At 38.8% G+C, this 144179-nt stretch overlaps 1 pseudogene; it reads left to right on the top strand.

Moving 5' to 3' along the window:
* The first annotated feature begins 31043 nt into the window (after window positions 1–31043).
* On the top strand, window positions 31044–128498 carry LOC148106917 (sodium/hydrogen exchanger 2-like; annotated as a pseudogene).
* Window positions 128499–144179: the final 15681 nt, after the last annotated feature.

Below are 144179 nucleotides of genomic sequence, written 5' to 3'. Positions count from 1 at the left end.
GTTGAAAAAGAAAACCAAAGCTGATGACATCACACTGCCTGACTTCAAGCTATATTACAAATTTGTGATCATCAAGACAACATGGTATTGGCACAAAAACAGACACATAGATCAATGGAACAGAAGAGAGAGCCCAGAAATGGACTCAAATCTATGGTCAACTACTCTTCAACAAATCAGGAAAGAATACTCAATGGAAAAAAGACAATGTCTTCAAAAAGTCATGCAAGAAAATTGGACAGCCACATGCTGAAGAATGAAACTAGAACATTCTCTTACACCATACACAAAGATAAACTCAGAAGGATGAAAGACCTCAATGTGAGACAAGAATCCAATCCATTAAACTTCTAGAGAGGAACACAGGCAGTCACCTCTTCGACGTCGGCCACAGTGACTTCCTTCAAGATACATCTTCAAAAGCAAGGGAAACAAAGGAAAAATAAACATCTGGGACTTCATCAAGATAAAAAGATTCTGGAGAGCAAAGGAAACAATCAACAAAACTAGGAGTAAACGGACAGAATGGGAGAAGATATTTGCAAATGACACTACAGATAAAGGGCTGGTATCCAAGATCTATAAAGAACTTCTCAAACTCAACACTCAAAAAGCAAGTAATCCTGTCAAGATATGAGCAGAAGACATGAACAGACACTTCTCTAAAGAAGACATACAAATGACAAACAGATACATGAAAAAATGTTCAACATCACTAGGCATCAGGGAAATACAAATCAAAACCATAATGAGATACCATCTTACACCAGATAGAATGGCAATAATTAACAAGACAGGAAACAACAAATGTTGGCAAGGATGTGGAGAAAGGGGAGGCCCCTTACAGTGTTGGTGGGAATGCAAGCTGGTACAGCCACTCTGGAAAACAGAATGGAGGTTCCTCAAGATGTTAAAAATAGAGCTACCATATGACCCAGCAATTGCACTACTAGCTATTTACCCCAAAGATAGAGATGTAGTGAACAGAAGGGGCATATGCACCCCAATATTCATAACAACAATGTTCATAATAGCCAAACTGTGCAAGGAGCAAAGATGCCCTTCAATAGATGAATGGATAAAGACGATGTGGTTTATATATTCAAGGGAATACTACTCAGCCATCAGAAAGGATGAATGCCCACCATTTTCATTGACATGAATGAAACTGGAGGGGATTATGCTAAATGAAATAAGTCAAGCAGAGAAAGACAATTATCATATAGTTTCACTCATATGTTTCACTTGTATTTGTAATATAAGGAATAGCACAGAGGACCACTGGAGAAGGGAGGGAAATCTGGATGGGAAGAAATCAGAGAGGGAGATAAACCATGAGAAATTGTGGACTCTGGGAAACAAACTGAGGTTACAGAATGGAAGGGGGTGGGAGATGGGGTAAACGGGTGTTGGGTATTAAGGATGGCACATGTGGTGATGAGCACTAGGTGTTTATATGCAACTAATGAATCGTTGAACAGTATACAAAAAACTAATGATAGACTCTATGTTGGCTAATTGAAGGTAATAATAACAAAAAAGGAAATGCAACAGATTTCCGTATGTTGATTTTGTATCCTGTGACTTCGCTCAACTTTTGTATCAGTTCTAATAGTTTTTGGCAGTCTTTTGTGTTTTCTATATAGAGTATCATGTCATGGGCAAAAAGTGAACGTTTGGCTTTTTCCTTGTTTATTTCTTCTGTTGTCTGTTTGTTTTCCTTGGTTTTTCCATTGTTCCTGGAGATATTCTCTGTTCCTTTGTAGTCTTTGTCACTTTTGGTCTCTCCTTTGCCTTCAAAGAGTCCTCTTTAATATCTCTTGAAGCATTGGTTTAGCGGTCACCAATAACTTTACTACGTTTTTCTGTGAAACTCTTTAGCTTTCCTTCTTTTCTGAATTATAGCCTTGCTGGATAGGATATTCATGGCTGCAGATTTTTCCCATTCAACACATTGAATATATCATGTCACTCTCTTCTGGTTTGCCATGTTTCTTTGGAGAGATCTACAGGTAGCCTTATGGGTTGTCCCTTGTAATTTAAGGTCTTCTTTTGTCTTGCTGCTTTTAGGAAATTTTTTTATCTCTATATTTTGCAAATTTTACTATGATATTTCTTGGTGTGGGCCTGCTTTTGTTTATTTTGATGGGATTCTCTGTGTCTCCTGGATTTGGATGTCTGTTTCCTTCCCCAGATTAGGAAAGTTTTAGCTCTTATTTCCTCAAATTAAACTTCTGCCCTTTTATCCCTCTCTTCTTCTGTGACTCCTATGATATGAATGTTATTACATTTGATGGAGTCACTGAGTTCCCTAAATCTGTTCTTGTGATCCACAGTTCTTCCTTTTGTTCAGCTTCATTATTTTCCATTTTTTATCTTCTTTATCACTTATTCATTACTCTTCTTCCATTTGTGGTCCTTACATCTGGTCTGTTTTGAATCTCAGTTTGTTTGTGTTTTTTTCATTTCTGAGGTTTTTTTTAAACTCTTTTATCTCTCTGGTAAGGGTCTCCACGAAGTCTTCCATTCTTTTCTCAAGCACAATGAGTATACTTATGATTGTTTATTGAAATTCTCCATTAGTCATACTACGTATATCTCTTTTGATTAGATCTCTGGCTGTGACCAATTCTTGTTCTTTCTTTTGGGATTAATTCCTCCTTCTTGGCATTTTGTCTAAGTCTCTGTCTTCTACTTTGTTAGGAAAACCTGTTATATTTCCTGCACTTGAGAGTAATGACTTTATGAGAAAAACATCATATACTGTCCAACGCCTGGTGCTTCAGAGAATGCCTCTAATGTGTGTTGTGTGTACTCAGCTATGTTGCATAGTCACTGTATCCTTCAGGCCAGTCATCTGCAGAAGCTGCTCTTGCCTGCTATGGGCAGTGTTTGGACCTTGGCCAGGATGTGATTAGTTTTAAGTAGGTTTGCTCTCGTCTGCTTGTCAGATGAGAGCTGATGATACTTCCACTATAACTGAAGCCTTGCAGAACTCTCTGTTTGGGAGATGTGGTCTGTGTAAAAGTTTCTGCTGGTCTTCTGGGAAAGGGGTTCATGTTGCTGGACTTAGGCACACATGCAGGAGAAAAGCAATATGCGCAAGGTGTAGGAGGGCAGAACTTCGTATAAACAGTTAGACAGCCAGTGCGAGTGCTATGCTGTTTACTATAACTGGTTTATGCTGTGGGGTGGGGGAAGGAAATGGCTCACCAGCCAGCTCCTTTGTCCCCAGAGAATAGTTTCCGTGCATGCTACAATCAGACAAGCAATCACAGAAGAGCACACAATCCTCGCCCCCACCAACTGCATCACAGGCATTTTTCATATAACCATTTTTATGCTGTCTGTCTCCAGTTGCTTTCTTGCCAGGAATAGTACAGTACACTTTGGGCTCTGTCCCAGCCAAGCCTGCTGACTCTTAAAACTCCAAACATTAGGGATTTGCTGTGGCAGAGGCTGTACTGGTCTTCTGGGGGAGGGTCTTAGCACAATGGGACTAATGCAGGTTTGACTGAGAAGGGGCATGGGGAGGGAGGCAAGACAGCAGAAGAGTAGGAGACCTCATTTCTTCTGATCCCTTGAATTTAGCTAGATAACTATCAAATCATTCTGAACATGTATGAATTCAACCTGAGATGTAAGAAAAGAATTGCTGGAATTCTGCAAATAGAAAAGTGAACACTTTTTGCAGGGTATGAGGTGCAGAGATAAATCTGAGGGGATATAGCCGAAGATAATTGGCGGGGGGAGGGAGGCTCTGTAAGCCAGCTATAGGAAATTGATATAGCCCCAGAGCACAAAATCAGAACCTTTAGAAATCTGCTCCAGTGGAAGACTTCCCTGCCTGAAAAGTGCTCAGGTGGTGAGGCAGGGCAGAATCCTACATAAGGTAGTGTGGTCTCAGGATCCCCAGGGTCACAGAAAGAACTGGGGTGTCCTGAGCCATCAGAGTTCCCAAACATTGGAGCAAGGAAACCAGCTACAGTCAGTGAGCCTAGGAGAGGACTCTCAACTCAGTTTACCATAAACCACCAACCACAACATGGTTGGGAAATAGCTCTCCCTGTGGGAACACTGTAAAGGACAGAAAAAGGCACTACCTTTCACCTTCACTGGGAGGGGCAGTGCAGGAATGTCCACTACCAGGTGACCACGCTCCAGGTGGGGACACAGCAAAGGACAGAAATGTACTTCCCCCAGGAGAATTGGTGCAGGCATGCACCAAAGGAGGCTGCAGAGTTTGACACATACAAAAGTGAAGACTGCTTATCCCTGAGGGTTTACTGAAGAGAGGGGACCGTGATCTTTCAGCTCCAGTGCTGGGATAGAAGTGTGGCCATTTTTATTTTCATCCTTTATAGAGGCATGGAAAACCTTCAGGTTACAAAAGACACATAGAGCAGCCAGAAGAGGTTTACACTGATCCCAGCACCCTGGCATGGGGTAGTGCAACTCTGCCCAGGCAAACACACCTGAGAATCAGTGGAGTGGAACCCTCATCCAGAAAAGCACCTGAAAGAACAAGTGAACAGCAAGTTTACAAGCACACAGGACTGCAAAACTCCAGCTTTAGGGCAAAATAGTATATAAAATTCAAGGGTTTTTTTAATTCATTTATCTTTCACTTTAATTTTTTTTCTTTTTTTTTTCCTTTTCAACTAGTTTCTTGTTTTATCACCTCTTTGTTTTTAAGTCTTTTTGTAACTTTCATTTTCTATATTTACATTTAATAAATATATTCTATCTTTTTGGCTTCCTTTCACTGTATTCAAATTTATTTTTTGTGTATATATAACCTTTGTGATCTTCACAATTTTGGAATTTAGGGTATTTTAACAAACCAAAATACACCCAGGACCAAGTGGATCACCCTATTTTGACCACCAGGGAGAATGTATTCTCCCCCCCCACTTTTTTTTCCTTTTTCTTTGCTTTTTTGGTTTCTAACTTCATCAGATTTGTCTAGTGTGTAATTCACTAGGGTCGTGGTTGATATTTTTGCTTTTGTTCTCCCATTCATCCATTCTTCTCTGGGCAAAATAACTAGAATGGGGAATTCACAACAAAAGAAAGAATCAGAGATAATACTCTTTGCCACAGATCTAATCGATATGGATATAAGTAAAATATCAGAGCTGGAATTCAGGATAACAATTAAAAGTTACCAGCTAGACATGAATAAAAAAAGACATTAGAGAATCTCATAGTGCAGAAATGAGATAGAATCAGGCTGAAATAAAAAATGCTCTAATTGAGAAGTAGTTTAAATTGGATGCTCTAACAGCTAAGGTAAATGAGGCAGAAGAGAGAGTAAATGACATAGAAATCAACTAGATGGAAAGGACGGAAGCTGAAGAAAAGAGAGAAAAACAACTAATGAGGGGAGGCTTTGAGAAATCAACGATATCATAAAGCAAAACAATGTTAGCATTCTTGAGGTGCCAGAGGAAGAAGAAAGAGAGAGGAGAGGGACAGAAGGTATATTTGAGCAAATTGTAGCTGAGAACTTCCCTAATCTGGGGAAGGAAACAGGCATACAAGTCCAAGAGGTAGAGAAGACCCCGCTCAAAATCAATAAAAGCAGATCAACACTCCAACATAGAATAGTGAAGCTTGAAAATTTCAGAGATAAAGAGAAAATCCTCAAAGAGCATTGAAACAAGAGTTTCTTAAACTACAAGGGTAGGAACGTTAGGCTGGCACCAGACTTATCCACAGAGATCTGGCAAGCCAGAAAGGGCTAACATGACATATTCAGAGTACTAAATGAGAAAAACAGGCAGCCAAGAATTCTTGGCTGTCATTCAGAATGGAAGAAGAGATAAAAAACTTCCAGGAGAAACAGAAACTAAAAAAATATGTAACTACTAAACCAGCTCTAGAAGAAATAGTAAAAGGGATCCTCTAAGCAGAGAGAGAGTCCAAAAGTAACATAGACCAGAAATTAACAGAGACGATCTACAGAAACAGGGATTTAAAAGTAGTACAATGGAACCCAATTCATATCTTTCAATAGTTACTCTGAATGTAAATGGGCTAAATGCTCTAGTCAAAAGACATATGGTATCAGTTTGGATAACAAAGCAAAACCCATCCATATTCTGTCTACAAGAGACTCATTTTAGACCTAAAGACACCTCCAGATTGAAAGTGAGGGGGTTGAGAACAATTTATCATGCAAATGGGCCTCAAAGGAAAGCTGGGGTAGCAACCTTCACATCAGACAAATTAGATGTTGAACCAAAGACTGTAGTAAGACATGTAGAGGGACACTATGTCATACTTAAAGGGTCTATCCAACAAGAAGATATAACAATTATAAATATTATGCTCTTAACTTGGGAACGGCCAATTATATAAAACAATTAATAACCAATGTAAAGAACACATTGATAATAATACAATAAGAGTAGGGGACTTCAACACTCCACTCAAAGCAATGGACAGATCGTCTAAGCAGAAGATCAACAAGGAAACAAGGGCTTTGAATGACACACTGGACCAGATGGACTTCACAGATATAAATAGAGCATTCGAACCTAAAGCAACAGAATACACATTCTTCTCAAGTGCACATGGAACATTCTCTAGAATAGATCACATACTGGGTCACAAATCAGGTCTCAATGGATACCAAGAGACTGGGATTATTCCCTGCATATTTTCAGACCACAAGGCTTTGAAACTTGAACTCAAATACAAGAGGAAATTGGAAAGAACTCGAACACTTGGAGGCTAAAGAACATCCTACTAAAGAATGAATGGGTTAGGCAGGAAATCAAAAATTTTTTAAAAATCATGGAAACAAATGAAAATGAAAACACAGCCGTTCAAAGCTTTTGGGATACAACAAAGGCAGTCCTAAGAGGAAATACATAGCAATACAAAACCTCCTCAAAAAATTAGAAAAGTCTCAAATACACAAGCTAACCTTAAAACTAAAGGATCTGAAGAAAGAACAGCAAATAAAGCCTAAACCAAGCAGGAGAATAGAAATTATGAAGATTAGAGTAGAAATCAATGAAATAGAAATCAGAAGAAGAGTGGAACAGATCAATGAAAATACACACTGGTTCGTTGAAAGAATTATTGAGATTGATAAACCCCTAGCCAGACTTATTCAAAAGAAAAGAAAAAGGATCCAAATTAATAAAATCATGAATGAAAGAGTAGACATCATGACCAACAACAAAGAAATACAAAATATTTTGAGAACATATTATGAGCAACTATATGCCAACAAATTAGGCAATCTGGAAGAAATTTATGCACTCCTGGAAACATATAAACTACCAAAACTAAAACAGGAAAAAAATAGAGAACTTGAACAGACCCATAACCAGCAACGAAATTGAAGCAGTAATCAAAAATCATCAAAGAAGCCAGAGTCCAGGGCCAGGTGGCTTCCCAGGGGAATTCTACCAAACATTTTAATAAGAACTAGTACCTATTCTTCTGAAGCTGTTTCAAAAAAAATAGAAAGGGAAGGAAAACTTCTAAACTCATTCTGAAGCCAGTATTACCTTGTTCCCAAAACCAGACAAAGACCCCACCAAAAAGGAGAATTACAGACCAATATCCCTAATAAACATGGATGCCAAAATTATCACCAAAGTACCATCCAATAAGATCCAACAGTACATTAAAAAGATTATTTACCACAAACAAGTGGGATTTATTCCTAGGCTGTAAGGGTGGTTCAACCTTTTCAAATTAGTGTCATAGAACACATTAATAAGAGAAGAGACAAGAATCATATGACCCTCTCAACTGATGCAGAAAAAGCATTTGACAAAATACAGCGTTCTTTCTTGATTAAAGCTTTCCACAGTGTAGAGATAGAGGGAACATACCTCAATATCGTAAAAGCTTTCTTTGAAAACCATACTGAATATCATTCTCAGTGGGGAAGAACTGAAAGCTTTTCCCCTAAGATCAGGAACAAGACAGGGATGTCCACTCTCACCATTGTTGTTTAACATAATACTAGAAGTCCTCGCGTTAGCAATCAGAAAACAAAAAGAAATAAAAAGGTATTCAAATTGCCAAAGAAGTCTAACTCTCTCTGTTTGCAGATGACGTGATACTTTATGTGGAAAATCCAAAAGCCTCCACCCCAACATTGCTAGATGCATACAGGAATTCAGCAACATGGCAGGATATAAAATAAATGCTCAGAAGTCAGTTACATTTCTATACATTAACAATGTGTCAGAAGAAAGAGAAATTAAGGAAGTGATCCCATTTACAATTGCACCAAAACCCATAAGATACCTAGGAATAAATCTTACCTAAGAGGTAAAGGCTCTATACCCTAGAAACTACAGAACACTTATTAACATAATTGAGGAAGACACAAAGAGATGGAAAAACATTCCATGCTCATAGATTGTAAGAAGAAATACTGTGAAAATATCTATGTAACCCAGAAGAATCTACATATTCAATGCAATCCCTATCAAAATACCACCAGCAGTTTTCACAGAGTGGGAACAAACAATCCTAAAATTTGTGTGGAACCAGAAAAGACCCTGAATAGCCAGAGGAATGTTGAAAAAGAAATTCAAAACTGGCGGCATCACAATGCCAGACTTCAAGCTCTATTACAAAGCTATAATCATCAATACAATATGGGAGTCGCAGAAAAACAGACACGTGGATCAATGGAAGAGAATAGAGAACTCAGAAATGGACCTTCAACTCTATGGTCAACTAATCCTCTACAAATCATGAAAGAATATCCAATGGAAAAAGGATAGTCTTTTCAATAAATGGTGATGGGAAAATTGGATAGCCACGTGCAGAAGAATGAAACTGGAGCATTATTTTACACCATACACAAAGATAAACTCAAAATGGATGAAAAACCTAAATGTGAGACAAGAAGGAATCAAAATCCTAGAGGAGAACACAGGCAGCAACCTCTTTGACCTAAGCTGCAGCAACTTCTTGCTAGACATGTCTCTAAAGGCAAGGGAAACAAAAGCAAAAATGAACAATTGGGACTTCATCAAGATAAAAAGCTTCTGCACAGCAAAGGAAAGAGTCAACAAAACTAAAAGGCAACCTATGGAATGGGAGAAGTTATTTTCATAAGACATATCAGATAAAAGTCTGGAATCCAAGATCTATCTATTTCAAACTCAACACCCAAATAACAAATAAACCAGTCCAGAAATGGGCAAAAGACATGAACAGACATTTCTCCAAAGAAGACATACAAATAGCCAACAGACACATGTAAAAATTCTCCTCATCTCTTGGCATCAGGGAAATACAAATCAAAACCACAATGAGATACCACCTCACAGCAGTCAGAATGGCCAAAATTAACAAGGCAGGATACAGCAAATATTTTTGAGGATGTGGAGGTAGGTGAAACCTCTTACACTGTTGGTGGGAATGCAACCTGGTACAGCCACTCTGGAAAATGTATGGAAGATCCTCAAGACATAAAAAATAGAGCTACCCAGAACCCAGCAATTGCACTACTAGGTATTTACCCAAAAGATTCAAATGTAGAGATCCAAAGGGGCACCAGCACCCCAATGTTTATAGCAGCAAGGTCCACAAAAGCCAAACTATGGAAAAAGTCCAGATGTCCATCAACAGATGAATGGATAAAGAAGTAGAGAGTTAGACTTCTTTGGCAATTTGAATACCTTTTATTTCTTTTTGTTTTCTGATTGCTAACGTGAGGACTTCTAGTATTATCCATGTATGAATGGATATATATATATATATATATATATATATATATATATATATAATGGAATATTACTCATCCTTCAGAAAGTATGAATACTTACCATTTACATCTATGTGGATGGAACTGGAGGCTATTATGTGGTGTGAAATTAGTCAATCAGAGAAGTACAATTATCATATGTTTTCACTCATGCATGGAATATAAGAAACCACACAGTGGATCATAGGGGAGGGTGGGAAAACTGAATGGGAAGTCACCAAATAGAAAAGCCATGAGAGACTCTAAAGTATAGGAAACAAATTGAGGGATGCTGAAGGGAATGCGGGTAGAAGCGTGGGGTAATTGGGTGATGGGCATTAAGGAGGGCATGTGGTGTGATGAGCACTGGGTGTAATGCGAAACTGATAATTTATTGAACACTAATTCTGAAACTACTATAAGTTGGCTAATTGAATTAAAAAAAAGACAATGCAGGGGCATGGAATTTCAAGTAAGGAATCTAAATGGCCAGTGTCAGGAGATTTCTCTGTGCCTGTGCTGAGGTGGGGTGGAATGAAAATTCTGCCTCCTCCATCTTTTGTCCCTGGAGAGCTGTCTCTGTCAATGGAAACTCTCACAGATGTTCTCCAAGTAGAGGGAACAATGTCTCCCCCATATGCCTTAGGCAATCCTCAGATCACTCTGTGTGCCCTGGGGTTGTTTGTCTGCCTTCTCTCCAGGAGTAGGGCAGTGCCCTGGGGGCTCTGTCCCAGCCAAGCCCACAGACCTGTAAAACTCGAGTCTTTGGGCCCTGTTGGTTGCAAAAAGTCAGTTAAATTAGCCCCTCTTGTTTTATCACTCACTGGCTTGGGAGAAGTATTCTTCTTCTGCATTTCCCGGTGTATTCCTCTCTCTTTCTCTCCCTCCCTCCCTCCCTCTCTCTCTCTCTCTCTCTCTCTCGCCTTTCTCAGCAACCAGGGCTCCCTCCCCTCGACAGTACTTGCAATCCATTTCTCCTCCAAATCATATTTCCATATTTCCTAACTTCCTCAATGTGGCCTCTCCACTCCCTCTCATGGTGCGGTTTGTTCTGTCTATCCTCAGGTTGATTTCTTGTATATTCAGAATGATTTGATGGTTATCTAGGTGTGTTCAAGGGCCAAGACAATCCTAGTGTCCTCCAACTATACCTCCATCTTAGCTCTCCACCCCACCCCCTGTAAAGATTTTGAGAAAGGGAAACATAGAAAAGAAGAAATCAGGATTAAATTCAAGACTAATTTGAGGATAATAACAATTAAATCAAAAGGGAATGATAACACAAAAGGATATGCAACTATTTTGGAGGTCAGCTTCTCTTTTGAAATCTCACCAAGTTTATTAGCAATAAGTACATGTTGATCATAGTGAAACCTGAGCAATTTGATTAACAAATGAAATAGGCATAATTTGGATGGGGTGGAAGAGGGAGGAGAAAATCCTTGCCCTATTTTATAAGTCCTAACAAAAATTACTGTATGGAAGGCAGGAACTATGGTTTAAAAGGTACTGGCACCCTGCTCTTAACTATTAGGCCACTTTTTCAGAATAAAGAAATATATTTTCTCATGGAGTTTTCTAAAGCAGCTGATTTAAATCTGTCAACCCCTTCACCTCGTGTGAAGAAAAAAAAAATCTCTGCATCTAGGGTTTTCCCTGCAAAGCCAGCTTGAAATTGGCATCTAAGATTCTCATATGCAGTGAACTTGATAGTATCTGGAGATTTAAAAATCTTCGTGAAATTTTTCCATATCCACTGGGATTTGGAGTAGTCCCTAGTTAAAAAAAAAAAAGGTGGGCTGAGTTAAGATGGAGGAGTAGGGGTCCCCTTTTTCAGCTGGTCCCCTGAGTCAAGCTCGATAGGTACCAGATCATCCTGAAAACCCACGGAATCAGCCTGAGACAGAAGAAGATACATCTGGATCTCTACAAATGAACATCTCCAGCACTGATTATTGAGGTACAAAGCAGGGAGCCATGAAGCCCTGCACAGATATCAGAAGATAAACGGAAGGTAGTGAAGAGAAGGGCCATATGCACCCCAATGTTCATAGCAGCATTGTCCACAATAGCTAAATCATGGAAGGAGACAAGATGCCCTTCAACAGATGACTGGATTAAGAAGTTGTGGTTCATATATACAATGGAATATTACTCAGCTATCATAAGAACAAATTCTCAACATTTGCTGCAACATGGAAGGCATTGGAGGAGATAATGCTAAATGAAATAAGTCAAGCAGAGAAAGACAAATATCATATGATTTCTCTCATCTATGGAACATAAGAACTAGGAAGATCGGTAGGGGAAGAAAGGGATAAAGAAAGGGGGAGTAATCAGAAGGGGGAATGAAACATGAGAGACTATGGACTATGAGAAACAAACTGAGGGCCTCATAGGGGAGGGGGTGGGGGAATGGGATAGACCGGTGATGGGTAGTAAGGAGGGCACCTATTGCATGGTGCACCGGGTGTTATACACAACTAAGGAATCATCGAAATTTACATCGGAAACCGGGGATGTACTGTATGGTGACTAACATAATATAATAAAAAAATCATTAAAAAAATTAAAAAAAAAAAGACGTGATGGATAAAAAAAAAGAAGATAAACGGAAGGGGGAGGGAGCTGCCACGTTCGGGCGCTGGGAAGCGGTAGCCACCTGCACGGGGGAGTAGGCCGACTTGCGGATGGGCACCCGTGAGAGAGCAGACTGAGACCGTGGGCCTGGCAATGTGTGCACGTCCAAACTGAAAACCAGAGCTCCAGAGCACTCACTGGAACCGGACTGAGACCGGGAGCTCGGGAGCGCGCGCACGACCAGACTGAAAACTGATGCTCCGGAGTGCACACAAACCTCACTGAAACAGGGAGCTTGGGAGCACATGGGGGCAGCTGGTGGTGTTAGAATACAAAGGACAGACACATGCTGGCCCTGGAAGTGAGGGCTGGGACGCCGGCTGCAGGCTTTTTAGCAGCACCAACAGAAACAGAGTTAAAGAGGCCAGAAGAGCTCAGTGGGGACTGTGATCTCTCTGTTCTGAGACAGAGGCTAGGATACGGCCACTGCTGCTCTGACTCTCCAAAGAGTCACAGAAAACCTCCAGGGAAAGCTGCCAGAGAACAAAAGCCCGGAAATACCAGCTCACATTGTGCCAATCGCCAACCCCCCTCACAAGGGACAGGGAGACTCTACCCAAACAGGGTTGCCTGATTATCAGCGCAGCAGGCCCCTCCCCCAGAAGGCAGGCTGAAAAATCAAGAAGACCACATCCCTAAGATCCCTACAAAACAAGTGCGCACTGCCTGGGTCCTGGCCAATAATTTGGGCTCTGGGCAACCCTGCAACCTCTCCTCATCAGAATGACGAGAAGGAGAAATCGCCCCCAACAAAGAAAAGATAATGAGTCTGTGGCCTCTGCCACAGAACTGATGGATATGGATATAACCAAAGTATCAGAAATGGAGTTCAGAGTAACAATGGATAACATGATGTGTAGACTTGAAAAAAATATTAACGAAAATATTAATGAGAATATACAATCTCTAAGGGCAGAAATAAGAGCGAATCTGGCAGAAATTAAAAATGCTATGAATCAAATACAGTCAAAACTAGATGGTTTGATGGCCACGGTAAATGAGGCAGAAGAACGAATTAGTGAATTGGAGGATGGGATGGTAGAAGAGAAAGCTAAAACAGAAACATGGCTCAAAAATATTCAATCTCAAGAATGTAGGTTATGGGAGATTACTGACTCAATGAAATGTTCCAGTGTCAGACTCATCAGTATCCCTGAGCGGGTGGAGAAAGAGAGAGGTATAGAAGAGATATTTGAACAAATTGTAGCTGAAAACTTCCCTACTCTAGCAAAGGAAACAAGCATTTGTGTCCAAGAGGCAGAGAGGACCCCTCCCAAATTCAAGTACGACAAACCTACGCCACGTCACGTCATAGTGCATTTTGCAAATATTAGATCCAAGGAGACAGTATTGAAAGCATCCAGGGCAAGGAAATTTCTCATGTACAAAGGCAAAAATATTAGGATTACATCAGACCTGTCTACACAGACCTGGGATGAGAGAAAGGGTTGCGGGGGGGGGGAGCATTTTTAAAGCTCTTTCAGAGAAAAACATGCAGCCAAAGATACTTTATCCAGCAACGCTGTCATTCAGAATTGATGGAGAGATAAGGACCTTCCAGAATCGCCAGTCACTGACCAATTTCGTAACCAGGAAACTAGCCCTACAGGAGATATTAAGGGGGTTTTTATAAAAGTAAAAAGGCCCCAAGAGTGGTACAGAACTGAAAGTTACAATCCATAGAAACAAAGACTTTACAGGCAACATGACATCATTAAAATCATATCTCTCAATCATCACTCTCAATGTGAATGGCCTAAGTGATCCCATAAAAAGCCACAGGGTTGCACATTTGATAAAAAGACATGACCCATCCATTTGCTGTCTACAATAGACTCATTTTGAAACTAAAGATAATTCCAGACTGAAAGTGAAGGGATGGAAAACCATTTTTCATGCCAATGGACCTCTAAAGAAAGCTGGGGTAGCAATTCTCATATCAGACAGATTGGTTTTAAACTAAAGACTGTAGTTAGAGATACAGAAGGACACTATATTATTCTTAAAAGATGTATACAACAAGTGGATATGACTATTTTAAATATCTATGCCCCCAGCAGGGGACCAGCAAGATACACAAGCCAACGCTTAACCAGAATAAAGACACATACAGATAAAAATATGTTAATAGTAGGGGACCTTAACACTCCACTATCAGCAATAGACAGATCACCTAAGCAGAAAATCAACAAAGAAACAAGAACTTCGAATGCCATACTAGACCAGATGGACCTCATAGATTTATATAGAATACTACACCCCAAAACAAAAGAATACTCATTCTTTTTGAATGCATATGGAACGTTCTCCAGAATAGACCATATGCTGGGTCACAAAACAGGTCTCAACCGATACCAAAAGACTGAAATTATTCCCTGCATATTCTCAGACCACAGTGCTTTGAAATTGGAACTCAATCACAAGGAAAAAATGGGAAGAAACTCAAACACTTTGAAATTAAGAACCATCCTGCTCAAGAATGTTTGGATAAACCAAGAAATCAAAAATCAATTTAAACAATTTATGGAAACCAACAAGAATGAAAACACAATGTTCCAAAACCTATGGTACACTTCAAAGGCAGTCCTAAGGGGAAAATACATAGCCATCCAAGCCTCACTCAAAAGAATAGAAAAATATAAAATGCAGTTTTTATATTCTCACCACAAGAAGCTGGAACAGCAACAGAAGAACAGGCCTAACACGCACGAAAAAGTAGTTGATCAAGATTAGAGCAGAGATCAATGAATTAGAAACCAGGAGCACAGTAGAGCAGATCAACAGAACTAGAAGCTGGTTCTTCAAAAGAATAAATAAGATCGATAAGCCACTGCCAAGACTTATTCAAAAGAATAGAGAAAGGACCCAAATTAATAAAATTAGGAATGAAAAGGGAGAGGTCACAACCAAAACCAATGAAATAGGAAGGGTCATTAGAAAATTTTATCAACAGCTTTATCCCAATAAATTAAATAATCTGGAAGAAATGGAGGCCTTCCTGGAAACCTATAAACTACCAAGACTGAAACAGGAAGAAATTGATTTTTTAAACAGACCAAATAATTATGAAGAGATTGAAGAAGTGATCAAAAACCTTCTAAAAAACAAGACTCTGGGACCTGATGGATTCCCTGGAGAATACTACCAAACATTCAAAGAAGAAATTAGACCTATTCTCTGGAAGCTATTTCAAAAAATAGAAACAGAAGGAAAACTACCAAACTCATTCTATGAGGCCAGTATTACCTTGATCCCCAAACCAGACAAAGACCCCATCAAAAAGGAGAATTACAGACCAATATCCCTGATGAATATGGATGCCAAAATTCTCAACAAGATCCTAGTTAATAGGATCCAACAGTACATTAAAACGATTATCCATCACGACCAACTGGGATTCATCCCTGGGATGCAAGGGTATTTCAACATTCACAAATTGACCACTGTGATATGTCACATTAATAAGAGAGGAGAAAAGAACCATATGATCCTCTCAATAGATGCAGAAAGAGCATTTGACAAAATATAGCATCCTTTCCTGATTAAAGCACTTCAGAATGTAGTGATAGTGGGTACATTCCTCAATTTCATAAAAACCATCTATGAAAAGCCTACAGCCAATATCCTTCTCAATGGGGAAAAGCTGGAAGCCTTTCCCTTAATAACAGGAACATGACAAGGATGCCCACTCTCGCCATTATTATTCAACATAGTACTAGAAGTCCGTGCAACAGCAATCAGACGACAAAAAGGGATAAATGGTATCCAAATCAGCAAAGAAGAAGTAAAACTGTCTCTCTTCGCAGATGATATGATACTCTATATAGAGAACCCAAAAGAATCCACCCCCCAACTTGTAGAAGTTATAGAGCAATTCAGTAATGTGGTGGGATACAAAATCAATGTTCAGAAATCAGTTGCATTTCTACACATGAACAATGAGACTGAAGAAAGAGAAATTAGGGAATCCATTCCATTTACAATAGTACCAAAATCAAATGGTGCTGGGAAAATTGGACAGCTACATGCAAAAGAATGAAACTTGACCACTCTCTCACACCATACACAAAGATAAACTCCAAATGGATGAAAGACCTTGACGTGAGACAGGAATCCATCAAAATCCTAGAGGAGAACATAGGCAGCAACCTCTTTGACATCGGCCACAGCAATCTTTTTCATGACACATCTCCAAAGGCAAGAGAAACAAAATATTAAATGAACTTGTGGGACTTCATCAAGATAAAAAGCTTCTGCACAGCCAAAGAAACAGTCAAAAAAACTAAGAGGCAGCCCACGAAATTTGAGAAGATATTTTCAAATGACACTACAGATAAAAGACTGGTATCCAAGATCTACAAAGAAATTCTCAAACTCAATACACGAGAAACAAATAAACAAATCAAAAAGTGGGCAGAAGATATGAACAGACACTTTTCCAATGAAGACATACAAATGGCTAATAGACACATGCAAATATGTTCAAAATCATTAGCCATCAGGGAAATTCAAATCAAAACCACACTGAGATACCACCTTATGCCAGTTAGAATGGCAAAAATTGACAAGGCAAGAAACAACAATTGCTGGAGATGATGTGGAGAAAGGGGATCCTTCCTACATTGTTGGTGGGAATGCAAGTTGGTACAGCCACTCTGGAAAACAGTGTGGAGGTCCCTTCAAAAGTTAAAAATGGAGCTACCCTATGATCCAGCCATTTCACTACTCGGTATTTACCCCAAAGATACAGACGTAGTGAAGAGAAGGGCCATATGAACCCCAATGCTCATAGCAGCTTTGTCCACAATAGCTAAATCGTGGAAGGAGCCTAGATGCCCTTCAACGGATGACTGGATTAAGAAGCTGTGGTCCATATATATGATGGAATATTACTCAGCTATCAAAAAGAACAATTTCTCAACATTTGCTGCAACAGGGCGGGACTGGAGGTGATAATGCTAAGCGAAATAAGTCAAGCAGAGAAAGACAATTATCATATGGTTCACTCATTTATGGAACATAAGAAGTAGGAAGATCGGTACGAAAAGAAAGGGAAGAAGAAAAGGAGTAAACAGAAGGGGGAATGAAGCATGAGAGACTATGGACTGTGGGAAGCTGAGGGCTTCAGAGGGGAGTGGGGTGGGGTAATGGGATAGGCTGGTGATGGATATTAAGGAGGGCACATATTGCATGGTGCACTGGGTGTTATACGCAAGTAATAAATCATGAACTTTAATTTTTAAAAAAGCCAAAAAATAAACTAATTAATTAATTTAAAAAAGATTGGTAAGTGGCATGAATCCAGTTCCCACTGGTTTTTATGCCAGTAGTGTAGGTCCAAGGACCGAAGGGCTTCCACAGGACCATCCAAGAGGGTCCTTGGCTTCACACAGGAAGGAAATCACACATGAGCCAACAGAAGGTGAAAACAGAGTTTACTGAAGAAAGAATGAGTGCAGGTAACAGATGGAGTGAGTGTCCAGGAGACTCAGAAATGAGAGGAGGGAAGTCTAATATTTATTTGGTTTCTGAGGTTTTTTATTGGGGATGGATATTTGTTGTACATTTCCTCTCAGGCATCCAGGAACCAGTCAGAACAAAGATGAAGGCTCAGGTGTTACTACTTGGAGCCTGGTGTGGTGGGGGAGGGGGTCTTGGTGTCAAGATGTCTAGTTCTTGTGGTTTGGTATGTATATATGATACCTTTGTCCATTCACTGTCACCTCCCCCTTCCCTCGATGTTATTTATTCTAGGGAATTGTTAACTCCTTGTCCCTTACAAGGAGGATATATGCTATTTGCATTACAAGACATGTGTAAAGTGGGTTGGGGATGCAGGTCCTAGCATGAATAGAAGCTAGTATAGAAGCTAAGGGGAAAACAACAACAACAGCAACAAAAACAGCTATTTCTCTTACCAAGTCCCTTTGGCTTCCCTGTCTCACCCCTTGCATTGGATTTTTATCTTCCTTATTCTTATAAGAGGTTTTGAAGGACAAAGATCTCTTCTATAGCTTCTTTAGGCTGAAAGGGATTGTAGACCCTACCTATTGGGAGGCATAAAAATCCTAAGCTATCTCATTAAATGAAGGGCCCCAGTTGCAGATTGTTTGCCTTAGAAGTGTGCATGAGGTCTCATCATAAGAATGTTTCCTGCAATTTCCATTCAGATAATCTATCCACCGTATTTATGCAGAGCATGTAATCACAATAGCCCCTACAATAAGAAGACCTAGCATAATTGCTATTATTCCTAGTTAAAGATGGGTTTTCCTCTAAAACCATTCATCCCTGTTAAACCAGGAAAAAATTCAATCACTGAGAGAACTGGGAGTCAGACATTGCCTTAATCTGGGTGTGCATGCTTGCTAAACCTTTACATACATTACTGGAGTCATCTAGAATACATACATAAACTTTAGTCTCAATATTAGCATAAGTTTCTTCTTGAGCCGCAGTCAGAATATCAAAAGCCATTTGGTTTTCGAGGGCCACCTTTCCAATTTGTGGGTGACTGCATGTCAGGTTTGGTTAAATGTGGCCATTGTATGCTTGGCTAAAGCCTCTATTTGTAGTGCTATATCAATAGAGGTGGCTCCTAGGGCAAATATGGATAAGGGATAAAACCATCAAGAAGCCCTCTTTGCCCAATGTCTAGCTTTAATTATATCCTTATTATAAGGAATTACTGGCAAGTGAGGGATGATTTGTCCAGGGAGATAAGGGCATGCCCAATTGCATTCTCCAATCCCATTATAAGGAAGGTGAGGCAATCCATTATCTCCACAAGTCCATAGAGGGTTAACTTTTAGGGAGCAGTTTTGTCATCCCAGCCACATAGCATCCATCAAGATGATAGTTGAGTTACACAATTGTTAGGGAGTCCAACCGATTGTCCTACTGCTTAAATTATCATATGCCCATAGGGTCCCTGTTACTATACTCACAGAGGAATAGGTACAAAGGTGGTCTGCACATGAACTAGTGTGGCAATTTTTCTGAGATTTACCTCAAGTTGTCTAGCTTAGGCAAGCAACAAACATTCAAAGACAATCAGAAGTAGAATTTAATATCCATAAAGGTATGTTACTGAAACATAATTTTTCTCTCTAAAATCACCCTTATTTCCAGAGATAGCCAAATCAAGACTAAGTCATTTGTAAAACAAGTCCAGTTTTAACAAACTTGGCCTAATTATTCAAATAAGCTCAGAGAGAATAGTGATTGATCGTATAGATCCTTTAAAATCTCTTTGCTGGAACTTTTTTATTTTTTTAAGATTTTATTTATTTATCTGAGGGAGGGAGGGAGAGAGAGAGAGCCAGAGAAAGAGAGAGAGAGGGAAAGAAAGCACAAGCAGGGGGAGCAGCAGAGGGAGAGGGAGAAGCAGACTCCCTGCTTCCAGAAGCCCAATGCAGGGCTGGATACCAGGACCCCAGGATCATGACCTGAGCCCAGGACAGACACACAACTGATTAAGCCACCCAGGGTACCCAGAACTTTTTTTATAAGGAAACTCTAGTTTGAATTTTTAATAGCTTCTCTATGCCAGAAGTCAAGTCAAATATTTGCCATCAGACATGCCTGCAAAGGATAAATTCCTCTTCTCGAGGCCCCCAAAATATCCTGAGGTTTCCTGCACCTGCCAGGAAGTGATATTCTTTACTCACCTGGTAAGGCTGTTGGGAACTCTGTAAGCAAGGGCTCTATTGGCTTCATAAAGTCATCCTTGGTTCCTTAGAGCTGTCTGGTCATAACTGAGTGCATGTATGTCTCTCTCAATATGACATTTCAGTCAAAGCCTGGATGAAATAACCAATGTTTCCAATGGTGCCCTCTTACAAGGAGAGCAGATTCTTACTGAACTTATGCAAATAACTGTAACTGCCATGAAAGAAAGAATACTCATTAAGAGTTTTTGAATTTCAGAGGGTTCAGGTAGAGAGAAAAGTTAAACGTTTCAATTTGTTCACAAATACTTTACCATATTTCTGTAAGCCATGGACTTTTTTTTTAAAGATTTTATTTATTTATTTTACAGAGAGAGAGAATGAGAACAAGCAGCGGGAGCAGCAGAAGCTGGCTCCCAGTTGAGCAGGGAGCTTGATGCAGGGCTTGATCCTAGGAACCTGGGATGATGACCTGAGCCAGAGATAGACACTTAACAAGCTGAGCCACCCAGGCACCCCAGTAAGCCATGGATATCTTAAGAGAAAGTTTCCTTAATCCAGAACAGCAAACATTAGATAACTAGCAAAGTTTCCAACAAGAATCACAAAAACTATAATCATCTTCCTCAATTCATTTAGTGCAATGTTACTAATTCTTGTTCTGTTTGAATACAGCTTTTTCCGTTAGTTCTGAAAATTCTCACCCATTTTAGTTTCATGATTTTAGAGATATCAAAACCCTGTGTTTGTCAAAAGTCCTTTTCATGTATCTCCTTGAAGACAAAACGCATTCTGCTAGAGCATCAGAATGGTAATTATAAATGACAGAAGACTAAAAAAATGAATATGGTTAAAGATCTGATATGAGAGTTCATTGTAATGTAACTGACAAGGAAATTCAGTTATTTCTGTAACACATAACGCTTCAATAATCAGAATATCAAGTGATGACCTTATACTAAAACATATTAAAATTTCAGGAATTTCGTGTATATCTTTAGATATGCATTTACCCATGCAATACAATTTAAAGCTTATCATTACTTGTTTGACAGTGCTTCCCAAATAACTTAACATACCAAATAAACAAGCCTAACTAGTAAAAAAGACTTCATTTACAATTCAAATCTCAAGAAGTTAGTTAAAAACCTCAGGAAGTTTTAAAGCACTTGCCAAATACGACTACAGATCCTTATAAATTTAATATTTACATTTAACCGAGGTGGGAATAAGGGATTCTACAGGAAGTTATATACTTGTTAGCAAAACTTAGCTCCTTTAATATTGAGAAGTTTAAATTTCTTAAGTAATCAAAGACCTGGAAAAGACAAACATAGATGCTTTGGTTTTCTGGGCAGATAATGAAAAAAAGCTTTGTTTACATTTTCTTATCAAGAGCAGACCAACAATCCAAGAAAACTTTGTCTTTTTAACAGAGAGAAAAGCAGAATTTCAATCATATACCAGTGTACTTTTAAAATACATTCATCTCGACCTTAGTCCTGACCATACATAAAATTCTTTTCCAAGTATTTCTCATCACAAACCTTCTACAACTTTCTTTTTCATTTAGATTTTGTCCAAGCTTTTTCTCTCCAAACAACCAATTCTGTTTTAGGAAAGCAAACAAACAAACAAACAAAACCTTTATTTTTCCTTCAATGAAAAATATCCCCATTCCTTATGTTACAGGATTTCTTTTCCTTTAGTGCACACAGTCCTTGGTCATGCCACTTCAAAGAATGAAGAGGTAGACCAGAGGAAGAGTGGTGGGGAGAAAAGTTTATTGAGTCATAGTAAAGCAAAACTTATTGAGAGATAGTACAAAGCTCCCAAAGAGGTAGGGGACCCAAGAGGGTTGCCTATTTGGCTGTTAGATCTAAGGATTTTTATGGATTTGTTGATGGGCTGTTTTAATCTGATTAACCCTCCATGCTCAGGTCGCCCAATCAGGTTTTAGTCATTTACATCCAGGGTGGTTTAAAATCCTTTTAAGGGTGGTTTGGGGTGCCTGGGTGGCTCAGTCAGTTAAAGCATCTGCCTTTGGCTCAGGTCATGATCCCAGGGTCCTGGGATCAAGCCCCATGTCAGGCTCCCTGCTCAGTGGAGAGCCTTCTTCTCCCTCTCCTGCTCCCCCTGCTTGTAGGCTCTTTCTCTCTCTCTGTCAAATAAATAAATAAAATCTTAAAAAAAAAAAGGTGGTTTCCTCTTAGGGCTGGGGGGGGGGGACTCTGTCCCTGTCTGCCTTTCTTCTGACTATCCTTCATTACTTATATCTTTTTCACTATCTCCTACTTTCCTACATACAAAGTTGTTTCCCTTATTTCCATTATCCTAATTACCTTTAGCACAATTTTAACTCTTAGAAGCCTTAGTAGCCAATGAAAATTGAGTAATAACCAATTGTGAATTGTTACACCAGAATTCTTTAGATATGAAATCCATGAATGCATTTCACAATTCTTAAAAACATGTTTTTCCATAGTATAATCTTTCAGTAAGCATAAAGTGTGTTTACCAACAGACCCAAGTATCCTGTTTCTCTGCAACAGGAAGCCAACAACACAAACCTACATTCAGTAATCAGTGTTTTGGTATTTTATCTTATTTGGAAAAGACTTAGATATCTAGTGAATTCAATCCAACATTGAATTGAGCAAAACTTCAAAATTTTGGGTTACCAAAATTCTGAAAGCTATTTAAAAGTTTGACCTATAAACCTTTTTATTTTTATTTTTTTTATAATGATTTTTTTATTATATTATGTTAGTCACCATACAGTACATCCCCGGTTTCCGATGTAAGGCTCGATGATTCATTAGTTGTGTATAACACCCACTGCACCATGCAATACGTGCCCTCCTTACTACCCATCACCGGCCTATCCCATTCCCCCACCCCCCTCCCCTCTGAGGCCCTCAGTTTGTTTCTCATAGTCCATAGTCTCTCATGTTTCATTCCCCCTTCTGATTACCCCCCCTTTCTTTATCCCTTTCTTCCCCTACTGATCATCCTAGTGCTTATGTTCCATAGATGAGAGAAATCATATGATAGTTGTCCTTCTCTGCTTGACTTATTTCACCTAGCATTATCTCCTCCAGTGCCGTCCATGTTGTAGCAAATGTTGAGAACTCGTTCTATCTGATAGCTGAGTAATATTCCATTGTATATATGGACCACAACTTCGTAATCCAGTCATCTGTTGAAGGGCATCTCGGCTCCTTCCACGATTTAGCTACTGTGGACATTGCTGCTATGAACATTGGTGTGCATATGGCCCTTCTCTTCACTACATCTGTATCTTTGGGGTAAACACCCAGTAGTGCAATGACTGGATCATAGGGTAGCTCAATTTTTAACTTTTGAAGGGACCTCCACACTGTTTTCCAGAGTGGCTGTACCAACTTGCATTCCCACCAACAATGTAGGAAGGATCCCCTTTCTCCACATCCTCTCCAACAATTGTTGTTTCTTGCCTTGTCTATTTTTGCCATTCTGACTGGCGTAAGGTGGTATCTCAGTGTGGTTTTGATTTGAATTTCCTTGATGGCTAATGATTTTGAACATTTTTTCATGTGTCTGTTAGCCATTTGTATGTCTTCATTGGAAAAGTGTCTGTTCATATCTTCTGCCCATTTTTTGATTTGTTTATTTGTTTCTCGTGTATTGAGTTTGAGAATTTCTTTGTAGATCTTGGATACCAGTCCTTTATCTGTAGTGTCATTTGCAAATATATTCTCCCATTCCATGGGCTGCCTCTTAGTTTTTCTGACTGTTTCCTTGGATGTGCAGAAACTTTTAATCTTGATGAAGTCCCATAAATTCATTTTATCTTTTGTTTCTCTTGCCTTTGGGGATGTGTCATGAAAAAGTTTGCTTTGGCCGATGTCGTAGAGGTTGTTGCCTATGTTCTCCTCTAGAATTTTGATAGATTCCTGTCTCACATCGAGGTCTTTCATCCATTTGGAGTTTATTTTTGTGTATGGTGTGAGATAGTGGTCAAGTTTCATTCTTTTGCATGAGGCTGTCCAATTTTCCCAGCACCATTTATTGAAGAGACTGTCTTTTTCCCACTGGATGTTTTTTCCTGCTTTATCAAATATTAGTTGCCCAAAGAGCTGAGGGTCCATTTCTGGGCTCTCTATTCTGTTCCATTGGTCTATGTGTCTGTTTTTGTGCCAGTACCATGCTGTCTTTGTGATCACAGCTTTGTAGTACAGCTTGAAATCCGACATTGTGATGCCCCCAGCTTTGTTTTTCCTTTTCAACAGTTCCTTGGAGATTTGGGGCCTTTTCTGGTTCCATACAAATTTAAGGACTATTTGTTCCAGTTCTTTGAAAAATGTCCTTGGTATTTTGATCGGGATAGCATTGAAAGTGTAGATTGCTCTGGGTAGCATGGACATTTGAACTATGTTAATTCTTCCGATCCATGAGCATGGAATATCTTTCCATCTTTTTATGTCTTCCTCAATGTCTTTCAAGAGTGATTTATAGTTTCTAGAATATAGGTCCTTTACGTCCCTGGTTAAGTTAATTACAAGGTAACGTATGGTTTTTGGTGCTATTGTAAATGGGATGGATTCCCTAATTTCTCTTTCTTCGGTCTCGTTATTCGTGTACAGAAATGCAACTGATTTCTGAGCTTTGATTTTGTATCCCGCCACGTTACTGAATTGCTCTATAACTTCTAATAGTTTGGGAGTGGCTTCTTTTGGGTTTTCCATATAGAGTATCATGTCATCTGCGAAGAGAGACATTTTGACTTCTTCTTTGCCGATTTGAATACATTTGATCCCTTTTTGTCGTCTGATTGCTGTTGCAAGGACTTCTAGTACTATGTTGAGTAACAGTGGCGAGAGTGGGCATCCTTGTCGAGTTCCTGATCTTAAGGGAAAGGCTTCCAGCTTTCCCCATTGAGAATAATATTTGCAGTAGGCTTTTCATAGATGGCTTTTATGAGATTGAGAAATGTACCTTCTATTCCTACACTCTGAAGGGTTTTAATCAGGAAAGGATGCTGTATTTTGTCAAATGCTTTTTCGGCATCGATTGAGAGCATCATATGGTTCCTGTGTCTTTTCTTGTTGATATGATGTATCACGCTGATTGATTTGCGAATATTGAACCACGCTTGCATCCCAGGTATGAATCCCACTTGATCATGATGGATAATCCTTTTAATGAACTGTTGGATTCTATTAGCAAGTAACTTTGAGGATTTTGGCTTCCATATTCATTAGGGAAATCGGTCTGTAATTGTCCTTTTTGAGGGGGTCTTTGCCTGCTTTGGGGATCAGGGTAATACTGGCCTCATAGAATGAGTTTGGTAGCTTTCCTTCTGTTTCTATTTTTTGAAATAGCTTTAGGAGAATAGGTATTATTTCTTCTTTGAATGTTTGGTAGAATTCCACAGGAAAACCGTCCGGGTCTGGAGTTTTGTTATTTGGAAGGTTGTTTATCACTGACTCAATTACTTCATAATTAATTGGCCTGTTTAAGAAATCAATTTCTTCCTGTTTCAATCTTGGTAGTTTATAGGTTTCCAGGAAGGATTCCATCTCTTCCAGATTGCTTAGTTTATTGGCATATAACTGTTGATAAAAATTTCTAATAATCCTTCTAATTTCAATGGTGTTCATCGTGACCTCTCCTTTTTCATTCATAATTTTAATAATCTGGGTCCTTTCTCTTTTCTTTTGGATAAGTCTTGCCAGTGGTCTGTCAATTTTATTGATTCTCTCCAAGAACCAGCTTCTAATCCTGTTGATCTGCTCTACTGTACTTCTGGTTTCTGCTTGATTGATTTCAGCTCTAATTTTGGTCAAGTGCTTCCTCGTGTGTGGATTAGGCCTGTCCCTCTGTTGCTGTTCCAGCTTCTTGAGGTGAGAATATAAAAACTGCATTTTAGAGTTTTCTATTCTTTTGAGTGAGGCTTGGATGGCTATGTATTTCCCCCTTAGGACTGCCTTTGCAGTATCCCATAGGTTTTGGACTGTTGTATTTTCATTCTCATTGGTCTCCATAAATTGTTTAATTTGATTTTTGATTTCCTGGTTTATTGAGTCATTCCTGAGCAGGATGGTTCTTAGTCTCCAAGTGTTTGAGTTTCTTCCAAATTTTTCCTTGTGGTTGAGTTCCAATTTCAGAGCGTTGTGGTCTGAGAATATGCAGGGGATCATTTCAATCTTTTGGTATCGGCTGAGACCTGTTTTGTGACCCAGAACATGGTCTATTCTTGAGAATGTTCCATGGGCATTAGAATAGAATGAGTATTCTTTGGTTCTGGTGTGTAGTGTTCTATAGATATCTATGAGGTCCAAATTGTCGAGTATGGCATTCAAAGCCTTTGATTCTTTGCTTAGTTTTTGCCAGGGTGTTCTGTCTATTTCTGAGAGTGAAGTGTTGAGGTCCCCTACTATTAATGTATTTTTATTTATATGTCTCTTTATTCTGGTTAAGAGTTGGCTTGTGTATCTTGCTGCTCCCCTGTTGGGGGCATATATATTTATAATTGTCATATCCACTTGTTGAATACTTCCTTTAATATTAATATAGTGCCCTTCTGCATCTCTAACTATAGTCTCTAGTTTAAAATCCAATTTTTCTGATATGAGAATTGCTACCCCAGCTTTCTTTTGAGGTCCATTTGCGTGAAATATGGTACTCCATCCCCTTACTCTCAGTCTGAATGCATCTTTGGGTTCAAAATGAGTCTCTTGTAGACAGCAAATGGATGGGTCATTTCTTTTTATCCAATCTGCAACCCTGTGGCATTTTATAGGACGGTTCAAACCATTCACATTAAGACTGAGTACTGAGAGATAGAATTTTAATGATGCCATGTTGCCAGTAAAGTCTTTGTTTGTATTGGCTGTGACTTTCTGTTCTGTATCACTCTTGGGGCCTTTTTACCTTTATAGAACCTCCGTAATATCTCCTGTAGGGCTGGTTTCATGGTTATGAAATTGGTTAATGACTGGTGATTCTGAAATGTCTTTATTTCTCCATCAATTCTGAATGACAGCCTTGCTGGATAAAGGATCCTTGGCTGCAGGTTTTTCTCTGAAAGAGCTTTAAAAATGCTCCCCCAACCCTTTCTCTCATTCCAGGTCTGTGTAGACAGGTCTGACGTAATTCTGATGCCTTTGCCTTGGTACGTGAGAAATTTCTTTGCCCTGGCTGCTTTCAATACTGTATCCTTGGATCTAATATTTGCGAAATGCACTATGACGTGACGTGGCGTAGGTTTGGCGTGGTTGAGCTTGGGAGGGGTCCTCTCTGCTTCTTGGACACGAATGTTTGTCCCTTGCTAGATTAGGGAAGTTTTCAGCTACAATTTGTTCAAATATCTCTTCTAGACCTCTGTTTTTCTCCACCCCCTCGGGGATGCCGATGATTCTAACATTGGATCGTATCATTGAGTCAGTAATCTCCCGTAGCCAACATTTGTGGACATGGATTTTTTTAAAAGCATCTTCTATTTTTATTTTTTCCTCTATTAACCCATCCTCCAATTCACTAACCCTTTCCTCTGCTTCGGTGACCCTGGCCATCAGAGCCTCTAGTTTTGCCTGCATTTGGCTCATAGAATTTTTAATTTCTGTCAAATTCGCCCTCATTTCTGACCTTAGGGATTCTATATTCTCAGAAACCTTTTCGTTAATAGTTTTTTCAATTCTACTCATCATTTCGACCATCGTTACTCTGAATTCCATTTCTGATAATTTGGTTACATCCATATCCATTATTTCTGTGGCAGAGGCCACAGACTCACTGTCTTTTCTTTGCTGGTGTGGGGGCTTCTCCTTCTTGTCATTCTGATGAGGAGAGGTTGCGGGGTTGTCCAGAGCCCAAATTATTGACTGGGTCCCAGGCCGTGCCCCTTGTTTTATAGGGATCTTAGAGATGTGGGCTTCTTCTTTAAAGATTTTATTTATTTATTTATCTGAGAGAGGGAGACAGACAGCAAGAACGGGGAACAGAAGCAGGGGAGTGGGAGAAGAAGAAGCAGGCTCCCAGTGGAGGAGCCCGATGAGGGACTCCTTTCTGGAACACTGGGATCACGCCCTAAGCCGGAGACAGGCACTCAATGACTGCACCACCCAGGCGCCCCGGGTTGTGGGCTTCTTGATTTTTCAGCCTGCCTTCTGTGTTCTGGGGGAGGGGCCTGCCGCACCAATACTCAGGCAACCCTGTTTGGGTAGAGTCTCCGTGTCCCCCGCAAGGGGGGATGGGGATGGGCACGCTGTGAGCCGGTATTTCCAGGCTTTTGTTCTCTGGCGGCTTTCCCTGGTGGTCGGCTATGCCTCTTCTGAGAGTCAGAGCAGCAGAGGCTGCATTGTCACATAACAGAGGGATTGCGGCCCGTTCTCCACTGGTGTTCTGGCCACTTTAACTCTGTTACTGTTGGTGCTGCTCAACCCTGCAGCATCCAGGGATGTGCGCCCCACACCCGGCGTCCCTGCCCTCACTTCCAGGGCTGGCGCGTCTCTGTCCTTTGTGTTTCTAATGCCACCAGCCACCGGCCGCCCCACTCGCTCCCGGGTCTCCCGGTCTCAGTCTATGCCCGGTGAGCACACCGTGATTCCGGAGTTCCGTGAGAAGCCTGGTGGCGCGTGCACCCGGTTCAGGGTCTCAGTCTGCTGTTTCGCGGGTGCTGACTGCGAGTCCACCCGCTCCCCCGTGCAGGTGGCCCGCCAGCCGCCAGCCGCCCTGTGCACGCTCCGGGAGCTCCCGGTCTCAGTCTATAAACCTTTTTATTTATTCAACCTACTTGTTCTTAATAATTACCCATGAAAACTCTTATGAGACAGACAAAATTAACCAACATTTAAGTCATCTTTTTGCTGACAAATTGCAAGAGATCACATGAGCTTATTTGACCTTTAGTAAACCTTGGTAAAATAAAAGTATTATATTCAATGTTGATAAATTTAAAGACATGTCTTTCTTATTTAAACTAAAAACTGAAATTAGCTTTAATATGGAATATACTGCACCAGTGTCCATTAAAAGTCAATCCATTTGTTCCCAACTGTCAATTTTGTTTGGTGTACTTGTGGGGAAATCTGAAGTGGGTGGTTTAAGTCCAAGGGGGTTCTTGGTTCAATTCATGTTGATTTGGAAGGTGTTCCAGTTTGAACCTCATAAGGAGGTGGCCTAACAGCTTAGGGTGCTCTTTACTTTTAGATAGTAAGATCAGGAGGAGCAGGAGCCAATGGCACCAGAGGCACAGATTATGGTATAGAAGCCAGTTATGCAAGTTGTGCCCATGGTGGGCAGGAGGAAGGATAGGTGCACAATCCTTTTTCCTATGGCCATCCATCTTATAGAAGGCACATTTATTAGAGCCCAAATTTTTGCAAGCTGGGGGCTCTAGTCTGGTTTTGCCAGACTCCAGCTTCACAGGCTTCCATATTGGGTGATCCTGGGGTGGCAGGGTTCCCAATGCCATGACTGACAGCTAGGCATGCTGCATATTTTGGACAAACTTCTCCTCCTTGTTTGCTCTGTCTCTATTAATTAAATACAGCAAAAGCCATATCCAACAATTGGTTCATAGTAGTTTGGGGTCCAGCAGTTGCCTTTTGTAATTTTCTCCTAATATCTGCTGCAGATTGTAGGATAAAATGCACAGTCAACAATTCTGGAGAATTGGGATCTATATTAGTATATTTCTGGAAAGGCTCCATTAACCTACGTTAAAAGAAAACTGGGTTTTCATTCTTTCTTTAAGTTACTTCTCTTACTTTATCATAATTAACTGGCTGGAGTATGCATCATTTCATTCCTTCCTCTACGATGCAGCAATGAGACAATAAGATTTGTAGGTCTTCCCAAATCAGATCAAATGTCAAATTCAGTTTAAGGATTTCAGGTCCCTCTGCTGATTTAGGAACTTGGGCCCCAGAAACTTAACATTGCCTTTTAATCTAGGGTCCTGATACAGGACCATAAAGACCAAAACATGAGGTACTTAATTCCATTTCCTTTGCCTCTTACAATATAAATCAAGCTGTAAAATGGTGTTGTAATTCAAAGTCCCACTTGTGGACCAGGTTTCTTGGTCCCCCAAGTGATATTGAGGCCAAGCCTTATTACAATAGAATATTAGTTTCTTCCTCTTCAGATTTATCAATTTATCCAGCTTAAATTGTGCCCAATTATGTAGCAAACATTTTAATGGGGAATCTGTTGGAATGCTCACTGTAGCCGCCATTCTGGCCTGTAATACAAATGAGCAGACGAATGGAGATTTGTCAAGTCTGAGTATAGGATTTGGCAAAGCAAATGTTTTAAAAGGCATTTAAGCTGGGGTGACAAGATGAGGGGGTATGTATGATAACATACAGAACAACCATAACAAAATGGGGTCTAATTTGTCACAGCATAATCTGCCAATTGTACTACCTTTGGTAAAAGTACAATTGTAGTTTAAAAGAGAGAATCCTAGAAATCCTAGAAAACCTAGAAACCTAGGATCCTAGAATCCTAGAAAAGCCAAATCAAACAAACAAACAAACAAAAAAAATGACTAGAATGCCAGAGTTCTGGGGCAGAGTATGAGGTTAGAGGCTGTTGAGGTTCCAGTCATGCAAGCTAAATACAAATGATGGTGTTTCCAAGAAACCAAAAGGGAAGATAATCTCTTAAGGATATGGAAGCCCACTGTGGTTGAATCCTATGGTAACTATATAAGACTATTAATTCCTCCAGACAATATAATTTTCAGTGTTTTTGTAAGAAGTGGTGGAGTAGACAGCTTCAAGGGGCAAAAAAATGTAAAAATTCAGAGAGAGCAGACAAAGCAGGGTTATAGAGCCATGCATAGTAAGGGGGGTGCGGTATGCAAAATATAAAAAACGACTTTAGGTATAAATTCCTTCTTCAACATTTGACACAGTTCCAGCCTGATTCGTGTCTCCTCCCCCATAAGCCTGAAACTGGTACAAGCCAGGTCATCAGAACCATTCTCTGTTCTGGAGCTTTGATCCTTAATAATGGGATTGGCCAGCAATCCCCAACGGAATTCCAGCATCCCAGAATTGCCAACAGGAGACATCCATCCGGTAGTGGACAAAAAGCAAAGAAAGAAAGCGAGAGCTACGAGTCTGGACTGTTCTAGGGAAAGAAAGAGGTGGATGGAATGTGCTGCTCCCTGGGAGAACTTGCCCAGCATCACCAATGGGCCCATCTTTCTCTCTTACGTGTCTCAGTTTCTCCCAGCTGCAGTCTAAAACCACTGTGGGGACTCAGCACTGGATGATCAAACCTCATGTGTGCATCCCTAGGCAAGCCAGAAATTATCATGGGGGAATTTTTCTATAGGATGGCTACACTTCAGGACTAATGACCTCTACGGACGCTTCCCTCGGTTCTTAGTCGCCTAAGAACACCTTTCAGTGGGAAGAAGCAAGTGTCCCTTTTCTTCAGAGCTGAGTGACTCAGTATCTCACGTCAGCTAACAGCTTTGAAGTTGTCTGGAATCCAAACTAAAAACAGTTCCAGTTAAAGTGAAAGTAAAGCCTCAGAGTCAGTTAAAGTAGCGCAAAGGAGAGTGGGGAGCAACCTTCTTCCTGCCTGTCATCTGAGTCACCAGCCAGGGAAAGGAAAGAGCAAACACTGGTGCTAGCTGGCCTACTTTGGGATTCCCCAGGAGATGGGGGCAGGGAAGCAGACAGATGCCACAGGGGTGCTGAAGCAATTCGGAGCAGAGAGAAAAGAGTATCAACAGGTTATCAAACTGGTTTTTCCAGTTTTCCTTCCTCCCCGAAGAATAGACCCATTTCACAGAAAAGCACCAAGACAGGAATTACATCAGCATTAAACCAACTCTTTTTCCTAGAGGAACTTACACGTTCCTGAAAGCCAAATTGTGCTGCGCAGACTCAATTTTGGGATACCGCTGTTCCTCTCCGGGTCCTTTCATTATAGCCAAGATCATTCCGGCAGGCTGGACCCCAGGACCCAGAGGGGGGTCCCACAGTAACAGCTCAGAGGGTCCTTGGTTTTACACAGGATGGAAATCAAATATGAGTCAGCAGGAGGTGAAAGCATCGTTTATTGGAAAGAGAGAGAGAGTGCAGATAACAGATGGAGTGACTGTCTGGGAGACTCAGAAAGAAAGGAGGGAGTCTCCTCTTTGGGGCCTGGGGGGTTTTATTGAAGATAGAGGTCCGGTGTCCGTGTTCTTTCAGGCATCCAGGAACCAACTAGAACAAAGACAAGGGCCCAGGTGTTACTCCTTGAAGCCCGGAGGTCTTGGTGGTAGTCTGGAAGGCAGATAGGATAGCTTTGTCCAGTCATTGTCACCTGGTCCTTCCTTAGATGTTATTTATTCTAAAGAATCTTTAACTCTTTGTCTCTTAGGAGGAGGACCTATGCTATTTGCATTGCAGGGCAAGTGTAAAGTGGGGTGGGGTGCAGGTCCTAGCAAGGATAGAAGCCAGAAAAGAAGCTAAGGGGGAAAAAAACCAGTTGTTGTTTTTTCTCTCTCTCTGGGGTCCCTTCTGTTTCCCTGTCTCAATTTTCCTTCCCTTGAGTTAAGACTTGGGGTAAAATACTTTTCCATGTCAATCAATGAATTTGTCCCAGCTTTCTCCCTTTGCTGCCTTTGGGTTCTAATTTTAATTCCAGAGTATAATAACTCAGCATTTCTCATCAGAGACTCCAGGAGTTTTCACAGATCAATTAAATACTATGTAGCAGGTCTAAGTGATGAGGGAGCGGAAGGCTGGCTGAATACAAAGCATAAGCGGACACCCTGCACCGACCCCCCCCCCCCCCGCTGGGATGTATGCAACATTCCTCAGGCACCTAGCTGCCCTAAAGGACAAAGAAATAGTTAACCTATAGATACCACAATCCTGCAAGACTTAAGCCTCCCTCTGTTTGCAAATGTTTTAGCAATCTACAAGAATGAAGCATTTCTATCAATAACCTGGCTTCCGGAGGGGAAAGTAGATACAATTAAATGTCCTTATAATCTGCAGCCTCCAGGAAGTTCCCAGCCATCTTAATGTTAATGCTTTGCTAGAGGGAAAAACAACATTAACTTGACAATGGCAAGGCCTCTGGTATCCTGCAAGTCTTCTTTAACATATGAAAGTACTTCCTCAACCTTCATGTTTCCTTACCTTCCCCCAACCCCACAGTATATAATCAGCCACCCCTCACAACTGGGAGCAGCAGCTCTTTGTGCCCACAGGTACTGTCCCCGTGCTTTAACAAACCACCAATTTTGCACCAAAGACGTCTCAAGAATTCTTTCTTGGTCGTTGGCTCCGGACTCCACCCCACTGAACCTCATCGATATCTCACAACCTCATCATAAGGATCAGGGATAGCAAACCACTTTTGTGAGCAACTGCGCAGGGGAGGAAATTAACTACTTTAGCAAGCACAACCAGCAGAGCTGGAGCTCCTGTTTCCTCTGCCTGTGGAGTAGCTCTGCTCCTAGCTTCTGGAAACTTCAGGGGTTAACTTGTGGCACCACTGGACCTGAGGGCAGAAAATGGTAGCTGGGAAACTGAACAAACACAGGATAATGGTTCAATAGTGTTTGCTCACACAGTCCTCTTCTCTCTGGATTACCAGCTTGTACAGGTCCCTTTGGGGATCACACACTGAATATGTTAGTCTCTCTGGCAAAAATAGGTAAGTGAGCAGTTTCTCAAGGCTCTCCCAGGGAGCTGATTAACAATAGGTATTCTAGGGCTTTTCCAGATGTTAAGAAAGGCACCCTTTTCTTAATAGACCAGTTGAAGACAAGCTGGAATATTGTCCCCTAATGCCTGCCAAAAAGATTTTTTTTCACAGCTCAACCCCTCCTTGCAGTGATTATATTCAAACAGTAGTGGCTTCCCAGCAGGAGCCAGGAATAGGACCAGCACAGGAATTTAGGTTGCAAATGGTCCAATTTGTTCAACATTTGAGAAGACAAAGCAAAACTTTAAAAGGGAAAACAGAAATCTTACTAGATTGATTCTAGATACTAACTGATATGATTTTAGGCAAACTTTTTTCCTCACAGGAAGCTTGTTATTGTTGTCTGGTAGTGAAAAAGTGGGACAAGTTCATTTCCCATGTTTTAAAAGTTATGCCACCACTCAGAATTTAGGGGGGAAGCAACCTAAGAATACATCCAGCAAGAGGATTCTTCTCTCACATTGAGGTCTTTCATTCATTTTGAGTTTATCTTTGTGTACGGTGTAAGAAAATGGTCCAGTTTCATTCTTCTGCATGTGGCTATCCAATTTTCCCAGCACCATTTATTGAAGACTGTCCTTTGTCCATTAGATATTCTTTCCTGATTTGTTGAGGATTAGTTGACCATAGAGTTGAAGGCCCATATCTGTGTGTCTGTTTTTGTGCCAGTGCCATACTGTCTTTCCTTTTTAAGATTTTATTTATTTATTTGATACAGAGAGATGCAGCAAGAGAGGGAAGACAAGCAGGTGGAGTGGGACAGGGAGAAGCAGGCTTCCCACTGAGCAGGGAGCCCAACACGGGGCTCATCCCAGAACACTGAGTTCATGCCTGGAGCTGAAGGCAGACGCACAACGACTGAACCACCCAGGCGCCCCAGCCAATGCCATACTGTCTTGATGATTACAGCTTTGAAATATAATTTGAAGTCTGGAATTTTGATGCCACCAGGTTTGGTTTTCTTTTTCAACATTCCTTTGGCTATTTGGGGTCTTTTCTGGTTCCATACAAATTTTAGGATTGTTCTAGCTTTGTGAAAACTGCTGGTGGTATTTTGATAGGGATTGCATTAAATATGTAGATTGCTCTAGGCAGTGTAGGCATTTTAACAGTATTTGTTCTTCCAGTCCATGAGCATGGAATGTTTGTCCATTACTTTCTGTCATCTTCAATTTCTTTCATCAGTGTTTTATCATTTACAGAGTACAGATGCCTTACTTGTTTGGTTATGTTTATTCCTATGTATCATGGTTTTTCTACAATTGCAGATAGGATTGATTTCTTGATTTCCCTTTCTTCTGCTTTATTATTGGTTTATACAAATGCAGCAGATTTCTGTACATTGATTTTGTGTCCTGAGACATTACTGAATTTGTGTATCTGTTCTAGCAATTTTTTGGCAGAGTCTTTTCAGTTTTCTGCATAGAGTATCATATTCTGTGTGAATAATGAATATTTGACTTCTTCCTTGCCAATTTGGATGCCTTTATTTCTTTTTGTTGTCTGGTTGCTGAGCCTAGGACTTCCGGTACTATGTTAAATAGCAATGGTGAGAGTAGACATCCATGTCTTGTTCCTGACATTAAGGGAAAAATTATCAGTTTTTTCCCACTGAGGATGATATTAGCTGTGGGTTTTTTGTATATGGCATTTATGATGTTGAGGTATGTTCCCTCAATCCCTACTTTGTTGAGGCTTTTTATCAAGAATGGATGCTGTATTAGATAATGCTAAGTGAAATAAGTCAAGCAGAGAAAGACAATTATCATATGATTTCTCTCCTATGGAACATAAGAACTAGGAAGATCGGTAGGGGAAGAAAGGGATAAAGAAAGGGGGGGTAATCAGAAGGGGGAATGAAGCATGAGAGACTATGGACTATGGAAAACAAACTGAGGGCTTCAGAGGGGAGGGGGTTGGGGGAATGGGATAGGCTGGTGATGGGTAGTAAGGAGGGCACGTATTGCATGGTGCACTGGGTGTTATACGCAACTAATGAGTCATCGAACTTTACATCGGAAACTGGGGATGTACTGTATGGTGACTAACATAATATAATAAAAAAAAACATTAAAAAAAAAGAATGGATGCTGTATTTTTTTTTAAAGATTTTATTTATTTATTCGACAGAGATAGAGACAGCCAGCGAGAGAGGGAACACAAGCAGGGGGAGTGGGAGAGGAAGAAGCAGGCTCACAGCGGAGGAGCCTGATGTGGGGCTCGATCCCATAATGCCGGGATCACGCCCTGAGCCGAAGGCAGACGCCCAACCGCTGTGCCACCCAGGCGCCCCTATGCTGTATTTTGTCAAATGCTTTTTCTGCATCTGTTGAGAAGATCATATGGTTCTTATCTTCTTTTATTAATATGATGTATCACTTTGGCTGATTTGCAAATATTGAACTACCTTTGCAGCCCAGGAATAAATCCCACTTGAGCATTGCGAATGATTCTTTTAGTGTAGTGTTGAATTTGATTTGCTAGACTTGTTGAGAATTTTTGTATCTATGTTCATCAGGATTATTGGCTTGTAATTCTCTTTTTTTAGTGGAGTCTTTGATTTTGGAATCAAGGTACTGTTGGCTTCGTAGAATGAATTTGGATGTTCTCCTTCTGTTTCTATTTTTTGGAACAGTTTGAAAAGGATAGGTATTAATTCTTCTTTAAATGTTTGGTAGAATTCCCCTGGGAATCCATCAGGTCCTAGACTTTTGTTTGTTGGTACATATTTGATTACTGATTCAATTTCTTTGCTGTCCATTGGTCTGCTCGAGTTTTCTGGTTCTTCCTGTTTCAGTTTTGGTAGTTTATATGTGTTTAGGAATTTATCCACTTTTTCCAGAATGCCCATATTTTTTGGTATATAATTTTTCATGTTATTCCCTTATAATTGTTTGTATTTCTGTTGTGTTAGTTGTGATCTCTACTATATTCATAATTTTATTTATTTCTGTCATTTCTCTTTTCTTTTTCTGGCTAGGGGTTTATCCATTTTACTAATATTTTTAAAAGATTTTATTTATTTATTTGACAGAGATAGAGACAGCCAGCGAGAGAGGGAACACAAGCAGGGGAAGTGGGAGAGGAAGAAGCAGGCTCATAGCGGAGGAGCCTGATGTGGGGCTCGATCCCAGAATGCTGGGATCACACCCTGAGCCGAAGGCAGATGCTTAATGACTGAGCCACCCAGGCGCCCCTGTCCATTTTACTATTTTTTTTCAAAGAACCCACTCTTGGTTTCACTGATCTGCTCTGGTGGGGTTTTGTTTGTTTGTTTGTTTGTTCATTGGTTTGTTTATTTCTATATCATTTGTTTCTGCTGTAATCTTTATTAATTTCCCTTCTTTTGCTGGCTTCAAGTTTCGTTTGTTGTTCCCTTGCTAGCTCCTTTAGGTGTAAGGTTACATTGTTCATTAGAGATTTTTCTTGCTTCTTGAAGTAGGCCTATATTGCTATATACTTCTGTCTTACGACTGATTTCACTGCATCCCAAATTTTTTGGACTGCGGTGTTTTTATTATCATTTGTTTCCATGTATTTTTTCCATGCATTTTTTATTCTTTCTTTAATTTCTTGGTTGCCCTATTCATTGTTTAGTAGGATTTTTTTTTTAACCTCTAGTATTGTGGTCTTTCCAATTTTTTTTCTTGTGGTTAACTTCACATTTCATAGATTTGTGGTTGGAAAATATTCATGGTAAGACCTCAGTCTTTTGATACTTGTCGAGGCCTGATTTGTGACCCATTATGTGATCTATTCTGGAGAATTTCTCAAGTGCACTCAAAAAGAATGTATATTCTGCTGCTTTAGGATGAAATGTTCTGAATATATCTGTTAAGTCCATCTGGTCCAATGTGCCATTCAAAGACATTGTTTCTTGTTGATTTTCTGCTTAGGTGATGTGTCCATTTATGTGAGTAGGGTATTGAATTCCCCTACTATTATTCCATTATTGTCAATGAGTTTCTTTATGTTTGTTATTGTTTTAAGTATTTGGATGCTCCCAAGGTGGAGGCATCAGTATTTACAATTGTTAGATATTCTTGTTAGATAGTCCCTCTTATTATACTACAGCGCCCCTTTTCATCTCTTGTTATTGTCTTTGGCTTAAAAATCCAGTTTTTTTTAAGTATGGGTACTGCAGCTTCTTTTGGCATCCATTAGCATGATAAATGTTTCTTCATCCCCTCACTTCCAATCTGCTGGGTTTTTTAGATCTAAAATAATCTCTGTAGGTAGCATATAGATGGGTCTTGTTTTTCTTTTATCCATTCTGATACCCTATGTCTTTTGATTGGTGTTTGGTCCATTTACATTCAGAGCATTTATTGGTAGATATGAACTTAGTGCCATTTTATGAATTTTCCCCCATTGTTTTTGGAGATTTTCTCTGATCTTTTTTGTCCTTGTCACTTTTGGTCTTTCCTTTGCATTCAAATATTTCACTTTAATAGTTCTTGCAGGGCTGGTTTAGTACTAACCAACTCCATTAGTTTTTGTTTGTCTAGGAAACTATGTCTCCTCTTTTTTTTTTTTTTTTTAAGTAGGCTTCACAGCCAGGATATAGCCTAACACAGGACTTGCACACAGCCCTGAGATCAAGAGTCAGAAACTTAACTGACTGAGCTACCCAGGTGCCCCTCTTTATCTCTGCTTCTATTCTGACTGATTGCTTTGCTGGATAGAATATTCTTGGCTGCATTTTTTTCTCATTTAGCATGTTGAATATATCATGCCCCTCCCTTCTGGCCGGCCACGCTTCTGTGGAGAGATATTCTGCTAACCTGTTTGCCTTCCCTTTTAAGTTAGAGGCTTCTTTTGTCTTGCTGCTTTTTAGATTATTTCACTATCTCTATGGTTTACGAAGTTAACTATGATATTTCTTGGCACTGGCCTGCTTTTTTTGGTTTTGATGGGAGTTCTCTGTGCCTCCTGGATTTGGATGTCTGTTTCCTTTCCCAGATTAGGGAAATTTTCAACTCTAACTTCCTGAAATAAATCTTCTGCCTCCTTTTCCCTCTCTTCTTCTTCTGGGACTCTATGATACAAATGTTGTTATGCTTTGTGGAGTTGTTGAGTTCCTTAAGGATACATTCATGATCTACTATTTTTATTTCTCTCTTCTATTCATCTTCATAATTTCCCATAATTTTATATTCTATATCATTTATTCATTCCTCTGCTTCTTCTGTCCTTGTGGTCATTACACCAGTCAGTTTTGAATCTCAGATATAACATTTTTCATTTCAGTCTGAATAGTTTTTAAGTCTATTATGTCTGTGTTAAGGAACTCCCTGGTGTCTATCCTTTTCTCAAGTCCAGCTAGTATCCTTATGATGTATTACTTATATCTGTTTTGATTAGATCCCTGGCTGTGACCATTTTTTTTTCTTTCTTTTGGGATAAATTCCTCCATCTTGGCATTTTGTCTAGGTCTTTGTCTTCTTCTGTGTGGGAGGAAAGCCTGTTATGTTTTCTGCTCCTGAGAGTAATAGCTTAAACTTCAAAAAGTTAAAAATAGAGCTACCCTATGACCCAGCACTATTAGGTATTTACCCAAAGGATACAAACAACAGTCTGAAGGGGCATCTGCATCCCAATGTTTATAGCAGTAATGTCCACAATAGCCAAAATACTAAAAGAGCCCAAATGTTCATTAATAGATGAATGGATGAAGATGATGTGGTATATATATATATATATATATATATATATATATATATATATATATATATATACAATGGAATATCACTTAGCCATCAAAAAAAAAACCCCAAATCTTATCATTTGCAATGATGTCAATGAAACTAGAGGGTATTATGCTAACTGAAATAAGTCAGTCAGAGAAAGACAATTATCATATGATTTCACTCATATGTGGAATTTTAGAAACAAAACAGAGGACCATAGGGGAAGGGAAAGAAAAATAAAATAAGATGAAATCAGAGAGGGAGACAAACCATTAGACACTCCTTACTATAGGAAACAAATTGAGGTTTGGTGGAGGGGAGGTAGGTGAGGGGATGTGGTAATTGGGTGATGGGCATTAAGGAGGGCACTTGATGTAATGAGCACTGGATGTTACATGCAACTGATGAATTACTAAACTCTACCTCTGAAACTAATAACACACTATATGCTAATTAATTGAATTTAAATAAGAAAAAGTAGCTTTGTAAAGAAGAGGTCGTATACTGTCCAGGGCCTGGCACATCTGAAATCTCTGTAGTGTATGCAGTGTGCACTCTGCTGCTGTGTTTTGCCTGCTCCTTCCCTCAAATCAGTCCTCTGAAGAATTTCTCCTTGCCTGCACTGGGTAGTATTTGGACCTTGGCCAGAGTGTGGCAAGTTTTAATTAGGTGTGCTCTGATCTGCTTATTAGAAGAGATGTGATGATATTTCCACTAGAGCTGAAGCTATGCAGCACTCTAGCATCAGTAGATGTGGTATATATGAGGGGTTTGTGTTGGTCTTCCAAGGGAGGTTCCCAGGGCTCTGGTTCTCAGGCACACTTGCCAGAGAAAAGGAACACCTGCAGAGTACAGGGGGTGGGGCTTGGTATAAGTTGTTTAGGATGCCACTGTTGTCACTGTGTTGCTTACTGAAGGTAGTTTATGCTAAGGGGTGGGGGAAAGAAATGGCATCATTCCCTTTCCTCATCCTTAGAGAGGTGAGTTTCTGCCTGCTGGTGTCTGGGAAGCCCTCCCAGAAGAGCAACCAATCTTCTTTAATGTATCCCAGGCTTCCTTCCCATCCCTGCCTTCACCCTGTCTGTTCGGTTGTCTGCCCACCCAGCAGCACAGTATGCCTGTGTTCTATCCCAGGCAGTTTGGCTGACTTTTAAAATTCCAAACTTTTGGGACCTGGCATGGCAGGGACCCATTTTGTCCTCTGGGGAAGGGTCTTGCCACACTGGGATTGATGCACGTTCATCCCAGAAGGGCATTTGTACCAAAGCACAGGGGTATGGAGTTGGAATAAAGTGCACCAAAGAGCAAGTTTCCAGGTTAGCCCCCTCTGCAGGTGTCTCTGCATCTTTGTGAGATGGTAATGGTGCCTGTTGGCTCCTTTGTCCCCAGAGACGTAATGCCACCTCTCTCAGATGTACTCCAAGAAGGGGGAACCATTTCTCCCATTGCACCCCAGGGGATCTTTAGATCACGCCATTTGCTCCTGGACTATCTGCCCTCCTGCTCCACAGCAGCACTGCAGCACTGTCAGGGCTCCACACTGGCCCTGCTGCAGTCCTCTAAAACTTTATTTTGAGCCCCACTGGTTGTAACACCTAACAAAAATCAGCCCCTCTTGTTTACCCAGTCAATGGCTTTGGGGAAGTGTTTTCCTTTTGTGATCTCCTGTGCACTCCTTTATCTCTCTTTCCCTCTCACCTTTTTCTGCGACCATGGCTCCCTACCCTCCATAGCACCTGCAAACTGTTTCTCCCCCAAATCACGTCTCTGCATTTCCTACCTTCCATAATGTGGCCTCTTCTTTCCTTCTGGTTGTGCAGTTTGTTCTGGCAGTCCTCAGATCAATTTCTTGGGTATTCAGAATGATTTCATGTTTATCTAGCTGTGTTCCAAGCATGAGGCAAGCCTAGGGTCTTCCTCCTACTGCCCTATATTAGCGCCTCCTTCCTTTTATGTTCTTTAGTAATTTATCTGGCTTTCACCTTGGTGATGTTAAAAACTTATGAGTCCTTTAACAGTTCAATGTGTCTATGATTGAGTGACCATTTATTTGCTTGTTCATAACCAAAAAAGATGCCAAGAAAACATGTAAGAATCTGTAAAATTTTATTTGTTAATGAATTTATTCTAAAATCATGTTTTGCATTCTAAAGTTTAATTTAGGTAACTTTATAGATATTGAAGCTTTACCATTTATGAAATGTAATATTTATTTATTTATATTTTTAAAAAGATTTTATTTATTTATTTTTTTGACACAGAGAGAGAGAGAGCACAAGCAGGGGGAGCAGCAGGCAGAGGAAGAGGGATAAGCAGGCTCCCTACTCAGCAGGGAGCCCAACATAGGGCTCAATCCCAGGACCCTGAGATCATGACCTGAGCCAAAGGCAGATGCTTGACTGGATTGAGCCACCCAGGCACCCTGAAATGTAATATTTAATGGTGACACACACAAAATCCATAGACTCATAGCATGATAAATTGTCAGAGCAGGAAAAAAAAAAAAAAACTCTAGGGATCATTCTCATTCAACAATCTCATTCTATAGCTAGGAAATTTGAGGCCCAGAGAGAGAAGATGCTTTGTGAAGTTTATAAACCAGAACTGGGCTGCTGGTCTCAGTGCTTCCCTGATAAAAATACATGCTGTCTTGGGTGACAATGATTAGCATTTGTGGATAGTTAAGGTTCTTTTAAATCATTTTTGCAATACTCTATATATTTATTTCAGTAAATAGTCTAATGAAATGTTAATATCAGGATTATAGGACAAAAGGGACTTCCCAATAGGTCATCCATTCCCATTTGTTTAAATAGGACTTTACTGAGATGTTACTGCCAGATGATTTTTTGCCATAACCTTAGTAAGAGAATGTAAATTAAAATAAAACTTCCTTATTAGCATTTATTTATTAATCCAGCAAATATTTTTTTATGTGTGGAGCATTATATTTGGCCCATGGAGTTGCATAAGGCACCATCCTTCCCATGAAGAACTTTCAAATTATTTCAATGCGTAAAGGAAAGAAATGATTTTATAAAGGATGAGGAGGGAAGCAGCATGGTGTAAAGAGAGTAATTTGAGTTATTGAATATTTCTGCAATTTAGGAGCCAGTGCCTGGGACCTAAGCAATCAATAAGTATTTCTTGGATGAGTGAAGTACTTTAAAAAACAAAATTATTATGTTCAGTTAGCCACTGCATAGCACATCATTAGTTTTTGATGTGGTGTTCAATGATTCATTAGTTATGTAAAGCACCCCAGGGCTCATGACAACACATGCCCTCCTTAATACCCATCACCCTGTTACTCCATCCCCCCACCAAAACCCTCAGTTTGTTTCCCAGGGTCCATAGTCTCTCATTGTTCATCTCCCTCTCTGATTTCTCTCCCTTCAGGTTTCCCTCCCTTCCCCTATGGTCCTTTGTGCTATAGCTCATGTATTCCACATATGAGTGAAACCATATGATAATTGTCTTTCTCTGCTTGACTTACTTCACTTATCATAATCCCCTCCAGTTCCATCCATGTCCATGCAAATGGTGAGTATTGATCCTTTCTGATGGCTGAATAATATTCCATTGTATATATGTACCCCCTGACACTGTTGGTGGGAATGCAAACTGGTAGAGCCACTCTGAAAAACAGTATGGAGGTTCCTAAAGATGTTAAAAATAGATCTACCCTATCACCCAACAATTGCACTACTAGGTATTTACCCCAAAGATACAGATGGAGTGAAGTACTTCTTTGTGACTCATTTTTATAATTTCTAAAGTGGGAATAACAGTATTTACATTGCTATGTGGGTGTGATGAGAGAATCAATTAAGAAAGTATATGTGAAAACACTTTTGAAACTATTATAAAATAAAGTCTAGCTTGGGAGCCAATTGGTTTTCTTTTATTATTTATTTGGTAAGTGTCTGTTCAGCTATTTCTATGTGCCAACAATGTACTAGGGGATAAATGTAAAAAGTAGCCTCTATCCTTGAGAAATTTGTAGTCAGTTAATTCACAGGTATATTAGAAAAGGGTTTTAGCAGTGTATTGGCGGGGATTAGCATAGAGAGGAAGGGGTTGGATTAGCTCAGATGATTGTTAAGGTCTTTTCTACAGCAAAGAGAGTTGATGGTAGAGTTATAACTATAGGCTTCTTGTAAGTTAGAGCATGATGATGTGGTATATAATCTATGGCAAAGGGAAAAAAATACAGAGTAAGACACAGAACTGCTGCCATGTGGCCTGCTGGAGGTGACTGCATTTCCCTAACAGGATGAAATACTCCTTATCATTCTATCAGAAAAAAAATACAAACTTTATAGTAGGACTGTATTCTGATAATAGAGTGGTATGAATTAATGTAAGCACAAGTCTGTCAATCAGAGCAAGTGAGAGTTTGGGGTAATTATAGGAACATAGGAGTCAGGAGACCTGGCTGGGTTGTCATCCCAGCTCTGTCACATACTTACTGTATAACAATGAAAAATCTCCTTGCCTTTATAGCCTCAGTTTCCTTACGACAAATTAATTATCATTCTTTATCTATGAAGAATTAGTTATGATTACTGAAGCCCTTTTCAGCTCTTATTATTCAAAGCAGACTTTTAAATTATGGTTCTCAGTTTATACTTTTTAAGCTCTGATGACCATTAGTATGATCATGAAAAGAGAAAAAGAACTGATAAATGGATCTTTTCCATTTTCAAATGTGCCTACATTTCAATAGACACATGATATTCTTGTTGTTAACTATGGGTAATTTTATTCTATTAGTAAATATTTTTTTCATTATAAAGGAAAATGTCTCTATATCTTTATTCAATCATTATTAAAATGAAAAAAAAATGTGAAATGACCAAGAAGCTATTTTCCTGGGATGCCTGGGTGGCTCAGTCATTAAGTATCTGCCTTCGGCTCAGAGCATGATCCCAGAGTCCTGGGATTGAGCCCCACATCAGGCTTCTCCGCTGGGAGCCTGCTTCTTCCTCTCCCACTCCCCCTGCCTGTGTTTCCTCTCTCTCTGGCTGTCTCTCTCTCTGTTAAATAAATAAATAAAATCTTAAAAAAAAAGAAGCTATTTTCCTGATATCATGAGGCTTGACAAGGCTGACATAGAGATGATTGATAATGTAGAGGTTATAATATTCTTTCTCTTTTCCAAAATTTTGCCTCTGTAAGATGCCCACAGTTGTACCTGAACATTGCCTCTCAATATTTGTAGGTCTTATCATGGGAGAACTAATTTATAGTTTAAATGACAAGTCCCTACCAGTCATGGACACTGATGTATTTTTCCTATATTTACTTTTAGCAAAAGTCCTTGATTTGAGATATTTTATGCCCATCTGGACATTTTTTTTGAAAACATAGGGACCATTCTGTTGTATGCTGTAGTTGGAACCATGTGGAATGCATTTGGGATAGGCCTTTCCTTGTATGGCATGTTTCAGGTAAAGAACTTCAACCTTTAAGATGTGTCATTGCTCACAACCTTTGGTTTGGTAGTTTGATTGCAACAGTAGATCCTGTGGCTTGTTGTACTCTCTGTAGTTGAAGAACTTCATGTGAATGAAAAACTTCATAGTTTAGTATTTGAAGTATCCCTTCTTAATGATGCTGTTACTGTTCTAAGTATTCTAGGCATGAGCTTTCTAGGTAATAAATTAGGTTTCCTTATGCTCACCCCTGAGACTTAAATAAAAATTGAATTCTGATTTAGGCTATAATCAATTCAGTCCAGTGAATAATTGTATGAATTGAGACAATATGATTTACTAGTCATTAATATGTTTTAGAAAATGGCAATGCTTCTTTGATACTATATTAATTTTCTATCAGTTTATTAAGGGAAAAATTGGATACACCTTCTGAAGGCAATAGTCTTCCCAGTCATGTAAGATGAGAATACCTTAGTCATGAAGGGTATCTTTACTGCCCATCAGACAATTTTCAAACAGAATCATACATAGTTTGACATTGATCTGTGGAAATATCTTTTGATATATGGAAACTTTCTAGGAACTCATGTTGCAAAGGAAAAGGGAAGTTGGAGGACATCAAAGCTGAGAAAACTAAAATTAGAAAGATACATAGGACATATTTGAGGCTTTTCTGATTGATACATTCACTCTAATCTTTTTTTATGCAGGTGCTTTATAAGTAGTTCAAATGGTTCTATGAAACACCATCTACCAAACCAGTGGATAGTTTGGCTGGGAAAGGAAATTTTTTGTTTTGTTTGTTTGTTTTGGTTGGAATAGGAGGCATTTTCATTTGGCTCCTGTTTGGCATGGTTGCTGCCTTTACCATGTGCCTCACCAAGACCATCAAGGTCATTGAACCTCTCTTTGTCTTCTTACATAGTTTTCTCTCCTACCTGACGGTTGAAATGTTCCATCTCTCAGGGATTGTGGCATAAGTATCTGGACAAGTCTTTGATTTAGAGAATGTCTTCTAGGAATTGTGTCTGATTTTCCCCTAGAAATCTAGGAACTTATATCTCCTGCTTAAGGGAGGAGGACACTATTTATATTCTTTTAGGATTTCCTGTTAACTCTAATAGAGCCACTTAGTCATAGCACTGCAAGTGTTACTGTGGCCAAGATTATGGTATTCCCTGTAGAGATTAAATGGCTACATCCCAACTACCTTGCCAGTTTTGGCGTGGGGGGGCAGTATGACTCCATTGAATAACCGAAACACTGAGAATTTGGCATGGGACTACCTAGGGCAGTTCTGTCTTTCCAGAGGAGAATTGTTCTAGCAGATTAGTGTTTCTGAGCCCAATAACATTCCTGTGGTAAGTAACTAGATAGCACATCATATAAATAAGCTTGGCATTAGCTCTTCTTGTAGAGATGAACTTTCTACCACAGCAATTAAATAATTTTATGTCTCCTTTTGCAAACCATGCAGCATATGATGTTTTCCCCTTGTCTATCACTGGCATTTAACTATTGATGTTAATACCTCATATCTAATAACAAGCTTATAAGGCTAAATGCTAGCATGGTAATCTAAACAATATTAACATCTAAATGCTTCTGTACTAAGGTTTAGACAGACCATCCCATTTATGATTTAAAAGAAATAACAGAGGGGCGCCTGGGTGGCTCAGCCATTAAGCGTCTGCTTTCAGCTCAGGTCATGATCCCAGGGTCCTGGGATTGAGCCCCACATCGAGCCCCACATCAGCCTCCCTGCTTGGCAGAAAGTCTGCTTCTCCCTCTCACAATCCCCTTGCTTGTGTTCCCTCTCTTGTTGTCTCTCTCTATCAAATAAATAAATAAAGTCTTAAAAAAAGAAATAATGGAATATAGTTTTTCAAATGTTGCAGGTTTTTCTAGAAGCTTAAAAAGAAAAAAAATCTTTCTTATACTGATTTTTAAGTTCCACAGAATTAATGCCATTTGACTTTAGGTTACTCTAAATTCTAGAAGGACTTACTAATAATACCTGTCACAGTACAATGGTTGGAATTAATCTGATTTAAATAAAATGTTCTAGGTTAAAAGGAATGATTCTATCTAGGGTCTGGGTGATTGTATCTTAATTTGTTGAGAGATGTAGTTTGTACTTTAAATTATCTTTAATTTTAATTGTTTGCATTGCCTATTATGAAAGATATGTTTAAAGAAAAGCTGCCTATTAGATGAGACAATTTAAATTTAATTCTTTTAATCCAGGGCATTTTCCAAACCTTTTAATACAGTATCTTTTAAGAGGCTTCCTTCTTTTGAGCACCCTAGACTTTTAAAGAATTTGGCAATGTGAGATTGTTACCATATTTGTGTTGAGTTCTGAAAGAATGAAATTAAGGAAAATAATGTTGTGAAACTACTTGCTTCCTCTGAAAATCTCTTACATAACTTTCTTGTAAATCTAAGATCTTTGTTTTAAGACTATTAGTATCCTTTGGAGGCTATATCTGATCATCTTATTTCCTTTTACTGCCATTAAAAGATGCTTCAACATCACTTATCATTAGGGAAATGTTAATTAAAATTACAGTGATAGATCACCTCATTCCTGTCAGAATGTCTAAAGTCAAAAACACAAGAAACAACAAGTGTTGGTGAGAATGTGGAGAAAAAGGAACCCTAATACCCTGTTGGGAATGCAATCTGGAGCAGCCACTGTGGAAAAGAATATGGAATTTCCTCAAAAAGTTAACAATACAATAACACTGTGTTTGTCAATTTAGGAAGATGGTGTAGTAAGAAGAACCTGAGCTCTCCCTGTCCCACATTTATAACTAGACATCATTCACATCCAAGTCAATGAATGGGGAGAGATCTGAAGACTGACAGAACAAACTACATCATACAGAGATGAAACTGGATCTGAATGGGTAGGAAGGACAGAATATTGGAGGGAGACTGCAGCAGGAGGAAGGGAGATATGTGTGGAATGGTTAGGGAAAAGGGTGGCTCAGTCAGGTAAACATCTGGCTCTTGACCTCAGCTCAGGTCTTGATCTCAAGGTTGTGACTTCAAGCCCCGAGTTGGGTTCCATGATGGGCACAGAGCCTACTTTAAAAAAATAACAGAGGGGCTGAATTCCATGAGTTTGTATAACCAGTGGGACATTGAGCTTGGAGTTTTAAGTCACCTGACTCAACAGTGGGTGAGTCCAGAAAGCAAGTGATAGTTGGGTCACTGCCCTTGAAGAGATAGCAGCCCGTACTGAGAGGCAATATAAAAACAGCAATTGACACAATGTTGGCAGCAAATGAGAAAAAGATATGTGATATTGAATTTGGAGCATGTTGGGGGACTTCTCTAAAAATGAGGGAGCTGGCAGATACCACTTTCTTCCCCTGAACCCCAGCATAAACACAGAGCCACCTGTGGAAGGTGGCACTACACAGACACTTGTTACCTAAACTGCTACCAGTGCACCATCCCCATGAGTTCTCCTGAGACCTCGCCCACTCCATGCTTGCTAGCCTTGGCCCTGGACTCAAGGAAAATTATGTTAATGCATGAATTGTTGCCAGCCAGCCACCAGGTGCACTGCTGCCACATGTGCTGCACCCAGCCATGCAGCCCCAGCTGCCCTGGACCATTGCCTTTATCTGTTGCAGTGCTTCAGGGGATCCAGCATAGGAATAGTGGCTCAGCACAAATTTTGCTAATACCTCTGCCCCACTCCCAAGTTCCATGGTGGGCAGCCCCCTTAGAGCTGGCTTGCCTGGGTCCCACTACATGACAGAATGCAAGAACAGCCCACAACAGGCAGAAAGTCCATGCAGATGACTGCACTGAAAGGAAAAGTGACTCAGAGATATGAGCAGGGTATAAGCAACACACATTGGGTACTTTCCTGAAGTGCCAGGTTCTGGTGAACAGGGGACACGGAACTGCAGAGCACTGAAGGACCTCATCTTCATAATGTCAGTACTGTTAAGAGCAGAAGACAAAGCAATTTACTTAACATACAGGAACAGACACAGAGGTAGACAAAATGAGGAGACAGAGAGATTTATCACAAATGAAAGAATAGGACATGACCATGGCCAGAGATCAAAATGAAATAGATATAAGGAACATGCCTGATAGAGAATTTAAGACAATGACCATAAAGATACTCATTGGACTTGAGGAGAGTGGAAGACATGAGTGAGACCCTTAACATAGAGATAACGTAGCAGAGACAAAAGGCCCAATAAAATAAATGAGAAACACTCCTCATGGAATGAACTACAGATGGAAGAAGCAGAGGAACAAATTAGTAACCTAGAAGACATAGTAATGGAAAGTAACCACCCTGAAAAAAAATACAAAACAATTATGCAAAATGAGGGGCGCGTGGGTAGCACAATCGTTAAGCGCCTGCCTTCGGCTCAGGGTGTGATTCCGGCGTTATGGAATCGAGCTCCACATTGGGCTCCTCCGCTGGAAACCTGTTCCTTCCTCTCCCACTCCCCCTGCTTGTGTTCCCTATCTGGCTGGCTGTCTCTCTGTCAAATAAATAAATAAAATCTTTAAAAAAAAAGAATTATGCAAAATGAGAATAAATTCAGGGAACTCCGTGACTCTATCAAACATGACATTCATACTATAGGTTTTCTAAAGACTAGAGAAATAAGGGGGCAGATAATTTTTTTGAATAATGGCTGAAAGGATCCCTAATCTGGGGAGGGAAACATATCTAGATCCAGGAGGCACATGGAACTCCCATCAAAATCAACAAAAGCAGATCCACATCAAGACACATTGTAATTAAATTGGCAAATTTTGGGACAAAGAAAAAAATGTAAAAAAAAATTAAATACCTAATGGTAATCATATATCACCACTAATAAATATGTAAAGAATAAAGAGAAAGAAACACAAACGTATTACTAAAGAAAATAAACAAACTATGAAAGAGAGAAAGACAAGAAAGGATCAGAGAAAATCTTCGGAAACAACCACAAAAAAGTAATAAAGTGGCAATAAATACATATATATCAATAACTATGTTGAATGTCAATGGAGTAAATCCTCCAGTCAAAATACATAGGGTGAAACAATGGATAAAAAGCAAGACCCGAGAAAGGAGTTAAGATGGCAGAGTATTAGGGGGACCCTGGGCTTGCTTTGTTCCTTCGACACAATTGGATTGATGTCAGATAATTTGGAACACCTAGGAAATCAATTTGAGGATTGGGGGAACGATCTGAACATTGGAAGTAGAGAGCATGTCAGGCGTGAGGCTGGTGGACATAAATTGCAAGGGAGAAAAGCCCTGGTGCCATGGATGACAAGGGGCCCTTTCCACAGAGAGAGAAAAGGGCAAATAGAAAGAAGGGAAGAGAGAGTGGTGTGTCAGGTTCACACAAGAAAAACACCTCCATGGAACCACTGATTGGGGAGTTGAGGGGAACTGAGTGTTGTTGCAGGTCTTTGCAAGCAGCATGTGGAGCTCAAATTCCAAGACTATAGAGGTCCAGGACATTCGCTGGGGTTGGGCCATGGTGTGTGCTCCTGGGGAGAAGGAAGGTGCAGGCATGAGAGTGGACAGCCTGATGTAGGGATCCCCAAGTTGCACTGGGAGAAAACATTCCCCTTCCAGGAATACATTTGGAAGAGGATATATTACCTCTCCAAGGACAAAAGACCCTGAAGGTGGCATTGAGTAGCAGGGGACAGAGGAATGCACTGAGAGTGGATAACCTGCTTGCTGCTTTTTGCTCTGCTTCACCACAGATTCTGGGCACACACGCAGGCCTGTAACTGGTTTTCTGGGACAAAGTGGCTCCAGACACAGCATGGTGAGGCTTTCCTCCAGAGGAGGGGAGCAAGTCTGAACTGTGCCAGGTCCTTCAAGGTTTGGACTCTAGAATCCCAGCTGCATGCCGAAGATAAAACACAGGAGAGCTGTGGCTCTGGGTACACCGATGGCCCTGGGCACAGACGGGTGAGGTCAGTGATCTGACAGAAGACTGGACACAAGAGGGGAAATTTTTCACTTTTCTGTTAGGGCTTCCTGAACAGTGGCCACAGCCATTTCGCCTCCTGTGCAAGTGCACGATTATTAGGACAGGTCTGACTGTGAGCCAGCCTCTCCCCCAGAAGACCAGCACAGGCATCCCATATGCACCAAGGCTACTGATCAGAGTGCTCTAAAGCATCAGCATCAATGCTGGTGGAAAACGACCAGGGTTTTTTGTTTGTTTCTTTTGCTTTGTTTTGTTTTGATTGAAGCAGGCTTATCATTTTTTGTTTGTTTTTTCATTTCCTTTTCTCTTTTTCATTTTTATTTTATGAATTAGGCTTCTTCTTTTTTTTTTAATCCCCTTTCTTCTTCTGTGGAATCAGCTTATAGTTTTTCTTTATTGGTCCGTTTGATTGTTTGCATCCCTTCTCCATTTCTCTCTCTCTCTCTTTTGGATGACGCTTTATTTTCTTCTTTTGTTCCAAGCTTATTTCATTTATTTATTTATTTTTATTTTTTTATTATATTATATTAGTCACCATACAGTACATCCCTGGTTTCTGATACAAGGCTCGATGATTCATTAGTTGTGTATAACACCCAGTGCACCATGCAATACGTGCCCTCCTCACTACCCATCACCAGTCTATCCCATTCCCCCACCCCCCTCCCCTCTGAAGCCCTCAGTTTGTTTCTCAGAGTCCATAGTCTCCCATGCTTCACTCCCCCTTTTGATTACCCCCCTTTCTTTATCCCTTTCTTTTATTTTTTAAAATAAATTTCAGAGGTAGAATTTAGTGATTCCTCAGTTGCATAAAACACCCAGTGCTCATTACCTCAAGTGCCCTCCTTAATGCCTATCACCCAATTATCACTACATGCCACCCCCCCACCATGCAGCAACCCTAAGTTTGTTTCCTAGAGTTCAGCATTTCTTATGGTTTGCTTCCTTCTCAATTTTCATCTTATTTTATTTTTCCTTCCCTTACCCTATGTTCATCTGTTTTGCTTCTTAAATTCCACACATGAGTGAAATTGTGCGGCATTGGTCTTACTCTGACTGACTTATTTTGCTTAGCATAATACCCTCCAGTCCAACCAAGATGTTGCAAATGTCACGGTTTCATTTTTTTGATGGCTGAGTAATATTCCATTTTATAAATACCACATCTTCTTTATCCACTCATCAGTTGATGGACAACTGGGCTGTTTCCATATTTTGACTATCGAGGACATTGCTGCTATAAACATTGGGATGCATTGCCCCTTTGAATCACTATATTTGTATCCTTTTAAAAATTTATTTATTTATTTATTTATTTATTTATTTATTTATTTGAGAGAGAGAGTGAGATAGAGAGCACGAGTAGGGTGAGGGGCAGACAGAGAAGCGAACTCCCTACTGAGCAAGGAATCTGATGTGAGACTCGAACCTGGACCTCCTGGATCATGACCTGATCTGAAGGCAGATGCTTAAACGACTGAGCTACCCAGGCTCTCCTGTTTGTACATTTTGGATAAATTGCTAGTAGTGCAATTTCTGGGTCATAGGGTAGCTTTATTTTTAACTCTTCGAGGAATGTCCATACTGTTTTCCAGAGTAGCTGCACCCGTTTGCATTCCCACCAAGAGTTTAAAAGGGTTCCCCTTCCTCCACATCTTCACCAACATCTGTTGTTTCCTGACTTGTTCATTTTAGCCATTTTGACCAGTGTAAGGTGGTATCTCATTGTGATTTTGATTTGTATTTCCCTCATTGTAAGTAATGTGGAGCATTTTTTCATCTATCTATTGGCTATATGTATGTCTTCTTTGGAGAAATGTCTGTCCAGGTCTTCTGCCCATTTCTTGACTGGATTTTTTGTTTTTTTGAGTGTTGAGTTTGGTAAGTTCTTTATACATTTTGGATACTAGCCCTTTATCTGATAAGACATTGAAAATATCTTCTCCCATTCCATAGGTTGTCTTTTAGATTTATTGACCGTTTCCTTTGCTGTGCAGAAGCTCTTTATCATGTAGAAGTCCTAAAGTTTATTTTTGCTTTTGTTTCTCTTGCCTTTGAGATGTGCCTTGAAAGACGTCATGGCTGATGTCAAAGAGGATGCTGCCTGTGTTCTCCTCTAGGATTTTGATGGAATTCTGTCTCACATTTAGGTCTTTCATCCATTTGGAATTTATTTTCGTGTATAGTGTAAGAAAATAGCCCAGTTTCATTCTTCTGCGTGTGGCTGTCCAATTTTCCCTACATCATTTATTGACGAGCCTGTCTTTTTTCCACTGGATATTCTTTCCTGATTTGTTGAAGATTACTTGACCATAGAGTTGAGGGTCCATTTCTGAGGCTCTATTTGTTCCATTGATCTATGTGTATGTTTTTCTGCCAATGGCATGCTGTCTTGATAATCACAGCTTTGTAATAGAGCTTGAAGTCAGGCATTGTGATGCCCCAGCTTTGGTTTTCTATTTCAACATTACCCTGGGTCTTTTCTGGTTCCATACAAATTTTAGGATCTTTTGTTCTAGATCTGTGAAAAATGTTGATGCTATTTTGATAGGGATTGCATTGAAAGTGTAGTTTGCTCTGGGCAGCATAGATATTTTAACAATGTTTATTCTTCCAATCCATGAGCATGGAATGTTTTTCCATTTCTTTGTTTCATCTTCAATTTCTTTCATAAGTGTTCGTAGTTTCTAAAGGATAGATAATTTACCTGTTTGGTTAGGTTGATTCCTAGGTATCTTATGGTTTTTGATGCTATTGTAAATGGAATTGATTCCTTAATTTTTCTTTCTTCGGTCACATTGTTAGTGTATACAAATGCCATTGATTTCTGTGCGTTGACTTTGTTTCCTGCTATGTTGCTAATTTGCTGTATGAGTTCCAGTAATTTGGGGGTGGAGTCTTTTGGATTTTCCACATAAAGTATCATGTCATCTGCGAAGAGAGAGAGTTTGACTTCTTCTTTGCTGATTTTAATGCCTTTTATTTCTTTTCATTGTCTGATTGTTGGGGCTAGGACTTCTAGTACTATGTTGAACAATAGTGGTGAAAGTAGGCATCACTGTTGTGTTCCTGACCTGAAGGGAAAAGTTTTCAATTTTTTCCCCATTGAAAATGATGTTCATTGTAGGCTTTTCATAGATGGCTTTTATGATATTGAGATATCTTCCCTTTATCCTTATACTTTGAAGAGTTTTAATAAAGAAAGGATGTTGTATTTTGTCAAGTGCTTTTTCTGCATCAATTGAGAGATTCATTTGGTTCTTGTACCCCTCTTTTTTTTTATTAAGGTGCTCTATAACATTGATTTCCAAATATTGAAACAACCTTGCATCCCGGGGATAAATCCCACCTGATCGTGATGAATAATCCTTTTAATGCACTGTTGGAGCCTTTTGGCTAGGATCTTGGTGAGTATTTTGGCATCCGTGTTCATTAGGGATATTGTTCTATAATTCTTCTTTTAGAGGGGTCTTTTATTTTGGGATGAGTGTAATTCTGGCCTCATAGAATAATTTTGGAAGTTTTCCTTCTATTTTTATTTTTTTAAAATAACTTCATAGAATAGGTATTAGTCCTTTAGGTGTTTGGTAGAATTCACCTGGGAAGCCATCTGGCCCTAGACTCTTGTTTATTGGGAGGTTTTGGATTACTTCTTCAGTATCCTTCCTGGCTATTGGTCTGTTCAGATTGTCTATTTCTTCCTGTTTCAGTCTTGGTAGTTGATAAGGTTCCCAGAATGCATCCTTTTCTTCCAGATTGCTTAATTTGTTGGCATATGGTAACAATTTGCCATATGCTGGTAAAAATTTCTAATAATTGTGTCTATTTCCTTGGTATTAGTAGTGATCCCCCCTTTTCATTCATGATTTTATTAATTGGGACTATTCTCTTTTCTCTTGGATAAATCTGGTCAGAAGTTTATTGATCTTATTAACTGTTTCAAAGAACCAGCTTCTGGTTTCATTGATCTGTTCTTCTGATTTCTACTTCATTGATTTATTCTCTGGTCTTTATCATTTCTCTTCTCCTGCTTGGTTTAGGCTTTATTTGCTGTTCTCTCTACAGGCCCTTTATGTGTAAGGTTAGCTTGTACATTTGGGAGTTTTCTAACTTTCTGAGAGAGGCTTGCATGGCTAAGTACGTCCCTCATGGGACCACCTTTGCAGTATCCCATAGGTTTTGAACCAGTGTGTTTTAATTCTCATTAGAGTCAGTGGATTGTTTAAGTTCTTCCTTAATTGGCTGGTTGACTGTTCATTATTTACCCGAATGCTCTTTTACTTCCAAGTTATTTGAGTTTCTTCCAAATTTCTTGTTGTGGTTGAGTTCCAGGTTCAAATCACTGTGGTCTGAAAATATGCAGGGAATGATCTCAATCTTTTGGTATTGGTTGAGACCTGATTTGTGACCCAGTATGTGATCTATTCTGGAGAAAGTTCCATGTGCATTCAAGAAAAATGAGTATTGTGTTGTTTTAGGATGGACTGTTCTGTGTATATGCACAAAGTCCTTCTAGGTCAATGTGTCATTCAAATCTCTTGTTTCTTTGTTGATCTTCTGCTTAGATGATCTGTCTATTGCTGTGAGTGGAACACTGAGGTCTCCTACTATTAATGTATTATCACCAGTATGTTTATTTATTTTGGTCATTAAATGGCTTATATAATTGGCTGCTCCCACATTGGGGGCACAAATATTTGCATTGTTAGATCTTCTTGTTGGATAGACCCTTTAACTATGATATACTGTCCCTACATCTCTTATTATGGTCTTTGGTTTAAAATCTAATTTGTCTGATAAAAGAATTCCTACCAAGGTTTTTTGGATGCCCGGTGGCATAGTATTTGGTTCTCCATCCCCCACTTTCATTCTTGAAGTGTCTTTAGGTTCAAAATGATTCTCTTTTAGACAGCATATGGATAGTCCCTGCTTTTCTTTTTTTTTTTTTAATTTTATGATTATGTTACGTTAGTCACCATACAATACATCATTAGTTTTTGATGTAGTGTTCCATGATTCATTGTTTGCATATAACACCCAGTGCTCCATGCAATATGTGCCCTCCTTAATACACATCACATGGCTAGCCCAAACTCCCAAACCCCTCCCCTATAAAAACCTCAGTTTGTTTCCCAGAGTCCATAGTCTCTCATGGTTCATTTCCCCCTCTGCTTCCCCTGCTTCATTTTTCCTTTCCTTCTCCTACTGTCCTCCATGCCGTTCTTTATGTTCCACATTAAGTGAAACCATATGATAATTGTCTTTCTCTGCTTGACATACTTCATGTAGCATAATCTTCTCCAGTTCCATCCATGTTGATGATAATGTTGGGTAATCATTCTTTCTGATGGCTGAGTAATATTCCATTGTATGTATGGACCACTTCTTCTATACACATTCATTTGTTGAAGGGCATCTTGGCTCCTTCCACAATTTGGCTATTGTGGATATTGCTGCTATGAACATTGGGGTGCATATGGCCCTTCTCTTCACTCCATCTGTATTTTTGGGGTAAATACCCAGTAGTGCAATTACTGGGTCATAGGGTAGCTCAATTTTTAACTTTTTGAGGGACCTCCACACTGTTTTCCAAAGTGGCTGTACCAACTTGCATTCCCAACAACAGTGTAAGAGGGATCCCCTTTCTCCATATCCTCTCCAACATTTGTTGTTTCTTGCCTTGTCAATTTTTGCCATTCTAACTGGTGTAAGGTGGTATATCAACATGGTTTTGATTTGAATTTCCCTGATAGCTAATGAAGTTGAACATTTTTTCATGTGTCTGTTAGTCATTCGTATGTCTTCATTGTAAAAATATCTGTTCATATCTTCTGCCCATTTTTTAAATTGATTGTTTGGTTTTTGGGTGTTGATTTTGAAAAGTTCTTTATAGATTTTGGATACCATCCCTTTATCTGTAATGTCATTTGCAAGTATCTTTTCCCATTCCATGGGTTGCCTCCGTTTTGTTGACTGTTACCTTTGCTGTGCAGAAGTTTTTATCTTGACAAAGTCCCCAAAGTTCATTTTTGCTTTTGATTCCCTTCCCTTTGGAGAGGTGTCATGAAAGAAGTTGCTGTGGCCAATGCCAAAGAGATTACTGCCTATGGTCTGTTCTATGGTTTTGATGGATTCCTATCTCACATTGAGGTCTTTCATCCATTTAGCATGTACCTTTGTGTATGGTTTGAGAGAATGGTGGAATTTCATTCTTCTATATATAGCTGTCCAATTTTCCCAGTGCCATTTGTGGAAGAGACTGTCTTTTCCATTGGATATTGTTTCCCAATTTGTCGAAAATAGTTGACCATTGGTGGGGGTCCTTTTCTAGAGTCTCGGTTCTGTTCCATTGATCTATGTGTCTGTTTTTGTGCCAGTACCATGCTGTCTTGCTGAACACAGCTTTGTTGTATAACTTGAAATCAGCAACGTGATGCTCCCAGCTTTTTGTTCTTCAAGACTTCCTTGGCAATTCCCATCTTCTGGTTCCACACGAATTTTAGGATTCTTTGCACCAGCTCTTTGAAAAATGGCATTGGTATTTTGATCAGGATGGCGTTGAAAGCATAGATTGCTCTGGGTAGCATAAACATTTTAACAATGTTTATTTTTCTGATTCGTGAGTAGGGAATATTTGCAAAGAAACCAGAAATATATATATATATATATATATAAATTACAAAGAAACCAGAAATATATATATATACGTATATATATATATATACATATATATATGTATATATATATGTATATACATATATATACGTATATATATATGTATATACATATCTGAAATCAGATATATTTCTTTTTTTTTCTTTTTTGAATATTTCTTATTATATTATGTTAGTCACCATACAGTACATCCCTGGTTTCTGATGTAAAGTTTGATGATTCATTAGTTGTGTATAACACCCAGTGCACCATGCAATATGTGCCCTCCTTACTACCCATTACCAGCCTACCCCATTCCCCCAACCCCCTCCCCTCTGAAGCCCTCAGTTTGTTTCCCAGAGTCCTTAGTCTCTCATGCTTCATTCCCCCTTCTGATAAACCCCCCTTTCTTTATCCCTTTCTTCTCCTACCGATCTTCCTAGTTTTTATGTTCCATAGATGAGAGAAACCATATGATAATTGTCTTTCTCTGCTTGACTTATTTCACTTAGCATTATCTCCTCTAGTGCCATGCATGTTGCAGTAAACGTTGAGAAATCGTTCTTTTTGATAGCTGAGTAATATTCCATTGTATGTATGGACCACAACTTTTTAATCCAGTCATCTGTTGAAGGGCATCTCAGCTCCTTCCACGATTTAGCTATTGTGGACAATGCTGCTATGAACATTGCGGTGCATATGGCCCTTCTCTTCACTACGTCTGTATCTTTGGGGTAAAAAACCAGTAGTGCAATGGCTGGATCATAGGGTAGCTCAATTTTTAACTTTTGAAGGGACCTCCACACTGTTTTCCAGAGTGGCTGTACGAACTTGCATTCCCACCAACAATGTAGGAGGGATCCCCTTTCTCCACATCCTCTCCAACAATTGTTGTTTGTTGCCTTGTCAATTTTTGCCATTCTAACTGGCATAAGGTGGTATCATAATGTGGTTTTAATTTGAATTTCCCTGATAGCTAATGATTTTGAACATTTTTTCATATGTGTGTTAGCCATTTGTATGTCTTCGTTGGAAAAGTGTGTGTTCATATCTTCTGCCCATTTTATGATTTCTTTATTTGTTTCTAGTGTATTGAGTTGAGAAGTTCTTTGTAGATCCTGGATACCAGTCTTTCATCTATAATATCATTTGCAAATATATTCTCCCATTACGTGGGCTGCCTCTTAGTTTTTTGGACTGTTTCCTTGGCTGTGCAGAAGATTTTTATCTTGATGAACTCCCACAAGTTCATTTAATCTTTTGTTTCTCTTGCCTTTGGAGATGTGTCATGAAAAAGACTGCTGTGGCTGATGTCGTAGAGGTTGCTGCCTATGTTCCCCTCTAGGATTTTGATGGATTCCTGTGTCACATCGAGGTCTTTCATCCATTTGGAGTTTATCTTTGTGTATGGTGAGAGAGATTGGTCAAGTTTCATTCTTTTGCATGTAGCTGTCCAATTTTCCCTGCACCATTTATTGAAGAGACTGTCCTTTTTCCACCGGATGTTTGTTCCTGCTTTGTCAAAAATTACTTCCCCAGAGAGCCAAGGGTCTGGGTTCTCTATTCTGTTCCATTGGTCTATGTGTCTGTTTTTGTGCCAGTACCATGCTGTCTTTGTGATCACAGCTTTGTAGTACAGCTCGAAATCTGGCATTGTGATGCCCCCAGCTTTATTTTTCCTTTTCAACAATTCTTTGGTGATTCGGGGCCTCTTCTGGGTCCACACAAATTAAAGGGCTGTTTATTCCAGTTCTTTGAAAAATGTCATTGGTACTTTGATCGGGATAGCATTGAAAATGTAGATTGCTCTGGGTAGCATGGACATTTGAACTATGTTAATTCTTCCGATCCATGAGCATGGAATATTTTGCCATCCTTTTTTTACTTCTTCAATACTTTCAAGAGTGATTTGTAGTTTCTAGAATAAAGATCCTTTACATCTCTGGTTAAGTTAATTCCAAGGTAATGTATGATTTTTGGTGCTATTATAACTGGGATGATTTCCCTAATTTCTCTTTCCTCAGTCTCATTATTCGTGTATAGAAATGCAACTGATTTCTGAGCATTGATTTTGTATCCCGCCACATTACTGAATTGCTCTATAACTTCTAATAGTTTAGGAGTGGACTCTTTTGGGTTTTCCATATAGAGTATCATGTCATCTGCGAAGAGAGACAGTTTGACTTCTTCTTTGCCGATTTGGATACCTTTGATCCCTTTTTGTTGTCTGATTGTTGTTGTAAGAACTTCTAGTACTATGTTGAATAATAATGGTGAAAGTGGGCATCCTTGTCGTGTTTCTGATCTTAAGGGAAAGGCTTCCATCTTTTCCCCATTGAGAACGATATTTGCTGTATTCTTTTCATAGATGGTTTTTATGAGATTGAGGTATGTACCCTCTATCCCTACACTCTGAGGGGTTTTAACCAGGAAAGGATGCTGTATTTCGTCAAATGGTTTTTCTGCATCTATTGAGAGAATCATATGATTTTTGGCTTTTTTCTTGCTGATAAAATCTATGACACTGATATATTTGCAAATGTTGAACCACCCTTTCATCCCAGGGATTAAACCCAATTGGTCATGATGGATAATCCTTTTAATGTACTGTTGGATTCTATTAGCAAGGATCTTGTTGAGGATTTTAGCGTCCACATTCATTGGGGAAATCGGTCTGTAATTCTCCGTTTTGATGGGGTCTTTGCCTGGTGTGGGAATCAAGGTAATATTGGCCTCATAGAATGAGTTTGGTAGCTTTCCTTCTGTTTTTATTTTTTGAAATAGCGTTAGGAGAATAGGTATTATTTCTTCTTTGAATGTTTGGTAGAATTCCCCAGGAAAACCATCCGGTCCTGGTGTTTTGTGTTTTGGAAGGTTTTTAATCACTGTTTCAATCTCTTCTTATTAATTAATTGCCCTTTTAAAAAATCAATTTCTTCCTGTTTCAGTCTTGGTAGTTTATAGGTTTCCAGGAAGTCCTCCATCTCTTCCAGATTGCTTAATTTATTGGCATAAAGCTGTTGATAAAAGTTTCTAATAATCATTCCAATTTCATTGGTGTTGGTTGTGACCTCTCCCTTTTCATTCATAATTTTATTAATTTGGGTCCTTTATTCTTTTGGATAAATCTTGCCAGTGGTTTGTCAATTTTATTTACTCTTTCAAAGAACCAGCTTCTAGTTCTGTTGATCTGCTCTACTGTGTTCCTGGATTCTAATTCATTGATCTCTGTTCTAATATTGATCAACTGCTTTCTTGTGAGTGAGTTAGGCCTGTTCTTCTGTTGCTGTTCCAGCTTCTTGTGGTGAGAACATAAAAACTGCATTTTAGATTTTTCTATTCTTTTGAGTGAGGCTTGGATGGCTATGTATTTTCCCCCTGGACTGCCTTTGCAGTATCCCATAGGTTTTGGATCGTTGTGTTTCATTCTCATTGGTCTCCATAAATTGTTTAAATTGATTTTTGATTTCCTGGTTTATCAAATCATTCTTGAGCTGAGTGATTCTTAGTGTCCAAGCATTTGAGTTTCTTCCAAATTTTTCCTTTGGAGTTCCAATTTCAAAGCACTGTGGTCTGAGAATATGCAGGGAATAATTTCAGTCTTTTGGTGTCAGTTGAGACCTGTTTTGTGACCCAGAACATGGTCTATTCTTGAGAATGTTCCATGGGCATTAGAATAGAATTAGTATTCTTTGCTTCTTGGGTGTAGTGTTCTATCTATATCTATGAGGTCCAATTCGTCGAGTATGGCATTCAAAGCTCTTGTTTCTTGGTTGATTTTCTGCTCCGGTGATCTGTGTATTGCTGATAGTGGAGTGTTGATGTCCCCTACTATTAACGTATTTTTATCTATATGTCTCTTTATTATGGTTAAGAGTTGGCTTGTGTATCTTGCTTCTCCACTGTTGGGGGCATATATATTTATAATTGTCATATCCACTTGTTGGATCCATCCTTTAAGAATAATATAGTGCCCCTACCGATCATCCTAGTTCTTATGTTCCATAGATGAGAGAAATCATATGATAGTTGTCTTTCCCTGCTTGACTTATTTCACTTAGCATTATCTCCTCCAGTGCAATCCATGTTGAAGCAAATGCTGAGAACTTGTTCTTTCTGATAGCTGAGTAATATTCCATTGTATATATGGACCACAACTTCTCAATCCAGTCATCTGTTGAAGGGCATCTCGGTTACTCCCACGATTTAGCTATTGTGGACAATGATGCTATGAACATTGGGGTGCATATGGCCCTTCTCTTCACTACGTCTGTATCTTTGGGGTAAATACCCAGTAGTGCAATGGTTGAGTCATAGGGTAGATCAATTTTTAAGTTTGTAAGGGACCTCCACACTGTTTTCCAGAGTGGTTGTACCAATTTGCATTCCCACCAACAATGTAGGAGGGATCCCCTTTCTCCACATCCTCTCCAGCAATTGTTGTTTCTAACCTTGTCAATTTTTGCCATTCCAACTTCCGTAAGGTGGTCTCTTAGTGTGGTTTTGATTAGAATTTCCCTGCTGGCTAATGATTTTGAACATTTTTTCATGTGTCTCTTAGCTATTTGTATGTCTTCATCGCAAAAGTGTCTGTTCACATCTTCTGCCCATTTGTTGATTTGTTGATTTGTTTCTCGTGTATTGAGTTTGAGAACTTCTTTGTAGATCTTGGATACCAGTCTTTTATCTGTAGCATCATTTGCAAATATATTCTCCCATTACGTGGCCTGCCTCTTAGCTTTTTAAGTGTTTCCTTTGCTGTGCAGAAGCTTTTGATCTTGATGAAGTCCCACAAGTTCATTTTATCTTTTGTTTCTCTTGCCTTTGGGGATGTGTCATGAAAAAGGTTGCTTTGGCCGATGTTGTAGAGGTTGTTGCCTATGTTCTCCTCTAGGATTTTGATGGATTCCTGTCTCACATCGAGGTCTTTCATCCATTTGGAGTTTATCTTTGTGTATGGTGTGAGAGAGTGGTCAAGTTTCATTCTTTTGCATGTAGCTGTCCAATTTTCCCAGCACCATTTATTGAAGAAACTGTGTTTTTTCCGCTGGAAGTTTTTTTCCTGCTTTATCAAAGATTAGTTTCTAAAGAGCCGAGGGTCCATTTCTGGGTTCTCTATTCTGTTCCATTGGTCTATGTGTCTGTTTTTGTGCCAGTACCATGGTGTCTTTGTGATCACAGCTTTGTAGTACAGCTCAGAATCCGGCATTGTGATGCCCCCAGCTTGGTTTCTCCTTTTCAACAGTTCCTTGGAGATTCGGGGATTTTTCTGTTTCCATACAAATTTAAGGACTATTTGTTCCAGTTCTTTGAAAAATGTCATTGATATTTTGATTGGGATAGCATTGAAAGTGTAGATTGCTCTGGGTAGCATGGACATTTTAACTATGTTAATTCTTCTGATCCATGAGCATGGAATATTTTCCATCCTTTTGTGTCTTCCTCAATGTCTTTCAAGAGTGATTTATAGTTTGTAGAATATAGATCCTTTACATCTCCCGTTAAGTTAATTCCAAGGTAACGCATGGTTTTTGGTGCTATTGTAAATGGGATGGATTCCCTAATTTCTCTTTCTTCAGTCTCATTGTTCGTGTATAAAAATGCAACTGATTTCTGAGTATTGGTTTTGTATCCCGCCACATTACTGAATTGCTCTATAACTTCTAATAGTTTGGGAGTGGATTCTTTTGGGTTTTCCATATAGAGTATCATGTCATCTGTGAAGAGAGACATTTTGACTTCTTCTTTGCTGATTTGGATACATTTTTTCCCTTTTTGTTGTCTGATTGCTGTTGCCAGGACTTCTAGTACTCTGTTGAATAATAGTACTGAGAATGGGCATCCTTGTCATGTTCTTGATCTTAAGGGAAAGGTTACCAGCTTTTCCCCATTGAGTATAATATTTGCAGTAGGCTTTTCTTAGATGGCTTTTATGAGATTGAGAAATGTGCCCTCTATTCCTACACTCTGAAGAGTTTTAATCAGGAAAGGATGCTGTATTTTGTCAAATGCTTTTTCTGCATCAATTGAGAGGATCATATGGTTCCTGAGTCTTTTCTTGTTGATATGATGTATCACGCTGATCGTTTGGCGAATGTTGAACCACACTTGCATTCCAGGGATGAATCCCACTTGGTCACGATGGATAATCCTTTTAATGTACTGTTGGATTCTATTAGCCAGGATCTTGTTGAGGATTTTGGCTTCCATATTCATTAGGGAAATCGGTCTGTAATTCTCCTTTTTGAGGGGGTCTTTGCCTGGTTTGGGGATCAAGGTAATATTGGCCTCATAGAATGAGTTTGGTAGCTTTCCTTCTGTTTCTATTTTTTGAAATAGCTTTAGGAGAATAGGTATTATTTCTTCTTTGAATGTTTGGTAGAATTCCCCAGGAAAACCATCCAGGCCTGGAGTTTTGTTATTTGGAAAGTTGTTTATCATTGACTCAATCTCTCCATAATTAATTGGCCTGCTTAAAAAATCAATTTCTTCCTGTTTCAGTCTTGGTAGTTTCTAGGTTTGTAGGAAGGCCTCCATATCTTCCAGATTGCTTAATTTATTGGCATATAGCTGTTGATAAAAGTTTGTAATTATCCTTCCAATTTCATTGTTGTTGTTCATGACCTCTCCTTTTTCATTCATAATTTTATTAATTTGGGTCCATTCTCTATTCTTTTGGATAAGTCTTGCCATCAGTTTGTCAATTTTATTGATTCTCTCAAAGAACCAGCTTCTAGTTCTGTTGATCTGCTCTACTGTACTTCTGGTTTCTAATTCATTGATTTCTGCTCTAATCTTGGTCAACTGCTTCCTTGTGAGTGGATTAGGCCTGTGCCTCCGTTGCTGTTTCAGCTTCTTGAGGTGAGAATATAAAAACTGCATTTTAGATTTTTCAATTTTTTTTAGTGAGGCTTGGATGTTTATGTATTTCCTCCTTAGGACTGCATTTGCAGTATCCCATAGGTTTTGGACCATTGTGGTTTCATTCTCGTTGGTCTCCATAAATTGTTTAAATTGATTTTTGATTTCCTGATTTATTGAGTCATTCCTGAGTAGGATGGTTCTTAGTCTCCACGTGTTTGAGTTTCTTCCAAATTTTTCCTTGTGGATGAGTTCCAATTTTAGAGCGTTGTGGTCTAAGAATATGCAGGGGATCATTTCAATCTTTTTGTATCCGTTGAGACCTGTTTTGTGACCCAGGACATGGTCTATTCTTGAGAATGTTCCATGGGCATTAGAATAGAATGAGTATTCTTTGCTTCTGGATATAGTGTTCTATCTATATCTATGAGGTCCAACTCGTCGAGTATGGCATTCAAAGCTCTTATTTCTATGTTGGTTTTCTGCTCCGGTGATCTGTGTTTTTCTGATAGTGGAGTGTTGAGGTCCCCTACTATTAACGTATTTTTATCTATATGTCTCTTTATTCTGGTTAAGGGTTGGCTTGTGTATCTTGCTGCTTCACTGTTGGGGGCATACATATTTATAATTGTCATATCCACTTGTTGGATACATCCATTAAGAATAATATAGTGCCCTTCTGTATCTCTCACTATAGTCTTTAGTTTAAAATCCAATCTGTCTGATATGAGAATTGCTACCCCAGCTTTCTTTTGAGGTCCATTGGCATGGAAGATGGTATTCCATCCCTTTACTTTCAGTCTGGATGTATCTTTAGGTTCGAAATGAGTCCCTTGTAATCAGCAAATGGATGGGTCATGTCTTTTTATCCAATCTGCAACCCTGTGGCATCTTATGGTAGTATTTAGGCCATTTACATTGAAACTAATTATTGAGAGATATGATTTTAATGATGCCATGCTGCCCGTAAAGTCTTTGTTTCTATAGATTGTGTCTTTCTGTTGTGTATCACTCTTGGGGCCTTGTTACTTTTATAGAACCCCCCTTAATATCTCCTGTAGGGCTGGTTTTGTGGTTACAAAATTGGTCAATGACTGGCGTTTCTGGAAGGTCTTTATTTCTCCATCCATTCTGAATGACAGCCTTGCTGGATAGAGGATCTTTGGCTGCATATTTTTCTCTGCAACAGCTTTAAAAATGCCCCCCCCATCCTTTCGCTCATTCCAGGTCTGTGTAGACAGGTCTGACGTAATTCTGGTATCTTGCCTTGGTACGTGAGAAATTTCTTTGCCCTGGCTGCTTTCACAACTGTATCCTTGCATCTAATATTTGCAAATTGCACTATGACATGACGTGGTGTAGGTTTGTCATTGTTGAGCTTGGGAGAGGTCCTCTTTGCCTCTTGGACACGAATGCTTTTTTCCCTTGCTAGATTAAGGAAGTTTTCAGCTACAATTTGTTCAAATATCTCTTCTAGACTTCTGGTTTTCTACACCCCTTCGGGGATGCCGATGATTCTGATATTGGATCGTTTCATTGAGTCAGTAATCTCCTGTAACCTACATTCCTGTGTGTGGATTTTTTTTGAGTTCTGATAGTATTTTAGCTTTTCTTCTACTAACCCATCCTCCAGTTCACCGATTGGTTCTTCTTCCTCATTTACCCTGGCCATCAGAGCCTCTAGTTATGACTGCTTTTGGCTCATAGAATTTTTAATTTCTGCCAAATTCGCTCTCATTTCCACCCTTAGAGATTCTATATTCATTAATATTTTCATTAATACTTTTTTCAAGTCTACAAATCATCTTGAATTTTGTTTCTCTGAATTCCATTTCTGATAATTCCATTATATCCATATCCATTAGTTCTGGGGCAGAGGCCACAGACTCATTGTCATTTCTTTGCTGGGGGTACTTCTCCTTCTCGTCATTCTGATGAGGAAAGTTTGTGGGGTTGTCCAGAGCCCAAATTATTGACCGGGACCCAGGCCGTGCACCCTTGTTTTATAGGGATCTTAGGGATGTGGGCTTCTTCTTTTTTTTTTTTTTTTTAAGATTTTATTTATTTATGTGACAGAGAGACAGCCAGCAAGAGAGGGGAGTGGGAGAGGAAGAACAAGGCTCCCAACAGAGGAGCCCAATGAGGGACTTGTTTCCGGAAGGCCGGGATCATGCCCTGAGCCGAAGACAGACACTGAAGGACTGCACCACCCAGGCGCCCCGGGTTGTGGGCTTCTTGATTTTTCAGCCTGCCTTCAGGGGGAGGGGCCTGCCGAGCAGATACTCAGGCAACCCTGTTTGGGTAGTGCTCCATGTCCCCTGCAAGGGGGCATGGGGATGGGCACACTGTGAGCCAGTATTTCCAGGCTTTTGTTCTCTGGCGGCTTTCCCTGGCAGTTTGCTGTGCCTCTTCTGAGAGTCAGAGCAGCAGTAGCCGAATCTCAGCCTCTGTCTCAGAACAGAGGGATCACAGACTGTTCTCCATTGATGTTCTGGCTACTTAAACTCTCTTTCTGTTGGTGCTGCTCAACCCTGCTGCATCCCTGGATGTATGCCCCACAGCCAGCATCCCAGCCCTCACTTTCAGGACTGGCACATTTCTGTCCTTTGTGTTTCTAACACTGCCAGCAGCCGGCTGCCCCTGTGCGCTCCGGAGCTCTGGTTTTCATACTGGTCGCATGCATTCCCTGGCTCAAGGTCTCAGTCTGCTCTCTCATGGGTGCTGGTCCTCGAGTCCGCCTGCTCCCCCATGCAGGTGTCTACCGAACTCAGCAGCTCCCTCCCCCTTCCGTTTATGTTCTGATATCTGTGCAGGGCTTCACGGCTCCCTGTTTCGTACCTCAATACCTCTCGCTGGAGATGTTCATTTGTAGAGATCCAGATGTATCTTCCTGCATCTCAGGCTGATTCCATGGATGTTCAGGATGGTCTGGTACCTATCCAGCTCGACTGAGGGGACCAGCTGAAAAAGGGGACCCCTACTCCTCCGCCATCTTAACTCCTCCTCTGAAATCAGATATATAAAATTGAATAGAGTGAAAAACGGACTAGTATGGGGCATAAATCTATAAAATGTAGATGTGAAACATAAAAGTTATATAAAAATAAAAGTTAAGAAGCGGCATAAAAACTTAAATTTGGAAATAGTCTATTTGAAACTGGAGCAGGGTAAAAAAATAGAAAAAGGAAAAAGGAAAAAGAAAAAAAAAAGAAACAAAAAGGAAATGTTAAATGTTATATTTAAATTTTATTCTCAAGTGTAAACGAGTCGTGAGGAAACACCTGGATCTCACTGTATTATTTTTCCCTGTTGCTGGAGTTTTACAGTCTTGTAGGAAATAAGCTCATCATTCACCTGTTCTTCCAATCTGTCTTCTGGGAGAGGGGAATGCTGCTTTGCTTCTCAGGAGTCTGCCTGGATGGAGTTGCCCCATCCCTTGGCAGTGGGATGGGCTTAATATTAGCTGTTGGGCTCTGTGTCTTTTGTTCCCTGGTGGCTTTCCACTTCTCTTTAGAGGGTGAGACCAAATATGGCCATAAGGGAATCTCTGACCCAGAGCTGCAATTTCGTGGTCCCCCTCTTCAATAAACCCTCCATATCAAACTGTCTCCATTCTGTGTGTACCAAACTGCATATTCTGGTATTTGTGCCTGCTGCAAATCTCCCAGGGTGGGGAGGGGGACCCATAAGCATCATTGTGAATTGTGCCTTAGCAATTGTGAGCAGCCATGTCCTCTGGCATACAACCTCTTCCGAAGGACCCAGATCATGAGTAGGTGTTTTCCCAGTATTCTTTTGGGGGCCACACTGTCCCAAGAGCTTTTGCTCATAGGCATGGCCTCTTTGTGAGTAAAATCCCAGGATTCTGCCTGCTGCAATTCTCCTGGGGGATTTCTAGGGATCTGTGAATGTCTCTGTGCCTTGTGCCTTTGGAATTGCTAGTGGTTGTGGGCTCACATTTTCACCCTCTTCCACAGCTTCCAAGTCATGGCTAGGTGCCTCCCTAGTGTTCTTTCAGGGACCACACCACCCTGAGAGCAGTTGCCCTGTCGTGGTTGCAAGCCATTTTGTATCTCCCCTGAGATATTAAACCTCTAGCACCTTCTAATACTTTTCAGGGTTGTTAGGCAGAAAGCAGTCTCCCTATAGGCCCGGCTCCTTGTTTATGATGACTGGAGCGGAGAGTCCCTGGGCTGGCTGACCACTGCTTGGGCACTTCCCTGTTTTTTCTGAGTCTCCTGGAATCCTAAGACAGTGATCCACCTAGAATTCTGCCCTATTCATCCCTTGTGCCCTTTTCAGAAAGGGATGTCTCTCACTGGAGCAGATTTTTAAGGGTCCTGATTTATTGCTCCAGTGTTTTATCACTTTCTGGTGGCTGGCTTATTGAGGGTCCCTCCCCCTGCCATTTAACTTCCACCATTTCCCTGAAAGAGTCAAGGTTCTGTACCTCCTACCTTGCAAAAAGTAGTCATTCATCTGCTTGTGGAGATCCAGATAAATCTTCTTACATCTCAGGTTAAATTCATGTGTGTTCAGAGTGGTTTGGTAGATATTCAGCTAAATTCAAGGGACCAGATGAAACACGGTGGCATAATTCAATTTTAATTCTTTTATTTCTACAATGAGGTATTTTCTACTGTCTTTGTTTTCTTCAAGCCCAGGTGATATCATTATAATTTTTGTTTTGAATTTTAGTTCATACATCTTATGTCTATTTTGGTTAAATCCCTGACAGTGAGTACTACCTCCTGTACTATTTGTGTGTGTGTGCGTGTGTGTGTGTGCGTGTGTTTAATTTCTCCATCTCATCAATATATCCAGAAAAGAGGGGCACCTTGGTGACTCAGTCATTTAAATGTCTGCCTTCAGCTCAGGTCATGATCCCACGGTCCTGGGATCAAGACCCACGTCAGGCTCTCTTCTCAGTGGGGAGACTGCTTCTCCCTCTCCCTCTGTGTGCCAGTGCTCCTGCTTGTGCATATACTCTTTCTCTGTCAAATAAATAAATAATATCTTCAAACAAATATGTCCAGAAAAGAATAGAAGAAAGAGAAAGAAAACAATACCAACAACAGTGGGAAAAAATAACAAGCAAAGCAAAAGAAAACAAAAACAAAATAAAAAAAATCAAACCAGAAACAAAAGAGACTAAAACAAAATACTAGATCCTGAGTATATTTCGGTCCACTTCTTAAAAGAATTATATCCCAAAATAGGACAAAAAGAATTTTTGTGTATATATATATATATATATATATATATATATATAAAATTAGAAAAAATACAATACAATGAATGGAAACCAAAAAATATCTGACATAATATATTCATTATTATTGCAATATATGTGTAATTAATGTATATATAGCAATAAAAATTTTAAAATAGAAAAAAATAAGAAGATAGCTGGAAAAATAAAACTGAAAATTAAAGAATAAAAAAAATGCTATATATTGTTTTCTCCAAGAGCTGAAGCTTTGCAGCCCTTTATGATCAGTAAAATTGGTGTGAGCAAGCTGTTTTTGTTGGTCTCCTTGTGGTGGAGTCCATTTTGATGATTTTCAGGTATCTTTGTATTTGTGGAAATGTCCTTCCCCTGTCAGGGGGCCAGGCTCAGTGTCAGCAGCTCCAGATTCCACTACGTGTCACTCTTCTGCTCTCTGAAGACTTTCAGTGCTGATGGGCAGGATGAGAATGGTGGCTCCCAGATCTCTACCCTGGAGCTGAGAGCTCCCACCTTCCACTCTTCAGTGAGCCCTCACAGAACAGCAATTACTTTTGTCTGCCTGGTTTCAATTCAAGCTCTGTGTTCACCCAGCCTGTGACCAACTGTTTTTATCTCAAGCATGAGACTGAGTTTTAAGTCTCCAAATTTTACATACTCCTGTAGTGCAGACCTGCACTCTACCTCCTAGGGAAACCATATGGGGTCTCACCACACTCCTGCCTTTTGCTGGGCCCCTGCCAGGAGAATGGTTGCATGACCAAGCAGTGGGTTCGAAGCTAATGGAACACTGAAGAGAAAGCTGGCACCTATACTCACTTTTTTCAGCCAGCATCCCTACTCTGATGCCTAGGAACTCTGCTGAACTCAGGTACCCCATTCTTCTTGTGACCTTAGTGATCCTGAAAGCACATGGTCCCAGCTGGGATTCTGCCTTGCTTTGTCACCTGACCACCTTTAAACCAGGTATATATCCCACTGTAGCAGACTTCTAAAAGTCCTGATTTTTCTTTCTGTTGCTTACAGTACTTTGCAGCAGCCTCCTTAACCAAGCTCCCTCTGCTCTGCAGTATCCTCCAATATATGACCCCACATTCAGGTTTCTCCACCTCCAAAAAGTAATTGCTTTTCTATTTGTAGTATCACAGCATTTCTTTTCTCAGATCTCTGTTTGATTTTGCAGGTGTTCAGAATTATCTGGTAGCTATTTAGCTGAATTCCAGGGACCAGATGAACTGAAAGTCCCCTACTCCTTCACCAACTTAACTCCTCTCCTCTTCCAAGCTTATTTTAACAAACAAATTAAAGCACACTGAGCTAAAGATCCAAACAGTCCCCACTGGAAGAAAAGAGGAACTCTGCAGAGGATTGAGCTATGTAAAAGAGCAGCCAAATTGCAACAGCACAGTGCACACAGCATACACAAGAAACACTGACTGAAGCTCCAGGCCCTGGACATTTTATGCCCCTTCTTAGTATAGCATTATGCTCAGTAACAGGAAACATACAAAATTATAAGACAAAGTAATTTTCCCAAAAATGAAGACCAAGAAGAAATCACAGCCAGGGATTGTCTTAAAACAGATATGAGCAACATATCTGAAAAAGAATTTAGAACCACGGTCATAAGAATATTAGCTGCACTTGAAAGAAGCATAGAAGCATAGAAAACTTCAAAGAATCCCTTGCTGTAGAGATAAAAGACCTAAAAACTAGTCAAGCTGAAATAAAAAATGCCATCACTGAGATGGAAAACTGACTGGATATAATCACAAGGAGGATGGGAGAAACAGATGAATGAATGGGTTATACAGAAGATAACATTATGGAAAATAAACTGAAAACAGGATGGAAAGAAAACTATTAGGTCATGAATATAGATGTAGGGAAATCAGTGATTCCATAAAGCGAAATAATATTTGTCTCGTAGGAATCCCAGAAGAAGAAAAGTGGGTAAAAGGGGCAGAAAGTTTATTTGAACATATTATAGCTGAGAACTTCCCTAATATGAGGAAGGAAACAGGCATTAAGTCCAAGACACACAGAGAACTCCCCTCAAAATCAACAGAAACAGGTCAACACCACAAGATATAATAGGGAAACTTAAAAAATACAAAGATAAAGAGAGAATTCTGAAAGCAGCTAGGGACAAAATGTCCTTAACCTACAAGTGTAGACACAGGGTTAGCAGCAGACCCATCCACTGAAATTTGGCGGGCGAAAAAGGATTGACATGATACATTCAATCTGCTAAATGGGAAGCATATGCAGCCTAGAATAATTTATCTAGAAAGACTGTCATTCATAAAAGAAGGAGAAATAAAGAGTTTCCAAGACAAGCAAAAATGAAAGGAGTTCATGAACACTAAAGGAGTTCTGCAAGATATATTAAAGGGGATCCTTTCAGTGGGAAGGATAGACTGAACGTAACAAAGACTAGAAAGGAGCAGAGACAATCTACAGGAACAGCATCTTTACAGTTAATACAATGACACTAAATCCATATCTTTCAATAATTACTCTGAATGTAAATGAGTTAAATACTCCAATAAGAAGACACTGGGTATCAAAATGGTTTAAAAAAAAACCATCTGTCAATATGCTGCTTAAAAGCAACTCATTTTAGACTAAAGACACTGTCGGATTGAAAGTGAGGGGATGGAGATGCATTTTTCATACTAATGGGCATCAAAAAATGGAGTAGTCATACTTATCAGACAAACTAGATTTCAAACTAAACACTGCAATAAGAGATGAAAAAGGGCAATACATCATAATAAAGTGGTCTATTCAACAAGAAGATCTATGAATTGTAAATATTTATGCCTGTAAGTTGGGAGCAGCCAGATATATAAATCAATTAATAAGAAACATAAAGAAACTCAATACAATAATAGTAGGGAACTTTAACACCTCACTCACAGCAATGGACAAATAATTTAAGCAGAATATCAACAAGGAAACAATGGCTTTGAATGACACACTGGACCAGGTGAACTTTACAGATATATTCAGAACATTTCATCCGAATACAACAGAAGACACATTCTTTTTGAGTGCACATGGGACATACTCCACAATAGATCACATACTGGATTACAAACTAGGCCCCAAACATTATAAAAAGATTGAGACCCTGCCATGCATATTCTCAGACCACAACACTATGAAACTTGAAGACAAACACAGGGGGGAGAAATGGAAGGATCAGAAATTCAAGAAGGTTAATGAACATCCTACTTAAAAATGAATGAGTTAACCAGAAAATAATAAAGAAGAAAATACATAGAAGCAATTGAAAATGAATACACAATTGCCCAAAACTTTGGGATGCAGAAAAGTGGTCCTAGGAGGGAATTATATAACAATATATACTTTCATCAAGAAGCAATTAAAGTCTCAAATACGCAACCTATACTTACACCTAAATGAGCAGAAGAAAACAGCAAATGAAGTGTAAAGCCAGCAGAAGAATGGAAATAGTAAAAGCTAGAGAACAAATAAATTATATCGAAAATTAAAAACAAAACAAAACAGAACAGATGAACAAAACAAACAGCTGGTTCTTTGAAAGAAATAACAAAATTGATAAGACCCTAGCCAGACTTATAAAAAAGAAAAGAGAAAGACCCCCAAAATAAAATTGTGAATGAAAGAGGAGACATCACAACAAACAGTTTAGAAATAGAATTATAAGAGAATATTGTGAGGAACTATATGCCAAAAAAAATTGGGCAATCTGGAAGAAATGGATAAATTCTTAGAAACATATAAACTACCAAAGCTGAAACAGGAAGGAAGAGAAAATTTGAATAGAGTCATAACTAGCAAAGGAATTGAATTGGTAATAAAAAAATCTCCAACAAGCAAGAGTCCAGGACCAGATGGCTTTCCAGTGGATTTCTACCAAACATTTAAAGAAGACTTAGTATATATCCTTCTGAAACTGTTTAAAATAATCATAATAAAAATAAATAAATAAATAATAAACAAATAAATAAAAAGAATCATAAGGAAAGCTTACAAACTCATTCTATGAAGCCAGCATTACCTTGATTCCAAAATAAGACAAAGACTCCACTAAAAATAATTGTAGACCAATATCCCTGATGAACCTGGATGCTAAAATTCTTAATAAAATACTAACATATTGAGTCCAACAGTACATTAAAATAATTATTCACCATGATCAAGTGACATTCTGTGGCTACAGGGTTGTTTCAGTATCTGCAAATCAATGAAAATGATACAACACATTAATAAAAGAAAGGACAAGAACCATATGATCCTCTAAATAGGTGCAGAAAAACCATTTGACAAAATGCTGCATCCTGTCCTGATAAAAACCTTCAAGAAAGTAGGGATAGAAGGAACATACCATCATAAAGACCATATACAAAAGACTCACAGCTAATATTGTCCTCAATGTGGAAAAACAGAGCTTTTCCTCAATGGTCAGGAAGATGACAGGGATGTTCACTCTTAACAACTGTTGTTCATCATAATACTGGAATACCTAGCCACAGCAATCAGACAACAAAAAGAAATAAAAGACCTCCAAATCAGCAAGGAAGAAGTCAAACTTTATTTGCAGATGACATGACACACTATGTAAAAAACCCAAAACACTCCACCAAAAAATTGCTAGAACTGATACATGAATTCAGCCAAGTTGCAGGATATAAAATTAATGTACAGAAATCTGTTGCATTTCTATACACTGATCATGAAGCAGCAGAAAGGGAAATCAAGAAATCAATACCATTTACAATTGCACCAAAAATAATAAGATACCTAGGAATAAACCTAACCAAAGAGGTAAAAGATCTGTACACTGAAAACAATAGAACACTTTTGAAAGAAATTGAAGAAGACTGGAGGAAATGGAAAAACATTTTGGGCTTATGGATTGGAAGAACAAATATTGTTAAATTGTCTCTGCTACCAGAAGCAATGTATACATTCAATGCAATCCTGATCAATATGATACCAGCATTTTTAAATAAACTAGAACAAGCAATTCTAATATTTGTATGGAACCAGAAAAGACCCTGAATAACCAAAGGAATGTTGAAAAAGGATAGCAAAGCGGGATGCATCACAATTCCAGACTTCAAGTTGTATTACAAAGCTGTGATTACCAAAACAGTTTGGTACTTTCACAAAAACAGTCATAGATGAATGGAAGAGAATAGAGAAACCAGAAATGTATCCACAACTATATGGTCAGCTAATCTTCGACAAAGCAAGAAAGAATATCCAATAGAAGAAAGACAGTCTCTTCAACAAATGCTGTCAGGAAAACAGGGCAATGACCTGGAAAGAATGAAACTGGACCACTTTCTTACATCACACACAAAAATAAATTTAAAGGGCTAATATCCAGAAACTATAAGGAACTCATCAAAATCAACACCCAAAACATAAATAATCCAGTTAAGAAGTGGACAGAAGACATGAGCAGACATTTCTCCAGGGAAGACATACAAATGCCTTAAAGACATGAAAAGAAACTCAACATCACTCATCATCAGAGCAGTACAAATCAAAACCACAGTAAGATAACACTTCAGACCTATAGGCATGGCTAAAATTAACTCAGGAAAGAAGTAGGCAAGGATGTGGAGAAAGAGGAACTCTTTTGCACTTTTGGTGGAAATGCAAACTAGTACAGCCACCCTGGAAAACAGTATGGAGTTTCCTCCAAAAGTTAAAAATAGAACTACCCTATCACCCAGAAATTGCACTATTAGGTATTTATCCAAAGGACACAAAAATGCTGATTCAAAGGGGCAGATGGACCCTGATGTTTATAGTAGTTCTGTCAACAATAGCCGAATTACGGAAAGAGCCAAACTGTCCATCAAATGATGGGTGGATAAAGAAGATGTGGTATATGGGTGCCTAAGGGTCTTACTCAGTTAAGCAGCCAGCTATTGTTTTCAGCTCAGGTCATGGTCTTATGGTGGTGAGATCAAGCCCTCTGTCAGGCTCTGGGCTCAGTGCAAAGTCTGCTTCAGATTCTCTCTCCTTCTCCTTCTCCCTATAGTTCATACAGTTCTCTCTTTTTCATTCATTCATCAATTAGTCAATCAATCAATCATAAAAAAAGAAGAAGATGGGAAATATTACTCATCCATAAAAAAGAATGTAATCTTGCCATTTGCAAGGACATGAATGGAGCTGAAATGTATTTGCTAAGTGGAATATGTCAGTCAGAGAAAACCAAATACCATATGATTTCACTCATATGTAGAATTTAAGAAACAAAATAGATGAACTTGGGGAAGGGAAGAAAAAATAAAGTAAAAAAGGAGAGGAACATGAGGGAAACATGAGGGACTCAACTATAAAGAACAAACTGAGGATTGCTGGTGGATGGTGGGTGGGGTGATAGGCTAAATTGTTGATGGGCATTAAGGAGGTCACTTGTGATGAGCACTGGGTGTTATATGTAAGTGATGAATCACGAACTTCTACTCCTGAAACCAATACTACACTTTATGTTAACTAACTTGAATTTAAGTTAAAAAAAAATCAGTATCCATCTCTATCTGCTTATAAGAGACACATTTTATTCCAAAAAATACCTACAGATGAAAGTCAGGGGATGGAGAAACATCTGTATTTCAAGTGAATGTCAGAGTGGCAATACATACATTGGACAAAAGAGACTATATTTATTTTTTAAAGATTTCATTTTTAAATAATCTCTATACCCAAAGGGGGGGCTCAAACTCAAAACCCCAAGATCAAGAGCCACAGGCTCCACTGACTGAACCAGTGAAACTCTCCTAAATAGATTTTTTTAAAAGACTGCAACAAAATATGAAGAACACTATATAATAATAAAGGGGACAATCCAACAAGAATATATAACAATTGTAATTATGCACCAAATATAGGACCACCCAAATATATACAATATTTAATAACAAACACGAAGGAACTAATTGGTAGTAATACAATAATAATAGGGGACTTTAACACCCCACTTACATAGATGCACGCATCATCCAAGCACAAAATCAAGGAAACAGTGTCTTTCAATGACATACTGGCCCAGATGTATCAAACAGATATATTCAGAACATTCCATCCTAAAAGAGCAGAATACACGTTCTTTTCTTTTTTCTTTTTTTATTATGTTATGCTAGTCACCATACCATACATCATTAGTTTTTGATGTAGTGTTCCATGATTCATTGTTTACATATAACACCCAGTGCTCCATGCAGTACGTGCCCTCCTTAATACCCATCACCAGGCTAATCCATCCCCCCACCCCCCTCCCCTCTAAAACCCTCAGTTTGTTTCCCAGAATCCATATTCTGTCATGGTTCATCTCCCCTTCTTTTTCCGTCACCCCCTTCATTTTTTTCAAGTGCACATGGAAAGTTGTGTACAGTCGATCACATATTAGGCCAAAAAACAAGCCTGCAGAAATTCAGGATTGAAGTCATACCAGACATCTTTTCTGACCACAAAGCTAAGAAACTAGAAATCAACACAAGAAATCTGGAAAGAACACAAATACATGGAGGTTAAATAACACGCTACTAAATCATGAATGAGTCAACCAGGAAATCAAAGAATTAAAAAAAAATACATGAAAATGAAAACACAATGTATTAAAACCTCTGGGTTGAGTCAAAAGCAGTTCTAAGAAGAAAGTTTATAGCAATACAGGTCCACCTCAAGAAGCAAGAAAAATTTCAAATAAACAACCTAACCTTACACTTAAAGGAGCTAGAAAAAGAACTACATGAACAAACTTAAACCAGCAAAAGAAAGGAAATATTTAAAAATATAAATGATATAGAAACTAGAAAAATAATAGATTAATGAGATCAGGGATTGGTTCTGTGAAATAAATTGATAAACATCTAAGCAAACTTATCAGGAAAAAAATAGAAAGGATTCAAATAAATAAAATCACAAATGAGATAGGAGAAAAAAAACCAATACCACAGGAATACAAACAATTATATGAGAATATTATAAAAAACTATATGCCAACAAATTGGACAATCTGGAAGAAATGGATAAATTCCTAAAAACACATTAACTACAAAAACTGAAACAGGAAAAAGTAGAAAATTTGAATAGACAATTACCTAGAAAAGAAATTGAATCAGTAATTAAAAAACTGCCAAAAAACAAGTCCAGGACTGCATGGGTTCACAGGCAAATTCTACCAAACATTTCAAGAAGAGTTAATACCTATTCTTCTGTAACTATTCTAAAAATAGAAATGGAAGGAAAACTTCCAAATTCATTCTTGGGGCCAGCATTACCCTTCCAAACCAGATAAGGATACCATTAAAAAAACCAAACAAAGAAACAAAAAAACCCAACAACAACAACAAAAAACACCTATAAGCCAATATCTTTGGTGAACATAGATGCAAAAATTCTCAACAAAATACTAGCAAACTTAATTCAACAATAGATTAAAATCATTCACCATGATGGAGTAGGATTTATTCCGGGGGTGCAAGTGTGGTTCAATATTTGCAAATCAATCAATGTGATACATCACATTAATAAGAGAAATGATAAGAAACATATGATCAGTTTAATAGGTGCAGAAAAAGAATTTGACAAAGTACGACACATATTCATGATAAAAATCCTTAACAAAGTAGGTTTAGAGAGAACATAACTCAACATAATGAAGGCCATGTATGAAAAACCCACAGCTAACATCATGCTTAATGGGGGAAAACTGAGAGCTTTTCCCTTAAGGTCAGGAACAAGGCAACAATCATCACTCTCAGCACTTTTATTCAGCATAATACTGAAGTCTGAACCACAACAATCAGACAACAAAAGGAAATAAAGAACATCCAAATCAGTAAGTAGAAATATTCCCTATTTGCAGATGACATGATATTCTGTGTAGATAACCCAAAAGACTAGACACACACACACACACACACACACACACACACACACAAACTTGCTAGAGCTGATAAATGAATTCAATAGTCGTAGGTTACAAAATCAGTGTATAGAAATCTGTTTCATTTCTATATACCAATAATGAAGCAGCAGAAAAATAAATTAAGAAAACAATCCCATTTGCAATTGCTGCAAAAATTTTAAGATCCTAGGAATAGACTTAACAAAAGATGTGGAAAGTCTTGTACCCTGAAAACTATAACACTGAGAAAAGAAATTGATGATGATACAAAGAAATGGAAAGACTGTCCATGCTCAGGGATTGGAAAAACAAATATTGTTAAAATGTCTATACTACCCAAAGCTAACTACAGATTTAATACAATCCTTATCAAAATACTAATGGCAATTTTCAATAGGACTAAAAAAACAATTGAAAAAGTTTTATGGAACCACAAAAGACCCTGAATAGCCAAAGCAACCTTGAAAAAAGAAAAGCAAAGTTGGAGACATCATAATTCTGGACTTCAAGTTATATTACAAAGCTGTAGTAATCAAAACAGTGATACAGGCATAACAATAGACACATAGATCAATAGAACAGTGTAGGAAGTCCAGAAATAAATCCCCAATGAAATGGTCAGTTAAAGTTCAACAAAGCAGGAAAGAATATCCAATGGAAACAGGACAGTCTGTTCAACAAATTGTGTTGGGGAAACTGGACATTTTCATGCAAAGGAAAGACTAGGCCATTTTCTTACACCATACAGAAAATTGAAATCCAAGTGGTTTAAAGCCTAAATATGAGGGCTGAAAACATCAAAATTCTAAAAGAGAATACCTGCAATAATCTCTTTGACATCAGTCATATCAACTTTTTTCTAGATATGTCTCCTGGGGCAAGGGAAACAAAAGCAAAAATAAACTATTGGGACTATGTCAAAATAAAAAGCTTCTGCACATCAAACAGCAACCAACAAAACTAAAAGGCAGCCTATGGAATGGAAGAAGATATTTGCAAGTGACATGTCCAATAAAGGGTTAGTATCCAAAATATACAAAGAACTTATAAAACTCGCCACTAAAAAGAAAGAAGAAGAAGAAGAATTTAGTTTAAAAAATGGATAGAAGAGGAAAACAAGTATTTCTCCAAGGAAGACATGCAAGTGGCCAACAGACACATAAAAAGATGCTAATCACTTACCATCAGGGAAATGCAAATCAGAACTGCAATAAGATATCATCTTACACCTGCCAGAATGCCTCAAATCAACAACACGAGAAACAACAGGTGTCGGTGAGCATATGGAGATAAAGGAACCTTCTTGTACTGTTGGTGGGAAGGCGGAGTGGTGCAGCTAGTGTGGAAAACAGTGTGGAGGTTCCTCAAAAAGTTAAAAATAGACTTTCCCTATGATCCAGCAATCACACTACTAGGCATTTATCTGTAGAATACAAGAGCACTAATTCAAAGGATACATGCACCCCTGTGCTTATAGCAGCATTATTTACAATTGCGAAGTTATGGAAGCTGCTCAAGTCTCCATCAATTGAAATAAGTGAAATAAGTCACAGAACAATAAATACTATATGATTTCACTCATATGTGGAATTTATTAAAAAAAAGAAATGAGTATAGTTAGAGAGAGACAAACCAAGAAGTAGACTCAACTACAGAGAAAAAACTGATGTTTACCAGAGGGTGGAGGTCATGGTGAATGGGTTAAATAGGTGACAGGGATTAAGAAATTCACTTGTGATGATCACTGGGTAATGAATGGATTCTTGATACAGTGTCCTGTATACCTGAAACTAATATCACACTGCATATTAAGTATACTGGAATTAAAATAAAAACTTAAATAAAATGTTAATATGGAATACGGATATAAATTAGTAACATATGGTAAAGCTTTAAAATCAAGGGTACATTTTTGTTTTCTTTAAACCATGGCCTAGATTTACTCATTACTTCATATAACCAGATATACTAGTTAAAACAGAGATTCAACCATATGGAATGAAATTTTGTCTCTAAACTATAATTTGCACCTTCAAATGGACAGAGTATAATAGTATAAAATGCATAAAATGGGCTATGTGAGGAGATGTCACTTTGTCTGGTTGGTTTGACATCTTTATTTTAAAAGTAGTAATTTTGCTCTATCCCTGGTAGACTGAGTAGAATGAATTAAGGTAAGTGAAAATGGTCCTTTGATGGGTTTAAAAATGCAAATATAGGGTTAGCCTTTTAAAAGAACAGGTCTTTAGGCAAACCTGCTAACACTGGGAAGCTTTCTGCCTGTGATAAGCACTGTTAAAAGGATGTAGTTCTATCCCACAAAAGCAATGTATAATAATTTTTCAAATGTCAGAATAAATTTACTGGAATGTCAAAACTCAAATGTTACCTAAAAAGTGAGAATTACATAAAACTGCTTCTGAAAACTGTGTGAACAAGTTGCTCCCCTGACATTGGGCAATTCAGATGCAATTATGAAAAAAAAATGCATAGTTCCAAATCGGAAAGGAAACAGGGTGACATCCTTTTTAGGTGAGTTAAAGAAACCAATGTCACAGAAAGGCATTTCTGTCATTTAAAAGCATCAAAAAGCTAATGAATAGTTAGGATACCCCTGACTTTCTTTGAAGTTTCAACCTTAATGTTAATGGAACTTTTTACCTGCTTCTTTCCACATTTCTGAAAGTATGTGAAAATACTAACTTTATTGGGATGCATTTTCATAGTGGTTTGAAAATGACCAAGTAGTGTGCAAGCTCATTTGAAGGCCTTAGATTTTGTTGTTTATCTAAAGCCATTTTTCCATATTCCATCTCATTTTACGGCTCTTGATAGCTTTCTTTCTTAAAGCCCTTGTTCCTACATGTAAAATTTAGGACAAATGTCATCTCCTCCTCATACTTTTTGTTCAACCATACTTTTGTTTAAAAAAACAAAACTTAATATTTTGGACAACTTCTGACTCTCAATTTTCTCTCCTCCCTTACATTTATTATTGTAGCCTCACTCTTGCTCTCTCTTTTCTCTGTCTATAGAAGGTGAACCAACATGACTCACCCTTGCTGTTAGATCATGTAATGGAATTGTTAGGTATGCATACATTCAAAGTCTATAAAACTGTTATTCCATTGACTATCTTTCCATGTTAGGGCACTGATATGTTAAGTCCAGACAGGTTAAGTATTAAATGAATTAATAGACTGTGTAGTCAGTTAATGTGTTTAGTTAAGGATTTAAGAATAAATAGGGGGGTGCCTGTGTAGCTCAGTTGATTAAGTGTCCAACTCTTTATTTCAGCTCAGGTAATGATCTCCGGGTTGTGAAATTAAGCCCCATGTGGGGCTCCATGCTCAGCATGGAGTCTACTTGAGATTCTACCTCTCCCTCTCCCTCTGCCCCTCCCCTGCTCATGCTCTGTCTCAAAAATAAATAAACACAAATCTTTAAAAGAATAAATAGGAATTGGGACTTTCAAAATGGCATACAAAGGTACATTTTTCTAATAGCAAATTATGTGATATGTAGAATCCATTACCCTTATTCTTCCCTTTGCTCTGAATTCAGAGTCTCTGCCCAAGGGAAAAGTCAAGCCTGTGGGCCAGATCTGGTGGAAATAGGCATCATTTGGTAGGTAAAACTATTCATGCAACCTTTTCTCTCTCCTCTGCTTTTAGGATAATCACATTTAAAAACATCGTAGAGATGTCTCTTAGAAAAATCTGAGAAGGCAATTTAGAGTGGTAACCTCTCCTACCCCAGAGAACAATTGAAAATTTATATCCTGTGTATATATTAATGTATTTTATTTTAATCATTTTGACCTCTTAACCACTTTAGGAACATTTTTGGAACTTCAAGTGTGATCTATCATTCTTAAATTGATATTACAATACAATACAAGGATATGGATTTATTTTTTTAAGTTTTTATTTAAATTCCAGTTAGTTAGGGGGCTTGGGTGGCTCAGTCTGTTAAGCATCTGCCTTCGGCTTGGGTCATGATCCCAGGGTCCTGGGATTGAGCCCCACATTGGGCTCCCTGCTCTGTGGGGAGTCTGCTTCTCCCTCTCCCCACTGCTTGTGCTCTCTCTTGCTATCTCTCTCTCTCTCAAATAAATAAGTAAAATCTTAAAGAAAATAAATTCCAGTTAGTTAACATACAATGCAATGTTAGTTTCAGACATACAATATAGTGATTCAACACTTCCATACAATACCCAGTGCTGATCACAAAAGTGCATTCCTTAGTCCCCATCATCTATTTAACCCATCCCCCCATCCACCTCTTCTCTGGTAACCATCAGTTTATTCTCTATAGTTAAGGGTCTGATTCTTGGTTTACCTCCCTATGTCTCTTCCCCTTATGCTCATTTGTTTTGTTTCTTAAATTCCACATGGGAGTGAAATCATATATTTGTCTTTCTCTGACTGACTTATTTCACTTAGCATAATATTCTCTAGCTCCATCCATGTTGTTGCAAATGGCAAGATTTCATTCCTTTTTATGACTGAGTAATATCCCATTGTGTGTGTGTGTGTGTGTGTGTGTGTGTGTGTGTGTGTGTGTGTGTACCACATCTTTATCCATTAGAATAACATGGATTTAAAATTATTCAACTTGAGCCTGAGTTATTGTTCTTTAAAACTTACTATATAGACATCAGCAAATCTCTTGTTTTTGGTTTTCATATCTTTGAAATGGAGTCACTATTGATAGGCTTTTTGGGCAGAACAATTCTTTATTTTTTGGCATCCCTGATCCCTACCCACTAAATACCAGTAGTAAGTAACAGTTACTGTGACAATCAAAAATTGCCTCCTCCCCATATTTTCAGAACAGTTGAAAACTAACTTATCATCTCAGACTCCTTTCAGTCCTAAAATTTCTATAATTTCATAAAAAGGAACAAAGAGCAACTTGGCTTGAGTAGCTATCCATGGGAGCTCCTTCAACTTCCCAACATAACTCTATCTGCTCCTATACTTTCTTGTTCTTACCACAGAACTGGGATCTCCTGTCTCAAGCTATGATCTTTATTCTTTCTTGTTTGGCATTATCAAAAATTTATTTTCTTTCATGTATATTCACACTCTTCTTTTCAACTAGATCCTTCCCATCAGCTATAAACATGCTCAAGTTACTCCTATTTAAAACACAACTAAACTAAACTGAAGTATACTCTCTCGTGACTTCATAGCCTTTGTTGCTCCCACCTATTTTATTAAAGATACAAATTGACATTTTCCATCTTCATTTTCATTCAAATTTTAATTTAAATTCCAGTTAGTTAACATTTAGTATTATATTAGTTCCAGGTGTAGAATTTAGTGATTCAACACTTCCATACAACACTTGGTGATCATCACAAGTGTCCTCTCATTTCACTCGAGTTTTCAGCATAATTCTACATAGGTCAAACTCCCACCTTTTTGAAATATTTTCTTTTGTGTTTTATGACAACTCACTTTCTGATTTTCCTCTTCCCTCTCTGGTTCCTCTTTCTCTATCTCTTTTGCAGGCTTATTCCCATTGTTACATCACTAGATGTCAGAGTTCCTTAAGGATTCCTCTAGACCCTTTTCTCTTTTCACTCTTTATTCTGCCCTTGATGATCTCATCCACACCCACATATGGCTTTATTTGCTAATCGAACACATATGACTTACAAATTAATATCTCCAGCCAAAAGGGTCTCTTACACATTTTCATTCCATAATGGCTCATTTTCAACACTTTTTTCACATTGCAGCTGAAGTGACCTTTTTAAAGCATAAATCTGGTCATTTTTTTTTTGGTCAATTCATCTTCAAAAATAGTTAACACAGCCTGAGAAACTTTGCATTGTCTAACCCCAACCTATCTCTCCAGTCTTAACAATAATATGGTCTCCATTACACTCTGCAATACAGCCTCACAGGGTTTTCAGTTTCTCTAATATACCATGCCTTCTTCTTACCAATGCTATTATTTCCTCTTCTTGTTGTTAATGGCTTTATACCCTTCAGGTCTTAGCCTAGGTGTCACTTCCTTAGAAAACAATTCCCTTACTTTTCAATTTTAAATATGTTATTTTGTCATAAAGCCAGCTTCATTTCCTTCAGAACATTTATCTCAGGTTGTAATTATTCATTCATTAATGCAATCACTTGACTAATGACTCTGTTCCTGAGATATTGCACTACTGTGTGAGCTCCATAAGGCTATGTGCCCTTTTAACTTTATCTTCTCATTGTAACTCCAAAGCCTAATACAGATTCTGGCATATAATATGTGTTCAGTAGATATTGGGACACAACTTAATGTTTGTTAATATAGAATGTTTGCTTCCCCTTTTAGAAATCTTTAAAGTAACATGCCAAGAGGACTGTAATTCCATTTCTAGTGGATGATGAATAATAAGGACAAAATGATGTGTCTGAGGTAATTAGAAGATACTGAAATCAAAATCTCTTTAGCACCTTGGCTCTGTGATTTGACTACTTCCATTTTTCAAATATAGTGGTAGTTTTTTTTTTTTTTAGGTTTTATTAGATGACTCAGATTTTTGCATAAAATATATATTTTCCTTTGATCTTTGTGAGAGAAAATCACAGCTCTTCTCTCTGGTGTTACTTCAATGATAACTCTGAATTTTCAGATAATGTTCTAAATTCTGAACATAGCCTGATGAAGACACGCATGTGTATATATGCACACACAGACATACACACACATAAACACCAGGGATATATTCAAGCACTAATTACCTTTGAAAGAAATTTGGCTTCTCATTTTTCATCTTGTAGGGGGTGAACATCCATCCTCTTGTTGACTTATTAGATTCGACAAGAAGAGATGCCTCTACGACTGTGAATGAACAACTTGTCATTTGGGTAAGATGTTTAACTATTATCTAGGTTGATGTGGGAAACAAAGGAAGAAGAAAAATTATTAAATTTCCTTACAACCTACAGCCCATTGACAAGTCCTTGAAACAGGCAGAGTGGCATTCCTCTAGGGACTCAACTGCCTCTATGTTAATACTTTGCTAAGGCAAAAGGCAATCCTAGCCTGCCCCCACCCCCCCAGGATCCTGTAAGTCTACTTTAATGTGTAAAAATTCTTTTGGATATTCCCTTTATCTGTAAACCCCCAAAATACGTGTTGGTAATCAACCCCCAAGCATATGGTCCACCGATACACATCTGAAGGGTCTCATGACTAAGGTTTTAATAGATGGTAATAAATGACCTTTCCTAACAATAGCTAGCCCCCTCAAGGTCCTGGAAACCTTGCTTCCAAAATTCCATAGAGACTTAAGCTATACATAATCCCCTCCCAACTTGTAAGTATATAATGGGCCACTCCTCATGACCCCAGTGTAGCTCTTTCTGCCCACGGGTCCTGTCCCAATGTTTTAATAAAATCACCTTTTTGCACCAAAGATGTCTCAAGAATTCTATCTTGGCCATCAGCTTTGAACCCTATTGTCTTTCCTATATCATAGATGACCTTGTTGACTGGAACTAACCTTTATGAATTGGTCCCTACCTGTTAGGTCTTTTTATAACTGGATTTTTCTCCTAATAAAACTAGACATGATTTTCTAACTTTTAAAATGGTATTTGTTATTTTGCACCCATCTGTAATTTGAAAAGAAAAAAATCAGTTCTACTGGTAAGGGATAAGAAAAATGAAAATCTGGATTCTAGCCTTTGCTCTGTTAATTCCTAGAATCCCACATTATCTTAGAAAAGTCTTTTCACCTCTTTATGGCCTCGGTTTACTAATTAGTTAAAAAGCCTGGCTATTTATATGATCTCTGAGGGCCTATCCAGGTTGGATAATTGTACAAATTATGAATGCTTTTATTTTAAATCAAATTATGATTTTAGTGTTTTTACTTACTTTGTCGTACTAATTCTTTTTTTAAAATTTTATTTAAATCCAATTAGCCAACATCATTAGTTTCAGAGGCAGTGTTCAATAATCCATCAGTTGCTTATAACACACAGTGCTCATCACATCTTATGCCCTCCTTAATGCCCATCACCCAATTACCCCATCTCTCCACCCAATGCCCCTCCAGCAACCCTCAGTTTGTTTCCTATAGTTAAGAGTCTCTCGTGGTTTTTCTCTCCTCTGATGACTTCCCACTCTGTTTTCCTTCCCTTCCCTTTTGATCCCTGCACTTTTTCTTATATTCCACATATGAGTGAAACCATATGATAATTGTATTTCTCTGATTGACATACTTCACTCAGTATAATACCCTCCAGTTCTATCACGTCAATGCAAATGGTAAGTATTCATCCTTTCTGATGGCTGAGTAGTATTCTGTTTATATATATATACATATATATATACATATATACGCACACACACACACACACACACACACACACACACACACACATATATCTTGTCTTCTTTATCCATTCATCTGTTGATGGACATCTGGATTCTTTCCACAGTTTGGCTATTGTGGACACTGCTGCTATGAACATTGTGATGCATGTGCCCCTTTTGATCCCTACATTTGCACCTTTGGGATAAATACCTAGTAGTGCAATTGCTGGGTATAAGTGTAGATCTATTTTTAACTTCTTGAGGAACCTCTATATGGTTTTCCAGAGTGTACAATCTTGCATTCCCTCCACATCGTAAGAGGATTCCCCTTTCTCCACATCCTCACCAACATTTGTTTCCTGTCTTATTAATGTTACCCATTCTGACTGATGTGAGGAGGTATCTCATTGTGGTTTTGATTTGTATTTCCCTGATGCCAAGTGGTGTGGAGCATTTTTCATGTGTCTGATTGCCATTAGTATGTCTTCTTTGGAGAAATGCCTATTCATGTCTTCTGCCCATTCCTTTTATTTTTTTTTAGATTTTATTTATTTATTTGACAGAGAGAAAATGAGAGCACAAGCAGAGGGAGGAGTAGGCAGAGGAAGAAGGAGAAGCAGGCTCCCCATGGAGCAGGGAGCCTGATGCAGGCCTCAATCCAGGACCCCAGGATCATGACCCAAGCCAAAGGCAGACTTTAACCAACTGAGCCACCCAGGCACCACTTCTATCCATTTCTTAACTGGATTATTTGTTTTATGGGTCTTGAGTTTGATATAGCCTAATAGATCATGGATACTAGCCATTTATCTGATATGTCATTTGCAAATATCTTGTCCCATTCCATAGGTTGCCTTTTAGTTTTGTTGACTGTTTCCTTTGCTGTGCAGAAACTTTTTATCTTGGTGAAGTCCCAAAAGTTCATTTTTTCCTTTTGTTTCCCTTGCCATTGGAGCTGTGTCTAGTAAGATGTTGCTGCAGCTGAGGTCGAAGCGTTTACTGCCTGTGTTCTCCTCTAGGATTCTCACATTTATGTCTTTCATTCATTTTATTATTGTGTATGGTGTAAGAAAATGGTACAATTTCATCCTTCTACACATGGCTGTCCAATTTTCCCAACAACATTTATTGAAGAGACTTCCTTTTTCCATTGGATAGTTTTTCCTGCTTTGTTGAAGATTAGTTGACCACAGAGTTCAGGGTTCATTTCATAGTTTGTTATTCTGTTCCATTGATCTATGTGTCTGTTTTGTGCCAGTACCATACAGTCTTGATGATTGTAGCATTTTAATACAGCTTGGAGTCTGGCAATGTGATGCCACCAGCTTTTGTTTTCTTTCCAACATTCCTCTGGCAATTTGGGGTCTTTTCTGGTTCCATACAAATTTTAGGATTGTTTGTTTCTGTTCTGTGAAAAATATCAAGGGTATTTAATATGGATTGCACTGAAAGTGTAAATTGCTCTAGGCAGCATAGACATTTTCACAATATTTATCCTTCCAATCCATGATCATGGAACTTTTTTTTCATTTGTGTCTTCCTCAATTTCTTTCTTGAGTGTTCTGTCATTTTTGAAGTACAGATACTTTGCCTCTTTGGTTAGGTTTATTCCTTGCTATCTTATTATTTCTTTTTTTTTGTATGCAAAATGAACATTTAATTTTGGGTTTTTTTACATGACTCATGGATATGTGTTTTATTTTTTTTAATTTTTTTAATGATTTTTTATTATATTATGTTAGTCGCCATACAGTACATCCCCGATTTCCGATGTAAGGCTCGATGATTCATTAGTTGCGTATAACACCCAGTGCACCATGCAATACATGCCCTCCTTACTACCCATCACTGGTCTATCCCATTCCCCCACCCCACTCCCCTCTGAGGCCCTCAGTTTGTTTCTCATAGTCCATAGTCTCTCATGTTTCATTCCCCCTTCTGATTACCCCACTTTCTTTATCCCTTTCTTCTCCTACCAATCTTCCTAGTTTTTATGTACCATAGATGAGAGAAATCATATGATAGTTGTCTTTCTCTGCTTGACTTTTTTTACTTAGCATTATCTCCTCCAGTGCCTTCCATGTTGCAGCAAATGTTGAGAACTCGTTCTTTCTGATAGCTGAGTAATATTCCATTGTATATATGGACCACAACTTCTTAATCCAGGCATCTGTTGAAGGGCATCTTGGCTCCTTCCAAGATTTAGCTATTGTGGACACTGCTGCTATGAACATTGGGGTGCATATGGCCCTTCTCTTTACTACGTCTGTATCATTGGGGTAAACACCCAGTAGTGCAATGGCTGGATCATAGGGTAGCTCAATTTTTAACTTTTTAAGGGACCTCCACACTGTTGTCCAGAGTGGCTGTACCAACTTGCATTCCCACCAACAATGTAGGAAGGATCCCCTTTCTCCACATCCTCTCCAACAATTGTTGCTTCTTGCCTTGTCTATTTTTGCCATTCTAACTGGTGTAAGGTGGTATCTCAGTGTGGTTTTGATTTGAATTTCCTTGATGGCTAATGATTTTGAGCATTTTTTCATGTGTCTCTTAGCCATTTGTATGTCTTCATTGGAAAAGTGTCTGTTAATATCTTCTGCCCATTTTTTTGATTTGTTTATTTGTTTCTCGTGTATTGAGTTTGAGAAGTTCTTTGTAGATCTTGGATACCAGTCCTTTATCTGTAGTGTCATTTGCAAATATATTCTCCCATTCCGTGGGCTGCCTCTTAGTTTTTCTGACTGTTTCCTTGGCTGTGCAGAAACTTTTAATCTTGATGAAGTCCCATAAATTCATTTTATCTTTTGTTTCTCTTGCCTTTGGGGATGTATCATGAAAAAGGTTGCTTTGGCCGATGTCGTAGAGGTTGCTGCCATTGTTCTCCTCTAGAATTTTGATGGATTCCTGTCTCACATTGAGGTCTTTCATCCATTTGGAGTTTATTTTTGTGTATGGTGTGAGAGAGTGGTCAAGTTTCATTCTTTTGCATGTAGCTGTCCAATTTTCCCAGCACCATTTATTGAAGAGACTGTCTTTCTCCCACCGAATGTTTTTTTCCTGCTTTATCAAATATTAGTTGCCCAAAGAGCTGAGGCTCCATTTCTGGGCTCTCTATTCTGTTCCATTGGTCTATGTGTCTGTTTTTGTGCCAGTACCATGCTGTCTTTGTGATCACAGCTTTGTAGTACAGCTAGAAATCCGGCATTGTGATGCCCCCAGCTTTGTTTTTCCTTTTCAACAGTTCCTTGGAGATTTGGGGCCTTTTCTGTTTCCATACAAATTTAAGGACTATTTGTTCCAGTTCTTTGAAAAATGTCCTTGGTATTTTGATCAGGATAGCATTGAAAGTGTAGATTGCTCTGGGTAGCATGGACATTCTAACTACGTTAATTCTTCCGATCCATGAGCATGGAATATCTTTCCATCTTTTTATGTCTTCCTCAATGTCTTTCAAGAGTGATTTATAGTTTCTAGAATATAGGTCCTTTATGTCTCTGGTTAAGTTAATTCCAAGGTAACGTATGGTTTTTGGTGCTATTGTAAATGGGATGGATTCCCTAGTTTCTCTTTCTTTGGTCTCGTTATTCATGTATAGAAATGCAACTGATTTCTGAGCAATGATTTTGTATCCCACCACGTTACTGAATTGCTCTATAACTTCTAATAGTTTGGGAGTGGCTTCTTTTGTTTTCCATATAGAGTATCATGTCATCTGCGAAGAGAGACATTTTGACTTCTTCTTTGCCAATTTGAATACCTTTGATCCCTTTTTGTTGTCTGATTGCTGTTGCAAGGACTTCTAGTACTATGTTGAATAATAGTGGCGAGAGTGGGCATCCTTGTTGAGTTCCTGATCTTAAGGGAAAGGCTTCCAGCTTTTCCCCATTGAGAATAATATTTGCAGTAGGCTTTTCATAGATGGCTTTTATGAGATTGAGAAATATACCCTCTATTCCTACACTCTGAAGGGTTTTAATCAGGAAAGGATGCTGTATTTTGTCAAATGCTTTTTCGGCATCGATTGAGAGGATCATATGGTTCCTGAGTCTTTTCCTGTTGATATGATGTATCACGCTGATTGATTTGCGAATATTGAACCACGCTTGCATCCCAGGAATGAATCCCACTTGATCGTGATGGATAATCCTTTTAGTGTACTGTTGGATTCTATTATCAAGTGTCTTGTTGAGGATTTTGGCATCCATATTCATTAGGGAAATCGGTCTGTAATTCTCCTTTTTGAGGGGGTCTTTGCCTGCTTTGGGGATCAAGGTAATACTGGCCTCATAGAATGAGTTTGTTAGCCTTCCTTCTGTTTCTATTTTTTGAAATAGCTTTAGGAGAATAGGTATTATTTCTTCTTTGAATGTTTGGTAGAATTCCCCAGGAAAACCATCCGGGCCTGGAGTTTTGTTATTTGGAAGGTTGTTTATCACTGACTCAATTTCCTCATAATTAATTGGCCTGTTTAAGAAATCAATTTCTTCCTGTTTCAGTCTTGGTAGTTTATAGGTTTCCAGGAAGGATTCCATCTCTTCCTGATTGTTTAGTTTATTGCCATATAGCTGTCGATAAAAATTTCTAATAATCCTTCCAATTTCAATGGTGTTCATCGTGACCTCTCCTTTTTCATTCATAATTTTAATAATCTGGGTCTTTTCTCTTTTCTTTTGGATAAGTCTTGCCAGTGGTCTGTCAATTTTATTGATTCTCTCCAAGAACCAGCTTCTAGTCCTGTTGATCTGCTCTACTGTACTTCTGGTTTCTGCTTGATTGATTTCAGCTCTAATTTTGGTCAACTGCTTCCTCGTGCATGGATTAGGCCTGTTCCTCTGTTGCTGTTCCAGCTTCTTGAGGTGAGAATATAAAAACTGCATTTTAGATTTTTCTATTCTTTTGAGTGAGGATTGGATGGCTATGTATTTCCCCCTTAGGACTGCTTTTGCAGTATCCCATAGGGTTTGGACTGTTGTATTTTCATTCTCATTGGTCTCCATAAATTGTTTAATTTGATTTTTGATTTCCTGGTTTATCGAGTCATTCCTGAGCAGGATGGTTCTTAGTCTCCAAGTGTTTGAGTTTCTTCCAAAATTTCTTTGTGGTTGAGTTCCAATTTCAGAGCGTTGTGGTCTGAGAATATGCAGGGGATCATTTCAATCTTTTGGTATCGCTTGAGACCTGTTTTGTGTCCCAGAACATGGTCTATTCTTGAGAATGTTCCATGGGCATTAGAATAGAATGAGTATTCTTTGGTTTGGGGTGTAGTGTTCTATAGATATCTATGAGGTCCAACTCATTGAGTATGGCATTCAAAGCTTTTGATTCATTGGTTAGTTTTTGCCAGGGTGTTCTGTCTATTTCTGATAGTGGAGTGTTGAGGTCCCCTACTATTAATGTATTTTTATTTATATGTCTCTTTATTCTGGTTAAGAGTTGGCTTGTGTATCTTGCTGCTCCCCTGTTGGGGGCATATATATTTATAATTGTCATATCCACTTGTTGAATACTTCCTTTAAGAATAATATAGTGCCCTTCTGCATCTCTAACTATAGTCTCTAGTTTAAAATCCAATCTATGTGATATGAGAATTGCTACCCCAGCTTTCTTTTGAGGTCCATTTGCGTGAAAGATGGTACTCCATCCCCTTACTCTCAGTCTGAATGCATCTTTGGGTTCAAAATGAGTCTCTTGTAGACAGCAAATGGATGGGTCATTTCTTTTTATCCAATCTGCAACCCTGTGGCATTTTATAGGACGCTTCAAACCATTCACATTAAGACTGAGTACTGAGAGATAGAATTTTAATGATGCCATGTTGCCAGTAAGGTCTTTGTTTGTATTGGCTGTGACTTTCTGTTCTGTATCACTCTTGGGGCCTTTTTACCTTTATAGAACCCCCCTTAATATCTCCTGTAGGGCTGGTTTCGTGGTTATGAAATTGGTTAGTGACTGGCGATTCTGAAATGTCTTTATTTCTCCATCAATTCTGAATGACAGCCTTGCTGGATAAAGGATCCTTGGCTGCATGTTTTTCTCTGAAAGAGCTTTAAAAATGCTCCCCCAACCCTTTCTCTCATTCCAGGTCTGTGTAGACAGGTCTGACGTAATTCTGATGCCTTTGCCTTGGTACGTGAGAAATTTCTTTGCCCTGGCTGCTTTCAATACTGTATCCTTGGATCTAATTTTTTGAATTGCACTATGACCTGACGTGGCATAGGTTTGTTGTGGTTGAGCTTGGGAAGGGTCCTCTCTGCCTCTTGGACACGAATGTTTGTTTCCCTTGCTAGATTAGGGAAGTTTTCAGCTACAATTTGTTCAAATATCTCTTCTAGACCTCTGTTTTTCTCCACGCCCTCGGGGATGCCTATGATTCTAACATTGGATCATTTCATTGAGTCAGTAATCTCCCATAACCTACATTCGTGGGCTTGGATTTTTTTAAGAGCAGCTTCTATTTTCGTATTTTCCTCTATTAACCCATCCTCCAATTCATTAACCTGTTCCTCTGCTTCTGTGACCCTGTCCGTCAGAGCCTCTAGTTTTGCCTGCATTTGGCTCATAGAATTTTTAATTTCTGTCAGATTCACTCTCATTTCTGTCCTTAGGGATTCTATATTCTCAGTAACCTTTTCATTAATACTTTTTTCAATTCTACTCATCATTTTGACCATTGTTACTCTGAATTCCATTTCTGATAATTTGGTTACATCCATATCCATTATTTCTGTGGCAGAGGCCACAGACTCAGTGTAATTTCTTTACTGGGGGGGGGGGGGGCTTCTCCTTCTTGTCATTCTGATGAGGAGAGGTTGTGGGGTTGTCCAGAGCCCAAATTATTAACTGGGTCCCAGGCCGTGCCCCATGTTTTATAGGGATCTTAGGGATGTGGGCTTCTTCTTTAAAGATTTTATTTATTTATTTATCTGAGAGAGACAGACAGTCAGCAAGAATGGGAACAGAAGCAGGGGAGTGGGAGAGGAAGAAGCAGGCTCCTAGCGGAGGAGCCCGATGAGGGACTCCTTTCCGGAATGCCGGGATCGCGCCCTAAGCGGAAGACAGGCGCTCAATGACTGCGCCACCCAGGCGCCCTGGGTTGTGGGCTTCTTGATTTTTCAGCCTGTCTTCTGGGGGAGTGGCCTGCCGCACTGATACTCAGGCCACCCTGTTTGGGTAGAGTCTCCGTGTCCCCTGCGAGGGGGGATGGGGATGGGCACGCTGTGAACCGGTATTTCCAGGCTTTTGTTCTCTGGCGGCTTTCCCTGGCGGTCTGTTATGCCTCTTCTGAGAGTCAGAGCAGCAGAGGCTGAATTGTCACAGAACAGAGGGATTGCGGCCCGTTCTCCACTGATGTTCTGGCCACTTTAACTCTGTTACTGTTGGTGCTGCTCAACCCTGCAGCGTCCCGGGATGTGCGCCCCACACACAGCGTCCCTGCCCTCACTTCCAGGGCCGGTGCGTCTCTGTCCTTTGTGTTTCTGACGCCGCCAGCCGCCAGCCTCCAGCTGCCCCCACGCGCTCCTGGATCTCCCCGTCTCAGTCTATGCCCGGTGAGCACACCGGGATTCCGGAGTTCCGTGAGAAGCCTGGTGGCGCATGCACCCGGTTCAGGGTTTCAGTCTGCTCTCTCGAGGGTGCCCTCCGTGAGTGTGTCCGCCCGCTCCCCCGTGCAGGTGGTTGCAGCTTCCCGGCGCCCGAACGCGGCTCCCTCCCCTTTCTGTTTATCTTCCGATATCTGTGCCCGGTTTCATGGCTCCCCTCTTTGTACCTCAATACTCAGCGCTGGAGATGTTCATTTGTAGAGATCCAGATGTATCTTCCTGCGTCTCAGGCTGATTCCATGGTTATTTAGGCTGGTCTGGTACCTATCCAGCTTGACTCAGGGGACCGGCTGAAAAAGGGGTCCCCTACTCCTCCGCCATCTTAACTCTTCCTCATTCCTTGGTATCTTATGGTTCTTGGTGCAATTGTAAATGGGATTGATTCTTTAATTTCCTTTTCTTCTGTCTCATTGTTGGTGTATAGAAATGCACCTGATTGCTGTGCATTAATTTTATATCCTGCCTATTGCTGAATTCCTGCATGAGTTCTAGCAATTTTGGGGTGGAGTCTTGGGTTTTCCACATAAAATATCATGTCATCTGCCAAGAGAGAGAGTTTGACTTCTTTGCCAATTTGAATAACTTTTAATTCTTTTTGTTACCTGATTGCTGATGCTAAGAATTCTAGTACTATGTTGACCGACAATGGCAAGAGTGGGGATCCTTGTCATGTTCTTGAACTTAAGGAAAAGGCTCTCATCTTTTCCCCATTGAGAATGATATTCGCTGTGGGTTTTTCATAGATGGTTTTTATGAAATTGAGGAATATACCCTCTATCACTACTATTCTGAAGGGTTTTAATTAGTAAAGAATGCTGTATTTTGTCAAATGATTTTTATGCATCAATTGAGAGGACTATATGATTCTTGTCTCATCTATTATTAATGTGTTCTATCACATCGATTGAATTGCAAATGTCAAACCACCCATGCATCCCAGGGGTGAATCCCACCCTCATGATGGATAATCCTTTTAATGTACTGTTAGATTTTATTGGCTATGATCTTGTTGAGAATTTTGGTATCCATACTATCAGGGATTGTGTTCTGTAATCTTCCATTTTGATTGGGTCTTTGCCTGGTTTGGGGATCAAGGTAATGCTGGCCTCATAGAATGAGTTTGGAATTTTTCCTTCTGTTTCTATTTTTTGAAACAGCTTCAGTAGAATAGATATTATTTCTTCTTTGCTTGGTAGAATTCCTCAGGGAATCCATCAGGCCCCGGACTTACATTTTTTGGGGACATTTTTATCACAGCTTCAATCTTGTTACTGGTTATTGGCCTATTCAGATTATCAATTTCTTCTATTTCAGTCCTGGTAGATTATAGGATTCCAGGAAGGTATCCATTTCTTCCAGGTCACTTAATTTATTGGCATATAGTTGTTGATACAGTTTCCAATACTTGTTTCTATTTCCTTGGTGTTAGTCATGATCTTTCCCCTTTCATTCATAATTTTATTAATTTGGGTCCTTTCTCTTTTCTTTTGTATAAGTCTAGCCAGTGGTTTATCAATCTTATTAATTCTTTCAAAGAACCAGTTTCTAGTTTCATTGATCTGCTCTACTGTATTTCTGGTTTCTAATTCATTGATCTCGGATCTAATCTTAATTATTTATTTTCTCATGCCTGGCTTAGGCTTTATTTATTGTTCCTTCTCCAGTTCTTTAACATGTAGCAATAGTTTGTGTACTCTGGTTTTTTCTACTTTTTTGAATGAGGCTTGGATGGCTATGTATTTCCCCCTTAGGACTGCCTTTGCAATATCCCATAGGTTTTGGACCAATGTGTTTTCATTCTCATTAGTTTCCATAAATTTTTTGATTTCTTCTTTAATTTCCTGGTTGACCCCAACATTCTTTTTTTAATAATACTTTTTATTATGTTCGTCACCATACAGTACATCCCTAGTTTTTTATATAAAGTTCCATGATTCATTACTTGAGTATAACACCCAGTGCACCATGCAATACGTGCCCTCCTTAATACCCATCACCAGCCTATCCCATTCCCCCATCCCCCTCTGAAGCCCTCAGTTTGTTTCCGAGAGTCCATAGTCTCTCATGTTTCATTCCCCCTTCTGTTTACCCCCCTTCTTCTTCCCTTTCTTTTCCTACCGATCTTCCTACTTCTTATGTTCCATAAATGAGTGAAACTATATGATAATTGTCTTTCTCTGCTTGATTTATTTCGCTTAGCATTATCTCCTCCAGTGCTGTCCATGTTGCAGCAAATTTTGAGAAATCGTTCTTTTTGATGGCTGAGTAATATTCCATTGTATATATGGACCACATCTTCTTAATCCAGTCATCTGTTGAAGGGCATCTTGGCTCCTTCCACGATTTATCTATTGTGGACAATGCTGCTATGAACATTGGGGTGCATATGGCCCTTCTCGTCACTACGTCTGTATCTTTGGGTAAATGCCCAGTATTGCAATTGCTAGATCATAGGGTAGCTCAACTTTTAACTTTTTAGTGAGTGACCCAAACATTCTTAAGTGGGGTGGTCTTTAGATTCTAAGTGTTTGAATTCCTTCCAATTTTTTTCCTTGTGATTGAGTTCCAGTTTCAAAGCATTGTGGTCTGAGAATATGAAGGGAATAATCTCAAACTTTTGGTATCAGTTGAGACGTGATTTGTGACTTAGTATGTGGTCTATTCTGGAGAAAGTTCCATGTGCATTTGAGAGGAATGAGTATTCTGTCTTTTTAGGGTGGAAAGTTCTGTATATATCTATGAGGTCCATCTGGTCCTGTGTGTCATTCAAAGCTCTTGTTTCTTTGTTGATTTTCTGCTTAGGTCATCTATCTATTGCTGAGAGGGGAGTGTTGAGGTCCCCTACTATTAACATATTATTATCTATAAGTCTCTTTATTCTGATTAAGAGCTGGCTTAGGCAGTTGGCTGCTCTCATGTTGGGGGCATAGATATTTATAATTGTTACATCATCTTGTTGGATAGACCATTTAACAATGATACAGTGTCCTTCTGTATCTCTTACTACAGTCTTTAGCTTAAAATCTAATTTGTCTGATATGAGAGTTGCTACCCCAGCTTTCTTTTGAGGTCCATTGGCCTGAAAAATGGTTCTCCATCCCTTAACTTTCAGTCTGGATGTATCTTTATGTTCAAAATGAGTCTCCTGTAGACAGCATAGGGATGGGTCATGTCTTTTTATCCAATCTGCAACCCTGTGGAATTTTATGGGAGCATTTAGGCATTCACGTTGAGAGTGATTATGGAGAGATATGATTTTAATGTCATCATGTTGCCTGTGAAGTTCTTGTTTCTATAAATTGTCTTTGTGAATTTCTGTTCTGTAACACTCTTGGGTTCTTTCTCCTTTTATAGAACCACCCTTAATATTTCTTGCAGGGCTGGCGTGTTGGTCACATGTTCTTACAGTTTCTGCTGGTCTTGCATCCTTCTTGTCTCTCCATCCATTTGAATGAGAGCCTTGCTGGATGCAGTATCCTTGGGTGCATGTTCTTCTCACTTAGTACCTTTAATATGTCTTTTATCAGCCCTTTCTGGCTTGCCAGGTCTCTGCAGGCAGGTCTGACATTATTCTGATGTTCTTCCCTTTGTATGTAATAAATTTCTTTTCCCCCTTGCCACTTTCAAGATTGCTTTCTTGGATCTAAGATTTGCATATTGTACTATTATATGTTGTGGTGTCAGTCTGTTCTCATTGATCTTGAGAGCGGTCCTCTCTGCCTCTTGGACACAAATGCTTGTTTCCTTTCCCAGGTTAGGGAAGTTCTCAGCTACAATTTGCTCAAATATATCTTCTGGACCTCTCTCTTTTTCCATCCCCTCCATGATCCCAATAATTCTGATATTAGAACATTTCATTGAGTCAATAATCTTTTTGAGCTTAATTTCTTGAAATTGGATTCATTTTTCCCATGTCACCTTGTTTTCATTCTTTTCTATTATCTTATCCTCTAGCTCACTAATTTGTTCTTTTGCCTCGTTTACCCTAGCAGTCAGAGCATCCAGTTCAGACTGCATTTCATTCATAGCATTTTTAAGTTCGGCCAGACTAGATCTCATTTCAGCCCTTAGAGATTTTATATTTTTGTTAATATTTTTCTCAAGTCTAGATATCATCTTGATAAATGTTACCCTGAAATCCATTTCTGACATCTTGGTTATATTCATATCCGTTAGTTCTGTGGCAGAGGCTACAGTCTCTCTTTCTTTCCTTTATTTGGAGTTCCTCCTCTTTGTCATTCTGATGAGGTGTGGTTGTGGTTTGGAATGTACAGAGTGCAAATTATTGACCAGGACCCAAGCAAGACGCATCATTTTATAAGGACCTTAGGGATATGGGCTTCTTGTTCTTCCAGCCTGCCTTCTGAGGGAGGGGACTGCAGGGCTGATACTCAGGGAACCCTGGTTGGGCAGAGTTGCCATGCCCCCTGTGGGTGGGGTGGGCTCAATGAGAACTGTTTTTTTGGTGCTTTTGTTCTCTGAAAGCTCTCCTTGGTGGCTTTTTGTGTCTCTTCTGAGATTCAGAGCAGATGTGACTGTATCCAAACCTCTGTCTCAAAACAGAGAGATCACAGTCTGCTCTTCACTGAGCTTTCCAGGCCACATTGACTCCATTTCTGTCTGTGCTGCTAAAAACCCACAGCCTCCTGGTTTGTGCATCCTGCAGCTGCTCTCCCAGTCCTCGTTCCCGAGCTCAAGGTTTCAGTCTTGCGGGGGGCCTTAAAGACCTCTCTCCACTGTTACCGGTCTGTGAGTCTGTGCCTGGTCCCCAGTGTGAGAGGCTTTTGCCTTCCTGGCACAAGAGCACGGAGGCTCCCTCCCCCTTCTGTTTATCTTCCAATATCTGCCTGCAGAGTCTCGGCTCCCCACTTCATACCTCAAGACCAATCACAGGAGTTGTTCTGTTTGTAGAGATCGAGATGTATCTTCTTACATCTCAGGCTAATTTCGTGGGTGTTCAGAATTGTCTGGTAGATATCCAACTTCATTCAGGGGACCTGTTGAAATAGGGTCCTGTACTCCTCAGCTATCTTTCCCTCCTCCTCTAGAGCAAATTTTTAAATACACAATACACTTTATTAACTGTAGGCATTATGCTGTACAATAAATCTCTAGGACTTACTCATGTTACATACTGAAATTGTTTACCTTTCCACTAATATGTACTCCCTGTATCCTCTTTTCCCAGATTCTGGCAACTACCACTCTACTCTCTTTTTCTATGAGTGTGACTATTTTATATTCTTATGAGTAAAATTATGTAGTATTTGTACTTCTGTGTCTGGCTTATTTCACTTAGCATAATATTCTCCAGATCATCCATTTTGGCCTAAATGTTAGGATTTCCTTTATTTTTAAGGCTGAATAATATACCATTTTATACATACACCACATTTTCATTACCCATTTTCTGTCAGTGGGTATTTAGGCTGTTTACATATGTTGGTTACTGTAATACTGCTGCAGTGAACATGGGAATGTAGATATATCTTCAAGATCCTGATTCAAATTCATTTGGATATATACCCCAAAGTGACAAGGCTGGATACCATGGTAGATCCATTTTTAACTTTTTGAGGAACTTCCATACTATTTTCCACAGTAGCTGCACCAACTTACATTTCCTCCAACAAGGTAGTATAATTTCATTTTCTAAACATTGACAGCACTTATTATTTATTTATGTATTTATTTATTTATTTATTTGATATTCTGGCAGTTGTGATGTGATATTACATTGTCGATTTAATTTTTATTGCATTAATGTTTAATGATGTTGAATAAGTTTCCAAATACCTGTTAGTCATTTCTATGTTTTCTTTGAGAAATGTTTATTCAGGTACTTGTCCATTTTTTAAATCAGGTTATTTGGTTTTTTGTTTGTTTGTTTTCCCTGATGAGCTGTAGGAATTTCTTGTATATTTTGGATATTAACCCTTTATCAAATATATGGTTTGCAAATATTTTCTCCCATTCTGTATGCCTTTCATTTTGTTGTTTTCTTGCTGTGCAGAGGCTTTTTAGTTTTCTGTAGGATCACTTGCCCGTTTTTACTTGTGTTACCTGTGCTTTTGGTATCATTGTCAAGAAATCATTGTCAAGACTAACATCAAGATACTCTTTCTTTGTATTTTCTTTTAGGAGTTTTATAGTTTTAGAACTTATGTTTAAGTCTTTACTATATTTTTAGTTTTGTGTATATAGTGTAATATTAGGGTTCAGTTTCATTCTTCTCCAAGTTGATATCCTGTTTTCCCAGCACCATTTTTTGAAGAGACCATCCTTTCTCCTTATGTGTTCCTGACATTTTTGTTTATCATCAGTTGGCTATATATTCATGAGGTTATCTTTGGCTTCTCATATATGTTCCTTTGGTTTACATGCCTATTTTTATGCCAGACTTGTACTGTTTTAGGTACTATAGCATTGTACTATATTTTGAAATCAGGAAGTGTGATACCTCCAGCTTTGATTTTCCTGCTCAAAATTGCTTTGTTTTGGGGGACTATTGGGGTTCCATATACATTTTGGGATTTTTTTCATTTCTTTTTTTCTTTTAAGATTTTATTTATTAATTTGACAGAGAGACAGCCAGCGAGAGAGGGAACACAAGCAGGGGGAGCAGGAGAGGAAGAAGCAGGCTCCCAGTGGAGGAGCCTGATGTGGGGCTCGATCCCAGAGCACCGGGATCACGCCCTGAGCTGAAGGCAGACGCTTAATGACTGTGCCACCCAGGTGCCCCGTTAAAAAAAATAAAGCTTCTGATATTTTAATAGGAATTATATTGAATCTGTAGACCACTTTTTGTAGTATGAATATTGAAAAATTATTCTTCCAATTTATGAAAACAGGTGTATATCCATTTATTTGTGTATGCTATAATGTCTGTCATCAATGATTTATAGGTTTCAGTATACAAATCTTCCACCTACATGGTTAGGTTTATTCTTTGGCATTTTGTTCTTTTTGTTGCTATTGTAAATGGGATGTTTACTTTTTTTGGGATAATTCATTGTTGTTATGCAGGAACATGACTGATTTTTGTAGATTAATTTTGTATCCTAAGTTTTACTCAATTTGCTTAATAGTTCAGTTTTTTTGATGGAGTCTTCAGGATTTTTTTCTATATAAGATTATATCATCTGTAAGCAGAGATGATTTTACTGCTCCCTTTCTAATTTGGATGACTTTTATTTCTTTCTCTTGTACTGGTCAGGAATTCTGTTGAATAGAAATGGCAAGATTGAGCATCCTTGCCTTGTTCCAGATTGTAGATAAAAGGCTTTTAGTTTTTCACCCTTGAGTATGAGATTGGCTGTGGGTTTTCCATATATGGCCTTTATTGTGTTGAGATATGATATTTATATACCTCATTTGTTGAGGGTCTTTATTATGAAAGGGTGTTGAATTTTGTCAAATACTTTTACTGTATCTATTTTGTCCTTCACTCTATTAAAGTAGTGTTTCATGTTGATTGATTTTTGTATATGGAATCTTCCTTGCATCCAGTGATAAATTGTACTTAGTTATGATGTGTTATCTTTTCATGGTGTTGTTGAACTTGGTTTACTAGTATTTCTTGAAGATTTTTGCATCCATACTTATAGTTTGCTTTTAGTGTGTTTATTTGGTTTTGATATCAGGGTGATACTGATCTCATAAATGAATTGGAAGTGTTCTTTCTTTTCAATTTTTTTTTTTGGAAAAAAGTTAAGAAAGATTGGTATTAATTTTTGTGAAATATTTGGTAGAAATGATTTCTGAACTCATCTGTCATCTGGTCCTGGGATTATATTTGTTGGGAAGTGTTTTGTTTTTGTTTTTGTTTTGTTTTGTTTTATTATGGATTCTATCTCTTTGGTTATTGCTGGTCTGTTCAGACTTTCTATTTCTTCTTCATTTAGTATTAGTAGGTTGTATAATTTCAAGAATTTATCTATATCTTCTCAGTTGTCCAAATTATTGACATACAATTATTCATAATAAACTCTTACGACCTTTTTTAATTTCTGCAACCTTGGTTGCAATGTTTCCTTTTCATTTCTGATTTTAAGCACAATACACTCTAACTCCATTCACTTTGTCAAAAATGGCAAGATTTCATTCCTTTTGATGGCTGAGAAATATTCCATTTTGTATATATACCACTTCTTTATCTATCACCCATAATTTGGCTATTATTGATAATGTTGCTTTAAACATCAGAGTGCATGTATCCCTTCGAATTAGTATTTTTGTATTCTTTGAGTAAATACCTAATAGTTGATAGATCATAGGGTAGTTCTATTTTTAACTTTTCGACAAACCTCCATAGAAGTTTTCCAGAGTGGCTGCACCAGTTTGCATTACCACTAACAGTGTAAAATGATTCCCCTTTCTCTACCTCCTTGCAAATACCTGTTGTTCCTTGTGTTGTTAATTTTTGCAATAATAACCGGTGGGAGGTGGAATCTCCTTGTAGTTTTTATTTGTATTTCCTTGATGATGATTGATGCTGAACATCTTTTCATGTGTCTGTTGGCCATTTGTATGTCTTCTTTGGAAAAATATCTATTCATGTCTTCAGGCCATTTTTAACTGGATTTTTTTTTTATTTTTTATTTTTTAGTGTTGAGTTTTATAATTTCATTATATATTTTGGATACTAACACTTTATTGGATATGGTATTTGCAAGTGTCTTTTCCCATACAATAGGTTGCCTTATAGCTTTGGTTATTGTTTCTTTCTCTGTACACGGCTTTTTATTTTGATGAAACCCCCAAGAGCTTATTTTTGCTTTTGTTTCCCTTGCCTCTCAAGACATATTTATTAAGACGTTGCTACAGCTGATGACAAAGAGATTACTGCCTGTGTCCTCCTTCAGGATTTTAATGATTTTTTGTCTCACATTTAGATCTTTACTCCATTTTGAATTTCTGTTTGTGTAGGGTGTACAGAAGTGGTCCAGTTTCTGTTTTTGCGTGTTGCTGTCCAGATTTCTGAACACCATTTGTTGAAGAGACTGTCTTTTCCCATTGCATATTCCTTACTGCTTTGTTCAAGGTTAATTGAGCATATAGATGTGGGTTCATGTCTTCATTTTCTATTCTATTCTGTTGATCTATGTCTTTACTATAGTGCCAGTAACATACTGTTTTGATCATTCCAGCTTTGTAATACAACTTAAAGTCCAAAATTATGATGGCTTCAGCTATTATTTTTCATTATCCAGGTTGCTTTTGTTATTCAGGATCTTTTGTGGTGCCATACAAATTTTAGGATTCTTTGTCTAGCTCTGAGAAAAATACTGTTTGTATTGAGATGGGGACTGCATTAACTATATCTATTGCTTTGAATAGATGGACATTTTTTATTAGTTTCAGAGGTAGAATTTAGTGATTCATCAGTTGTGTATAACAACCAGTGTTTATTACATAAAGTACTCTCTTTAATGCCCATCACCCAATTATCCCTTCCCACCCATCCACCTCCCCTCCAGCAACCCTCAGTTTGTTTCCTAGGGTTCAGTAGCTCTAATGTTTGACTCCCTCTCAATTTTCATCTTATTTTATTTTTCCCTTCCTTCCCCTATATTCATCTGTTTTGTTTCTTAAATTCCACATATGAGTGAAATTGTATGGTATTTGTCTTTCTCTGACTGATTTATTTTGCTTAGCATAATACCCTCTAGTTCCATCCAAGATTTGCAAATGGAAAGATTTCATTCTTTTTGATGGCTGATTAATATTCCATTGTATATATGTACCACATCTTATTTATTTATTCATGAGTTGATGGGTATCTGAGTGCTTTCCACAGTTCAGCTATTTTGGACATTGCTGCCATAAACATTGGGGTGCATGTGCCCCTTTGAATCACTGTACTCTTTGGATAAAAACCTAGTAGTGCAATTGCTGGGTCACAGGTTAGTTCTATTTTTAACTCTTTGAGGAATCTCCATACTGTTCCAGAGTAGCTGTACCATTTAACATTGCCACCAACAGTGTAAGATGGTTCCCCTTTCTCTGCATCCTCACCAGCATTGGTTGTTTCCTGAGTTGTTAATTTTAACCATTCTGGCCAGTGAGAGGTGCTATCTCACTGTGGTTTTGATTCGTATTTCCCTCATGCCAAGTGATGTCAAGAATTTTTTTCATGAGTCTGTTGGCCATTTGTATGTCTTCACTGGAGAAATATCTGTTCATGTCTTCTGCCCATTTCTTGACCAGATTATTCGTTTTTTTTGGGTGTTGAGTTTGATAAGATCTTTATAGATTTTGAACACTACCTCTTTATCTGATAAGACAGCTGCAAGTATCTTCTCCCATTTTGTAGATTGCCTTTTAGTTTTGTTAACTGTTTCCTTTGCTGTGCAAAAGCTTTTAATCTTGATGAAATCCCAATAGATCATTTTTGCTTTTCTTTCCCTTGCCTTTGGAGTCGTGTTTAGCAAGATGTTGCTGGAGCTGAGGTCAAAGATTGAAGATAATATTCAATGTGAGTTTTTCATATATAGCCATTATTTTGTTCAAGTATGTTCCCTCTACACCTACTTTTTGGGAGCTTTTATGATATTGTGGTATGTTCCCTCTATCCCTACAGAGTGGGAGGTTCTTTCAAGAAAGGATGCTGTATTTTGTCAATGCTTTTCCTGCATCTATTGAGAGAATCATATGATTCTTGTTCTTTTACTAATACAGTGTTTCACATTGTTTGATTTGCAGATGATGAACCACCATTACAGCCCAGGAATAAATCCCACTTGGTCTTCTTGAATAATGCTTTTAATGTACTGTTGGATCCTATTATATAGCATCTTGGTGAGAATTTTTGTCTCCATGTTCATTGGGGATATTGGTCTGTAGTTCTCCTTTTTGATGGGGTCTTTGCCTGGATTTGGGATCAAGGTAACCCTGTCCTCATAGAATATCTTTGCAAGTTTTCCTTTCATTTCTATTTTTTGAAACGGTTTCAGAAGAATAGGTAATAATTCCTTTTTAAATGTTTGGTAAAATTCCTCTGGGAGGCCATCCAGCCCTGGACTCTTACTTGTTGGGAGATTTTTGATTATTGATTCAATGTCTTTGCTGGTTATGTTTCTGTTCAGGTTTTGTATTTATTCATGTTTCAGTTTTTGTAGTTTATGTTTCTAGGAATGCATCCATTTCTTCTAGTTTGCCTAATTTGTTGGCATATAATTGCTCATAATATTCTCTTATAATTGTTTGTACTTATGTGATGTTGTTTGTGATCTCTCATCTTTCATTTATGATTTTATTAATTTGTGTCCTTTCTCTTTTCTTTTTGAGAAGTTTGGCTTGGTTTTTATCAATCTTATTAATTCTTTCAAAGTATCAGCTCCTAGTTTTGTTGATCTGTTCTACTCTTGTTGTTGTTTTTTATTTCTATATCATTGATTTCTACTCTCATCTTTATTTTCTCTTCTCCTGCTGGATTTAGGTGTTTGGTTTTTTGTTTGTTTGGTTGGTTGGTTGGTTGTTTTGTTTGTTTATTTGTTTGTTTTGCTCTTCTTTTTCCAGCTCCTTTAGGTGTAAGGTTAGGTTGTGTATTATAGTCTTTTCTTGTTTCTTGAGAAAGGTTTGTATTGCTATATACTTCCTTCTAGGACTACCTTTGTTGCATCCCAAAGGTTCTGAACTGTCGTGTTTTCATTTTTATTTGTTTCCATGTATTTTTAAAATTCTTCTTTAATTTCCTGGTTGACCCATTCATTCTTTAGTAGGATGCTCTTTAACCTCGATGCATTTGTGTTCTTTCCAATTTTTTCTTGTGATAGATTTCAAGTTTTAAAGCATTGTGGTCTGAAAATATGCATGGTATAATCTCAGTCTGTTTATACCAGTTGAGACCTGATTTGCAACCCAGTATGTGATCTGTTCTGGAGAATGTTCCATGAGCACCCAAGAAAAATGTGTATTCTGTTGCTTTAGGAATAAAAGGCTGTGAATATATCTGTGAAGTCCATCTGGTCCAGTGTGTCATTCAAAGCCCTTGTTTCCTTGTTGATGTTCTGCTTAGATTACCTGTCCATTGCTGTGATTAGTGTGTTAAATTCCCCTAATGTTTTGTATTATTATCAGTTTATTTCTCTAATTTCATTATTAATTGGTTTATATATTTGGCTGCTCCCAAGTTAGGAACATAAATATTTACAGTTGTTAGATATTCTTGTTGGATAGACCCTTTTTAAAATTATATAGTACCCTTCCTTATCTCTTATTACAATCTTTGGTTTGAAATCTAGTTTGTCTGATATAAGGATTGCTACTCCAGCTTTCTTTGATGTCAATTAACATGATAAATTGTTCTCAAATTCCTCAGTTTCAATCTGGAACTGTCTTTCAGTCTAAAATGAATGTCTTGTAGGTAGCATATCGATGGGTCTTCTTTTTTCATCCAGTCTGATACTCTATGTCCTTTGATTGGGGCATTTAGTGCATTTACATTCAGAGTAATTATTGAAAGATATGAATTTAAAGTCACTGTATTACCTGTAAAGTCACTGTTTCTGTAGATTGTCTCTGTTCATTTCTGGTCTTTGTTGCTTTCAGGCTCTCTCTTTGCTCAAAGGATCTCTGTTAATATTTCTTACGGGGCTGGTTTAGTGTTCACAAATTCCTTTAGTTTTTGTTTGTCTTGGAAACTCTTTATCTCTCCTATTCTGAATGACACTCTTTTTGGATAAAGTATTCTTGGCCACATATTTTTCCCATTAGCACATTGAATATATCACACCAGCCTTTTCTGGCCTGCCAGGTCTCTGTAGACAGGTCTGCTGCCAGTATAATATTTCTACCCTTGTAGGTTAATTCCCTCTTGTCCCAAGCTGCTTTCAGGATTTTCTATTTCTGAAATTTGCAAGATTTACTACTATATGTTGCGATGTTGCCCTACTGTCATTGATTTTGAGTGGGGTTCTCTTTGCCTCCAGAACTTGAATACCTGTTTCCTCCCCCAAATTAGGGAAGTTCTTAACTATAATTTGCTCAAATAAACCTTCTGCAGCCCCCCACTCCATCTTCTGGGGCCCCTATTATCTGCATGTTATTTTGCTTTATGGAATTACTTATTTCTCAACATCTCCCTTTGTGATACAGTAGTTGTCTTTCTTTTTAGCTTCCTTATTTTCCATCATTTTTACTTCTATATCACTTAGTCTCCCTTCTGCCTCATTTATTCTTGTTGTTAAAGCCTCCATTTTTATTGCATCTCAGTAATAGGATTTTTAATTTTGGCCTGATTCAATTTTAGTTCCTTTATTTCTGTAGTAAGGGATTCTCTAGTGTCTTCTATGTGTTTTTTTAGGCCCAGCTAGTATCTTTATAATTGTTGTTTTAAATTTTAGCTCATCCAAGGGGCACCTGAGTGCCTCAGTCATTAACCATCTGCCTTCAGCTCAGGGCATGATCCCAGAGTCCTGGGATCAAGCCCCGCATTGGGCTCCTCTGCTGGGAGCCTGCTTCTTCCTCTCCCACTCCCCCTGCTTGTGTTCCCTCTCTCTCTGGCTCTTTCTCTGTCAAATAAATAAATAAAATCTTTTAAAAAAAACTGTTTAAAAAATAAAAAATAAATTTTAGCTCATCTATCGCACTACCTTCTGTACTTTTTTATTTTTGTGATGAACTCCTCGGTGTCATTGTTACATATAGAAAACAATAAAAGAAACAGAGAGAAGATGTTATCAACAACAGAAAATAAATAACAAAGCAAACCATAAGAAAACAAAAACATAATATAATAAAAATATTATTATTAAAAAAAGAAAACAAAAACAAAACAAAGAAGAAATTCAAACCAGAAACAAAATAGAACAAAACAAAATACTAGATCCTGGATGAATTTTTGTCTGCTTGTTAAAAGAAACTAGGTCCCAAAATAGGAAAAAAAGAAAAACTTATGTATATACAAAAATAAAGTAAATAATATAAAATACAATGAAGGTAAAACCAACATATCAAACATGTATACAAAAATAAAAATGAAAGAATAATAAAAGAAATAATAGAAAAAAATAAGAAAAAAGCTGAAAAAATAAAACTGAAAGATTAAAGCATAATAATAATAATAAAACCCATGAATGCTATATACTGTTTTCCTCAAGAGCTGAAGCTTTGTAGCCCTCTGAAAGTCCTATTATCAGTAAACGGTGTGAGAAAGCTGTTTGTGCTGGTCCTCTGGGGAAGGGGCCTAATGTGCTGATTCTCAGGTGTCTTTGCACTTGTGGAAATGTGCCTCCCTTGTCAGGGGGCTGGGCTTAATGTAAGTGGCTCTGGATTCCACCATGTGGCACTGTTCTGCTCCCTGAAGATTTTTGGCACTGATGGACGGGATGAGAATGGTGGCACCTAGATCTCTACCCTGGAGCTGAGAGGGCCCACCCTCCATTCTTCATTGAGCCTTCACAGAACAGCAGTCAATTACTTTTGTCTCCATGGTTACCATCCAAACTCTGTGTTCATCCAGTCTGTGACCAAGTGTTTTTATCTCAGGCATGTGACTGAGTTTCACATCTCCAAATTTTACAAACTCCTGGAATGTGGACCCAAGCTGTACCTCCTGGGGGAGGGAAGGGTTCTTACCATGCTTCTTTCTGCCTTTTGCTGGGCCTCTGCCAGGAGAGTGGTCACACGACTGTGCAATGGTTCACTGTTTATGGTAACACTAAGCAGAAGGCCAGCTCCTATTCTCACTGATTTCAGCAAGCTTCCTCACTCTGATGCCTGGGAATTCTGCTTTACTTGGGCACCTCTGTTCTTCCTGTGACCCCAGGAATCCTGAGACCACACTGTCGCACTGGAATTCTGTTCTGTTTTACCACCAGCACACGTTTAAGCCAGGGATGTCCCCCACTGTAGCAGGCTTCTAAAAGTTCCAATTTTACTCTCCGCTTGCTTATAATACTTTGCAGTAGCTTCCTTAAGCGGGCTCCCTCCCCTGCTGTAACCTCCAATATATCTCCCCAGATTCAGGTTTCCACACCCCCTACCTTCTAAAAGGTACTCACTTTTCTATTTGTAATATTTCAGCATTTCTTTTCTCAGGTCTCTGGTTGATTTCACAGGTGTTCAGAATGATTTGATAACTATCTAGCTGAATTCCAGGGACCAGACGTACTTAGGGTCCCCTACTCCTCTGCCATCTTCTGGTATCTTGGTATAGACTTCTTAATATTTGTTCTTTCAATCGATGAGCATGGGATGTCTTTCCATTCCTTTCTACCATCTTCAATTTTTTTCATCAATATTTTTAATTTTCACAGGATAAATCTTTCACCTCTTTGGTTAGGTTTATTCCTAGGTATGTTATGGTTTTTGGTGCAATTGAAAATGGGATTGATCTCTTGAGTTCCTTTTTGCTGCTTCATTATTGTTCTATAGAAATGCAATAGATTTATGTACATTGATTTTTTTATGCTGCAACTTTACAGAATTCATGTATATTTTCTAGCAAGTTTTTGGTGGAGCCTTTTGGGTTTTCTACATAGAATATCATGTCACCTGCAAATAGTGGAAGTTTAAATTCTTCCTTACTGATTTGGATGCATATTATTTCTTTTTGTTGTCTGATTGCTTTAGCTAGGACTTCTGGTACTATGTTAAATAACAGTGGTGAGAGTGGTCATCCCTGTCTTATTCCCCACTGTAGAGGGAAGGCTCTCAGTTTTTCCCCATTAAGGATGATAATAGCTGTGGGGTTTTCGTATATGGCCTTTATTTTTTTAAAAGATTTTATTTATTTATTTGACAGAGAAACAGACAGCCAGCGAGAGAGGGAGAACAAGCAGGGGAAGTGGGAGAGGAAGAAGCAGGCTTCCAGCAGAGGAGCCTGATGTGGGGCTAGATCCCATATGACAGGATCATGCCCTGAGCCGAAGGCAGACGCTTAATGACTGAGCCACCCAGGCACCCACGTATATGGCCTTTATTATGTTGAGGTATGTTCCTTCTATCCCTACTTTGTTGACGGTTTTTATCAGGAATGGATGTTGTACTTTGTCACCTGTTTTTTTTCTGCATATATTGAGAAGATTATATGGTTCTTATCCTTTCTTTTATTAACCTGGTCTACCACATTGATTGACTTGTGAACATTGAACCACACTTGCAGTGCAGGAATAAATCCCACTTCAGGGTGGTGAATATTTCATTTAATGTACTGTTGTAGTTGATTTGCTAGTATTTTATTGAGGACTTTTTTTTATCTGCAATCATTAAGGATATTGGTCTGTAGTTTTCTTTTTGATGGAATCCTTATCTGGTTTGGTATCAGAGTAATGCTGGCCTCATTGAATGAATTTGGAGGTTTTAAATGCAGAAGAATTTGAGAAGGATATGTCTTAACTTTTCTTTCAATGTTTGGTAGAATTCCCCTGGGAAGCTATCTTTGCCTGTACTTTAGCTTGTTGGGAGATTTTTTCATCACTGATTGAACTTATTTGCTGGTTTTGGTCTGTTCAAGTTTCTAATTTTTTCTTGTTTCAGTTTTTGTAGCTTATATGATACTAGGAATTTATCCATTTCATTCAGGTGATGCAATTTCTTCTCATATATTTTTTCATATATTCTCTTCTAATTGTTTTTCTGGTGATGGTTGTTATTTATGCACTCTTGTTTGTGATTTTATTTTATTTGGGTCCTTTCTCTCTTCTTTTTATATGAGTCTGGCTAGGGGTTTATCAATTTCATTAATTTTTTCAAGAAATAGATGCTGGTTTCATTGGTCTGTTCTATTGTTTTTGTAGTTAATATATAATTCATTTCTGCTCTAATCATTATTTCCTTTCTTTTGATTGCTTTAGGCTACGTTTGTTGTTCTTTTTTAGCTCCTTTAAGTGTAAGGTCAGCTTGTTTATTTGAGATTTTTCTTGCTTCTTCAGGTAAGCGTGTATTGCTATATAGTTCCCTCTTAGGACCACCTTTGCTGCATCCCAAAGGTTTTGGACCAGTGTGTTTCCATTTTCAGTTGTTCCCATCTATTTTATTATTTCTCTTTTAATTTCTTGATTGGCCTATTCATTGTTTAGTACTATGTTGTTTCACATCCATGTATTTGTGGTCTTTCCATATTTTTTCTTATGGTTGACTTCAAGTTTCATAATGTTGTGGTCAGAAAATATGCATGGTATGATCTCAGTCTTTTTGTACTTGTTGAGGCCTGTTTTGTGACCTAGTATGTGATCTCCTTTGGAGAAGGTCCCATGTGTATATGAAAAGAATGTGTATTTTGTTGTTTTAGGGGGGATTGTTCTGAATATGTCTGTTAAGTCTATCTGGTCCAGTGCATCATTCAAAGTCATTGTTTCCTTATTGATTTTCTGCATTCATAATGTGTACATTGACGTAAGCTGGGTGTCAAAGACCCTTACTATTATTCTATTGTTATCAATGAGTTTCTTTATGTTTGTTATTAGTTGATTTATAAGTTTGGTTGTTCCCAAATTGTGGCATAAATATTTACAATTGTTAGATCTTCTCATTGGATTGTCACTTTAATTTTGATATGGTGTTTGTCTTCATCTCTTGTTACAGTCCTTGGTTTAAAGTCTTGTTTGTTCAATAAAAGTATTGCTACTCTGGCTTCCTTTGATGATAAATGCTTCTCCATTCCCTCGCTTTCAGTCTGCAGGTGTCTTTAGGTCTAAAATGAGTCTGTTATAGGAAGCATAAAGATGGGTCTTGTTGTTGTTGTTGTCATTGTTTTTAATCCACTTTGATACCCTATGTTTTTTGATTGGAATGTTTTGTCTATTTACATTCAGAGTGATTATTGATAGATATGTATTTATTGCCATTTTATTACTTGTTTTGTCATTGTTTCTTGAGATTTTTCCTGTTCCTTTCTTTCTTTGTCACTTTTGTCTTCCTTTTCCACTTTAAGAGTCTCCTTTATGATTTCTTGCAAAGCTAGTTTAGTTATCAAGAGCTCTTTTATTTCTTGTTTGTCTGGGAAACTCTTTATCTCTCCTTCTATTCTGAAAAGGAGACTTCCTGGATAGAATATTCCTGGATACAGATTTTTCCCAGTCAGCATGTTCAATATATTATGCCACTCCCTTTCGTCTTGCCAAGTTTGTGTTGAGAGATGTGTGGCTAGCCTTTTGGGTATTCCCTTCTGCATTAGGATCTTCTTTTGTCTTGCTTTTTTTTAAGATTTTTTTTCTTTTTTAGTATATTTTACAAGTTTAATTACAATTTGTCCGCTTTTGACTTGCTTTTGTTAATTCTGTTGGCAGTTCTCTGTGAGCTCTGGATGTCTGTTTCCTTCCCCAGAGCAGAGAAGTTTTCAGCTATTATTTCCTCAAAGTAATTTTCTATCTTCTTCTTCTTTTGGAAGTCTTATAACATGAAGTTATTACATTTCATGGATTCACTGAGTTCCCTGAGTCTATTCTTATGCCCCATAGTTCTTTCTCTGTTTTTTTTCAGGTTCATTATTTTCCATTATTTTATATTCTATATCACTTATTCATTCTTCTGCTTCTCCCATCCTGTGGTTATTGCACCAAGCATGTTTGGAATCTCAGCTATTGTATTTTTCATTTCTGAGTGATTGTTTTCTAGCTCTTGTATCTCTGCAGTAAGGGCCTCACTAATGTCTTCCATTCTCTTCCCAAGCCCAGCAAGTATCCTTATAATTGTTGCTTTAAATTCTCCACAAACATGTTACTTATATCTGTTTTGCTTAGATATCTGGCTGTGACCTTATCTTGTTCTTTCATTTGGTATGATTTCCTCTATCTTGTCATTTTGTCTAAGTTTCTGTCGTCTTCTTTGTGTTAGTGAACACTGTTATGTTTCTTGCTTGTGAGAGTAATGGCTTAAGAAGAAGAGGTCATATAATGTCATTGGCCTAGCACTTCATGGAGTGTCTCTGGTGTGTGCTACATGCACTCTGCTGTTGTGTTTTGGCTGCTTTATCCCTTAGCCTAGTCATCTGCAGAGGCTCTCTTTGTGTGCAGTGGGCAGTGTTTGTTCCTTGGCAGAATGTGACCAGTTTTAACTAGGCATGCTCTTGTCTGCTTGTTAAATGAGACTTAATACTACTTCCACTAGAACTGAAGACTTGTAGAGCTCTCTGGTTTGGAGACATGATGTGTGAAGGAATATCTGCTCTTCTTCTGAGTAAGGGGACTGCAATGCTGTGACTCGAGCAATCTTGATCAAAAAGGGCAATAGCGCCACAGCACTGGAGTGTGGGACCTGATGTAAGCAAGGTAAGAAGCCAGTGTGTTGCTTACCACAGGTGACTCTGACTTTGTTGAGGGTCAAGGAGGGGAAATGATTCCATCCAGCTCTTTTGTTCCCAAAGAGCAGTCTCCATGCATGCTGCCTCTTGGGGAAGCACTCTGAGAAGAGCAAATAATCTTTCCTGTGTGTGTCCCAGGCATTTTTCAAATCAGTTTTTCTGCACTTTCTGCCTCCAGGTTGTGTGTCTGCCTTCTCTCTAGGCTCTATCTTACCCAAACCTGCTGACTTTTAAAATTCTAGGCTTTAGGGATGTGTTGTGGACAGGAGCATGTGCTGGTTTCTTAGGGTAGGAGACTTCTGCACTGGAACTGAAACTAGCTTGACCAAGAAGGATAGTCATACCAGAATGCAGAGGTATGGAATGTGGTATAAGCAAGTTAGGGAGCCAGTTTTGGGGCTGGGCTGCTTTCCACAGGTGGCTCTGCATTATGCTGAGTGATGTGGGTGGGAAATGGTGCCAGTGTCTCATTTGTTCCTGGAGAGAAATTTCTGTGAAAGCTACTACTCTGGGACTAGCACCGAGAAGAGTCAATTATCACCCCCCTGGTGTGCCCCAGGCATTTTTCAGTGCCCATGCTATCTATCCCAGGGTTGTTTGCTTGCTTTTTTCCCCAGAGTCTGGCAGCACTGTCAGGACTACTCCAGCCAAGTCTGGACTTTTAAAATTCCAGTCTTTAAGTCCTGTTGGTTGTGAGAGCTCATGAAAATCAGAGCCTCTTTTTTCCCAGCCAATGGCTTTAGGGATATATTCTCCTTATGTGTTCCCCTGCATGCTCCTCTCTTTTGACTTTCTCCATGACCATGGATCCTTCCCTCCTGCAGCACCTGCAATCTGTTTCTCCCTCAAACCACATTGCTGCACTTCCTACCTTTTTAAATGTTGCATCTTCTCTCCATTTAATTGTGGAGTTTGTTTTGTGAGTCTTCAGGTTTATTTCTGGGGTATTTAGAATGATTTGATATTTATCTAGCTCTGTTTGAGGGATTAGAGGAGCCTAGGGTTCTACTATGTTGCTGTTTTAGCTCTGTAAACTGAATCAAGTTATATATATATATATATATATATATATATATATATATATATATATATATAAATACTGAGTATTTTTTCATGAACATATTATATCCTTTCATTTATTTATGCCTTATTTTCTTTCAGGAATGTTTTGTAAATTTCAGTGTAGAAGTCTCATATATCTTTTGTTACATTTATTCTTATTTGAAATTTTGGATGTATAGCAAAAGATATTGGGTTTAAAACCTAAAAATTTATTTTTGGATTGTTATTTTTATCCAATGAACTTACTAAATTCAATTAATAGTTCTTTTTTTAAGTTATTAAAATTCAATTTAAAGATAGAGAAAACAGGGGAGAGGGGCAGAGGGAGAAGGTGAGAGTCTCAAGCAGACTCTGCACTGAGCATGGAGTCCCATGCAGGGCTCAATCTCATGACCGTAATTCATGACCTGAGCTGAAACCAAGAGTTGGATGCTTAACTGACTGTGCCACCCAGGCACCCCTCAATTAATAATTCTAATCATTTATCTGCAGGTTCCTTTATACACACACACACACACACACACACACACACACACACACACACACACACAATCATGTACCCATTACCTATTTTACTCATCCCCCACCACCTCCCTTCTGGCAGTCAGTTTGTTGAGTCTATTTTATTCTTCATCTCTCTCTTTCTAATTCAGGTAATTAACATACAGTGGCATATGAGTTTCAGGTGTGCAATATCATGATTTAATAAGTCTATGCATTACTCAGTACTCATCATGATAAGTGCATTCTTAATACCCTTCACCTATTTTACCCATCTCACATCCATCTTCCCTCTAACAATGGCCAGTTTGTTTTCTGTATTTTAGAGTCAGGGTTGTTGTTGTTGTTCTTTGTTTGTTTCTCTCTTTTTATCGTTCATTTGTTTATTTTTTAAATTCCACATATAAGTGAAATTATATGGTATTTGTTTTTCTTTGACTAATATATTTCGCTTAGCATTATATCCTCTTGGCCTATCCATGTTGTTGCAAAGAGCAAGACCTCATTTTTATGGCTGAAGAATATTCAGTTGTATGTGTATGTACTATTTTCCACAGTGGCTATGCCACCTTGCATTCTTCCAAAAGTGCATGATGGTTCCTTTTTCTTCACATCTTTGCCAACCGTTATTTCTTGTGTTTTTGATTTTAGCCCTTCTGACAGGTGTAAAGTGATGTCTCATTGTGATTTTTAAAGGTTTTATTTATTTATTTGAGAGAGAGAGGAGGAGAGGGACAGAGGGAGAAGGAGAATCTCCAGCAGACTCCCCACTGGGCGTTGAGCCCAACACAGGGCTTGATCTCACCACCCTGAAATCATGACCTGAACCAAAATCAACAGTTGGACTCTCAACCAAATGAGCCACCCAGGCACCCCTCTCATTGTAGTTTTGATTTTCATTTCCTTGGTGATTAGTGATGTTGATCTCTTTATGTGTCTGTTGGGCTTCTGTATGTCTTTTTTGGAAAAATATTAATTCAGGTCCTCTGCTCATTATTTAATTGGGTTATTTGGTTTTTTTGGTGTTGAGTTCCATAAGTTCTTCATATATCATAGATGTTAACCCCTGATTGGATATATAAATTGCAAATATCTTCTCCCATTCAGTAGGTTGCCACTTTGTTTTGTTGATGGTTTTCTTCACTGTGCAAAATCTTTTTATTTTGATGTAGTCCCAACAGTTTATTTTTGCCTTTGTTTTCCTTTCTGGGGGAGACATATCTAGAAAAATGCTTCTACATTTCTAAATTCTTCCATGTCAAAGAAATTATTGCCTATGTTTTCTGCTGAGAATTTTATGTTGTCAGTTCTCACATTTATGTCTTTTTTTTTTTTTAGATTTTATTTATTTATTCGACAGAGATAGAGACAGCCAGCGAGAGAGGGAACACAAGCAGGGGGAGTGGGAGAGGAAGAAGCAGGCTCATAGCAGAGAAGCCTGATGTGGGGCTTGATCCCACAACGCCGGGATCACACTCTGAGCTGAAGGCAGAGGCTTAACTGCTGTGCCACCCAGGCACCCCCACATTTATGTCTTTAAACCAATTTGAGTTTATTTTTGTTTATGGTGTTAGAAAGTGGTCTAGGTTTGTTTGTTCATTTGTGTGTTCATTTGTTTGTTTGTTTGCATATAGCTGTCCAATTTCCCCAACACCATTTTTTTGAAAAGACTGCCTTTCCCCTGTTGTATGTTATTGCCTTCTATGTGATAAATTTACAACAAAAGCTTGTGTTTTTTTCTGAACTCTGTTGCATTTATCAATGCATCTATATTTCTTCTAACACCATACTGTTTTGATTATTATACCTTTGTAGTATATACTGAAATCCGGGATTGTGATACCTCTAGCATTGTTCTTCTTTTTCAAGTTTGCATTGACTATGCACAGTGTTTTGTGGTACATTCCAAATTTTAATATTCTTTGTTCTAGTTCTCTAAAAACTGTCAATATTTTGATAGGGATTGCATTAAATCTGTAGTTTGCTTTGGGTAGTATGGTAAATGTAACAGTATTACTTGTTCTGATCTATGAGTATGGAATAGCTTTCTGTTTGTATCATCTTCAATTCTTTCATTAGTGTTTTATAGTTATTAGAGTACAGGTCTTTCACCTCCTTAGTTAAGTTCATGCCTAGGTATTTTATTCTTTTTGGTAGAATTGTAAATGCGATTATTTTCTTAATTTCTTTTTCTGCTATTTTATTATTAGTGTATTAAAATGCAATGAGTACTGTATATTAAATTTGTATCCTGTTACTTGACTAAATTTTTTTTATCACCTCTAGTAGTTTTATAGTAAAGTCCTTAGGGTTTTTTTGTATTTACTATCATGTTATTTGCAAATACTGAAACATTTACTTCTTCTTTACCAGTTTGGATGCCCTTTCTTTTCTTTTCTTTTCTTTTCTTTTCTTTTCTTTTCTCTCTTTCTTTCTCTTTCTTTCTTTCTTTCTTTCTTTCTTTCTTTCTTTCTTTCTTTCTTTCTTTCTTTCTTTTTCTGGTTACTGTGGCTAGGACTTCTAGTCCTATGTTGAATAAAAGTGGTGAGAAGGGACAGCCTTGTTTTGTTACTGATTTTAGAAGAAAAACTCTCCCTTTTTCACCACTTTTTAACACCATATAATGTTAGCTGTGGGGTTTTTATATATGGCATCTTTATGTTGAATTATGTCCCCTTTAGACTGACTTCGTTGAGTTTTTATCACGAACTGATGTACTTCATCAAATGCATTCTCTGCAACTATTGTGATGATCATATGGTTTTTGTCTTTGTTATTGTGATGTATAACATAGATTGATATGTGAATATTGAACCAGACTTGCATCCCTTGAATAAATCCCACTTAATGCTGGTGAATGATTTTTTAAATGTATTGTTTAGTTTGCTTCGTTAGTATTTTGTTGAGGATTTTTGTATCTATGTTTATTGGAGACATCAGCTTGTGGGTTTTCTTGTTTTCTTCCTTTTTTCATTTTTTCGTAGTGTCTTTGTGTGGTGTTATACAATGGACATGCTGGACTTGTAAATAGAATGAATTTGAAAGCTTTACATACTCTTCTATTTTTTTAATAGTTTGAAAAGAATAAGTATTAATTATTTAAATGTTGGTAAAACTCACCTGTAAATCCATCTGGTCCTGGACTTTTGTTTGTTGAGAGATTTGTGGTTATTGAGCCAATTTCATTGAATGGCTGGTACTCGGTCTGCTCACATTTTCTGTTTCTTCCTGATTCAGTTTTGGAAGATTGTATGTTTTTAGAAATTTATCCATTTCTTACCTATTGTCCAATATGTTGGCATATAATTTTTATAATATTCTTTTATAATAATATATACATATATATAAAACTTCTGTTTTTATTTCTTATTTTACAGTTCTGATTTTGAGTTTGTTTTCTCTCTCTTTTGAGAGTAAAACCTGGGTAAAAGTTCATCAAAATTGTTGATCTTTTCAAAGAACCAGCTCTTGGTTTCATTGATCTGTGCTATTGTCTTATAGTCTCTATTTCATTTATTTATGCATATATATATATATATTTCTTTCTATTGGATTTGGCCTTTATTTTTTCTTATTTTCCCAGCTTATTTTGCTGTAAGGTTAAGTTGTTTCTTTCAGACTTTGCTTCTTGAGATAGGCCTGTATTGCTATGATGTTCTCTCTCAGAACACCTTTTGCTGCATCCAAAAGATCTTGTATTATTGTGTTTCCATTTTCATTTGTCTCTATGTGTTTATTTATTTCATATTTGATACTGTGTTAGTAGCATGTTATTTAGCTTCCATATATTTGTGTTGCTTCCAAATATTTTCTTGTGATTCATTTCTACTTTCATATCTTTGTGGTCAGAAAAGTTGTATGTTATAATTTCAATCTTTTAAAATTTATTTAAACTTGCTTTGTGGCATGACTTGTGATCTATTCTGGAGAATATTCCATGTGCACTTGAAAAGTGTTTATTCCACTGTCATTGAATGGAATGTTCTAAATATATGTTTTAGATCCACCTTGTCCAATATCTCATTCAAAGCCTCTGTTTTCTGTTGATTTGTTATCTTGATGACCTATCCACTGATGTAAGTGGGGTGTTAATGTCCCCTATTTTTATTGTATTACTGGCAATTTCTTCCTTCATGTCTGTTAATAGTTGTTTTATGTATTTTTATGATCCGATGTTGTTAATATTTACAAATGCTAAATCCTCTTGTTGGTTTGTTCCATTTTTCATTATGTAGTGTCTTTGTCTCTCATTACATTGTTTGTTTTAAAGTTTATTTTATCTGATATAAGTATTGCTACTCTAACTTTTTTTTTGCTTCCATTTGCATGGTAAATGTTTTTTCATCCTTTCATTTTCTTTTTTTTTTTTTGAAGATTTATTTATTTATTTTAGGGAGAGGGTGTGAGTTGGGGGAGTGACAGAGGGAAAGAATCTTCAAGCAGACTCCCTACTGAGAAGAGAGCCTGACATGGGGCTTGATCTCATGACCGAAACCGAGAGTTGGATATTTAACTGACTGAGCCACCCAGGCACACTTCCATCCTTTCATTTTCAATCTGCATGTGACTTTAGGTTTGATGTGAGTCTCTTACAGGCAGCATATATAGTCATTGCTTTTATCCATTAAGTCACCTTATGTTTTTTTATTGGAGCACTTAGTCCATTTATGTTCAATGTAATTATTGATTGATATGTACTTATTACTATTTTGTTATTTGTTTTATGGTTGCTTTTGTATTTCTTCTCTGTTCCTTTCTTTTCCTTCTGCTCTGTTCTCTGTGGTATGATTCTTTTCTTTAGTGATATGCTTGGATGCATTTTTCTTAATTTTTTTGCCAATTATAGGTATTTAATTTGTGGTTATCATTAGATTCATATGTAACATCTTATTCATATAGCAGTCTATATTAAACTGATGGTCAATTAAATTTGAACCCACCCTAGGAGCACTAAATTTTCCCTCCCCCTTTTTTAAGTATATTTTATCCTACTTTACATCCTTTTATTTTGTGAATGCCTTGCCGGAATTTTATTATATAATTCATTTTACTGCTCTTTTGCACTAACTACCATACTGGTTTTATAAGTGATTAATCTACTACTTTTGTTATGTTTATATTTACATATATATATTTTATCCTAATTTTCTTACTCCTAACTATGGCCTTTTCTTTTTACTCAATGAATTACCTTTATGCTTCTTGTAAGACTGGCTCCATGCTAATGAACTCCTTTAACTTTTTTGTGTGTGAGCAGTTATCTCTCCTTCTTCTCCGAATGATAAACTTGCTATGTAAAGTATTCCTTGTTGCAGGTTGTTTCCTATTAACATCTTTAACTTATCATGCCACTTTCTTCTGGCTTGCAAAGTTTCTTCTGATGAATTGGTGGAGGGCCATACATAGCTTGTATGTAACTGATTTTTTTTTTCCCTTGCTGCTTTTATTTTATTTATTTATTTATTTATTTATTTATTTATTTATTTTTAAACATTTTATTTTTTATTTGTTTGTCAGAGAGAGAGAGAGAGAGAGAACAAGCAGGGGGGAGGGAGGGCATAGGGAGAAGCAGAATCCCCGCTGAGCAAGTAGCCCAATGCAGGACTCGATCCCAGGACCCTGAGATCATGACCTGAGCCAAAGGCAGACACTTATCCCACTGAATCACCCAGGCATACCTCTTGCTGCTTTTTAAATTATCTCTTTATCACTACTTTTTTTCCATTTTAATTACTATGTGTTTTGGTGTGGACTTCCTTGGGTGGATTTTGTTGGAAGCTCTCTGTGCCTCCTGGATCTGGATGTGTGTTTCCCTTCTCAGATTAGGCAAGTTTTCAGCTATTAGTTCTTCAAATAAAGTTCCTGCCCCTTTTCTCTTTTTTTAAAAAGACTTTATTTGTATATTTGAGAGAGAGAGAGAATACAAGCCGGGGGGAGGGGCAGAGTAAGGGGAGAAGCAGATTCCCTGCTCAACAGGGAACCCAATGTGGGGTCAAGCCCAGGACCCTGAAATTATGACCTGAGACAAAGGCAGACATTAACCAACTGAGCCACCCAGGTGCCTACCCCCCCCGCCCAGTTTTTTCTCTCTTGTTCTTCTGGGATTCCTATAATGTGAATGTTATTATGACTGATGATGTCACTGAGTTCCCTTAAACTATTTTCATTTATTTTTTATTATTATTAATATTTATTAATATTTTTATTTTTATTTTATTTTTTTAATGATTTTTTATTATATTATGTTAGTCACCATACAGTACATCCCCGGTATCCAATGTAAGGCTCGATGATTCATTAGTTGTGTACAACACCCAGTGCACCATGCAATACGTGCCCTACTACCCATCACGGGTCTATCCCATTCCCCCACCCCCTTCCCCTCTGTAGCCCTCAGTTTGTTTCTCATAGTCCATAGTCTCTCATGTTTCATTCCCCCTTCTGATTACCCCCCCTTTCTTTATCCCTTTCTTCCCCTATCGATCATCCTAGTTCTCATGTTCCATAGATGAGAGAAATCATATGATAGTTGTCTTTCTCTGCTTGACTTATTTCACTTAGCATTATCTCCTCCAGTGCCGTCCATGTTGTAGCAAATGTTGAGAACTCGTTCTTTCTGATAGCTGAGTAATATTCCATTGTATATATGGACCACAACTTCTTTATCCATTCATCTGTTGAAGGGCATCTCGGTTCCTTCCACAATTTAGCTATTGTGGACATTGCTGCTATGAACATTGGGGTGCATATGGCCCTTCTCTTCACTACGTCTGTATCTTTGGGGTAAATACCCAGTAGTGCAATGGCTGGATCATAGGGTAGCTCAATTTTTAACTTTTTAAGGGACCTCCACACTGTTTTCCAGAGTGGTTGTACCAACTTGCATTCCCACCAACAATGTAAGAGGGATCCCCTTTCTCCACATCCTCTCCAACAGTTGTTGTTTCTTGCCTTGTCTATTTTTGCCATTCTAACTGGTGTAAGGTGGTATCTCAGTGTGGTTTTGATTTGAATTTCCTTGATGGCTAATGATTTTGAACATTTTTTATGTGTCTGTTAGCCATTTGTATGTCTTCATTGGAAAAGTGTCTGTTCATATCTTCTGCCCATTTTTTGATTTGATTATTTGTTTCTTGTGTATTGAGTTTGAGAAGTTCTTTGTAGATCTTGGATACCAGTCCTTTATCTGTAGTGTCATTTGCAAATATATTCTGCCTCTTAGTTTTTCTGACTGTTTCCTTGGCTGTGCAGAAACTTTTAATCTTGACAAAGTCCCATAAATTCATTTTATCTTTTGTTTCTCTTGCCTTTGGGGATGTGTCATGAAAAAGGTTGCTTTGGCCGATGTCATAGAGGTTGTTGCCTATGTTCTCCTCTAGAATTTTGATGGATTCCTGTCTCACATCGAGGTCTTTCATCCATTTGGAGTTTATCTTTGTGTATGGTGTGAGAGAGTGGTCAAGTTTCATTCTTTTGCATGTAGCTGTCCAATTTTCCCAGCACCATTTATTGAAGAGACTGTCTTTTTCCCACCAGATGTTTTTTCCTGCTTTATCAAATATTAGTTGCCCAAAGAGCCGAGGGTCCATTTCTGGGCTCTCTATTCTGTTCCATTGGTCTATGTGTCTGTTTTTGTGCCAGTACCATGCTGTCTTTGTGATCACAGCTTTGTAGTACAGCTCGAAATCCGGCATTGTGATGCCCCCAGCTTTGTTTTTCCTTTTCAACAGTTCCTTGGAGATTCGGGGCCTTTTCTGTTTCCATACAAATTTAAGGACTGTTTGTTCCAGTTCTTTGAAAAATGTCCTTGGTATTTTGATCGGCATAGCATTGAAAGTGTAGATTGCTCTGGGTAGCATGGACATTTTAACTATGTTAATTCTTCCGATCCATGAGCATGGAATATCTTTCCATCTTTTTATGTCTTCCTCAATGTCTTTCAAGAGTGATTTATAGTTTCTAGAATATAGGTCCTTTCCTTCTCTGGTTAAGTTAATTCCAAGGTAACGTATGGTTTTTGGTGCTATTGTAAATGGGATGGATTCCCTAATTTCTCTTTCTTTGGTCTCGTTATTCGTGTATAGAAATGCAACTGATTTCTGAGCATTTATTTTGTATCCTGCCACGTTACTGAATTGCTCTATAACTTCTAATAGTTTGGGAGTGGCTTCTTTTGTTTTCCATATAGAGTATCATGTCATCTGCAAAGAGAGACATTTTGACTTCTTCTTTGCCGATTTGAATACCTTTGATCCCTTTTTGTTGTCTGATTGCTGTTGCAAGGACTTCTAGTACTATGTTGAATAATAGTGGCGAGAGTGGGCATCCTTGTCGAGTTCCTGATCTTAAGGGAAAGGCTTCCAGCTTTTCCCCATTGAGAATAATATTTGCAGTAGGCTTTTCATAGATGGCTTTTATGAGATTGAGAAATGTACCTTCTATTCCTACACTCTGAAGGGTTTTAATCAGGAAAGGATGCTGTATTTTGTCAAATGCTTTTTCGGCATCAGTTGAGAGGATCATATGGTTCCTGAGTCTTTTCTTGTTGATATGATGTGTCACGCTGATTGATTTGCGAATATTGAACCACGTTTGCATCCCAGGTATGAATCCCACTTGATCGTGATGGATAATCCTTTTAATATACTGTTGGATTCTATTAGCAAATATCTTGTTGAGGATTTTGGCGTCCATATTCATTAGGGAAATCGGTCTGTAATTCTCCTTTTTGATGGGGTCTTTGCCTGGTTTGGGGATCAAGGTAATATTGGCCTCATAGAATGAGTTTGGTAGCTTTCCTTCTGTTTCTATTTTTTGAAATAGCTTTAGGAGAATAGGTATTATTTCTTCTTTGAATGTTTGGTAGAATTCCCCAGGAAAACCGTCCGGGCCTGGAGTTTTGTTATTTGGAAGGTTGTTTATCACTGACTCAATTTCTTCATAATTAATTGGCCTGTTTAAGGAATCAATTTCTTCCGGTTTCAATCTTGGTAGTTTATAGGTTTCCAGGAAGGATTCCATCTCTTCTAGATTGCTTAGTTTATTGGCATATAGCTGTTGATAAAAATTTCTAATAATCCTTCCAATTTCAATGCTGTTGGTCGTGACCTCTCCTTTTTCATTCATAATTTTAATAATCTGGGTCCTTTCTCTTTTCTTTTGGATAAGTCTTGCCAGTGGTCTGTCAGTTTTATTGATTCTCTCCAAGAACCAGCTTCTAGTCCTGTTGATCTGCTCTACTGTACTTCTGGTTTCTGCTTGATTGATTTCAGCTCTAATTTTGGTCAACTGCTTCCTCGTGCGTGGATTAGGCCTGTCCCTCTGTTGCTGTTCCAGCTTCTTGAGGTGAGAATATAAAAACTGCATTTTAGATTTTTCTATTCTTTTGAGTGAGGCTTGGATGGCTATGTATTTCCCCCTTAGGACTGCCTTTGCAGTATCCCATAGGTTTTGGACTCTTGTATTTTCATTCTCATTGGTCTCCATAAATTGTTTAATTTGTTTTGATTTCCTGGTTTATCGAGTCATTCCTGAGCAGGATGGTTCTTAGTCTCCAAGTATTTGAGTTTCTTCCAAATTTTTCCTTGTGGTTGAGTTCCAATTTCAGAGCGTTGTGGTCTGAGAATATGCAGGGGATCATTTCAATCTTTTGGTCTCGGTTGAGACCTGTTTTGTGTCCCAGAACATGGTCTATTCTTGAGAATGTTCCATGGGCATTAGAATAGAATGAGTATTCTTTGGTTTGGGGTGTAGTGTTCTATATAGATCTATGAGGTCCAACTCGTCGAGTATGGCATTCAAAGCCTTTGATTCTTTGCTTAGTTTTTGCCAGGGTGTTCTGTCTATTTCTGAGAGTGAAGTGTTGAGGTCCCCTACTATTAATGTATTTTTATTTATATGTCTCTTTATTCTGGTTAAGAGTTGGCTTGTGTATCTTGCTGCTCCCCTGTTGGGGGCATATATATTTATAATTGTCATATCCACTTGTTGAATACTTCCCTTAAGAATAATATAGTGCCCTTCTGCGTCTCTAACTATAGTCTGTAGTTTAAAATCCAATTTATCTGATATGAGAATTGCTACCCCAGCTTTCTTTTGAGGTCCATTTCCGTGAAAGATGGTACTCCATCCCCTTACTCTCAGTCTGAATGCATCTTTGGATTTGTAATGAGTCTCTTGTAGACAGCAAATGGATGGGTCATTTCTTTTTATCCAATCTGCAACCCTGTGGCGTTTTATGGGATGGTTCAAACCATTTACATTAAGACTGATTACTGAGAGATATGATTTTAATGTTGCCATGTTGCCAGTAAAGTCTTTGTTTGTATTGGCTGTGACTTTCTGTTCTGTATCGCTCTTGGTGCCTTTTTACTTTTATAGAACCCCCCGTAATATCTCCTGTAGGGCTGGTTTCGTGGTTACAAAATTGGTTAGTGACTGGCGATTCTGAAATGTCTTTATTTCTCCATCAATTCTGAATGACAGCCTTGCTGGATAAAGGATCCTTGGCTGCATGTTTTTCTCTGAAAGAGCTTTAAATATGCTCCCCCAACCCTTTCTCTCATTCCAGGTCTGTGTAGACAGGTCTGATGTAATTCTGATGCTTTTGCCTTGGTACGTGAGAAATTTCTTTGCCCTGGCCGCTTTCAATACTGTATCCTTGCATCTAATATTTGCGAAATGCACTATGATGTGACGTGGCGTAGGTTTGTCGTGGTTGAGCTTGGGAGGGGTCCTCTCTGCCTCTTGGACACGAATGTTTGTTTCCCTCGCTAGATTAGGGAAGTTTTCAGCTACAATTTGTTCAAATATCTCTTCTAGACCTCTGTTTTTCTCCACCCCCTCAGGGATGCCGATGATTCTAACATTGGATCGTTTCATTGAGTCAGTAATCTCCCGTAACCTATATTCGTGGGCGTGGATTTTTTTAAGACCATCTTCTATTTTCATTTTTTCCTCTATTAACCCATCCTCCAATTCACTAACCCGTTCCTCTGCTTCTGTGACCCTGGCCGTCAGAGCCTCTAGTTTTGCCTGCATTTGGCTCATAGAATTTTTAATTTCTGTCAGATTCGCTCTCATTTCTGTCCTTAGGGATTCTATATTCTCAGTAACCTTTTCGTTAATAGTTTTTTCAATTCTACTCATCATTTTGACCGTCGTTACTCTGAATTCCATTTCTGATAATTTGGTTACATCCATATCCATTATTTCTGTGGCAGAGGCCACAGACTCACTGTCTTTTCTTTGCTGGGGGGGGGGCTTCTCCTTCTTATCATTCTGATGAGGAGAGGTTGCGGGGTTTCCAGAGCCCAAATTATTGACTGGGTCCCAGGCCGTGCCCCTTGTTTTATAGGGATCTTAGGGATGTGGGCTTCTTCTTTAAAGATTTTATTTATTTATTTATGTGGCAGCCAACCAGCGAGAGGGAACAGAAGCAGGGGAGTGGGAGAGGAAGAAGCAGGCTCCCAGCAGAGGAGCCCGATGAGGGACTCCTTTCAGGAACGCCGGGATCACGCCCTAAGCCGAAGGCAGGCACTCAAAGACTGCGCCACCCAGGCGCCTGGGTTGTGGGCTTCTTGATTTTTCAGCCTGCCTTCTGTGTTCTTGGGGAGGGGCCTGCCGCGCTGTTACTCAGGCCACCCTGTTTGGGTAGAGTCTCCGCGTCCCCTGCGAGGGGGGATGGGGATGGGCACTCCCTGAGCCGGTATTTCCAGGCTTTTATTCTCTGGCAGCTTTCCCTGGCGGTTTGCTGTGCCTCTTCTGAGAGTCAGAGCAGCAGCGGCCAAATTTCAGCCTCTGTCACGGAACAGAAGGATTGCGGCCCGTTCTCTACTAATGTTCTGGCCACTTTAACTCTGTTTCTGTTGGTGCTGCTCAACCCTGCAGCGTCCCGGGATGTGCGCTCCACACCCGGCGTCCCAGCCCTCACTTCCAGGGCCGGCGCATCTCTGTCCTTTGTGTTTCTAATGCCGCCAGCCGCCAGCCGCCCTGCGCGCGCTCCCGGATCTCCCGGTCTCAGTCTGGATCCAGTGAGCGCACCGGGATTCCGGTGTTCCGCGAGATGCCTGGTGGCGCGCGCACCCGGCTCACGGTCTCAGTCTGCTGTTTTGCGGTGCTGTCCGCGAGCCCCGCCCGCTCTCCCGTGCAAGTGGCTACGGCTTCCAGGCACCCGAACGTGGCGGCTCCCTCCCCCTTCCGTTTATTTTCCGATATCTGTGCACAGTTTCATGGCTCCCCACTTCGTACCTCAATACTCAGCGCTGGAGATGTTCAGTTGTAGAGATCCAGATGCGTCTTCCTGCGTCTCAGGCTGGTTCCGTGGTTGTTTAGGCTGGTCTGGTACCTATCCAGCTCGACTCTGGGGACAGGCTGAAAAAGGTGTCTCCTACTCCTACGCCATCTTAACTCCTCCCCAGTTTCTTTGTTTCTCCAACCTGGACTTCTTTACACAGCAAAGTTATCATTCAAAACGGTTCTGAGTGTGGAAACACGACTCCGCCTCGCCTGTAACCGCAAGAGGGAGAAGCAGCTCCAGGGCAGCCGGGTGAGGCCCAGAACCTGTCCCACGGGCCCGGCCCCCGCGCTGAGTAGATGGTTCCAGCCGTCCGCAGCTCGCGCGGTAGCCCTGAAAGGCCTTATTAATATTTTTAAATTATTATTTTTATTTTGTTGTTCTGCTTTGTTGTTTTCCATTACTCTCTCTTCCAGGTTGCTGTTGCATTCCTTTGCCTCCTCTAGTCTATTATTGATTACCTCTAGTGTATTTTTTATATTAGTTCTTTAGTTCTTCATCTCTGGTTCTTTTTTATATATCCTATCTCTTTGTTGAAGGTCTCACTGAGATCCTCCACTCCTTCTCTAATCCAGTAAGTATCTTTTTAACCATTACTTTGAATTTTTTATCAGGCATATTGCTTATCTCTGTTTCATTTATCTCTTTTGCTATGATTTTGTCCTTTTCTTTCGTTTGGGACTATTCTTCCATCTTCTCATTTTGTCTAACTCTCTGTTTTTATGCATTAGAAAATTCAGCTACGTCTACCGATCCTGAAAGCATTGGCCTTGCAAAGAAGTCATGCTGTGGTGCACTGTAGTTCAATATCCCCTGTTTACCAGTACCCGGCACTTCAGGGATGTCTCTTATGTGGGGTGCATGAAGCCTATTTTTATGCCCAAGCCTCTTTTGGTTTTAGTCCAATTTGCTGCAATGGCTCACATTGAATGTTGGGAGCAGGATTTTGTCCGTATACTATTAAGGGACCAGTCTCAGACCACTGTGGGCTTGTAATGAGTGGTATTCTGAGTCAAATCTGATGCTTGCCCTCAGCCTGTTCAGCATAGCTGTGTTTGCACCAATCTTCAGTACAGTCTCCCTTGTTGCCTGAGAGGCTTTCATTGGTGGGCAGAACCTTCAATAAAATATGATGCCTGCCCCAGTGTGTCTGTTAGGGCTGCAGTAGCACCAACCTGCAATGTACTTTTTTTGCCTTGTCCCCTGAAATACTTTTAGTGGCGAGTGGGGCCAGCAGTCAGACCAGATACCTGCTCTTATTCCATCTGCAGGGGTTGTAGTGACCCCAAATTTCAGGGTTCTTTCCTTGTGCTGCCCACTGAGAGGTTTTTGTTGGGCAGAACCAACAATCAGATCAGATGTCTGCCTACAAGCCATCTACTGCAGTTGAATTAGTGTATGTGGGTGTCTTTTCCTCTCCTCACTGCAGGAATCACTTTGGATTCTCACTAATCCCTGCCATGGCTACTTTCAGGATGCAACATGGTAGGGAAAAAAAGAAAACTCACCTGCCACCTACCTTTCTAACATTTAACTTAAATTCACAAACACAGAAAGTTATCTCAGTAGCCTGTTCTAGATATTAAGTAAAATGTTGCTCATCTGTGAAAAGTGGTGTGCCCCACCCACAAATTATGATGGCAGCCTCCATGGTGGTGGACCCAGCTCCAGTAAATCCTGTGTGCTGTGTTCCCTCAACTGTTATGTATCTGATACATCTGCATGTAGATTTATCTTTACTTTGCTTTGTATATAGAGTCTACTTCAATTAATTCTGAGGATTCGTGACTCTTCAATTCTCAAAAAAAATAACCTTTAAATATCTTTTTATCATCACTCCCTTATTTTCTTCTGGAGCTACTATTAAATGTATACTGGCACCCTTTAGTATATCATCTTTAAAAAAAATACCTTTTCATATATTTTATGACTTTTTCTCTATGCTGAATTATGGGTGAGTTCCTCAATGCTATCTTCTAATTTTTCATTCTTTCTTCAAGGTCTTATAAAAAGTTGTTTATTATTATTATTATTAATTATTTACTTTGAAAATTTGAGACTTTTTTTCTCCTTCATTTTCTCTCAGACTCTTTCTAGTGGTTTGGCTTTTACTTCTACCCAGCTCCCTTGTATCTTCAGTCTAAAATCAGTGTTTTTTTTTTTTTCAGGTTACCCCAGAATCAGAACTTACAACAATGATTTCAGCTTAGCTAAGGTATTTAGAGTTGATCCAAGGAATCTCTATAAAAATAATAAAGAAATGAGGTATAATATAGAAGGTAGCCTAAAAGGTTTGTTATTAAGAAAATTATCACTGTGAGCAAATGAAGTTTTATTTTTCTGGGTAATTATGGAATTTAGTGTAAAATAGCCATGTCAGATTTATCCTCCTGAATGAATGAGGGAGCTGGCACATTTTGCATCAGGCATTGTTTGAGGGCTACTCTCAGGACATTGATTCCATGGCACTTCTGGTTTGTTACATGGGTGACAAGGTTTTAAATGTTAGAAAAAAGCTGCAGGCAAGGAAATACAGTTTTGGTTTTTTGTGTGTTATTTGAAAATCAAATTGGTTTAGGATATAGATAGTATCTAGTATGTAAAATATATTGATGGCTTAGAATTGCTCTCTCACGGTCATGTTGGATGCATTTCAGATTCAGTCACTCAGCCTACAGGAGCTTGACTCAGTTTCTGCCTATGATTTTGTGGTCTGTGTTCTTGAGCCTCCCAAAGTATGTTGCTTCACATAAGCTGTTCTAAGCAGAGATAGTTATCAGCTTTATTCAATTTTTTATTTTCATGAGTGAGAGGATGTGATCCCAGATCTTGGTTTTAATCAGTAAACCCAGCCTTTAGTCTTCAAACTTACATGAAGTACTTTAAACTCCAAGGAATCTTTGGGAGATGCATTCCTAAATCCATTGCCTAATTTTGGGCTCAGAGGGCAGCAGATAATGGCTTTTTTTTTTTTTTAGCTTTACTCATTTTTTTGTTTTTTGTTTTTTAAATTTATGATTAACAGAGAATGTTTTCTCTTTTTGGCCTGATTATGTCAATAATTTTCAGTATTTATATTTCACCTAACATTATTATGTATTTGGCATAGAGTGGTGCCTCAGAGAATAAACTTAATATGCCATGTCAATTGGAAGTCTAAGTTTTCTGCTCTACATTTACATTCTCATTCCACCAGCTTCCTAGTATCTTTACGATATTTCTACCTCACTTTCTTTTTCCCTGTCTCTATCTATTGCTCCTCTCTAACATCATCTTTGGATATCTGATCCCTGTTTAGTGATCAATTTTTACTCCTGATGCTTGTTTCAGTCTCCTGTCTCTAACCTCAGTTTTGAGGATTTGTCATTCCACCTCCAAAAGAATTAACATTTGGCTTCTTTTCCCATGTAACCATAGTTTAGCATTCTAACCCATGTTCTGAACCAAACAAGACCGTTTTCTACCTGATTTTCCTAAAAGGTGAAAAGGATCAGACACCTTTGTGACATTACTTACACTTATGCAAATCTCTCCTTTAGTATATCACTGTCTTGAAATATTTGCCTATGAGACTTTTTTACTTACGTATATATTTTTTTAGGGCAAGGAAAATATATTCAAACACTTTTGAAATAAGTATTTCTAAATTTTGATTTTTTTCATTAAGTTTAATTTCAGACTTTTTACAGACAAAATAAAAACGCTAAAGAGAACCTATTCTAATTTTCACCACAAGATGGAACCATCAGAATTCAGATCATAAAGAAGGACAATAAAAAACTAAAGCCAGAATTGTGACAATTGGTACAAGTTTCAATTATACTCAAACCCATATTGAATAACAACATATTTATTGCTTGAAACAGAATAAAGGGTCCAAGTGTTCCATGTTGTAAGTCTATGTTTCTGTCCTGAAATAAGAACATAGATGTTTTCCAGGGAATATATTTTCAGAAGAGATTGATGTAATTTTATATAAATTAGTTAAAGTAAACATCCAGTGTTTCAAAAACTAGAAAACGCTAATTTTTATTATCACAAAAGGGATGTTTGCAGTTAGTGTTTTAAATTTTATGTCTGAGTATCCTGTCATTCAAAAAAGAAAAACCTTAAAACTTGCTCAAAAATAGAACTGTATGAGTTATCATCAATTTTGGTAGCTTAGGAGACGTCAGGAAAGTTAAAAATCTGCCTCTTCCAAATGATTGAGAAATGAAAAACACTTTTATGACATTACCAAAGGCACTATTAAATTGAATGGTCTAATATGATTCTATTAATTAGTATTCTCTACTTCTTTTTCTTTTACACCCTTCATCATATAAATATTTATTGTCTATCAAATGCAAAGTTCTATTAAAAAACAACAAAGAGAGGGGGAGGAGTTAATATGGCAGAGGAGTAGGGGAACCCTTTCTCAGCTGGTCCCCTGAGTCAAGCTGGATAGGTACCAGACCAGCCTGAACATCCATGGAATCAGCCTGAAACACGGGAAGATACATCTGGATCTCTACGAATGAACATCTCCAGCAATGAGTTGAGGTAAGAAGTGGGGAGCCATGAAACCACGCACTGATATCGGAAGATAAACGGAAGGGGGAGGGAGCTGGCACATTTGGGCGACGGGAAGCGGTAGCCACCTGCACGGGGGAGCGGGCGACTTGCAGACCGGCACCAGGCACCCAGGACCCGGGAGAGAGCAGACTGGGACCGTGAACTGGGGAACGCACGAGAACAGACTGAAACGGAGCTCTGGAGCACAGAGCGGGGCAGCTGGCAGCTGGCGGCTGGTGGCTGGCAGCTGACGGTGTTACTCAGCTATCAGAAAGAACAAGTTCTCAACATTTGCTACAACATGGATGACACTAGAGGAGATAATGCTAAGTGAAATAAGTCAAGCAGAGAAAGACAATTATCATATGATTTCTCTCATCTATGGAACATAAGAACTAGGAAGATCGGTAGGGGTAGAAAGGAATAAAGAAAGGGAGGGTAATCAGAGGGGGGAATGAAGCATGAGAGACTATGGACTCTGAGAAACAAACTGAGGGCTTCAGAGGGGAGGAGGGTGGGGGAATGGGATAGACTGGTGATGGGTAGTGAGGAGGGCACATATTGCATGGTGCACTAGGTGTTATATGCAACTAGCGAATCATCGAACTTTACATCAGAAACCAGGAATGTACTGTATGGTGACTAACATAATAAAATTAAAAAAAAAACATTAAAAAAAAGAAACACAAAGGACAGAGACATGCCAGCACTGGAAGTGAGGGCTGGAATGCCGGCTGTGGGGCACACATCCAGGGATGCAGCAGGGTTGAGCAGCACTAACAGAAACAGAATTAAAGTGGCAAGAACATCAGTGGAGAATGGTCTGCGATCCCTCTGTTTTGAGACAGAGGCTGAGATTCAGCTACTGCTGCTCTGACTCTCAGATGAGGCACAGCAAAACGCCAGGGAAAGCTTGAGGGGGTGGAGAGAGGCAGAGCTCTAGAAGACATATTTGAACAAATTGTACCTGAAAACTTCCCTAATCTAGCAAAAGAAACAAGCTTTCGTGTCCAAGAGGCAGAAAGAACCCCTCCCAAGCTCAACCAAGACAAACTTACGCCACGTCACGTCATAGTGCATTTCAAAAATATTAGATCCAAGGATAAAGTATTGAAAGCGGCCAGGGCAAAGAAATTTCTCACATACCAAGGCAAAGGTATCAGAATTACGTCAGACCTATCTACACAGACCTGGAATGAGAGAAAGGGTTGGGGGAGCATTTTTAAAGCTCTTTCAGAGAAAAACATGCAGCCAAGGATCCTTTATCCAGCAAGGCTTTCATTCAGAATTGATGGAGAGATAAAGACCTTCCAGAATTGCCAGTCACTGACCAATTTCATAACCACAAAACCAGCCCTACAGGAGATATTAAAGGGGGTTCTATAAAAGTAAAAAGGCCCCAAGAGTGATACAGAACAGAAAGTCACAGCCTATAGAAACAAAAACTTTACAGGCAACATAGCATCATTAAAACCATATCTCTCAATAATCAGTCTCAATGTGAATGGCCTAAATGCTCCCATAAGATGCCACAGGGTTGCAGATTGGATAAAAAGACATGACCCATCCATTTGCTGTCTACAAGAGACTCATTTGGAACCTAAAGATACATCGAGACTGAAAGTAAAGGGATGGAATACCATCTTTCATGCCAATGGACCTCAAAAGAAAGCTGGGGTAGCCATTCTCATATCAGACAGATTGGATTTTAAACTAAAGACTATAGTTAGAGATACAGAAGGGCACTATATTATTCTTTTTTTTAAATGTTTTTTTATTATATTATGTAAGTCACCATACAGTACCTCCCCGGTTTCCGATGTAAAGCTCGATGATTCATTAGTTGCGTATAACACCCAGTGCACCATGCAATACGTGCCCTCCTTAGTACCCTCACCAGTCTATTGCATTCCCCCCCCCAGGCCTTCAGTTTGTTTCTCATAGTCTATAGTCTTTCATGCTTCATTCCCCCTTCTGATTACCCCCCCTTTCTTTATCCCTTTCTTCCCCTACCGATCATCCTAGTTCTCATGTTCCATAGATGAGAGAAATCATATGATAGTTGTCTTTCTCTGCTTGACTTATTTCACTTAGCATTATCTCCTCCAATGCCGTCCATGTTGCAGCAAATGTTGAGAATTCGTTCTTTCTGATACCTGAGTAATATTCCATTGTATATATGGACCACAACTTCTTAATCCATTCATCTGTTGAAGGGCATCTCGGCTCCTTCCACAACTTAGCTATTGTGGACACTGCTGCTATGAACATTGGGGTGCATATGGCCCTTCTCTTCACTCCGTCTGTATCTTTGGGGTAAATACCCAGTAGTGCAATGGGTGGATCATAGGGTAGCTAAATTTTTAACTTTGGAAGGGACCTCCACACTGTTTTCCAGAGTGGCTGTACCAACTTGCATTCCCACCAACAATGTAGGAGGGATCCCCTTCTCCACATCCTCTCCAACAATTGTTGTTTCTTGCCTTGTCTATTTTTGCCATTCTAACTGGCGTAAGGTGGTATCTCAGTTTGGTTTTGATTTGAATTTCCTTGATGGCTAATGATTTTGAACATTTTTTCATGTGTCTGTTAGCCATTTGTATATCATCATTGGAAAAGTGTCTGTTCATATTTTCTGCCCATTGTATGATTTGTTTATTTGTTTCTCACGTGTTGAGTTTGAGAATGTCTTTGTAGATCTTGGATACCAGTCTTTTATCTGTAGCATCATTTGCAAATATATTCTCCCATTCCGTGGGATGCCTCTTAGCTTTTTTGACTGTTTCCTTGGCTGTGCAGAAGTTTTTATCTTGATGAAGTCCCACAGGTTAATTTTATCTGTTGTTTCTCTTGTCTTTGGAGATGTGTCATGAAAAAGGTTGCTGTGGCTGATGTCGTAGAGGTTGCTGCCTATGTTGTCCACTAGGATTTTGATGGATTCCTGTCTCACATCCAGGTCTTTCATCCATTTAGAGTTTATCTTTGTATATGGTGTGAGAGAGTGGTCAAGTTTCATTCTTTTGCATGTAGCTGACCAATTCTCCCAGCACCATTTATTGAAGAGACTCTCTTTTTTCTACTGGATGCTTTTTCCTGCTTTATCAAAGATTAGTTGCCCAAAGAGCTGAGGGTCCATTTCTGGGTTCTCTACTCTGTTCCATTGGTCTATGTGTCTATTTTTGTGCCAGTACCATGCTGTCTTTGTGATCACAGCTTTGTAGTACAGCTAGAAATCCGGCATTGTGATGCCTCCAGCTTTGTTTTTCCTTTTCAACAATTCCTTGGCGATTCGGGGCCTTTTCTGGTTCCATACAAATTTAAGGGCTATTTGTTCCAGTTATTTGGAAAATGTCATCAGTATTTTGATTGGGATAGCATTGAACGTGTAGATTGCTCTGGGTAGCACGGACATTTTAACTATGCTAATTCTTCCGATCCATGAGCATGGAGTATTTTTCCATCTTTTTGTGTCTTCTTCAATGTCTTTCAAGAGTGATTTATAGTTTCTCGAATATAGGTCCTTTACGTCTCAGGTTAAGTTCATTCCAAGGTTACGTATGGTTTTGGGTGCTATTGTAAATGGGATGGATTCCCTAATTTCCTTTCTTCAGTCTCATTTTTTGTGTATAGAAATGCAACTGATTTCTGAGCATTGATTTTGTATCCCGCCACATTACTAAATTGCTCTATAACTTCTAATAGTTTTGGAGTGGATTCTTTTGGGTTTTCCATATAGAGTATCATGTCATCTGCGAAGAGAGACATTTTGACTTCTTCTTTGCCTATTTGGATACCTTTGATCCCTTTTTGTTATCTGATTGCTGTTTCAAGGACTTCCTCTACTATGTTGAATAATAGTGACGAGAGTGGGCATCATCGTTGTGTTCCTAATCTTAAGGGAAAGGCTTCCAGCTTTTCCCCATTGAGTATAATATTTGCTGTAGGCTTTTCATAGATGGTTTTTATGAGATTGAGAAATGTACCCTCTATCCCTACACTCTGAAGGGTTTTAATCAGGAAAGGATGCTGTATTTTGTCAAATGCTTTTTCTGCATCAACTGAAAGGATCATATGGTTCCTGAGTCTTTTCTAATTGATATGATGTATCGCGTTGATCGATTTGTGAATGTTGAACCATGCTTGCATCCCAGGTATAAATCCCACTTGGTCATGATGGATAATCCTTTTAATGTACTGTTGGATTCTATTAGCAAGGATCTTGTTTAGGATTTTGGCGTCCATATTCATTAGGGAAATCGGTCTGTAATTCTCCTTTTTGATGGGGTCTTTGCCTGGTTTGGGGATCAAGGTAATATTGGCCTCATAGAATGAGTTTGGTAGCTTTCCTTCTGTTTCTATTTTTTGAAATAGCTTTAGGAGAATAGGTATTATTTCTTCTTTGAATGTTTGGTAGAATTCTCCAGGAAAACCGTCCGGGCTGGAGTTTTGTTATTTGGAAAGTTGTTTATCACTGACTCAATCTCTTCATAATTAATTGGCCTGTTTTAGAAATCAATTTCTTCCTGTTTCAGTCTTGGTAGTTTATAGGTTTCCAGAAAGGCCTCCATCTCTTCCAGATTGCTGAGTTTTTTGGCATATAGCTGTTGATAAAAGTTTCTAATAATCCTTCCAATTTTATTGGTGTTGGTCGTGACCTCTCCTTTTCATTCATAATTTTAATAATCTGGGTCCTTTCTCTATTCTTTTGGATAGGTCTTGCCAGTGGTCTGTCAATTTTATTGATTTTTTCAAAGAACCAGCTTCTAGTCCTGTTGATTTGGTTTACTGTACTTCTGGTTTCTAATTCATTGATTTCTGATCTCAACTTGGTCAACTGCTTCCTTGTGAGTGGATTAGGCCTGTCCCTCTGTTGCTGTTCCAGCTTCTTGAGGTGAGAATATAAAAACTGCATTTTAGATTTTTCTATTCTTTTGAGTGAGGCTTGGATGGCTATGTATTTCCCCCTTAGGACTGCCTTTGCAGTATCTCATAGGTTTTGGACTGTTGTGTTTTCATTCTCGTTGGTTCCCATAAATTGTTTAAATTGATTTTTGTTTTCCTTGTTTATCGAGTCATTCCTGAGCAGGATGGTTCTTAGTCTCCAAGTGTTTGAGTTTCTTCCAAAATTTCCTCGTGGTTGAGTTCCAATTTCAGAGCATTGTGGTCTGAGAATATGCAGGGGATAATTTCAGTCTTTTGGTCTCGGTTGAGACCTGTTTTGTGTCCCAGAACATGGTCTATTCTTGAGAATGTTCCATGGGCATTAGAATAGAATGAGTATTCTTTGGTTCTGGGGTGTAGTGTTCTATAGATATCTATGAGGTCCAACTCTTTGAGTATGGCATTCAAAGCTTTTGATTCATTGCTTAGGTTTTGCCAGGGTGTTCTGTCTATTTCTGATAGTGGAGTGTTGAGGTCCCCTACTATTCATGTATTTTTATCTATATGTCTCTTTATTCTGGTTAAGAGTTGGCTTGTGTATCTTGCTGCTCCCCTGTTGGGGGCATATATATTTATAATTGTCATATCCACTTGTTGAATACTTCCTTTAAGAATATTATAGTGCCCTTCTGCATCTCTAACTATAGTCTCTAGTTTAAAATCCAATCTATGTGATATGAGAATTGCTACCCCAGCTTTCTTTTGAGGTCCATTTGCGTGAAAGATGGTACTCCATCCCCTTACTCTCAGTCTGAATGTGTCTCTGGGTTCAAAATGAGTCTCTTGTAGACAGCAAATGGATGGGTCATGTCTTTTTATCCAATCTGCAACCCTGTGGTGTTTATGGGAGCGTTAAACACATTTCCATTGACACTAAGAACTGAGAGATAGAATTTTAATGATTCCATGTTGCCAGTGAAGTCTTTGTTTGTATCGGTTGTGACTTTCTGTTCTGTATCACTCTTGGGGTCTTTTTACCTTTATAGAACCCCCCTTAATATCTCCTGTAGGGCTGGTTTCATGGTTACAAAATTGGTTAATGACTGGTGATTCTGGAACGTCTTTATCTCTCCATCAATTCTGAATGACAGCCTTGCTGGATAAAGGATCCTTGGCTGCATTTTTTTCTCTTAAAGAGCTTTAAAAATGCTCCCCCAACCCTTTCTCTCATGCCAGGTCTGTGTAGACAGGTCTGATGTAATTCTGATACCTTTGCCTTGGTATGTGAGAAATTTCTTTGCCCTGGCCGCTTTCAATACTGTATCCTTGGATCTAATATTTTTGAAATGCACTATGACGTGGCGTGGCGTAGGTTTGTCATGGTTGAGCTTGGGAAGGGTCCTCTCTGCCTCTTGGACACGAATGTTTGTTTCCCTCGCTAGATTAGGGAAGTTTTCAGCTACAATTTGTTCAAATATCTTTTCTAGACCTCTGTTTTTCTCCGCCCCCTCGGGGATGCCGATGATTCTGACATTGGATCATTTCATTGAGTCAGTAATCTCCCATAACCTACATTCGTGGGCGTGGATTTTTTTAAGTCCAGCTTCTATTTTCTTTTTTTCTTCTACTAACCCATCCTCCAATTCACTAATACGTTTCTCTGTCTCGGTGACCCTGGCCATCAGAGCCTCTAGTTTTGATTGCATTTGGCTCATAGAATTTTTAATTTCTCTCAGATTCGCTCTCATTTCCGCCCTTAAGGATTCTATATTCTCAGTAACATTTTCATTAATACTTTTTTCAAGTCTACTCATCATCTTGACCATTGTTACTCTGAATTCCATTTCTGATAATTTGGTTACATCCATATCCATTATTTCTGTGGCAGAGGCCACAGACTCACTGTCTTTTCTTTGCTGGGGGGACTTCTCCTTCTCGTCATTCTGATGAGGAGAGGTTGTGGGGTTGTCCAGAGCCCACATTATTGACTGGGACCCAGGCCATGTGCCCTTGTTTTATAGGGATCTTAGGGATGTGGGCTTCTTCTTTAAAGATTTTATTTGTTTATGTGGCAGAGAGCCAACCAGCGAGAGAGTGAACACATGCAGGGGAGTGGGAGAGGAAAAAGTAGGCTCCCAGCGGAGGAGCCTGATGAGGGACTCCTTTCCGGAATGCCGGGATCATGCCCTAAGCAGAAGACAGGCGCTCAATGACTGCGCCACCCAGGCTCCCCGGGATGTGGGCTTCTTGATTTTTCAGCCTGCCTTCTGGGGGAGTGGCCTGCCACGTAGAAACTCAGGCAACCCTGTTTGGGTAGAGTCTCTGTGTCCCCTGTGAGGGGGGATGGGGATGGGCACGCTGTGAGCCAGTATTTCCAGGCTTTTGTTCTCTGGCGGCTTTCCCTGGCGGTCTGCTGTGCCTCTTCTGAGAGTCAGAGGAGCAGTGGCCGAATCTCACCCTCTGTCTCAGAACAGAGGGATTGCGGCCCGTTCTCCACTGATGTTCTGGGCACTTTAACTCTGTTACTGTTGGTGCTGCTCAACCCTACAGCATCCTGGGATGTGCGCCCCACACACAGAGTCCCAGCCCTCACTTCCAGGGCCGGGGCGTCTCTGTCCTTTGTGTTTCTACCACAGCCAGACGCCCACCGCCCCATGCACTCCCGGAGCTCCCAGTCTCAGTCTGGTTCCAGCGAGCACACAGGAGTTCTGGAGTTCCGTGAGAAGTCTGGTAGCGCACACTCCCAGCTCATGGTCTCAGTCTGCTGTCTGGCGGGTGCCGTCCTCAAGTCTGCCCGCTCCCCCGTGCAGGTGGCTACCGCTTCCCGGCGCCCGATCGCGGTGGCTCCCTCCCCCTTCCGTTTGTCTTCCGATATCTGTGCACAGTTTCACGGCTCCCCGCTTCGTACCTCAATACTCAGCGCTGGAGATGTTCATTTGTAGAGATCCATATGTATCTTCCTGTGTCTCAGGCTGATTCCGTGGATGTTCAGACTGGTCTGGTACCTATCCAGCTCGACTCAGGGGACTGGCTGAAAAAGGTGTCCCCTACTCCTCCACCATCTTAACTCCAACCTCAAGTACTGGTCTTATGAAGAAGAGGTCCTGTCATGCCATGCAGCACTGTGTCCCCTGTTTACTGGAAACTGGCACTTCAGGTGTGTCTTCTAGGTATGTTTCCTGTATCCTGCTGTTGTGACTGAGCTACTTTTTCCTTCAGCTCAGTCTTCTGCAGTAACCCTCTTTGCCTGTTATTGGTAGTGTTTTATCCCTGTGGTATTAGTGGACCTCTCTGGGGTCACTGTGGTTTTGAGTTAAGTCAGACCAGGCATTTGCCGGAGATGAAGATTGCACCAAACTGCAGGGTGCTTTCCCTATGTTGTCCCCTGAGAAACTATTGTTGGTGGGTGGGGCCTGTAAACAGACTAGTTCTCTGCCTCTAGCCCACTCCTGGGACCACAATCTGACTGACACCATTATCTTTTCCTCTCCCCAGGGCAGGAGTCACATTCAGTGGTTCTGCCCCCTATGGTACTGCTTGCACACTGCCAGGCTTGTGGCCCTGGTTTGAATGGGCTTAGTCAAGAGTATATTGAAAGGGTGAATCCACAATGTGGTCAGGGGTGGGGACACAGTTTCTGCAAGTTTGTGGTCCAGTCAGAGGGGACATGCTACAGCCTCCAGGACTGTAGCCAGATAGGCAGGTCTTCAAATTGTATGTGGGTAGGATACACAGTTTTATCAAAGTGCACACTTATTTTCCAGGGATGGCACCCACTATTCCAGTCACTGTCCAGACCAAGGTAGCACAAAGCATGTGGGTCAGGAGATGCAGTGTTGGCAAGGTTTGCTCCAGGCTTCTGAGGGAAGGGACACATAGCACCAAGACTGAGGGAAGCCTGGTTAAAGGGGGTGGATTGCTGGAGCTCATGGGTGATGGTGGTGTAAGCAAGTTGGTATTTAATATCAGGACCTTGCTGGTTACCACAGGTGGTCCTGTGCTTATGCTGGAGTGTGAGGGGGGGAAATAGTGCCTGCCCAGCCCTTTGTTCCTGGAGAAGTCTCCCAGGGATCTCCATCCCTCCAGGACTTGCTTTGAGATTAGTAAATAAGTCTTCCTCCCATATACCCCAGGTGTTTTTAAAACTACTTCTATGCTGTATCTCCATGGGCTATTTGTTATGTTGTCTCTTTAAGGGCAGCAACTAAGTTTCTTATCATCCTCCAGGTTCTCCCATAAATGAGTCTACTGAGTTTTAAAATTCCAGGTTTTGGGGTGCCTGGGTGGCTCAGTTGGTTGATCATATGACTCCTGATTTTGTATCAGGTCATGAACTTAGGGTTGTGAGATCGAGCCCCACATTGGGCTCCACACCGGGTGTAGAGCCAGCTTAAGATTCTCTTTCCACCTCTCCCTCTACCTCTCCACAACCCCCTGTTCTCTCTTTCTCTAAAATAAAATAGAATTAAATTAAATTATTAAATTAAATTTAAATTTAATTAAATTAATTTGAATAAATTTAAATTCCAGCCTTTAAGTACCACTGGTTGTAAGAACTTATGAAATTCTGCCCCTATAGTTTTCAAAGCCAAATATTGTCAGGATTCATCTTTCCCATGCATGCTTCCTAGTGTAATAGTCTGTTTCTTTCACCTCTCCACACCTACAGGTCCCTCCCTCTGGTAGACAGTCCTGCTGTCCATGTAGCTCTCCATCACTTTTCTGTTATTCCTACTTTCTTTGAGTGGTCTCTTCTCTACATTTAGTTATGGGATTTTTTCTGTCAGTCCTTGGGTCATTTTCTGGGTTATTTACACTGATGTGAATGTTCTCTAGTTGTATTCATTGGATAAGAAAAGCTTTGGGCCCTCTTATTCTACCATCTTCCCAGCCTTCCCCACCCAGACCACATTTTTGCCACTAAAGATGATGGAAGAGTTTTCTTTTAATGGATTTTGCCTTTGTAATTTAAATAGATTTCATTTTTATTTTATTTAGATAAACCCAAGTGCTACAACAGTATTTAAGATCAGTTTCTGTGTAAGATATGACATTATGCTGCTTTATGTGAACAGTTTGCAACATAGAGTAAATATTAGTATTAGTTGATTGTATAAAATGCTCCTGTAATTATCTAAATGCTTGTACAGATGCTTGAAGTTGTATTATTCTTTTAGTTCTTCTTTAATTAGTGTCCAAACCCTTTGATTTGAAGATAAAAACCACTTTTATTAAGCCAAAAATTTAATTGCTGATCAAGATATGGAGTTTTACCAAACTGTCACTGAAGTGCAAGGTAATAGAAATAATTCAAAAGGAGCCTGTACAGTTCAAGCATTTGGAAACAAAGGGCAGGATTAACTTCAGAGTATTTTTTTTTCTTTCTATGTACTTAGCTACAACTACTGATCAGTGAAAATTAAAATATTCTCTCTCTGTAGGATAATTCTTATCCAGGTATTTACTATGTTTTCCAGCTTGTAAGAAATCTTTTTCCTCCCCTTGGAATGAACTATTTTTTATCTAATATGCTAATAGTTCTGCTTTAAAATGTTCCCATTTCTGAAGGAATGTGTGAAAGAAAAAGAAGATATGATTGATTAAATAAAAAACAGGTTGATGAACAGCTAAGTGAAAATAGCACCTGCAGTCATGTAAATTTACATGCTATTTATAAGGCAATCATAGAAAATAATTATAAAATCAAAAACTTGATTTTATCATGCAAGGCTTGTTGTGTCCCACTCTAGCTGTCAAGAGTATTTTCTTTTTTTTTCTTTTTTTTTTAAAGGTTTTATTTATTTATTTGACAGAGACAGCCAGCGAGAGAGGGAACACAAGCAGGGGGAGTGGGAGAGGAAGAAGCAGGCTCCTAGCAGAAGAGCCTGATGTGGGGCTCGATCCCAGAACGCCGGGATCACGCCCTGAGCCAAAGGCAGACGCTTAACAACTGCACCACCCAGGTGCCCCAAGAGTATTTTCTGCGTTTCCATGGATGGCTCCTGTATGGCATAGGGATATATAGTAAATAGTAAATGTATTCCTTGCTCAAAAGACTGATAAGGCCAAGGAGAAGGATATTCATTGAATGATAAAATATTTAAAAGAAATATTTTTAAATGATCTCTGAGGGAAATGAGTAAGTGTGAGATTTTTAAAAAGGAATACTTATTGAGCTCATGACATATGCATGAATTACACTGATTGCTGGTGCTTGGCTGAGTAATAAACTATCAGGCAAAATACAGTCTGTTGGGAGAAATGGATATATGCAAATAACCAATCCAATGCAAAGTATGAATGACATAAAAGTGATATGGGAAAAGTACCAGGGATCTGAGAAATTTTGGGTGTATAGTTGGAAGATTTTTTTTTTTTGCCAGAAATTAGTGCTTATACTAAGAGAATGGATATAATGTCACAGATAGCAGTTTATTTATTTTGGGAGAGGGTGGTTTAAAGCAAGGGTAGGGAAGAGAAACAGGTATAACTTCAGGCTAATGAAGATGTGAAGAAGCAAACCTGGATTGGATGGTGTGTGTGTGAGACCACCATTTGGTGTATTACTTTGTGATTCTGTTTGCAATACCCAAATCAGCAGCTGCCAAGTTATATCATTGTTCATGGCATTTGACATATAGTTTTCATGTGAGTGGGTAATACTGGCTTAAATATAAATTATTGCATTATAATTTTTCTTATAAATTTAAATAATCACCAGTGTTTTATTTCTGCATATTCATTAGGGAAGCAGAGGAACAATGGAAAAAATATCAGACTAGAAGTTAGAAGAACGGCAGTTAAACCCGGCTTTTTGATGCTGAATAAGTGTCTTCATCTTACTCAGCCACATTTCTGCCTATTGATTCACCAAGAATTTGAAGAGAACAACATATAATAAATGAAAATACATTGTCAAGTCTACAACAAAATACACATTCAAATAATAAAAATTTATGATTACATAAATTACATATTTACAATTTACATATTTACATATTTACAACTACATATTTACAATTACAATTTACAAAATTACATATAATATATTAATATTATAGAATTATAGAACTTATAAGAATCCCTCTAAAATGTAAGTTGAGTCAAACCTCAGTAAGATGAACTCCAAGGAATTGCTTAAATTCTTTCATTTTCTCAGAAATGTATTGAATATG

The sequence above is a fragment of the Ursus americanus genome, chromosome X (genome assembly GCF_024610735.1).
Source record: "Ursus americanus isolate L20-20 chromosome X, mUrsAme1.1.p, whole genome shotgun sequence".
Taxonomy (NCBI): domain Eukaryota; kingdom Metazoa; phylum Chordata; class Mammalia; order Carnivora; family Ursidae; genus Ursus; species Ursus americanus.
This window is presented reverse-complemented; position numbering and strand designations above follow the sequence as displayed.